This window comes from Pipistrellus kuhlii, unplaced genomic scaffold, assembly GCF_014108245.1.
Source record: "Pipistrellus kuhlii isolate mPipKuh1 unplaced genomic scaffold, mPipKuh1.p scaffold_m20_p_14, whole genome shotgun sequence".
Classification (NCBI taxonomy): Eukaryota; Metazoa; Chordata; class Mammalia; order Chiroptera; family Vespertilionidae; genus Pipistrellus; species Pipistrellus kuhlii.
In genome coordinates, this window is record NW_023425449.1 from 285,270 (window position 1) to 417,103 (window position 131,834).

A 131,834-nucleotide genomic window follows, 5' to 3' on the forward strand; every position below is an offset into this window, starting at 1 on the left:
GGCGGGTGGGGAAGCGGGGTCCGAGGTCCCGGCTCACACGCGGGAGGACAGTGTCCCAGCCCCGGAACTCCACCAGCTGCTGCTAAACATCCTGTTAAATGCCAGGTTGTCTGGGAGTGCGTGGGCGGGCGCAGTGGGTGAGCGCCCACCCAGGAACCGGGCCCAGACGGTGGGCTCGATCCCCCTGTGGGGCGTGCAGGAGGCAGGCGGCCCGGGATCCTCTCTCATCACCGGTGTTTCTCGCTCCCTCTCCCTGCCTCTCTGAAGTCAGCACAAACAAGAGTGACATTAAATATTTAAGAACAAGAGTGATGGCACCCAGCGGGAGGGGCACTTCCGTTCCCTAGGGACGGGGGACCAGGTGAGGGGGCTGCCTGCCTCAGAGAGGGACTGACACTCGGGGCAAGAGGCTCTGGTGCCAGGGCCTGGGTGGACAGACGGGCAGACGGCAGAGCACGTGTCTACAGACAACACTTATTTCCCTGGAGAGGGCTGGGGTCAGGGGCTGGGGTCAGGGGTGTCCTCTGGGGCCCCCCTTCATCATATCACCTTCAGCAAGAGGCACAGGTCTGCCCATCGGGTGGCCAGTCCGGAGCCTCCCACCACCCTGTGGACCCCAGGCTCTCAGAGGCCTGCCAGACTCACTCATGGTTCTGAGTCACTGGGCTCTCTCCCCGGGGCAGGCACGTCAGTAAGAAAGGGGAGAGGGGGAGAAGGCAGAAACACCATCGCAGCTAACTCCTGGAGGGTCCGACGAGTGTGAGTGGATGAGGAGCTGGGCAGGTGGGTGACTGGACAGACGGATGGGTGGATGAATGGATGACGGATGGGTGGATAATGCATGGATGGATGGATGGGTGGATGGTGGATGGATGAATGGATGGTGGATGGATGAATGGGTGGATGGTGGATGGTGGATGGATGAATGGATGGATGGTGGGTGGGTGGATGGGTGGGTGGGTGGATGGGTGGGTGGATGAATGGGTGGGTGGATGGGTGGGTGGGTGGATGGGTGGGTGGATGGGTGGGTGGATGGATGGATGATGGATGGGTGGATGGTGGATGGATGAATGGATGGTGGATGGATGAATGGGTGGATGGTGGGTGGGTGGGTGGATGGGTGGGTGGGTGGATGGGTGGGTGGATGGGTGGGTGGATGGATGGGTGGGTGGGTGGATGGATGGGTGGGTGGATGGATGGGTGGGTGGATGGGTGGGTGGGTGGATGGGTGGGTGGATGGATGGATGGATGATGGATGGGTGGATGGTGGATGGATGAATGGATGGTGGATGGATGAATGGATGGATGGATGGATGGTGGATGGTGGTGGATGGATGGGTGGGTGGATAGATGGGTGGGTGGATGGATGGGTGGGTGGATGGATGGATGATGGATGGGTGGATGGTGGATGGATGAATGGATGAGTGGGTGGGTGGATGGTCTCAGAGCAGGACCCCGGGGGGCTGGCATGGCAGGGACCCTGTGGGGCTCGGCCCAGAGCGTTGCCTGCCTCGCCTGAGAACCGGTTTGTGTCTCAGCCTTTGGAACCGGGTTTTCCCAGGGATGGGCCGCGCCTGAGAGAGGGAACGGCTGCCTGTGACCAGGGAACGGGCTGCGCCCCGGGGCAGGGAAGGGCTGTGGGGCCGCTTCCTTGTGGCAGGGCGGCCCTGAGTCCCAGCCGCAGGACACCAGTGCTCCCAGCAGCCCAGCATCGAAGGCCAAGGTCCCAGGGAGAACGAGGACGGGCCCTCCAGGCCCCAGGCCCCTGTGCAAAGGTGCCTCTGGCAGGAGGAGGGGCTGGCCCACCCCCACTCCTGGCGGTGGCCCCGGGCCAGGCGGCCTCGTGTGCATCCCGGGAGCAGGGCCCGGGACCGCCTGACTCACGGCGAGGCCGGCCTGCGGAGAGGGCGGGGGACAGGAAGGGGAGCCGCCCGGGCCTGTGCGGCCTCTGCATGATGCCAGCGTTCTGCGGGCACCGCCTGGCCTGGGAACAGGGTTGCCTCCAGGGCTGGGAGAGAGGGCACGGGTTCTGGAAAGCGGTGACAGGAGGGGGGGGGGGGGACTTTCCTGATGCTGCCTCATCCTGGGGACCTGGAGCCAGCAGGGCCCTCTCTGGTCCTCGTCCCTGACCGGTAACGAGGGCCAGTGTTCCGGGTCATGGCAGCTCCTCTGCCCCCGCCTCCTGCCTCCGACAGCAGAGCCAGGTCACCGCCTGCAGCGTCTCAGTGACTCCGGGCGTCTGCGAGCTCCTGCCCCCGTCAGCGGTGTCTGGGCTGTCGCTGCCCGGCTGTGACGAAGGCCCGGGCGGGCACCGGCACAGGGGCAGCTGTCAGGGACAAAGGCCTCTGCTCCGGCGCCTCATGCCCGGGACCTCGTTCCGCCCGATGTCCTGGACCCTGGGGTTCCTCCAGGTCCCCAACCAGTTATTCCAGCAGCTTCCCTGCCCCATGGCCCCAGTGAGTCACCCCTCCTCCCGCCTGCATTCCCCCCCCCCCCCCCCGGCCAGTCAGCACCCCGTCACCGAGCCCCGTGCCCTGCTTCCCAGGCCCGGGCACGCTCCCCGGCCGCACGGGGCTGCCAGAGAGTGCCGGGGGCCTCCGGACTCTGGGTGAGGACAGGGGGCCCCACGGGACCAGCCTTGTCCAGCGAGACCCCCGCTGCCCTGACCAAGCCCCTGGGAGCCAGGCCCGGCAGCCCCGCAGCCTCCCCATGGGTCCGGAGGCTGACGCAGGCCGGGGGCTCCGGCCGCACCCCTCCTGCTCCCCAGTCCGGAGGCAGGTCTGCCCGCCCGCGCCTCAGGCAGGCCCACCCAGGATGCGGCCCTGACTCCACCCGCGTGGCACAGCGGCTGGCGCGCCGGGCGGGGCGGAAGGACGGGGGTCTGAGCCCAGCTCTGAGCAGCCTGCACCAGGGGGCTCCCAGGAGCCTCGGTTTCCCCCCCTCCCCCGCTGCTGGTGTGTCCATTGGGTGATGGGCTGTGTTGGGGCAAACCTGGGGCTTAGCTGTCTGGGCCTGCCCCCCTCACCATCCACAGGGCCCACACACACCCCCTCCCGCAGGACTGCCTGGCGCAGAGGCCCTAGTCACCCAGCCACGCCCCCGATGCCCACCCCGCCTGCCCCCACCCGCCTGCCACCTCAGCTGGACACCAGCTTCCCCGGGGTCCTTCCCAGGCTCTGCCTGCACCGCCCAGGGGCCCCGAGCCCAGACCCCGAGAGGCAGGGCCATGGCACAGCTCTGGGCCCCGCACGGCACCGGTGCTGACCCGGTCCGTGACCCTGGGGTGGGACCGGGCGCTGTGGGCAGCAGCCGTGGCCGCGGGAGGGGAGGTCCCGCTGGAGGCACGGCCTGGCTGGCTGCCCACCTGCCCCGCCCTCAGCGGCGTCCGGGCTATAAGGCCTCCGGAGGCGAGGCCCCAGCTCCCCACGCACCACACCGCCATGAAGACAGCCCTGCTGCTCCTCGTCGTCCTGGCTGCGGCCCTGGGCCCAGGTGGGGGGCCCGGGTTCAGGCGGGCGGGGGGCCGGGGCGGGGGGGGGGGGCAGGCTGAGAGGGCGCCCCAGGCAGGGCTGGGGCCAGAGCGTGGAGTTGCGAACCCTGACAGTTTCAGAGGATCCTGAGATTGTGGGGGTGCTGGACTCAGAATTTATTTATTAATTTTTTAAATATTTTTATAGATTTCAGAGAGGGAGGGAGCGGGAGAGAGATAGAAACATCAGTGATGAGAAATAATCATGGATGGGCTGCCTCCTGCATGCCCCCCACTGGGGATGGAGTCCCCACCCGGACATAGGACTGGGGATCCAACTGTGGCCTCCTGGTTCCTGGGTCAACGCCTGAGCCGGGCTGGCCGGGCTGGCCGGGCTGGACCCAGGGTTAAAACCAGCCGTCTCCACGCTCAGACTGACAATCAGGGAATCAGGGAGTCCCAGACGGCCTCTCGGGACGGGAGACGGCTCCCCATCCAGCCCTTCCGGCCGGGGACAGCCAGCTCCTGCGTGGCTAGGCAGGCAGCCACGGGCTCACCTGAGGGGGCACCTGCCCTGGGACAGCCCGGGCTGGAGGAGGGAGTCCCCAAGAACGAGGCCGGGAAGCAGGCCTCCAGTGCACCCCCTACTGGCCGCTGCTCACAGTCCCCACGCTCTGCAGACCGGGCCGGCCCCCTCCCTCTGAGGCCCTGCAGGTCCCGGGGGCCCCCAGGCTGGCCTCAGGCACGGGGGCACATGGTGCTGTCCAGAGGGGCCTGTCCTCGGGGAGCCCGGGGCTGAGGGTCCAGGCTGAGACCCCGCCTCTGCCGCCCCCAGCCCGGGCCCTGCGCTGCCACGTGTGCAGCAGCTCCACCAACTGTAAGAAGCCGCAGAGCTGCCCCGCCAGCGCCCGCTTCTGCCGCACCATGACCAGCGGTGAGTGCGGGGCCGGGGCGGGGCGTCCTGGGGGCGGGGCGTTCCGGGGGGTTGTCCCCAGGGTGGGGGGACTGTCCGGGAAGCATGCATGCGTTGTCCCAGGGTGGGGGGGCCGTCCCGGGGTGGGGGGGGCCGTCCCGGGGTGGGGGGACCGTCCCGGGGTGGGGGAGCCGCCTCAGGGTTGGGGGGCCGTCCCGGGGTTGGGGGGACTGTCCCGGGGTGGGGGGCTGTCCCAGGGTGGGGGGGCTGTCCGGGGGTGGGGGGTCGTCCCGGGGTTGGGGGGACTGTCCCGGGGTGGGGGGGCCGTCCCGGGGTTGGGGGGGCCGTCCTGGGGTTGAGGGCCATCCCATTCCAGGGTGGGGGCCGTCCCGGGGGGAGAGACTGTCCCGGGGGGGGGCGTTGGGTTAGGCCGGGTGCTGTGGACGCACGCGGGGCGGGCGGGCGGGCGGGCGGGGTGGGGCTCGGAGGCGGCCTGACCAGCCCGCGCTCTCGCTCGCTCGCTCGCTCGCTCGGCAGTGGAGCACCTGACGGGGAACCTGGTGGAGAAGGACTGCGCCGACACCTGCCGGGCCACCTACACACAGCCGGGCCAGGTGAGCGGGGGCGCGGCCGCCACCCAGTGCTGCCAGCAGGACCTGTGCAACGAGAGGCTCGTCAGCGGCGCGCCCCGCCCGCCCGCCGCGCTGGGCCTGGGGCTGGCGCTGGGCCTCCTGGCCCTCACCGCGGGCCTCGGCCTGTGAGCCCCGCTGCCCCGCCCACGCCGCCCGACCCCGTCCTCTCCGCTCGGCTCCCGTGACTTTTATACTGAAACCCATCGAATAAACGCTTGGAAACCGTCTGTGCCTGTGTCCTGGGGGTGGGGAGGCCCGGCCACACAGGACCCCGGTGGCGAGCACGGCTGCACTGGACTGCCACGTCACCCCTTCCCCAGGCAGCTCCCGGACCCGGGCGAGGGCAGAGCACAGGCGGGGGGGTCAGGGAGGAGGCCCCTCACACCCCCTCCCCTGGCCGTTCTGGGCCCCTCGGGCTCCGCTGCCTGGCGCTGAGCAGACACTGACGGCCTAGGGGGGCCATGGTCAGTCCCCTTACCTGGGCTCAGTCCCTGCAGGGGAGCCCTGCACCCCCACCGGCCACCGGAACCCCGATGGAGAGAGGGAGTCGGGGGCTGTGTGCCAAGAAAGAGCACAGCCTCTGAGGGCCTGGTCCAGCAGTGCCACTGGCCGAGCCCGCTGCCCTCTGTGCCATCCTTGGCGCCTTACTGCTCAGGTCCCTCTTTTCTACGCTGAAAAGAAACGCAGAGCTGATGCCCTACATTTTTTAAAGTGGGGGCCAGATCACGGTCCCTCAGAGAGCTGGAGGGCCGGACTGTATGAACTATTAATTCCTACTGTAACACCTTGGCTGCGCTCACTGCCCAAAAAACCTGGCGGGCCGGATCAGACTCCTCTGCGGGCCGCATGTGGCCCGCGGGCCGTAGTTTGAAGACGCCTGGCCCTGGTCTGAGCCCCACAGCCCGGGTTCTGGGCCCGCTGCCCGGGTTCTGGGAAACATCGACCAGCTGCCTCCTGCACGCCCCCCACTGGGGATGTGCCCACAACCAAGGTACATGCCCTTGACCGGAATCGAACCTGGGACCTTTGAGTCCATAGAGGCTGATGCTCTGTCCACTGAGCCAAACCGGTTAGGGCTGAAATTGTATTTTAAAATTTTCCTACTAAGAGCATTCCAGTGAATCTACAAAACACTTTAAAGAAAGGATAGCCGAAACCCGTTTGGCTCAGTGGATAGGGCGTCGGCCTGCAGACTCAGGGGACCCGGGTTCGATTCCAGTCAAGGGCATGTACCTTGGTTGCGGGCACATCCCCGGCAGGGGGTGTACAGGAGGCAGCTGATCAATGTTTCTAACTCTCTATCCCTCTCCCTTCCTCTCTGTAAAAAAAAATCAATAAAATATATTAAAAAATAAAAATAAAGCCAAAACCGGTTTGGCTCAGTGGATAGAGCGTCGGCCTGCGGACTCAAAGGTCCCAGGTTCGATTCCGGTCAAGGGCATGGACCTTGTTTGCGGGCACATCCCCGGTGGGGGTTGTGCAAGAGGCAGCTGATCGCTGACTCTCTCTCATCGATGTTTCTAGCTCTCTATCCTTCTCCCTTCCTCTCTGTAAAAAAGTCAATAAAAAATATATAAAATAAAAATAAAAACTGCACGCTGTTCTCAGAGAATCAGCTTTTGGGTTGGTTGATCTTCTCTACTGTGTTTTGTTGTTTGTCAGTTGGTTGTTGTTTTTTTGTTAATTCTCACCCGAGGCTAATTTTTTCATTTATTTTTTAGAGAAAGTAGGAGTGAGGGATGGAGGGAGGAGGAGGAAAGGGAAGAGGAAGGAGGAGAGAGAGAGAGAGAGAGAATACCCTCCACCTGAGAGAGATTGGTTGCCCCTGCACGCGCCCGGACTAGGGCCCGGGGTCAGCCTGCAGCCCAGGTGCCTGCCCTTGACCCTCAGATCAGCGGGCGACGCTCTAACCGCTGAGAAACAGCCAGGCTTCTCTGTTGTCTTTGCTTTGCTGGTGTCTGTGCTCTCGTATCTCCTTTATTCTGCCCTTTGGGTCTGACTTGCCCGATCTGTTCTAGTTTCCGCAGTCGGAGCTTAGTAGGCCGTTGTGCTGGGACTGAAACTGAGGAAAAGGAGCCTTACCGAAATGCCGCCTGGGGCCAGCAGGGGGCGCGCTCACCCCGTCCACAGGGGTCAGTCCCAGGAGGCCTGTCCACTGGAAGGAATCCTCCACCACCGGTCCGCAGGAAAGATGCTGAGGCCGGGGTGGGGCCGGGGGGAGGGCTGGGGCCCGGGGGGGGGGCGGGCTGGGGGGCTCATGGGGGAAGGAGAGGACGTGTGTAATACTTTCAGCAAGAAAGATAAAAACCCACAAAAAAACCAAAGCAGGTTAATTTAGCTCCCCCTCATCCCTGGTTCTGTTCTCTCAAACCCACTTTGCTTGATGTGAGTGCAGTCACTCCTGCTATCTTTCCTTTTTTAAAAAGCATCGGTTGCTTTTATTTTTTAAAATGTAAATTTATTTCAGAGAGGAAAGGAGAGGGAGAGATAGAAACATCAAAGATAAGAATCATTGATCAGCTGCCTCCTGCAGGCCCCCCAGCAGGGATCAAGCCTGCAACCCAGGGACGTGCCCTTGGCCGGAATCGAACCCAGACCTTCCAGTCCGCAGGCTGACGCGCCACCCACTGAGCCACACCGGCCAGGGCCATGGATCGCTGTTGGGGGGGCACACATGGAGTTGTTCAGCGGTGGGTCCTCCAACCCGCCCCTTGGAATGAGGGAGGGGGCAGTGCTAACCAGCTGCCCGCCCGGCCAGGGCCTGTCCTTTCCTTCTCATTAAAAACAAAAACAAACAAAAAAACACGAAACTTTTGGGACCCCTGAAAATCTTATTTTTGCCTAAAATAAGCCAAAGCTGAATGTTGGTAAAGTTACAGCAAAAACAGTCTTTAGTGCGGACCGTGCGGTGGGGGATGGGCTGGGGCCCAGCGGGCGGGCGGGGCGGGTCCGGGCCGGACAGAGCTGGAGGGGGGCGGCGGGGGCGGGGCCTCCGGGAGCGGTGCCCCCCCAATCCCCCTGCGGCAGGGGGGGGCCTCCGGGAGCGGTGCCCCCCCAATCCCTCTGCGGCTGGGGGGGGGGCCTCCGGGAGCGGTGCCCCCCTTCTCCCCCTGCGGCTGGGGGGGCCTCCGGGAGCGGTGCCCCCCTTCTCCCCCTGCGGCTGGGGGGGCCTCCGGGAGCGGTGCCCCCCTTCTCCCCCTGCGGCTGGGGGGGCCTCCGGGAGCGGTGCCCCCCTTCTCCCCCTGCGGCTGGGGGGGGCCTCCGGGAGCGGTGCCCCCCCGTCCCCCTGCGGCTGGGGGGGCCTCCGGGAGTGGTGCCCCCCCGTCCCCCTGCGGCTGGGGGGGCCTCCGGGAGCGGTGCCCCCCAATCCCCCTGCGGCTGGGGGGGCCGGGCCTCCGGGAGCGGTGCCCCCCCCGTCCCCCTGCGGCTGGGGGGGCGGGGATGTCGGGGGCGGGAGCGTCTGCGGGGCCGGTGTGTGGGGGCGGCGGCTGTCCCGGCGCCGCAGCGTCCTGACGCCAGGCCGGTCCGAGCGCCCGAGAGCGGGGCCGGGCGGGCGGAGTCCGGGTCTCGGGGCGCTGGGGGCGGGTTGGGGTGCGCTGGGGGCGGGCGCATTGGGGCGGGTGTGGGCGGGGCGTACGGACGGGTTGTGCGGGCAGGGGAGGGGGAGACGGGTTGGAGGCGGGGACGGGGCGGGGCCTGCGGAGCCCACGCGGGTCCGCGGAGCGGCGTGGGGAGCCGGGCGCACGGACGCACGGACGCGCTCGGCCCGGCCGGAGGCAGCGGCGCGGTGAGTGTGAAGGTCACGGCGGAGGTCACCCCGCACTCCGCGGGGCCTGGTCTCCGGGCGGGACTGGGGGGGCGGGGGGCGGCCGGGGCTGCGGCATCCGAGGTGACGCCCCAAACAGCAGGAGCCGGTGGCTGGTCCGGGAGGGAGTCTGCCGGGCGCCGGAGTCCCTGCCCCTACACCCAGGCAGCCCAGAGGGGCGCTGCCCAGGAGGGGCGCTGCCCAGGGAGGGGGCGCTGCCCAGGAGGGGCGCTGCCCAGGGAGGGGGCGCTGCCCAGGGAGGGGGCGCTGCCCAGGGAGGTCCCGGAAGGAGGCCCGGCCGGAGGCTTCTCGCAGCGGCAGGGCTCAGGCCTGAAAGCCAGAGTGGCCTCTGGGGTCTTCCTGGGAGAGGGACCCCCTGGGTCTGGAGAGTGTCAGGAACTGGGGAACGCGCAGGGGCACCCCAGAAACAAACAAGAACGGGGAGGGAGCTCGGCCAGTCGCCCTGCGCCCCGGGCCTGGGTGGGGACAGGGCTGTGTGCCAGCCCCCAGAGGCCGCTGTGTGAACACCCTGGGTAGCGAGCGTGTGGGTTGGGGCTGGCATTCGGGGCCCCTCTGCCTCCCCGCCAGGCCCACCTCCTCCTGTCTGCTCCTCTGATGGTGACGCCCCCTCCGGAGGCCTGTCTGACACCCTCCTCGGCCTGCGGGCAGCCGCCCAGCACCCATCCTCGCCCCCTCTGTGCAGGGCTGCGGGCCAGGAGCTCCAGAGGGCGGGGCGGTCCAGCGCCCGCTGTGCCCCCCAGTCCTGCCTGAGTGGAACCGAGGGCCGGCCACTGTCCACTCCCCACGCCCGCTCTGCCCTCTGGCCCAGCCATGGCACCCCTGCTCGCCCTGTTCCTGGTGGCCCTGGCGGGCCTGCCTCTGGGTAAGACGGGGTGAGGATGGGGGAGGAGGGAGGATGGAGGGAGGAGAGAGGCAGGATGGAGGGAGGATGGGGAGGGCCGGATCCGGGGGAGGGAGGCAGGGCCCCGCTGACATCTCTCCTTCGCTCTGCTCTTCGGCCGGGGGAGGCGGTGGGCTGGGGGTCTGCTGGGCCTGAGGAGGCTCCTGTCTGTGCCCCCCAGCCCAGTCCCTGGACTGCCACGTGTGTGCCTACAACGGCGAGAACTGCTTCAACCCCATGCGCTGCCCCTCCATGGTCACCTACTGCATGACCACGCGCACCTGTGAGTCAGGGCGCCCGCCCGGCCTCCCGGGACCGAGGGGGCGGCTCCGGGGTGCGGAGAGCCTGAGGGGTGCCCCCCGGTCCTTTCTGGGGGCCTCGGGCTGAGGGGGACCCTGCTCCAATCGCCCTGCCTGCTGGGGGGGGGGGCCGGGGTCTCCGCCCCTCTCCGGCCAGCCCGCCTCCTGCCCCCGCAGACTACACCCCCACCAGGATGAAGGTGAGCAAGTCCTGCGTGCCCAGCTGCTTCGAGACCGTGTACGATGGCTACTCCAAGCACGCCTCCACCACCGTCTGCTGCCAGTATGACCTCTGCAACGGGGCCGGCCTGGCCTCCGCCGGGGCCCCCGCCCTCGTCCCCGTGCTCCTGGCCACCCTCTGGGGCCTGCTCTGAGCCCCGCTGCCCTCCGCGGAGCACCCTCCGCGGAGCTCCCTGCCGCTCCGACCCCCAGCCACGTCTGGGACGGCGGCCGAGGACCTGGGCCTCCAGCCCCAGCCCCGCCCTGAGCCCTCCCTCGGGCCGCCCCCCGCCACGGCCACGCTGTCCTTGTCAAACGGCGGGCGTGGGCCTGCCCTTCCGGAGGCTTCAGCCCTCCGTCCGCCCGGGATGGGTGCCCAGCGTGCTGTGCTATTTATGGGGGCCTCGGGGCGCCCCCCTTCCTGGCAGCCCTGGGGGAGGGCCTCAGTCCCGGCTGTCCAGGGAGGCTGTCAGCGTGGGGGCAGGGGGAGGGGGGAGGAGGAGGGGTTACCTAACGCTGCTCTCGCTGAAGGTACCGCCTGGCACAGGCCTGCACACGCCGCTGTAAGTGGGGGGCTTGTGGGAACCACACCTGCGGACAGGGAGCCCGCTCTGACCCCTGACCCCGTCACTCTGAGCCCTGAGCCTGAGGCCTGGCCAGTGTGGCCCAGGTGTGGGCCAGGAGACAGGGCCCCCTTGTAAGCCAATAAAACCCTACAACCAGGCCTCCTCCTCCAGCAGAGCGCCCGAGGGCAGCCTCCAGTTCCCTGACATGGGGGTGGGGGGAGGGGGTCTGCCTGAGGCTGGGGGACCTGTCCCTGCCCACTCAGCCCGCCGGAGCTGGCCCTGCACTGCGCCTGGGCTTGGGCGGCGGGGGGGGGGGGGGGGGGGGGGGGGGGCACGGCTATATTTGGCGGTGCGGCCCTGACTCCATCAGCGCTGACTCCAGGCTATTTTGGGCCTGAGAGCTGGGGATGAACCAGCAAAGGGCCCCGAGTGGTTTTCAGGCGGCGGAGCGCGGGCCTTAGGAGGGGACCCCCCAGAGGGATGCATGCAACCCAGGCCGACAGCCTGAGGGAGGGCTCGGACCCCAGGGGGCTGGGCAGGGGGCTGAGCTGACTGGAGGAGCAGAGGCCCGGAGTCACACTCCCGTTCCGGGACGCCATCTGCCATCTGTCCGCCTCGGTCCCTGCCTTCTCCCCCAGGCCCGCCAGCTCCCCCAGGGTCCGTGGGCCCGGCTCTGCCCCAAGGGGGCGCTCTGCCCATCACTGAGGGCGACAGGGCCCTCCCTGCTCCTGAGCGGGCAGCCTGCTGCAGGGGGGCCTGGGGTGGGGGCGGGGCGAGGGGAGGGCTGGAAGGCCGGCAGGGCGTGCAGAGCTGTGGGCCCCGCCCCGATGGTGCCCCTGGAAGAACGGGGCCTTTGGTGCCTGCGCTCCTGGAAACGGGGAGGTGGGGGTGGGGTGGGGATGAAGCCCTGTGGGCAAGCAGCCCCAGGCCCCGCCCCCGGGAAGTGCAGGGGCTAGAGGGTGGTCATGGCATCCCCTTCCTGCTGCTCGCCCGCCCGCCCGCCCGCCCGCCCGAAGGTGCTGGTCCCTGGGACACAGCCAGGCTGGGGTCCTTCCGGAAAGACTCGGAAGAAAGGGGTTCAGCAGCTGCCTTGGGGGAACCCGCTGGCCTATCCTACGGGGCACCTCCCACCTGCAGCCCAGACACCACAGGAGACGGCCACAGGGGGAGAACATGCGGGCAGAGGGAGCAACTCCACCCTGGTCACCCTGACCCTGACCCCGGTCACCCTGACCCTGACCCTGCTCGCACTGAGCCCTGGGCCTGCTCACACTGACCCTGGGCCTGGGGACTGAGGCGGCACACAAGCAGCCTCCACTGGGCAAGCCCAGGCCCTGTGGGCGGCCTCCTCCCTGAGCAGGAGCTGGACTTCGCAGGGAGGACAGCCGGGCCTCCCAGGGGCTCGGCAGAAACTGGAGAAGGGTGCTGCCCGCCTGGGGCCAGGTATGTGCGGGGCGGGTGTGTGCCGGGCCGGTGTGTGCCGGGCCGGTGTGTGCCGGGCCGGTGTGTGCTCGGAGGAAAGCAGGCGGAGCCCTGGGCTGAGGACAGCGAGGCCGGGGCTGGGCTGCCCCAGGAGGAGGAGGGAGGGAGGGGTGCGGCGGGGGGAGCCAATCCGTCAGCGCCTGCACCAGCCCCTGCAGCTCCGGGTGCGGCGAGCCCTCTGGAGACCGCCTTCACCGCCGCCCGGCTCAGGGCCACCTCCTGGCACAGGCCCAGGGCTGGCACCCAGAGCGGCGCCCACGAGGCACAGCCCTCCCAGGGGGGACATGGGACCGCCAGGGCAGCGGGGCTGAAGTGGGGCCCGGGGCGGGCACGCTGTGCGGAGGGAGAGGGGCAGGTTTGGAGTTGGGGGTGCAGTGAACCCCGAGGGGGCTGGGCACAGCTCAGGAAGACCCTGGCCTGACCCTCTGCCAGAGGCCCCAGGGCTGCGATGACAATCTCACTCCGGGTTGCCTTGGCAACTGTGGGTGAAGTGGGGTCACAGGTCACAGGCAGGTGCATGGAGGGGTAGACCGCTGAGGTGCAGGCACCCAGGGGTGTGTGTGCATGTGTGTGTGCCAGTGTGCAGGTGTGTGTGTGCCAGTGTGCAGGTGTGTGTGTGTGTGCCATGTGCATGTGTGTGTGTGCAAGTGTGCAGGTGTGTGTGTGCCAGTGTGCAGGGGTGTATGTGTATGCCATGTGCATGCGCGTGTGTGTGTGCCATGTGCATGTGTGTGTGTGTACGTGTGTGTGCCAGTATGCAGGTGTGTGCGTGCAGGTGTGTGTGTGTCAGTGTGCAGGTGTGTGTGTGTGTGTGTGTGTGTGGTGTGTGGTGGAAAGCAGTGGCTGCAGCCAGGCTAGACCATCAGACCCCAGTGCCCTCTGGTGCCTGAGCCCTGTAACTCCCACCATCTCCCACGGGGCAGCCATGGAGGCCCAGGTGGGTGTAAGGGTGAGTGTCCCCAGGTGACCTGCTCCCCGCCCCCCTGCACGCACACACACAGCCGGGACCTCTGTTGACCCAGCACATTATCTTTGTCTCAGAGCTGCACACGCTGAGGCCAGTTGCCTGGGCAGCAGCCCGCCCAGTCACTGCAAACTGCCTCCCGCCCCGTGACCCCGGAGGAGCTGGGAGGGGGCCCTGGCACGGGGGCGGGGAAAGGGGGGGATTAGGCCCAGAGTCACAGACCAGAATCTGCCCTGGAGCTGAAGTGGGGGTGCCCATGGGGTGGGAGTCGGGTGGGGAGCCCCGCTCCTCTCTCCTCGGCAGCACAGGGGGTCCGGGTGGGGGAGGGAGGACCCCAGGCGCTAAGGGGGTCACGGGGGGGGGGGGTGAGGAATGAGGAAGGAGTGGAGGCGGCCCTGGGGGCCTGGAGCCCAGGGGAGGAGGGCGGGGCCCACACGGGCGGCTCCCCACCCTAATCCGCCAGGCTGACCGGTCGGTCGGGGCTGTGCCGGGCCCTGTCCCGGCGGCAGGGCTGGGCCGCGCAGAGGCCCAGTGGACTGGACCCTGCGGGACAGGACCATGCGGGGGACGCGTCTGGCGCTGCTGGCGCTGGTGCTGGCTTGCTGCGGCCGGCTTGGTGAGAGCGGGACGGTGCTGGGGTGCGGGGTGCGGGGGGGGGGGGGACTGCCTGGCCTGAGTGGCTCAGTTGGTCGGTCGCCAGTTTGATTCCCGCCAGGGGGGTGGGGAAGGTGCAAATCTTTGTTTCTCTCTCATCTCTCCCCGATCCCTCTAAGTATGTCCTCCGGGGGGAGGGGGGGGCCCGAAGAGTGTGGGGGCAGCACGGAGGGGCTGGGGGGGAGGGTGTGCAGTGAGGGTGCTGGGGTCCCCGGCAGAGGCCCTGGGTGCCCGCCAGGCAGCTGCCCTTCCCGGGGCCCGACCAGGGAGGTCTGGGGCAGCAGAGGGTGGACAGAGGGGTGAGCACCTGAGAAAGCAGCTGAGGGGACAGCCCAGCCCCTCGGAGCCCTACACCCACCGCAGGCGGAGCTGGGTCCCAGCCAGATGGCGTGGCTCAGGTGTGTGTGTGTGTGTGTGTGTGTGTGTGTGTGTGTGCAGGTGTGTGTGTGTGCAGGTGTGTGTGTGCAGGTGTGTGTGTGTGCAGGTGTGTGTGTGTGCAGGTGTGCATGTTTGTGCGTGTGTGTGCGTGCAGGTGTGTGCGCAAGTGTGTGTGTGTGCAGGTGTGTGTGTGTGCAGGTGTGTGTGTGCAGGTGTGTGTGTGCAGGTGTGTGTGTGTGCAGGTGTGCATGTTTGTGCGTGTGTGTGTGTGCAGGTGTGTGCGCAAGTGTGTGTGTGTGTGCGGGTGTGTGTGTGTGCGGGTGTGTGTGTGTGTGTGTGTGCAGGTGTGTGTGTGTGTGCAGGTGTGTGTGTGTGTGCAGGTGTGTGTGTGTGTGTGTGTGTGTGTGTGTGTGGTGTGTGGTGGGAACCAGTGGCTGCAGCCAGGCTAGACCCTCAGACCCCAGTGCCCTCTGGTGCCTGAGCCCTGGCCTATAACTCCCACCACCTTCCACCACACACGTGTAAGCGGAGGGAAAACAGGTTAGCCAGCGGGACTCCGCGCCGCCCAGTGGCCTCACCCAGTGGGTCAGGGGGCTCCGTGCAGGGGGGCAGGCAAAGGGAGTGGCTGGGCCCCACCCCTGGGCTGTGCACCGGACCTGCCTGGGTCCCTTCCTGGCACCACCCCGGGAGCCCCCGCTGCCCCAGGACTTCGTTTTCACACGGGCACCTGGGCCCTGGGTGGCATCGTCCCCTCCGCCCGGTCTCCGGACAGGGCCTGGGAGGGCAGGGCCTGCTGACGCGCCCGTCCGGCCCCAGCAGCGGCCCTGCGATGCTTCAGCTGCCAGGAGCCCACGGAGGCGGCCGGCTGCATGACCATCGCCACATGCAAGGCCAACGAAACCATGTGCAAGACCACCCTCTACTCCCGGGAGCTGGGTCAGTGCGGGGGGGTGGGGGCAGCGCCGGGGCCAGTGCGGCCTCCCCAGGACCCGTGCGGTGGCCGTGTGCCTGGCCCCGTGGGCACTCACGGTGCTGGGGGAGGGTGGGGGCGGGCCGAGGGGGCGGGGGGTCCTGCCGGAGGCTCAAGCCAGCCTGACGCGGTGCTCGGCCCACAGTGTACCCCTTCGTGGGGGACGCCACGGTGACCAAGGCCTGCGCCAGCAGGTGCCAGCCCTCAGACGTGGACGGCCTCGGCCTGACACGGCCCGTGTCCTGCTGTAACGCCGACCTGTGCAACGTGGACGGGGCGCCTGGCCCCCGCGGCCCGGCCCCGGCCCTGGCCCTGGCGCTGGCCTCCCTCCTGAGCCTCGCCCTTTAGTGCCCCCTCCCTCCCCCCGGCCCAAATGCCCTGAAGAAGCTCGCCCGCCTGCACCTGGCCTCCGTCTCTTTCTGGGCGTCTCACCTGCGTGTCTGGGCCTCACCTGAAGCCTGCAGGGCCCCCCCCAAACACACCACACCTCCCGCTGTCTCCCCGCGGGACCCTGGCCAGCAGGACCCTGCCCTCTGACCCTCAGGGGCTCGGCTGCAGGGGGGCAGGAGGTGGGGCCCCGGGGAGCACCGCACCCCCAGAGCCAGGAGGGGCGGCAGTGGGCCGGGCCTCCCACGACACTTGGGTGGAGGGGGCGCCAGGCCAGCCTGTGAGGAGGTCCCCGTGGCCCTGTGTGCTGGGAGGGTGGGGGAGCCCCTGCGCGTCCACCCCTTCTCCAGGCCCCGCCTCCTGTGTCTGAGGAAGCCCGGCTCCGGTGCGGAGGGACCTTCACTTCACCTTGGACTTGGGCCGGCACCAACCCCCAGAGCTTGTCCCCAGAGGCTGCCCGTGTGTCTGGAGTAGGAGCCCGCGCGTGTGCGTGTGTGCGTGTGCGCGCGCGCGCGCCTCCCCTCCCCGCAGCGCCCTCCCGCCCCAGGTGCCAGCCAGGCGAGGCTGTTTGACCCGCCTCCTGTCTCCTGGCACCACTCCCCCAGCCCCACCCCCAGGCCAGGCCCCTCCTGTGTGCAGGCCAGGCTGCCCGGGAGGCGAGGAGCCGTGGCCCCGCACCCGGCTCTCCAGCCGCCCGTCTGTCCAGCTGAGCCAGGCCCTCCTGGGCAGGCAGACAGGGATGCAGACCTGCCCCATCACCCCCCCGCCCCAGGAGCCGGGCGCAGACCCGGGCTGTGGGCACCGCCTCCGAGTGAGCGAGCACCCTGAGGGCACAGGACTTGCCCCCGGGACAAGGCTGGACACCTGGGCCGGTGGGCGCCCTGAAACGGGCCAGCGAGGCCCAAGGCGAGAAAGCCGGGCGGGGCCGGGCTGGGGCGACTCCTGTCTGCCTGGGCCCCACACTCTGTGGGATGGGCCGTCCTGCCCTGCCAGCCGGGTCCCCGGTTCACAGGAGCCCTGCCAGCCGGGCTGCACCACCCAGAACACACCCGGGAGCGCCCGAGCTTCGGGGCTTCCCAATGAGGACCCTGCTCAGACACGAACATCGAAGACCCTTTAATCGCGGGCTTCCTCCGAACAGAACATGAACAGAACAAACATCCCAGCGTTCCCAGCAGCGTAAGGCGCGGTGGGCAGAGGCGTGAGGTGGCTGTGCTGCGGCTCCAGGGGCGGCGAGGCCGGCTCTGGGCTGCCTGCCCGGCCGGCCGTGGCTAGCGGGCAGCGTCACACCGAGGGCCTGAGTGCGTCCCCGGCCTCCGCCAGTACATCCTCTTTCCAGCTGCAGGAGGAGGCATCAGGCTGGAGTGTGTGTGTGTGTGTGTGTGGCCCCACTGGGGAGCCCCGAGGGCAGCTGCAGGCCAGGCCACTGGGGTGAAACTGAAAAGACCCCCGCCCAGCCCCCCAGGGAGCAGCCCTCCGGGGAAGAAGGGGAGATGGACAGCGGAACAGGGTGCGAGGCAGGGAGGGCTCAGAGGGAGAGGGCGGCCCCGCCCCAGCCCGCCCCGCCCGTGGCTCCACAGCACACCCGAGGGGACCGAGGAATGCAGACAGGTGAGGGCGGGTGCGGAGGGCACCCCCAGCTACGGGAAGCTCGCCACCCCCACAGCAGCCCCATGCCCTCCGCCGCCCCGGCCTCCACCCTCACCTGCAGCCCCGGCCCTGCCCCTCCCCCACTGTCTCCCACGGGTGCCAGCACAGCTGCCGGTGGTCCCTGAGCTCCGAGGCCTGGCACCCCACCCAGTCCCAATGCCGAGGACCCTGGGCCTCCCTCTCCACTCACCCCTCCGCCCGGTGGACAGACAGGCCAGGGCCCATGCTCAGCGGGAGGCTCACTGGGGCTCAATGTGGGGTGGGGGACGGCCGAGCGAGTGAAGGGGTGGGCTGGTGTGTGTCCGCAGGCGGGGGCGGTGGTCTCGGTAGTGGCCGGAGGGCGGGGGCGGAGGGCAAGGCCGGTCACTGGTCCTTGACCACGTCTTCGCCGAGCCCGCTCTCGGCCCGGAGCAGCCGGCTGCTGGCCTCGTTGTAGGCCACCCAGTGCTGCAGGTCCTCCGGCAGCTCGGGCGGCTCCACCTGCAGGGGGAGGGCAAGGAGGGGGAGAGGTGAGGCCCGCTGCCTGGGCCCTCCGCTGCCATGGCGACCAGCAGGGGTGCAGGGAGGGCCAGCCTGGCCAGGTGCTGCCGCCACCCCTCCAGGCTCTGCTGCTGGCCTGCAGGCCGGTACCTCCTCCCCTCCTGGCTAACCCTCTCCCGTGCTCGCTCAGGCTGCGGCCTCCTCCATCAGGCCTGAGCCCTCCGGTCCCTAGAATGAGGCTGCGGGTGGGGAGGTGACAGATGGGAACGCAGAGCAGCCAGAGGCCTTGGGAGGCAGACAGAGCAGCGGCCGGAGGGCCGAGGGCCTGGGCACACCCCCAAGGGCTTGTCTCGAGCCCCCCCTTCCTCGAGGACGCCTTGTCCTCCCCGGCCTCCCGTCTGGCCCTGTCTTTGCGATGAGGTGGCAGCCAGCCTGGGGTTGAGGCCGCACAGACTGGCTGTGGGAGCCGGGGTGAGCAGGCCCTGGGCACATGCCACCATCTTAGAATCTCAGAGCACCCAGGGCCCAGCTCCCTGCGGACGGGGGAGGGGTGGGGTGCGGGTCCAGGCCTGGCTCTCGGGAGCCGCTGTCCCCCAAGGCCCGGGGCCCCACGCCAGCCTTCAGCATGCAGGACCTGGGCAGTGGGCTCGGCCCGCCCACCCCCACAGCAGCCCACGCCCCCCGCCGCCCCAGGCCTCCCCCTAGGAGGCCGGGGGCTCAGGCCGGAAGGCGGGCAGCCCCTGGCCCCCCGAGGCCCTCCGGTCCCTGCCGTGCGGTGCCGTCAGGGGGGCCCCCATTAGCTCAGTGACCCTCAGCCAGGCCTGCAGCTTCCCGGGCAGGTAGTGCCGGACTCCCCGCCTCTGCCCTCCGCTCAGCTCTCAGCCACGGACTCAGCCTCATGGCCAGCCCTGCCGGCTTCCCGGACCGGAAGGGGCACACAGGAGGTCTGCCCCAGGCGGTGGGGAGACCGGGTCCTTCGGTTGCAGCTTCGGGCAGTTCCCACCCGCCTCTGGCCTGCTTCCCCATCTGACGCGGGCAGGTGAGGCCGCGTCCCTCCTGTTCCCGGAGGGCAGTGCCCTGCCTGGCGTGGGCACCCGCCTGCAGCCGGAGTCTGCCCTTGCCAGCCCAGAGCAGCAGCGCCCTGGCCGTCCCCAGGGCCCAGTTGCCAGGCGGCTCGGGGAGGATTGGGGGGGGGTGGGGGCTGCCCTGTGCCGGGAGGAGCTGGCCCAGGCCCCGGGGAGGGAGGCGGCGCTGCGGCCTCTTCTCTCCGCTCCGCAGGCTCCGTCCCCAGAGCTCAGCTCTGAGCTCCTGAGAGGGGTCTCAGAACTCCAGCACCTTCCTCTCCCGGCACCCCGCCCCACACTGCGGTCAGACCGAGGGCCAGAGAGGCCGGCTCCGCACTCAGGACACACAGCGCCGAGCTGGGAGAGGCCTGGGCCGCGGTCCTGGGAGAGGGGCACAGGGCCTGGGGCTGGAGGGGTCGGGCTAGGAAGCGGCGAGGGGCAAGCACAGTCCCGTGTGGAGGGGATTCGGGGACCCGGGGAGCCCCAGGAAGAACGGCACCGGGGAAGGAGGAGGCTCTGGGCCCCAAAGGGGCGGGCACCGAGGGACGGGTCCACCCGGGGCCGCGCACGGGGGGCTCACCCTGCGCTTGCACAGGTGCTGCACCACGCGCTCCGGCGAGGCGCCCAGCACGTGCTGGCGGGAGCGCAGCAGCGCGCACAGGAAGCCGTCGCGCAGGCTGACGAAGCGCGCCTCCAGGTAGAAGGCGCGGTCGTCCCAGCCCAGCAGGCGGGTGCGCACCTCGAAGGGCTCGAGCAGGCGCAGCGAGCGGCGGTAGCGCGCGCAGGAGGCGGCCATCACGGCGCGCGCCCCGAGCGTGCGCAGCGCCCCCAGCACCCCGCAGCGGGCCAGGTGCGCGGCGCGCGCCATGTCGGCCTCGCGCAGGTAGCGCGCGTTGTTCATGTGCAGCAGCAGGTCCAGGTCCGAGGGCAGCACGCGGCCCGAGTAGCGCTGCTCGGCCAGCAGGTCCCGCACGCGCGGCCGCAGCAGGCGCGCGCGCAGCACGGCGCACGGCACGCGCAGCAGGTACCAGCCGTCCAGCAGCGCGAAGTAGGCGAGCGCCAGGCCCATCAGCGGCACGAGCAGCGGCAGCATCGCGGCGCCGCCCGCGGGGCCAGGGCCAGGGCCAGCCGGTGCGCGCCTCCCGCTCCCCGCGCCCCAGCCCGGAACCGGCGAGCGCCGCGGCCGGAGCGAACCACCTCGCGGAGCCGGCTGAGGGGGGAGCGCGCCTGCGGCCGCGGGCGCTGCGGGCGGGAGCCCCGCCCCGCGCCGCCGGCTCCCCCGCGGCCTCAGTGGTCCCTTCCGCCGCCGGCGCCGTTAGTGCTGGGGGGGCGGGGGGGCGGGGGCCGAGGCGCGCGGAGCGCCACAGCGCCACCTGGCGGCCGCGCTGCGCCTGGCAGGCTGGGTCGCGGATAGCCGCCCGCAGGGTCCCTGCCAGGCCCGGAGCGAGCGCCCCACTGGTCCCCGAGATTTGGCCTCTGATTTGAGGGGCGTCCCGGGGTCCAGCGCTTACCCCCCGCCCCCGGCCCAGGCCGCGGGCTTCGCCAGAGAAACGAGCACAGGCAGCTGCGGGGGCGCCCGTGGGAGACGCTACGGGAAGCCGACCTTCCTAGGCTCCGGGGGCTCCCCACGTCCGCAGGGCGACACCCCCAAAGCATAAGCGGCGGGTTTGGGGCACATTACAGTCTGACCCAAATACACCTCCCTGTCCCAGCCTGAGGCCTCATTACTCCTCCCCACCTACACTCACCCGTACCCCCCAAAGATCCTGACACCCCCAACTTCATTCCCAGGCGCTCCCACCCTTTGCCCCTTTAGAAACGGGGGCCAATGTCGCCTGGGGGGCGGGAGGCTGGAACAGACATGACTCAGCAACGGGCGCAGAGGTGTCTGCGCTTGGGACGCAGCCCAGCGGCCGATGGCACCGCCCGGGAGCCTGTCCCGGGAGGGCCGGGGAGGGAGGGCCCGGGCTCCGCAGTGTGTTTGCGGGGACTGGAGGGCGCCCTCCGCTGTGCTGATCCTGCGGCTGGAGCTGCTGCTGGCTCAGCGCGGCGGCTCTGCAGAGCGTCCGGCCGCTGGGCTCCAGGCCAGCCCCACGGCTGCGGGCCCTCAGCCTCCCTCTCCACGGAGCAGCCTCTCAGGTGGCCCCGCGCTGCCCCCCAAGGGGCGGGCGGCTGTGCGCACCCCGACCTGGGAGCATCTGAGCCACGACGGCCAGGAAGCTGGGTCCGAGCCCCCAGTGCAAGCAGGCTCCCTGCCGCCATCCCAGTGAACAGCCACACACACACACACACACACACACACACATGATCCCATTTCCCAGGAGAAAAGCCAGGTGAACAGCCACACACACACACACACACACACACACACACACGGTCCCATTTCCCAGGAGAAAAGCCAGGCTCTGACCCGGTGTGTGACTGGGGGGGCCCCGGGCCAGGAGAGCCTGAGCCAGGCCTGGGTGCCCCCCTGGGGGCCTGCTGCCCAGAGCAGAGCCCGGGCTGGGCCTGGGGGGCAGGACCCCGTCCGAGGGACACCCCGGTCCCTCCGTTGCCGACCTTTCATTTGTCCTGCCTCCCTCTGGGGCGTGGTTCCTCGTTGCCTCACCGAAATATACTTTCCCCTTGTTTGTCAGAGAGAGAGGGAGGGAGGAGGAGGAGGAGAGAAAAACATCGATGTGGGAGAGACACATCCATGGGTAGCCTCCTGCATGCCCCCTGTCTGGGGCTGGGGATTGAACCTGCAGCCCAGGTAGGTATGTGCCCAACCCAGAATCGAACCCACAGCCCATCGGCCGGCTGATGCTCTAGCCACTGAGACACAAGCCAGGGCTCTGGCACAGCTTCACTGGCAGCTGTGTGCCCTGCGCCTCCTGCCCACCTGCAGGCATCTGTCTGTCTGTCTGCCTGCCCAGGAGCCAGCCTGCCCCAGGGTGGTGTCTGCACACGGAGAGCTTTGGGGGCCAACCAGTGGGGGAGCGGTTTCTGCATTGGCCCCAGGGGCAGGCAGCACCGCGGGGCAGGAGGGCCCCGACCCCGACCCCACAGCCGTGGGACCCGCCGTCCTGCCTTCTGGTGTGTCCCTGTGGGTGCCCGGTGCCCGCCTGTGCCCGGCCTCATCGGAAGCACACGGCTGGTCTGGTTTCACCGGGGGGGTGGGGGGGATGACAAAGGGACCGCAGACCAAACCCGACAAGCTGGGGGGCAGCCTGGCAGAGCCGAAGGGACCCCGTGAGTGGCCCGAACACGAAACTCCACAGGGAGAGCGGCCACCGTCAGGAGCCCCGTGTGCGGGGCCAGCTTCCTGCCGCCGGCCTCCGTGCTGGCCCGGGAGGACACAGCTTTGGGTGTCAGCTGACCTTCCTCTCCAGGCCCAGGGCGGGGACCAGGTCCCCCGCTGTCTGCTCTCTGAGCGCCAGAGCGCCCGGCCCTTCCCCTCCAACATCAAAGAGGAACACACCTCCCCGCTCCCTTGCTTTTTAGTGTTTTTACTTCACTTTTAAATGTTTTTTATTGATGTCAGAGAGGAAGGGAGAGGGCGTGAGAGAGTCAGGGACCGGCTGCCTCCTGCGGGGGATGGAGCGCACAACCCGGGCCTGTGCCCTTCACCGGGAACAAACCGGGACCTCCTGCCTCATAAGATGCTGCACCGCTGAGCCCGCCGGCTCCCCAGCACTTTTCACTGCCCTGCTGCCGCCTGTGCCCCCTGCGGTCCTGGGGTGTGACGAGGCTGCCCCTCTTGTTTCCGGGCAGCTGCTCAAATGAACTCGTAACAACCCTCTGCAGAGCGGCCCTGCTCCTCGTTCAGCAGGAGGGGAAGCCGCTGGGGGAGGCCTCTCAGCGGAGGGGGGAGGGGACAGGGCCTCCCTCCCCCAAACTGACTCGCCCCGCCCCCTTCCCCTCCCCTCTGCTCTGCAGTCACCTCCTGGGGCTCCAGCTTTCTGCTTCCTCATGTCCCTCCACCCAAGGCCACGCAGCGGGACTGGCTGGCCGCTCCCTGGCCTGGCTTCCTGCTCCCGCCTGTGGTGGCCGGGCCCCGGGGGGCGGAGTGGCTGCTGGGAGCACCCCCCATCCCAGGAGGCCCCGGCCAGCAGACCACCGTGACCTCCTGGGTGGACACCCATCCCACGCTTGCAGGAGGTCCCCATGCTGCCAGTGGGGTACAGGCTTCCCAAGCTCCCTCCGCCTGAGCCCCTTCGTTGCTGAGAGAAACTCATCACCCCAGGCCTCTCCCAGGGGCAGGCTGCCCAGGCGTCCCTCCCTCGGCCTCCAGAGCTGGAGAGGGGGTTAGGGGGGAGTGGGGAGGGGCTCGGAGGACCTCCAGCCCAAGGGCGAAGGGGAGGGACACTGCCCGCCCTGAGGACACCAGGGGGTGCTGTCCCTGTCCTCTCTTTCCACCCCTCCCTCTGGCAGAGCTGACTCAGTCCTGCAGGCGAGGCCAGAGGTCCCAGAGGGATGGGGGGACCCGGGGGGAGCCCCGTGCGCCTTGGGGATGGGTGCATGTGCTTCCATGTTTGGGAGGTGCCGGCAGACGGGCACAGGGACAGAGCCTGCCTTCCTGGGACAAGCCCGCTGACTCCGGAGACTCGCTGAGGGGGGCCCAGGGTCCAGCCCCTTCCCGCCGCCCGACAGGCCTCGCTGCCTCAGGCTCAGGTCCGGCACACGGAGCCCCGAGCAGCCCGGCCGCTGCGGTGCCAAGCCACTAAGTCGGGGCGCGCTGGCACGCTCCGGACAGAGGCAGGCATCAGGGAGACCCAGGGGCTTGGCCCGGGGACAGGAGAGAGCGGGGCAGGGTGGCACGGCTGCGGAGGGCAGAGCCCGCCCGCTCTGGCTCTGGGGTGTGGGTGACTGTCCTGTGCCTCAGTGAACGGGCAGCATGGAGGGATGGCCCAGGGCTGGTGCGGAGTCAGCAGGAGACCGGGAGGCTGCAGCCCGGGGTGGGCGGGTCCCGGAGCCCCGGGAGGAAATGAAGGCGCAGGAAGGCGCCACCCTGTCTGGGGTCAGTCCGGCTGGAACCACGGGCTGTGAGCGCGGGGCTTACACAGCAGACACTTGGGAACGAGTCTTCGGAGCGGAAATCCAGGCGTCAGCAGGGCCCGCTCCTCCGGAGGCTGCAGGGGAGCCTCTGTCCCTCCCTTTGCCAGGCTGGGGCGCCTCACTCCGCTCCCGGCCCTTGCCTCACCCACAAAGCACACGCAGTCTGTGTCTGGGTCACATCTCCCTCTCCCTGGTCACACTGCCTTCCCTGACCCCCACCCTCTCTGGGCCCTCCCGGTGACCAGGGTGCCGTCCCCATCTCCCAAGTCTGCTGAGTCCCGGGTGCCCTGTGAGGTGACTGTCCACAGGTGCCAGGGACAAGGACGTGGAAGCCGGGCTGGGGGCATTGGTTCCACATGCAAATTAGCCACCCCGTCCCAAGGTCTCCAGCGTCCCAACTCATGACAGCACCACTCACATCCACATCTCCTCCAAGTCTGGCCCGCTCGCTCACAAGCCTCAGATCGCACATAGAAATCACCGTTAGGTCTGCATGAGGCTCAAGCTGAGGAAGGGTCTGGGTAGGAAGGACACAGGGTGGGCACTGGATGTGGCTAAGGGCAGGGGGCTCAGAGACCGCCACGCCAAAGGCCGCCCTGGTCTGGGGGTGGAGAGTGGGGATTGGGGCACTGAGCGCTGTCCGCCTGGGGCAGCCCATCAGCAGAAGGCTCGTCAAGAAACCCAAGGCGCAGTCACCCCGCGCCCATGCTTCGGACGGCCAAGGCGAGGGGCACACCCTCAGGGCCAAGGCCACAGAGTCACCCAGGACGCCCCGCTTTCTTCCATCTGCACGCCCATTGCCTCCTGCGGAGCCACCGAGACGCGAGTCCTCCGGGGTGCCTAGAGCGTCCCGGAAGTGGGGCGGAGAGGCGCGGCCCGGCGGGGGGCGGGGCGCCGGCACATCCGGCGGCGGCGGCCCAGCGCCCGCAGGTGAGTGGGGCGGGCCTGGGGAGCGCCGGCGCCCTGTGGCCTCTGGTCCCCCTCCCGCCAGCAGCGCTCCCGGGAGCCGCACCCCGGCTCGGGCCGAGCCCCTCCGCCTCCCGCCCCACGGGGACCGGCCCGAGCTGCCCTCCCCGAGCCATTCCTGCAGCCCCGCCCGGAGCCTGGCGGCGCCCGCTCCCCACCCAGGGGCCCCGCCTGCAGAGGCCACCGGCCGCGGAGTCACCCTCCTTCCCCTGGAGGAAGCTGCCTGAGCCTGGACTTTCTGTTTCCCCTTTTGGGTTTGCGCTTGCCCCCCGCGTGACCCCGGGATAGAAACGCCTCCACACCGGCCCGAGTGGCCCGCGCGCCTCCCCGCCCCGGGGTCCCTCGCCCCGAGGTCCGCGCAGAGGGGGCTGTGTTTGCACCCACCGATCTCCCTGTAGGATGTGCACCCCATGTTACCGGCCCTTACCCGCCCCACCCCATCCTCCTTGCCCCCGAGACTTCCTCCATCTCTTTCTCGGTTTCCAGAACACTTCTTTTTCTCAAAATATATTTTTATCGATTTCAGTGAGGGAGGGAGAGAAGCATCAGTGATGAGACTCGTGGATCCGCTGCCCTGACCAGGAATCCACTGTGACCTCCCGGCTCATAGGTCAAAGCTCACTGAGCCAGCAGCTGGGCCGGAACCCTTCCTTACTGAGCCTGCCTCCCCGATTGCCCCTCTGCCCCCAGGCCAGCTCCTCCCCTAGCTCTCTGCAGGGACGGGGAGGGGTCTGCACGTGGATAAGGGGCTCCCTCCCACTCTCCTGCCCCTCTGGGCTGTTCCTTGGGCATGAGAGGGTAACAGGCCGTCCGTGTCCCCGTGGCCTGGGTGGCGGTGCCTCCCTGGAGGTGGAGGGGGCGCGGCTGGAAGCCCCGAGGTTTCTCCTGCCGTGCTCGGACCTTCTGGTGTGAGACGTTGTTTCTGGGTACCACCTGAAGGCCATCTCTGAAGCAGGCCCCTGCCTCAGGAGCCAGGTCCCCGTTTTCAGCTAACACCCTGCGCACCCCTGGTGTCAGGCGTGAGGCGCCGTCCATCCGGAATGGCTTCCTGGCAGTGAGCCTCCAGAACACCCTTTCCTGGCATCCCAGCCCTTCCTTCGGGGTCCCCTTTCCTCCCGGTCTCTAAGCTGGCTTCCTGCCAAGCATCTCCTTAAAAGTGGGTGACGGCCTCTCCTTCCTCTGCTCCCCACAGGGCCACACAGCGCGCACCTCTGGGAGCCGCAGCCAGCTCCCCCGGCCCCTCTGCTCGGCCTGGGGCCGAGAGGAGGAGCGGCCTCCGTCCCACAGAGGAGGCCACGGCCTTAGCAGCGCAGAGACCTGTGGGGCCGTGTGACGAGAGTCCCAGGAGCTGCCACGTCCGTGCCAGGAGCGGAAGACGGGGGAGCCCTGATGCCAGAGGCTGCTGGGCCTGCAGGGAGGCCGGAGGCGCCAGGAGGACCAGCAGACTGGCAGGCCGAGACGGGGGAGGGGAGGCCCCCAGCACCGGGGCCCGGCCCCTCCACCCGCCCGGGCCTGCCTCCGGGACGCGACCAGCCGCCCTCCACATGGCCGCCAGGCAGGCCGCCGGGAGGAGCCCCGGGGGGAAGCGCAAGCGGGTGGTGCTGACCCTGAGGGAGAAGATGGACGTGTGCGCGCGGCTGGAGAAGGGCGAGAGCCGGAAGGCGCTGATGCAGGAGTACAACGTGGGCATGTCCACGCTCTACGACATCCGGGCCCACAAGGCGCGGCTGCTGCGCTTCCTGGCCGGCTCGGCCTGCGGCCTCGCGCTGGAGCGGCGGCGCACGCTGCACACGCCCCGGCTGGAGCGCCTGGACCGGGCGCTGCACGCCTGGTTTGTGGGCCGGCGCGCCGCGGGCCTGCCCGTGTCCGGCCCCACGCTCATCGCCAAGGCCAAGGACCTGTACGCGCAGATGCGGCTCACCGAGCCCTGTGTGTTCTCCGGCGGCTGGCTGTGGCGCTTTAAGGCCCGGCACGGCATCCAGAGGCTGGACGCGGCCGGGGAGAGGCAGGCGGCCGAGCGCCACGCGGCCGAGCGGTTCTGCGGGTTCTTCCGGGGCCTGGCGGCCGAGCACGGCCTCACTCCGGAGCAGGTGTACAGCGCCGGCCGGAACCCGCGGCCGAGGGCGAGCCGGCGCCGGGCGGCAGGCAGGGCCGGGACAGGCTGACCGTCCTCGTGTGCGCCAACGCCGCGGGCTCCCACAGGATCAAGCCCCTGGTGGTCGGGAAGTGTGGCGGCGCCCGGGCCCCCGGGGGCACCCAGCACCTGCCGGCGGCCTGCCGGGCGTCGGGGACCGCGTGGGCGGGCCGGGCCGTGCTGGCCGGCTGGTTCCACCACACCTTCGCCCCCGCGGTGCGGGAGCGCTTCCGCGCCCTGGGGCTGCCCGCGGACAGCAAGGCCGTGCTGCTGCTGGACGGCTCCCAGGCCCACCCGCCGGCGTCGGAGCTGGTGGCCGGGAGCATCTTCACCGTCTTCCTGCCGGCCGGCGCCGCCGCCCTCCTCCAGCCCATGGACCAGGGCACCCGGCGCGGCTTCCTGGAGAGCTTCGCCAGCCCCCCGGGGGCGCCGCCCGGCTGCCCGGCGCGCGGCGTGGCCTGCGCCTGGGACGCCGTGCCCGCCGCCTCTTCAGCCGCGCCGGCCGAGGGCTCCTCTTGCGCGGAGGAGCCCGAGCGCCCGGGAGCCAGGCCTCACGACCAGACCTTCGCGCACGTCCCGGAGCTCGGGGCCGGGTCCGGGCGCGGCTGAGCGGCCGGCTGCAGGGCAGCGCGGCCCCGGGGCTGGCGGCCGGGGCTGGGCGTCCGGCCAAGCGCCCCCCGGAGCAGACGGAGGAGGACAGGGGCCCCGGGGCTGCCGGGCGGGGCGAGGAGGCGTCCCGGGAGCGGGCGGCCGCGGCCTTCGACACGGTGCTGCGCTTCGCCGCCGCCCGGCCCTGCTTCTCGGCGCGGAGCTGGGGCAGCTGCGGGCGCTGCGCTCCGAGCTCGCCGGGCGGTGGCGCCCGCCCCTCAGGGCCGTGGCCAAGCCCGAGGGCCCCCGGGAGCGCTCGGGGGGGGCCGCGCCCCCGCGGCCTGCGCGCCCTGCACCGCGGGCGAGAGCTGACCGGGCCCCTGGCCGCGTGGTGCCGCGGCGGGAGCTGTCCCCGGGAGCTGTCCCATTCTGTTACCTGCCTTCCGTCCCGTCAAGCGAACGGGAGGAGCCAGGGCCTGGGCGGGTCTGCCTGGTGCTGGGGGCTGAGCCTTGCTCTGACCTCGCGCAGAGGTCTGACCCGCAGAGTGTGGAGAGCATGGGCCCCTGGAGCGGGGAGCGGGCGCTCAGGCCACCATGGCCGGGCTGCTGTCCCGGCCGCAGGCTGGTCCAGGCCCCGCCGCTCGGGTGCCGCTGGCCTGGGCCTGGTGGCTGTGCGTGTCACACGGGCCGAGGCGGGTCGCCAGCAGGGCCTCCTGTGGCCGGTGGACAGCTGTTCGCGGTCCCACGGGAGCCTGGTGTCCTGCGGCACCCGCGTCTTTCCTGAGGGGACCTCCGGGCTCCCAGCACCCGTCCCGCCCAGACTCGGTCCCCGAGACGTGGGCCACATGCTGTGCCATTCCGAGCGCCTTCCGTGCTGGGTCCGCCCCCACCTGCCCACCCAAGGGGGGCCGGCCTCACTGCACTGCTCAGCCCTCTGCCCCCGGGGCCCCCCCTCCTCTCCTCCCTGCGCACAGATGGCCTGTCCCTTGGGGGCCACCGCCCCCACAGAGCCCGCCCACCGGGGTCTGGCCGCTGAGGGCGCTGGCCAGCGTGGAGAGCTGCGGCCAGCGCAGAGGACGGACGTTCGGAGAGCCCCAGGCGGGCACAGCGGCGGCGGCGGCTCCCATGGCCTGCGGGCCCGCGGCTGCCGCCTGCTCCTCAGAACCGGCCTCTGTCCTCCGTTACCTGAGGGCGGGCACAGGCCCTGCCCGGGGCTGGGGCGGCTGGCGGGCCGCGTGTGTTCACGTGGGGTGTGTTACCCCAATAGACGGACGGAGGGCGGTGATGGGACCTGCAGAGCCTCGAGGCCACCCGAGCTGGGGGCCGGGGGCTGTGCCCACGTCGTCCCCTCCCCTTCCCCTCCCCTTCGGCAGCCCGGACAGACCCCGCTGCCCACTGCCTGGGAATCCAGGGAGGGGGCGGGCGGGCAGGGAGGGGTGGGCAGGCTGAGCCCACTGAGTGCCAGGCATGGCCAGGTCCCCTTGCCCAGCCTGTGGGGTGGGATCAGGCCCTTCGGAGAGCCTCTGTCCAGTCTGTCCTGTCCCTCTCACCACATGGATCAGGGTCCCCCCCCTCAGAGGCCTCACTGGCCACTCGAGACCAGCCGCTCCCTGACCGGCGAGCCCAGCCGCCTGCTGGTGGCGGGCTCAGTCTGCTAGGGGCCCCTGGGGGCCCCAGGACCCCGAGGCCTGCAGGCATCAGCCTCTCTCGCTCTGGATGAGGGTCGGCCCTGGTCCCCGGGGACTCTGACGCTTACGGAGAGGGCGGTGCGGGCGGTGCGGGCGGTGCTCTCCCAGCAGCTGCCTCACCTGGCTGCAGGGGTGTGTGTGTGGGGGGGACACGGGAGGTGGGGGCCCTCCTCTCTCTGTGTCCCCGGAGCCCCCGCCGCCGCACGGGGCCGCCCTGGGCTGGGCGGGGCGTCAGGCCGCGGTGGGCCGGATGACGTGGGCCTGACGTGCCTGCTTCCCAGACAAAGGCCCCTCCGCCTGAGTCAGCGCCGGCGGGCGAGCTGCACAGCCGGGGGGGGGGGGGGGGGGGGGGGGGGGGGACGGGGGAGGAGAGGAGGAGCTGGGGCCAGGACCTGGAGAGGGAGGCCAGGGCCACCACGGCCGCCGGGGCGGGGCGGGGGGGGGGAGCTGGGGGGGGAGGACGGGGGGAGGACGGGGGAGGAGAGGAGGAGCTGGGGCCAGGACCTGGAGAGGGAGGCCAGGGCCACCACGGCCGCCGGGGCGGGGCGGGGGGGGGAGCTGGGGGCTGGATTGGTGGGTGTGGTGGGGGCACAGCCCGCCGGCCAGCAGAGCCTGCTCTGATGCGGAGGAGTGGAGCGGCCGCCTGCATGGTGGGCCTCACAGGTACACACACACACACACCCCGTCCTGGACAGTGACCGGCACCGTGGCCCAGGCCGGGCGACCCAGGCCCCCAGGAGGTGGCCAGAGCGGCCGGGCAGGGACCCGTGGAGGGGCCGGCGGTGGCCACCACGTCGCAGCCACGGGGGACACAGGACACTGACGGTCCTCGTGGCGGGGCCGGGCCTGCGGCACCTGGGGGGCCTGTGTCAGGGACGTGGGGCCCGGGTGGGCAGGAGGGGTGGGGTGGGGCGGCTCCGGTCGGCGTGTCCACAGCGCCCCCCGCCCAGCCTGCCGGTGCCGCACGCTGGCCACGGCTGTCCTGGGGGGCCGGGGGCCGGCGGCCGGCGGCCTCGCCCATGGTGGCCGCCAGTGGGCCGCCCAGGCTTCTCCAGCGTGGTGTCTGCCGGTTCCAGTGAGGTGGAACCTTCTAGAGACTCCAGGACGGGACAGTGCTGACCCTGGACCAGCCGGGCCCTCCCCAGAGTCACTCGCGCTGCGGGGCGGGGCCGGGGCACTTCCAGCCTCGGAACTGAGAATAAATGTTTCAGCCCGAAGCCCGTGTGTGTGTGTGTGTGTGTGTGTGTGTGGTGGGGCCCGCGGCTGGGGCAGCGGGAGGGGCAGGGTGATGGTGGTGGTGGGAGTGGAAGTGCAGGTGATGGTGATGATGTGATGGAGGTGTGATGGTGATGCTGCTGGTGGTGGTGGTGATGTCGGTGGTGATGGGGTGGTGGTGGTGGTGGAGGTGGTGATGGTGATGTCGGTGGTGATGGTGATGTTGGTGGTGATGGGGTGGTGGTGGTGATGTTGGTGGTGATGTCGGTGGTGATGGGGTGGTGGTGGTGGAGGTGATGGGGTGGTGGTGGTGATGGGGTGGTGGTGGAGGTGATGGGGTGGTGGTGATGGGGGGTTGGTGGTGATGTTGGTGGTGATGTCGGTGGTGATGGGGTGGTGGTGGTGGAGGTGATGGGGTGGTGGTGGTGATGGGGTGGTGGTGGAGGTGATGGGGTGGTGGTGATGGGGTGGTGATGGTGATGTCGGTGGTGATGGGGTGGTGGTGATGGGGTGGTGATGGTGATGTTGGTGGTGATGGGGTGGTGGTGATGGGGTGGTGGTGGTGATGTCGATGGTGATGGGGTGGTGGTGGTGGTGGTGGAGGTGAGGGGGTCGTGGCTGTGGCCATGGGGTGGGGAGGTGGTTGTGACCGGTGTTGACCGCTTGTATGAGGGGCACTTGTAACTCGGGGCAGAGCCTGGACCATGGGCAGCAGCGGGCTCATGTCAGCGCCTCCTGCTGGGGACGCACTGGGTTAGGGACCTGCCACTCCCCCCACGGGGCCTGGAAGCTGCGGGCCGTCCTGGAACCCTGCCCCACGCCTGCCAGCGGCCCCTCAGCCGACGCCAGTCCCCGGCTGCTGGTGGCCTTGTGCTTGGATGCAGAGGCCCGGGGCCACTGGGGCCACTGGGGCAGGGTGGTCTCACCGGGCGGCTGGGCTGTGACCCGAGGGCCTGTTGCCACTGGTCCAGCAGAGGCCGAGCGTTCCGGGGGGCTGGCGCCCCTCGCCACTCCTGCTGATGGAGGTGCCTGGTGAAGGGCCCCTCCTCGCTCCGCCCTCTGGCCGGGGACCCACCACCCTGTGTCCACTCTGCTCCCAGGCAGGGAGTCGGGGCCGGAGGCCTGGGCAGCCAGGGCGGGAGCCCAGGGCGCGGCTGGCTGGACTGGGTGGCCGGTGGCCTGTCCAAGCGGGTGGGCGGGCGGGAGGCAGCTAGAAGGTGGCCCAGCCAGGGGAGGGAGGGGGTGCCGGGCGGTCAGACAGGGAGGGGTGAGCCCCGCCAGCGCTGCACCCCTCACGCACCTGCCAGCCCTGGGCCGCTCCCTTCCCGGCCAGTCCACCTGCTGGCAGAGGCTGTGCCGGCCTGGCCCCGCAGTGCTGGGGGCCCCGCTGTCCTTAAGTCGGCGGCCCCTCCCGCGCCAGGCCCCTCCGCCAGGATTGGGGGCGGAGCACGCTCGGGCAGCTGAGGGGGCGGAGGGCAGGAGAGGGCGGAGGGCAGGTGGGGCGGAGGGCAGGTGGGGCGGAGGGCAGGTGGGGCGGAGGGCAGGTGGGGCGGAGGGCAGGTGGGGCGGAGGGCAGGTGGGGCGGAGGGCAGGAGGGGGCGGAGGGCAGGTGGGGCGGAGGGCAGGTGGGGCGGAGGGCAGGTGGGGCGGAGGGCAGGTGGGGCGGAGGGCAGGTGGGGCGGAGGGCAGGAGGGGGCGGAGGGCAGGTGGGGCGGAGGGCAGGTGGGGCGGAGGGCAGGCGGCGGGGGAGGGCAGGAGGGGGCGGAGGGCAGGAGAGGGCGGAGGGCAGGCGGCGGGGGAGGGCAGGAGGGGGCGGAGGGCAGGAGAGGGTGGAGGGCAGGTGGGGTGGAGGGCAGGTGGGGTGGAGGGCAGGAGGGGCGGAGGGCAGGAGGGGGCGGAGGGCAGGCGGCGGGGGAGGGCAGGAGGGGGCGGAGGGCAGGTGGGGCGGAGGGCAGGTGGGGCGGAGGGCAGGAGGGGCGGAGGGCAGGAGAGGGCGGAGGGCAGGTGGGGTGGAGGGCAGGCGGCGGGGGAGGGCAGCAGCGGTGGGGGCCCCGGCTTCGCCGCACCGGCCACCATTCCCGCTGCTTCCGGCGGGCGGCGGGCGGGCGCCTGCGTGGGGAGCCTTGTCTCCGTCACCGCTGTTCCCTGAGCTTCTCTCCTTTTATGGCTCCGGAAGCTGCGGGAGAGCCGGGGGGGGGAGCGGGGAGCGGGAGGCAGGCGCCCCTCCCTGCACTGCTCCGAGCCGCAGTCCCGGGCATCCGGGGCCAGCCGGCTGGACCCCCTCCCCCGCTGAGGGGCTGCCCGGGGGGACCTGGCAGCAGGTCTGGGGCCCTGGGCACCGGGCACGGCACCCAGCCAGGCCGGGCACCCAGGGTAGGGGAAGGGGCAGCTGCCCTCCCCCCCAGGAGGCCCCCGCTGCTCCTGGTGCGGCCTCGCCTCCCCCCTCACCTGCCCGCCGGCCCTGGCTCCCCTTCCCCAACCCTAGACCGTTCTCAGCTGGCCCTCCCCCCACCTGGCTCTCAGCTGGGGCCTCCCCATGGGCTGCACCTGCGGCCCCTGTGCCCCTCCCGGCCACAGACCCAGCGTCCCGCCCAGCAACCCCTCCCCTCCCCTCCCCTCCTGCCCTGGAGACAGGACCCAGCGCCCCCACCCCCCAGCCCGACCCTGCAGCAGCCTCCCCTGCTCGGCCTCCGGTGCCAGCCTCCCCGGGCCCCCACACCTCGGTGGGATCCCCACCTCAGCCCGGCAGGGGTCTCTCTCCTCCCGTCCGGCCCGAGGGGACCAGGGCAGCCCTCGAGGAGCTTGGGCTGTGGGCGAGGCCCGTGCCCTCCGGCCTGCACCTCCTGCGCCCGCCTCGCCCCGTCCTGGGGGCTGTTTGCTGATTGACTGACTGACCACCTCAGGGCGCAGCAGGCAGACGGCCCTGTGCACCCTCTCCCTCCCCCGGCTCTGGCCTCCCGCTGCGGGTCCGGCCCCCTCGGCTTCCCTGTCCTCCACTAGGGCTGGGGGGCAGGGCCCTGGGAGGACCAGCTCAGCCTCCTGGTCTGGGGGCGGGGGCCGCCTGAGGATGTAGGGAGCAGCTGGCAGCACCCCGTGCCAGGATCCCCGGAAAAATACAGAAGTTTCCTCGGAGGCTGCGCCGGAAGGCGCTGGGGCGGGAGGCAGGGGGGGGGGTGTCTGGAAGTGGGGCGCAGAAGGCCCGGCTGCCTGTTCCGGGACAGGATGCCAAGCTGAGAGGAAGCAGAGGGAATGTTCTCCCGGCTCCTGTGCCTCCGGGGCCCAGCCTCCCCGGGACCCAGCCTCCCCAGGGCCCAGTTTCCCCAGGGCCGGGCCTCCCCCGGCCCAGCCTCCCCGGGGCCCAGCCTCCCCGGGGCCCAGCCGGGGCTCAGCCTCCCCCGGCCCAGCCTCCCCGGGGCCCGGCCTCCCTCGGCCCAGCCTCCCCGGGGCCCAGCCTCCCCGGGGCCCAGCCTCCCCCGGCCCAGCCTCCCCGGGGCCCGGCCTCCCTCGGCCCAGCCTCCCCGGGGCCCAGCCTCCCTCGGCCCGGCCTCCCCCGGCCCAGCCTCCCCGGGGCCCAGCCTCCCCGGGGCCCGGCCTCCCCGGGGCCCGGCCTCCCCGGGGCCCGGCCTCCCCCGGCCCAGCCTCCCCGGGGCCCAGCCTCCGGTGCGGCCCCTCCTGTCTCGGGACCTGGCCCACAATCGGGACGCCCTGACCCCTGCAGGCCCTGCCCCGTGTGCCCCGGGAGGTGAAGGCGGCGGGGGGCGGGGGGGCGCGGGGCGAGCGGCAGGAAGGGGGCCACAGGGGGATCCTGTGGAAGGGTGACACTGGCAGGGACTCCTGCCCTCAGCCTCAGTGACATGTGGCTGTGGCACTGCCGCCCATTTCACAGGTGGGAAGTTGAGGCTCAGGGGAGCCAGCTTAAGGTCTGACCCTCCTGAAGGCCCGCTCTGTGCCGCTCGCTGTGAGGCCAGCCCCCGCAGGAGGCGGCAGGAGCAGGGGCACAGGTCCTGCCCTCCAGCAGTGCCGGCCGGCGCTGGGCCTGCGGTGGGCAGCGGGCAGCGGGCACCGGGCGGCCTGGTCCTTCCCGCCAGCCCCCGCAGGCGTGGGGCCAAGGAGTGAGGCCCCGGACCGGGATGGCGGGCCCCACGGGGTGGCCGAGACCGGTTGTGGAGGGTAACCCCGGACGCAGGCCCAGGCGGGGGGAGGGCTGACCGCTGAGGCGGACCTCAGCCAGGAGGGAGCAGCCCCCACAGGAGAGGAGGGTCCCCACAGGGTGTGCGCTGTGGGGGACGAGCCGCTCACAGAGCAGCCGGGAGGCACCAGCTCAGGGGGGTGGGGTGGGGCGGGCACCCTGAGAGGAGCCCCGGGCAGAAGGCCAGACCAGGGGGTCTTAGTGGGTCCCACTGGCCTCGGCATTGGGCAGCCCTGTGCTCACCCTGCCCGCCCGCCCGCCTCCCCGCAGAGCCCTCCCTAAGGCCAGGCCTCGGCGGTGGTGAGGCCCGGACCGCAGACGCGCTGGGCTCCGAGAGGGGCCCGGGCCTCCCCTCCCTGCATGGCCAGCTCTCCTGCCATCCGCCCTCCTGCCTGTGTGAGGCGGGGAGGGCTGCCCTCTGGAGGGGAGGGCTGCTCGGAGGGGCAGGGTGAGGCGGGCAGACCCCATCCCAGCGGGGGAGCGGCCTGGAGGGGGGGAACGGAGCCCCAGGGCCAGTGCCGGGTTTGCTGGCCTCTGGGGCGATAATTACGCCAGATTACACGTTCCCCAGCACAGAGCCGTTCTGTCTGTCCTGCGGCTCCGCCAGCAGCCTCCGCAGCCGCCTGCAGGCCCGCAGCCTCGCCCTCCCCGGCTGCTGGACCAGCCTGGGAGGGGCCACCCACCGAACCTGGAGGCTCCCTCCCCCCACCCCACCCCCAGGCCCGCTGCCCCACAGGTGATGGTTAACCTGCCCCCCACTGCCCACCTTGGCTCCCCCCTCAGTATCCTCCCCTCCTGGGCCCCCCAGGCCCTGGCTGGGTGCAGACACGGCTGCCGTGGTGGGGCAGGAGGAGGCAGAGACCACTGTGGGTCCTGGGACACGGAGCCACGCCCTGGCCCAGGCCACCCAGCTGGTCAGAGGCCCTGGACCTGAGGGGGCTAGGGGGTGACTCCTGGCCGCTCGGGTGCTGGCTCTGGCACGCCCACCGCACACGCGTGTGGTGTGCACAGGGAGGTGCGCGGTCCCTGCCCGCCGGCTCAGGGGGGCCTCCCCCCACCAGGCCCTCGGACATGGGCCGGGCTCCTGCAGACGGGGGCACGGCCGCCCTCCACGCGGCTCCCAGCACCCGGCCGGCCACTCACCCCAGCGGCCCACTGCCTCCTCCACTCCGGCTCCGGCTCCGGCTCCGGCTCCCGCTCGGGAACGCCGGCTGAGCTCGGGATCCCGGCTCTGGGAGGGCTGCCGCCGCCCCCTCCTCTCCCACCCACTCGCCTGAAATTAGAAATGCCAGGAGAGCCATTTTTGGGGAGGTTTTGCCAGAAAGACTTTCCCGGTCCAAAGCAGGGGCGGAAGCTCAGACTGGCTCGGGGTGGGAGGAGGGCTCCCGCTGGCGGAGGGGCTGGGGGGAGCGGGGACTCCAGAGCGTGGGCACCTGCCAGGGCCGTGTCCCCGCGAGTGACTAAGCCAGAGCGGGGGGGCGGGGGAGCGGTGAGTGTACCGGGGGGTGAGTGTACCGGGGGACGCGTGTCAGTGTGGGGGGATGCATGTCAGTGCGGGGGGATGCGTGTCTGTGGGGGGTTGTGTGGGGAGGGATGACGGGGGGATGAGTGTGCAGTGGGGGGTGGCAGAGGGACAGGGAGAGGCCGGCAGCAGGGGCTCGGCTCGGGGGCGGCACGGGGAGGGGGTGTCTGCATGGCCATGGGGGTGGTGTGCCAGGTGACGGGGCCCAGACCCTCCCGGCGGGTCACCCAGGAAGGACGTCCCCGCGCGCTGCCAGGGAGGCCGGGAATCTCGCTTCCGGAGCCCCACGCCTTCCTTATAAGGCGCGTTCTCGCTCTGCTCTGTGCTCTGCCGCCGCTTTCCCTCTCCTGCCCCCTCCCTCCTTCCTCCCGCTCCCTCTGCCAGCCTCTTGGCGCTTATGACAGGTTTCCCCCGCCTGGGTTCAGGGCCCAGCCCTGCAGTGCGCGCAGGCCCCCCCCCCCCCCGCCTCCCCTCCCACCCCACCACCGCACCCCGGCCAGCTTCCAGATTGGGGGCACTGGGGGAACCTCAGGCCCCACCGAGGCCAGGGAGGGGCTGTCAGGCGTCTCACACCCACACCGGTGCCAGGGGGCAGCGCCCAGGCCTGGGGACCCACAGGCGCGGAGGACCCAGGGCTGGGCGGGCAGGGGCTCCGGGCCTGACCCCGGGGTGTGCGCCCCGCCTGGGCACCCTCAGCTCCGGGGGGGTCTGAGCATGGGGGGTCGGTTCACTGTGGCTGAGCATCGCGGCCTCACCGGGCAGGGCGGGCGGCACCTCCCCTCCGGGCAGGGGGCGCTGAGCCCGGGGCCCCCTCCCGCCCCGGGCGCGGAGGGGAGGCGGCGGGCTAACGCGCTTCCGGCTCTCAGGGCGCACACCTGCCCCCCGCGCCGCCCGCCCCGCCCCGCCTGGGGGTGGTCGCGGTCCGCTCGGCCCGGCTGCAGCGGCGGAGCGGCGGGAGGGGGCGGAGGACGGGATGAGTCACCGGGGCCGCGGGCGCGGGTCCTCGCTCCGCCGGCGGATGGCGCGGGGGCGGGCCGGGCGGGGCGCGGGCCAATGGGAGGCCGCGCTCGGCGAGGGCCCGCCCACGGCCGCCGGCGGCATAAAGAGCGGCGCCGCGGCGGCTGCTGCAGAGCTCGGCGGCCGCCTCACCGGTCTCACCGCTCCTGCGAGCCTCCGAGCCTCTCCGCCCGCCGCCATCCATCCATCCATCCATCCATCCACCCATCCACCCATCCACCATCCACCCATCCACCCATCCACCCACCCACCCTCCATCCGTCCTCCTGCATCCGCCGCACCGGCGCCCGCTCCTCCAGCCGCCGCCGCCGCCGCCGCCCCAGAGGACGCTCCGCCCGCCCTCCGGTCCCCTGCGCCGATGGAGCTGGACCACAGGACGCCCGGGGGCCTCCACGCCTACCCCACGCCGCGCGGCGGGCCGGTGGCCAAGCCCAACGTGGTGCTGCAGATCGGCAAGTGCCGCGCCGAGATGCTGGAGCACGTGCGCCGCACCCACCGGCACCTGCTGGCCGAGGTGTCCAAGCAGGTGGAGCGCGAGCTCCGCGGGCTGCACCGCTCGGTGGGCAAGCTGGAGGGCAACCTGGACGGCTACGTGCCCCCCGGCGACTCGCTGCGCTGGCGCCGCTCCATCAAGGCCTGCCTGAGCCGCTGCCAGGACACCATCGCGCACCTGGAGCGCTGGGTCAAGCGCGAGATGCACGTGTGGCGCGAGGTCTTCTACCGCCTGGAGCGCTGGGCCGACCGCCTGGAGGCCGCGGGCGCCAAGCACCCGGCGGGCGGCGAGCCGGGCCGCGCCGTGTCCGTGGGCGTGGGCGGCCCCGAGGGCTGCTGCCAGGAGGCCGACGGCTACGACTACAGCGTCAGCCCCTACGCCATCCCGCCGCCGCCGGCCGCGGGCGAGCTGCCGCCGGGCCAGGCGCTGGAGGACGAGGAGGCGCAGCAGTACCCGCCCTGGGGGCCCGGCGAGGACGGGCAGCCGCTGCCCGGCGTGGACACACAGGTGTTCGAGGACCCGCACGAGTTCCTCAGCCACCTGGAGGAGTACCTGCAGCAGGTGGGCGGCTCGGAGGAGTACTGGCTGTCCCAGATCCGGAACCACATGAACGGGCCCGCCAAGAAGTGGTGGGAGTTCAAGCAGGGCTCCGTCAAGAACTGGGTGCAGTTCAAGAAGGAGTTCCTGCAGTACAGCGAGGGCACGCTGTCCCGCGAGGCGCTGCAGCGCGAGCTGGACCTGCCGCAGAAGCAGGGCGAGCCCCTCGACCAGTTCCTGTGGCGCAAGCGCGACCTGTACCAGACGCTGTACGTGGACGCCGAGGAGGAGGAGATCATCCAGTACGTGGTGGGCACCCTGCAGCCCAAGCTCAAGCGCTTCCTGCGCCACCCGCTGCCCAAGACCCTGGAGCAGCTCATCCAGCGCGGCCTGGAGGTGCAGGGCGGCCTGGAGCAGGCCGAGCCCGCCGCCCCGCGCCCCGCCCCCGAGGAGGCCGGGGCCCAGCCCGAGCCCGAGCCCGAGGGCGCCCTCACGCCTGCCCTCACCAACGAGTCCGCCGTCAGCGACTGCGCCAAGCCCGAGTAGAGGGCCTCGCCGCCGTGCCCGCCCGCAGCCTCTGCCCACCGGGACTTTCCAGCTGGGCCGACTCCCTCAGGGGGACGGCGCCTGGCCGCCCAGCCTGACCCATAGGACACAGGGACAGAGTCCCCTCTCCCTGCAGCACCCTGCCCGTCACCTCCGCCGTCTGTCTTCGGGGCCTGGGCCTGCCTGGTCCACCAGACCCCCCCCCCCCAAGCACACACTCAGGTCACGGCGAGCCAGCCCCGGCTCCCGCCTCCCGCACAGCGCCCTGTGGCCAGCTTCCCCCTCCGAGTGGCATGGGCAGCGGGCACCGAGCTCGGGACGCCCCAGAGCCGAAGCGGAGACAGCCCGTGCCTCGGGGACCTCAGCTTCAGGGCTGCAGCGCCCTCCGGCCATGGCTGCACAGGGTAGCCGGCCAGCCTCGGACAGGACCGCCCACTCCCGTCCTGGAGGAAGCAAGCTGACCCCCAACCCCAAAGCAGCAGCAGCAGCAGCAGCAGCAGCAGCAGCAGCAGCGCCGGCTCCTGGCCCCTCAGGTGAGCCCCTGCAGCTGGGCACTAACCACCAGGGGTCGCCATAGAGCAGGGAGCGCCCAGGCCAGGGCCATGGTTCCAGGGGAGCCCAGGAGGCTGGGAGGCGCCCCAGCCGGCGGGCCCCAGGGCTGCGTGGGGCGCAGAGACCCCGGGTGAGGGAGAGGGGCAGGTGGGAGGCAGGGCCGGGGGAGTTTGCTGAGCCAGCTCACACGGCTCCCATGTTCTCTCCCCAGCAGCATCCGTGATTCATGCTCCAGCTCAGCGGGCTGACTCACCGCGCGGGCAGAGGGTCCCACGGCCCCAGCCCCCAAACGAGCTGAGGTGGCAGCGTGCCCCGGAGCCAGGAGCACGCCCACAGGTAAGGAGCCCCCTCCCGCCCCGGTCCCTTCCCTCAGCTGTCCCCCCGGGGCCTGCGAGGCCCTTCCCACAGACCGCCGCCCACCCCCTCCTGCCCCCTGCTCCGCTCCCCCTCCCCCTCCGGCCCCCCTGACATCTGTGTCTTCCTTCCTCCAGGTCTCAGGCTCCCCGGAGCCCCGGCTGCTGCGCCTGGCACTGCCCCCTCCCCCCCCACGAGCTGCCGCCCAGGAGATGCCTGCGGCCAGCAGAGGGGGGTGCGGAGAGGAGACCCCGAGGAGAGGGACCCCGAGAGAGCGGTGCTGAAGACAGGCCGGCTGAGGGCAGGCCGCCAGGTGCCCGCCCCGCCGGCTGCCAGCCCGCGGGCCCCAGGCCTCGGTGGCTGGAGTCGGGGTTTGCTACTCAGGCCCCGACTCACTCCAGCCCGGAACCCGCCGCCGTGTGGCCACCGGCTCCTCCTGCCGAGCTCCCGCCAGCCCTGGGCGAAGGCTGGCCGCGCAGGCCCCTGCCCGGCGCCCCGGGACGCCCCACGCCTTTGCTCCTGGGCTGGAGCTGGTCTCTGCCAGGCCCGCTGCTGCCCGGCCCGACCCCCCCTCCCCAACACCTGGTGCTGCCTCGGCCTGTGTCTGCCGGGCAGGGCGTGTCTGGGGGTCCCCTTTCCGCCCGTCCACTGGGGTTCCCGGAGCGGGGACTGAGCTGCAGGCGACACTGTGCCCCCCCGCCCCCCCCACCCCCCTGGTTGCACAGGAGCAGAACCCAGGCCCGGCCAGGCCTCCCCGAAGACAGACCCTTTTGTACGGTTTTGCTAATAAAACACTGAAACTGGGCGGAGTGTGCGCTCTCTCTCTCTCTCTCTCTCTCTCTCTCTCTCGGCCGGAACGGAGCTGTGGAGGGTGCGAGGCGGCGGCCCCGGCCCTCAGGTTGGGGGTCTCTGGGAACCGGGGGGCACAGCCCATGGCCCCACAGGCAGCTTCTGGGTCCTGGGTCCAGGGTGGAAGGGCCTCAGGGGCTCCCCTGACAGAAGCCAGCCCCCTGCAGCCCCCCCCACCTCAGGCCGGCAGAGGCGGGAGGGCTGGGAGGAGGAGGAGGCTGCCCTTCCCCCTGCCGCCGGGGAGTGTGGGGGAGAGGGGGCTTGGGAACCCTTCACTCCCAGGGCTCAGCCCACACAGAAGCCCGAGGGGACTTCTCAGGCCCAGGCACCCCGGGAGCCAGGCAAGGCAGGTCCCCCTGCTGGGAGCGTCCCTGGGAGGCCTGGCTGCAGGTTCCTGAACTCTCTCTCAGCCTCGGGGGAGCCGTCACTAACCGTTCCCGGGGGCTCACACGCATGGAATGGGGGCCACCGGAGCCTGGGGAGCCGGGAGCACCAGGTCCCCGAGGGGAGGGCCAGCACGGGGGGGGGGGTGCGAGCTGGCCAGAGCTTCTAAGAAGCTGGACCGGTGGAGAGGACGGGAGGTCTGTCAGAGGAGCCGCTCACGTGAGGGGGGAGGTCCCTGAGGCCCGGGCCCCCTGGCTGAGTCCGCTCAGGCTCCGCTGGGAAGGCCTCCCTCACGTCCACCTGGAGCTGCGGTCACGACCCCGGCGACCCCCAGCTTAAGGGTTGGTGGGTGCCTGGGGGCAGCACCCAGCCAAGTGCCATCCCGACCGCCCACCCTCCGGGCGCAGGCCCTGCCCTCCCTCCCGGGCTGCTCTGCCCGGCGGGTGCTGGGCCAGGCGCACGAGGGCGGGCGGGCGGGCGGGCGGCTGCAGGGGTGCCAGCTCCACCTGGCTAGGGCTGGTGTGCCGAGAACTTAGACCCCAGGCGGGGTGGGGGTGCATGGAGGAGGAGGAGGAGGAGGAGGACGGAGCCTGCGGGGACGGGAGGGGCCGCCTGGGGAGGAGGAAACGAGCCAGAGTCAGGAACACTGGCATTGGGCCCCCAAATTGTCATCAGCCCCCCCACCCCCGCAGGAAAAGGTCACCTTCTCCCAACCCCCCTCTTCTTCCTTCCTAAGTGATGACCGTCCTGATGGCAGGGGAGGCAGGGGAGGGCAGGCAGGTGGCTCGGTGGCCAGACTCCTCCCCTAAGCGCCTCTGCTGCCCGGAGGTGGGTGGTGGGTACTTCTCTCCCTGAGAGGTGACCGCCTGAGGCAGGTGCCCTGCTGTCGAGGGTGGAGCCGGCGTCTCTGTTCTCCGCCTGTGTGTCTCTCTCCCCGTCGCTGTCTCTATTTCTCTCCCTCTCATGGTCTCTCTGCCTCTCCTCCTCTCCCCCTCCCTGGTTAGAGCAGAGCAGGGGTCGGAATGGGTGGGATCCTGCAGGCCCCGGTGAGGGAGTGAGGGGCAGAGAGGGACGACGGGGGGGGGGGTGCTCTGTAGGGAGAAGGGCAGAGGCCCAGGCAGGAGTGAGGAGGATGTGCCCGGAGGGGCTGGGGGCACGGCTACTTCAGGGCCGGCCCAGCCCTTCCCCAAGGAGCCACCTGGTCCCAGTGGAGGCTGAATTAGGGGCTCCCCACTATGCTCCCTGCCTTCTTCCTCTCCTGCCACCCACGCCCAGCACCCGCCTGGCTCCCAGCAGCTGGGTGCACCCATGGGCCGGGCAGCCCAGTGTGGGGCGCGGCCACAGCGTGTGGACAGGCTCAGGCTCGGACTGAGGAGGGCACAGTCCTCTCTGGCAAAGCCACATGCAGGGCCCAGCGTGGAGGGCAGGGCCTCCCAGCACTGCGACAGCCAGCGGCTGTGGTTGTGAGCTGACCCTGTGGTCGAACACGTGGCCCCTCGGGCTGAGTGACAGAGGCCGCAGGGAAACCACGCTGGATCCGGGGCATGCAGTTGAGTGGGATCGAAACCCAGGAGAATGTTATAAACATCTTGATCCGCCCTCACTCTGCCCCGGGGCATCGGCCATTAAAGACACGGCTGGTGGTCCGTGTGCTCTCTCTCCCCATGGGAGAGGCAGCGGCCCACCAGACCCAGCGTCCATTCTCTCCTCTGTCTTTTCCCAAACCTTCCCCGCCCCTCAGGCTCACCGGACCTGGCTGAGCCGGCGGCACCCGGCGCCCACCGCGGGGCTGACTGTGCCAGGGCCGTGCCGGCTCCCCACCGCCTGGTGCTCCCTGAAGACAGGGCTCCATGCCAGCCCTGGCCTCCCCCGGCCCCCGCGAAGGCCTCGCCCCTGGGGCCCCCGGCTCCTGCTGGGCTCAGGCTCAGCCGTCTGGGGCCCCCGTGTGGAGTCTGAGGGAGGGGGGCCATCCCGAGTCCCCTGTCTCCTGGGGCCCGGCGCCTGGTTCTGCAGGGAGACGCCCGTCTGTCTCCCTCCGCTTGGGGGACCCGGGGACGAGGGGGTCCCCAGAGCGTCCTCTGCCCGCCCCTGGGGGCCTGTCTGTCCTGTAACAGAGGCCAGGAGAGCCTTGCAGGGCGTCCGACAGCCCCAGGCAGAGTGCTGGGCACAGGAGGGCGGCTGGGGGTTCCAGAGGGCCCCCCCCCCGTGCCCCCAGAGCCCTCGACGCGGGGCCTGGCTTGAGGGGTGCCGGGAGCAGGGACGCTGCCTCGCTCTGTCCCTGGAAGAAGCTGGAGCTGTGGCCACGCAGACTCTGGATCCCGGGGCCCCTGGTCCGACTGGGGGAGGCCGAGGAGACTCGGCTGCAGTCCGGTCCCCCGGCCGCGCGGCCTCCCCTCCCGGCCGGGGTGAGTGGGAGGTGGCTGTGACCGCCTGACCCAGGCTTCCTCATAACGCCCCCTGACCTCCGACCCGTGATGGAACCCCAGGGCCCCCCATCCTGCCCCCCCCACAAGTGCCCCTGGATGCCGTGGGTAAGCCTGGTTGCCATAGTGACGCCTGGACGGTGGGGGAAAGAGTGAACACACAGGGGCAGCAGGCAGAGAACAAGGTGGCACTGCTAGCCTCCAGGGGGTGAGATGGGGGCCCAGCCCCGGGCCGCGGGCGGGTGGGCCACACTGGCCAGCGCGGTGGCAGACGGACCCCTTTGGGGCCACCGAGCCCGGGGTTGGGGTGCCAGGCCAGCATGTGGGAGGAGGGTCCCAGGGGCCAAGTGCCGCCGGGGGGCTGCCTCCTGCCCTGGGGGGGGAGACCTGCAGGGCCGGGAGCAGGGCTGCGAGGCGGCGAGGTCCAGGCTGGTCACTGCGAGGACTCACCTGGAGGAGGCAGCCCGCGGCCCGCTGCAGAGGGCGGAGGTTGGCCAGGGGCGATGAGCCAAGCCAAGCGTTTGGAGAGCGTTTGGAATCCCTCGTGGGCTGCACCGGGGAGGGGGTGGCGGGGGTGCTGGCTCAGGCAGAGGGCCCTGAGGCTGGGCTGAGGGGAGCCCAAGAGGCCCGCGAGCCAGGGAACGGGACCCTCACAGGCGGTGGGGGAGGTGCTGGGTCGGGGCCGGAGCTGGGGCCGGAGGGGCCTGGCGGGAGCCTCGGCCCAAGGAGACACGGGCTGAAGGGAAGGCGGAGTCTCCCTCGCCTGCGGCCGCCGAGCCATGAGGTGGAGGGAGACCGGGCGTTCCCAGCGGCTTCCTTCGGGGGGGGGGGGGGGGGGGGACAGGACCTGCAGGGGCGGGGGGGGCGGGGGGGGGGGACAGGACCTGCAGGGGCGGGGGGGCGGGGGGGGCAGGACCTGCAGGGGAGGCTGGGGGCAGGGGAGGGGGAACAAGACCTGCAGGGGAGGCCGGGGCGGGGCAGGGGGGGGACAGGACCTGCAGGGGAGGCCGGGGCGGGGCAGGGGGGGACAGGACCTGCAGGGGAGGGGGGGCAGGGGCGGTTAGCTGGCCGCCTTTGGGGGCTCTGGGTGCCCCAGCTGCCAACCCGGGTGCCCAGGGGTTCCGGGGGGCTGGTGGTCTGGGGAAGGCTCTGCCCAGCCTTTGAGATGCCAGCGGCCTGGTGGTGCTGGTGCAGAGCCGAGCCGTCATCGCCAGCGAGTGATTGAGGGCACCCGGCTCCTGGCAGCACACCCAGCGCCTGAGGCTGTGTCCCTGCTCCCCAGAGACACTGCCGGTCAGGCTGGGCCTCGGGGGACCCGGAGAGGCCGGGACTTCCTCTGGAAGGTGGGGGGGGACCCGGAGAGGCCGGGACTTCCTCTGGAAAGTGGGGGGGGGACCCGGAGAGGCAGGGACTTCCTCTGGAAGGTGGTGGGGGGACACAGAGAGGCCGGGACTTCCTCTGGAAGGGGGGGGGGGTGGCCAGGGAGCGGGGACCCGGGCGGGACGGGCCCTGGAGGGAGCGGCGCCCTCGGAGGCCAGGAGAGCCGCCCCCGGGGGCCAGAGAGCTTCTCTCAGACACGTCTCCCCCTCCGCCCGCCTGCCCGCCCGCCACCGAGGGACCGGGGGTCTGCCTGCTCACGCCGGCCGCCCCTCGGCCCCGAGCGGGCAGGAGGGGCCTCTCACCAGCCTCAGGCCTGCCCTCGGCCGCCCGCCCTCCCTCACTCTGCACACACGCACGGAGCACGGCGGCCGAGCCCCGGAGCCCGCACAGGAGCTGCGGCCACGCGGGCGAGCAGCAGGGGCGCCAAAGAGCGGGCACCGCCGTCACCTGCCTACAGGAGGGCTCCGGGGCAGGCGAGGCCCCTGCTGCCGCCACCCTCCCCCACCTCGGCCACGGCCCCCACCAGGCATCCTCCCCGCGGCCGACCGCTCCTTCTCCCAAAGACAGAACTCGAACCCGGAACCCTGCATTTCTTTTTAATTGTTTTTCCTTTTCGTTAATCCTCACCCGAGGGCATCTTTCCATTGATTTCCAGAGCGAGGGGGAGGGGGCATCGAGCCTGCAACCAAGGTAGGTGCCCTTGGCTGGAATCGAACCCAGACTCTTCCCTCCATGAGCTGATGCTCTAACCACTGAGAGACCGGCAAGGGCTCCAGCCCTGCACGTTAGAAGCACAGCAACCAGGCCCCTGCAGACCCCCCCAGGCGGCCTGGCTCCCTCACGCCCCATCTGCCCTCCGTCTGCCTCCGTCTGCCGCATCGCCCGCACCGCCAGCCCCTCCCCTGAGGGCTTCAAGCCCAGACGCGGTGCCCTCCCCGGGAGGCCTGCCTTGGTCCTCCCTGGCGGAGCAGGCACCAGCCTTCCGAGTGTCCGTCTGATGCCCGGTCCGTCCTGCCAGTGGCGCCCCCGGGCACAGCCGCCCTGAGCTGAGGCAGACCGCACTGAGTCAGGCGGCACAGCCTGCGGGGCGGGGGCCGCCACCGGCCAGAAGAGCCGTGTCCTCCCTGTGCTGCCCCCAGTCCACCAGCTGTGTGAGCCGGGAGCGGGCGCAGGGCCGGCCTGCGTGCCCCCGCCCCGCCTCGCTCCCTGACCACCCCACCCGGAGGAGAAAACCCTTTCAAAACAGACTGGGCAGGTGGGCAGGGCTCCTGAGGGGTCGCGGACAGAGGGACGGACGGACGGACGGAGTGGTCGGCCGAGGCCCCGCAGCAGTGGTTCCCGCTCAGCGCCCTGGTGGTGCTGGGTTTACTGCTGGGTTTTCGGGTGCCCCGGCCCCTGGGAGGGGCACCCCAGGCCCCACTGGAGGGTGCCGTTGGCTTGGCCACGCCCCCAGCTGCCCTCCATCAGCTAGAAGATAACTCCTCTGCAATGCCCTGTCCCCCGGACGGTGTCCTCTGCGTCCACCCCTTTCACACCCCTAGGGCCCACCTGGGCGGGGGCTGGCGCTGGGCAGGGGTCTGCGGCCCTGAGCCCACACCGGGCGGTATGGGGCAGAGCAGGGGCAGGGCGGGGGCAGAGGGGGGCAGAGGGGGGCAGAGCGGGGCAGAGGGGGCAGAGGGGGGCAGAGCGGGGCAGAGGGGGGCAGAGCGGGGCAGAGGGGGGCAGAGGGGGGCAGAGGGGGGCAGAGGGGGGGCAGAGCGGGGCAGGGCAGGGGCAGAGCGGGGCAGAGGGGGGCAGAGCGGGGCAGAGGGGGGGCAGAGGGGGGCAGAGCGGGGCAGAGGGGGGCAGAGGGGGGCAGAGGGGGCAGAGGGGGGCAGAGGGGGGCAGAGGGGGCAGAGGGGGGCAGAGGGGGGCAGAGGGGGGCAGAGGGGGGGCAGAGCGGGGGGCAGAGCGGGGCAGAGGGGGGCAGAGGGGGGCAGAGGGGGCAGAGGGGGGGCAGAGGGGGGGCAGAGCGGGGGCAGAGCGGGGCAGAGGGGGGGGCAGAGGAGGGGGCAGGAGGGGGGCAGAGCGGGGGCGAGGAGAGGAGCGGGGCAGAAGGGGGGGCAGAGCGGGGCAAGAGGGGGGCAGAGTGGGCAGAGAGGGGGGCAGAGGGGGGGGCAGAGCGGGGGGCAGAGCGGGGCAGAGGGGGGCAGAGGGGGGGCAGAGGGGGGCAGGCGGGGCAGAGGGCAGGAGGGAAGGGGGGCAGAGGGGGGCAGAGGGGGGCAGAGGGGGCAGAGGGGGGCAGAGGGTCAGAGGGGGAGCAGAGGGGGGCAGAGCGGGGGGCAGAGCGGGGCAGAGCGGGGGCAGAGGGGGGCAGAGGGGGGCAGAGCGGGGGGGCAGAGCGGGGCAGAGGGGGGGCAGAGGGGGGCAGAGGGGGGCAGAGGGGGGCAGAGCGGGGGGCAGAGGGGGGCAGAGGGGGGCAGGGCGGGGCAGAGGGGGGCAGAGGGGGCAGAGGGGGCAGAGGGGGGCAGAGCGTGGTGCAGAGGGGGCAGAGGGGGCAGAGGGGGCAAAGCGGGGCAGAGGGGGGGGGGAGAGCGGGGCAGAGGGGGGCAGAGGGGGAGCAGAGGGGGGCAGAGCGGGGGGCAGAGCGGGGCAGAGCGGGGGCAGAGAGAGGGGGGCAGAGGCGGGGCGAGGAGGGGGGCCAAGGGCGGGGCAGAGGGGGGCAGGAGCGGGGGCGAGCAGGGGGGAGGCAGAGGGGGGGCAGGTGGGGCAGGGGTGCAGAGGGGGGGCAGAGGGGTGCAGAGGGGGCAGGCGGAGGGGGGCAGAGGGGGTGCGGTGGTAGAGGGGGGCAGGGTGGCGCAAGAGGGGGGGCAGAGGGGGGCAGAGCGGGGCAGAGGGGGGCAGAGGGTCAGAGGGGGAGCAGAGGGGGGCAGAGCGGGGCAGAGGGGGGGCAGAGGGGGGCAGAGGGGGGAAGAGGGGGGGGCAGAGTGGGGGCAGGGCGGGGGGCAGAGGGGTGCCGAGGGGGCAGAGGGGGCAGAGGGGGCAGAGGGGCAGAGGGGCAGAGGGGGCAGAGGGGGGCAGAGGGGGGCAGAGCGGGGGCAGAGGGGGGGCAGAGGGGGGCAGAGGGGGGGCAGAGGGGTCGAGAGGGGGCAGAGGGGGCAGAGGGGGCAGAGGGGGGCAGAGGGGGGGCAGAGGGGGGCAGAGGGTGCAGAGGGGGGCAGAGGGGGGCAGAGGGGGGCAGGGCGGGGGGCAGAGGGGGGCAGAGGGGGCAGAGGGGGGGCAGAGGGGTGGCCCAGAGGGGGCAGAGGGGGGGCGAGGGGCGGGGTGTGCAGAGGGGGGGGCAGAGGTGGGGGCAGAGGGTGAGGCGGGGGCAGAGGGGGCAGGGGGGGGGGGGCAGAGGGTGCGGGGGGCAGGGGGGGCAGAGGGGGTGCAGATGGGGGTCAGAGGGGGGCAGAGCGGCGGCGGGAGAGCGGGGGCAGGGGCAGAGGGGGGCAGAGGGGGCAGAGGGGGGGCAGGGCGGGGCAGAGGGGGGCAGAGGGGGCAGAGGGGGGCAGAGGGGGGCAGAGCGGGGCAGAGGGGGGCAGCAGAGCGGGGCAGAGGGGGGCAGAGGGGGGCAGAGGGGGGCCAGAGCGGGGGCAGAGGGGGGGCATAGGGGGGGCAGAGGGGGGCAGAGGGCGGGGGGCAGAGGGGGGGGGAGAGGGGGGCCAGAGGGGGAGCAGCGCGGGGGGCCAGAGCGGGGCAGAGGGCGGGCAGACGGGGGCAGAGGGGGCAGAGGGGGGCAGAGCGGGTGGCAGAGCGCGGGCAGAGCGGGGGCAGAGGGGGCCGAGGGCGGCAGAGGGGTGCCCGGGCGGGGCAGCGGGGGGCAGGAGCGGGGCAGAGGGGGCCAGAGGGGGCAGAGCGAGGGGGCAGGGAGAAGGGGGCAGGGCGGGGCAGATGGGGGCAGAGAGGGGAAAGCAGAGGGGGCCAGAGGGGGGCGGGGCAGGAGGGGGGGCAGAGGGGTTGGCGGGGGCAGATGGGGGCCGCCAGAGCAGGGCATATGGGGCCAGAACAAGGGCAGAGGGGGCAGAGGGGGGCAGAGCGGGGCAGAGCAGGGGGCAGGAAGGGGGCAGAAGCAGGGCAGCGGGGGGCAGAGCAGGGCAGAGTGGGGGCATGAGTTGTGTCAGGGCCGGAACAGCCAGGTGGCACCCGGGTCAGGGCCTTGGCCAGCGGATGGCCGGCCTGAGAGTTCCCTCAACTGCCGCCGGAACTCCGAGGCGGTGACTGTTGGTCCGGGCAGCCAGCGCCATGTCTGGGCCTCCGGTCTCAGAGCCGGGCCAGGAGCCGGGCCAGGAGGTACCCACCCCACCCGGCCCTCAGCACCGTCCGGGGGCCGCCTCCATCTCCGCACTCAGGGTCTGCTCCTCACCCTGCGGCCGCCCCTCCCGGACTGGGGGCCGCACCAGGGAATGGCAGCCTCCTCCCTGTCTGGCCCCCCAGCTCCCTCCCCCCCCCCCCTCATAGCCCCCCACTCTTCCTCCCCCTGGTCCCCCTATCTCCCCCCAATACCCCCCAGGCTCCTCCCCTGGCCCCCCGCTCCCCCTCCCATACCCCCAGCTCCTCCCCCTGGTCCCCAGCTCCTCCTCCCCCATACCCCCCAGCTCCTCCCCCTGGCCCCCAGCTCCCTCCTCCCTTACCCCCAGCTCCCCCCCTGTTCCCCGCTCCCCCCCATACCCCCAGCTCCTCCCCCTTGTCCCCAGCTCCTCCCATACCCCCAGCTCTCCCCTGGTCCCCAGCTCCTCCCCCCCCCATACCCCCCAGCTCTCCCCCCATACCCCCAGCTCTCCCCCTGGTCCCCAGCTCCCCCCCATTACCCCCAGCTCTCCCTGGCCCCAGCTCCTCCCCTTACCCAGCTCCCCCCCCCCATACCCCAGCTCCTCCCCCTGGCCCCAGCTCCCCCCATACCCCCCAGCTTCCCCCCCCCATACCCGCGCTCCTCCTCCCCCATACCCCCACTCCTCCCCTGGCCCAGCTCCTCCTCCCCCATACCCAGCTCCTCCCCATACCCCACTCCTCCTCCCCACTACCCCCCCAGCCTCCTCCCCCCTACCCCCGCTCCTCCTCCCCCATACCCCGCAGCTCCTCCCCCTGGCCCCCAGCTCCCCTCCCATACCCCCAGCTCCTCCCTGGTCCCCAGTTCCTCCTCCCCCATACCCCCCAGCTCCTCCCCCCATATACCCCCAGCTCCTCCCCACTACTCCCCAGCTCCTCCTCCCCCATTACCCCCGCCTCCCCCCCATACCCCCAGCTCCTCCCCCTGGCCCCAGCTCCTCCTCCCCAATACCCCCAGCTCCCCCCCCATACCCCCAGCTCCTCCCCCCCCATACCCCCAGCTCCTCCCCCTGGCCCCCAGCTCCTCCTCCCCCATACCCCCAGCTCCCCCCCCATACCCCAGCTCCTCCCCTGGCCCCCATGCTTCCCCCCATACCCCCAGCTCCTCCTCCCCCCTCCCCCCCAGTCCTCCTCCCCCATACCCCCAGCTCCTCCCCCTGGCCCCCAGCTTCCCCCCCATACCCCCAGCTCCTCCTCCCCCATACCCCCAGCTCCTCCTCCCCCATACCCCCCAGCTCCTCCCCCTGGCCCCCAGCTCCTCCTCCCCCATACCCCCAGCTCCCCCCCATACCCCCAGCTCCTCCCCATGGCCCCAGCTTCCCCCCCATACCCCAGCTCCTCCCTCCTCCCTGTCCCAGCCAGCACTGCAGACTGACCCCGGGTGACCACAGAGGGCCCTGAGGAAACCCTGGCACATGGGCCGGTGGGAGCCGGGCTGTCCTGGGCCCCAGCCCTGGGGATGCCCCATGTCCTCCAAGGCCCTCAGCTGCGGCCACTCATGGCGGGGCTCAGAGAATCACACTCTGCTGTCCGGGGGCCAGGGGGGCCACAGGGCCAGGGGCCACCCACCCACAGGGCCACCCACCCACAGGGCCACCCACAGCACAGGGCCACCCACAGCACAGGGCCACCCACCCACAGGGCCACCCACCCACAGGGCCACCCACCCCACAGGTCCACCCACCCCACAGGTCCACCCACCCACAGGGCCACCCACCCACAGGGCCACCCACCCCACAGGTCCACCCACCCACAGGGCCACCCACAGCACAGGGCCACCAACCCACAGGGCCACCCACCCACAGGGCCACCCACCCACAGGGCCACCCACAGCACAGGGCCACCCACCCACAGGGCCACCCACCCACAGGGCCACCCACAGCACAGGGCCACCCACCCACAGGGCCACCCACCCAGGTCCACCCACCCACAGAGCCACCCACCCACAGGTCCACCCACCCCACAGGTCCACCCACCCACAGAGCCACCCACCCACAGGGCCACCCACCCACAGGGCCACCCACCCCACAGGTCCACCCACCCACAGGTCCACCCACCCACAGGGCCACCCACCCACAGGGCCACCCACCCACAGGGCCACCCACAGCACAGGGCCACCCACCCACAGGGCCACCCACCCACAGGGCCACCCACAGCACAGGGCCACCCACCCACAGGGCCACCCACCCACAGGGCCACCCACAGCACAGGGCCACCAACCCACAGGGCCACCCACCCACAGGTCCACCCACCCCACAGGTCCACCCACCCACAGAGCCACCCACAGCACAGGGCCACCCACCCACAGGGCCACCCACCCACAGGTCCACCCACCCACAGGGCCACCCACCCACAGGGCCCCCCACCCACAGGGCCACCCACCCACAGGGTCGCTGGGTGATGGCGCCAGCACTGACTCCCTGGCTCAGGTGTGGGAAGACACACTCAGCTTCGCCCACAGGCCTGGGGCTGGGGTCCTCCACCTGCCACCCCCCCTCCCGCCCTCGGTTCGAGCCCCTGCCGACCCCACGGCCACCGGCCCACCCCAGGGCCTGGGCAGCGCCTGCGGACACATCTCTTTCTCTCCTTTCTGTCAAGCCTCCCACCTCTGTCTACTGAATATTTATTTATAATGAATCTAACCTATATCACATGACCGCCAGGCGGTCACATGACACGCTCATCCCCGGGCCGAGCTCTCCCGCGCTCTGGCCTTCAGCGGGGTGCCCTCCCCTGGTTTCGGCCGCGGCCGGTGAAGGCCCGGAGCCGTGCGGGGCCTCTCACCTCAGCCGCGGCCGAGGCGGGCCCTGCTGGTGCAGCCGGGGCTCCGGCGCGGCCCTCGGGGGCTGCCATCCTTAGAACCTGGGCAGCGGCCCCCACAGGCCTTCCCCGCGCAGCCAGGGGCTCCGCTCTGACACGGGGCGCCTGGCCCTGGTTTTCGGGGGCTCTCGTCCCTGCTGGGGTTCACAGCCCGGGCACCCCCCGATGTGGGGCCTAGAGGCCATGGAGACGGGCGGGCGGAAGGGCCGTGTGGGTGAGGGTGCCAGGGCAGCGCGAAGGGATGTCCAGGCCACAGGCAGCTTGTCACGGGCGGTGGGGGTGTGGGTGGGGGCGAGGGGTGGGGAGGGTGGGGAGGGGGAGAAACTGGGGTGAGGGGTGGCGATGGACAAGGTGGCAGGGTGCTCGGGGCTGGGCCAGGGGGTGGTCCCCGCACGGGGGCGGGGGTGGTGGCAGGTGCGGGAGGTCAGGGCACTGAGCATGCTGCGGGCCCCGTGGGGGGATCAGAGCCCACACTGCCCTCCCACCTGCTTCCACAGCTGACCTCCGCCTTCTGAGGCACCATGGTCCTCTGTGGGGTTTGGGTGTCCCGGGCCAGCCCGTGGTCACCCCCTGGGGTTTTCTGTCCCCTTCGCTGACGTCGGTTCCCTGGGGGTTCGCCTCACCCCCTCCAGGCAGCCCCCAGGCTTGCTCTCGCCAGGCTCAGAAAGGATGACAATGGCGTCTGCCCTCCCGTGAAAAGGGTTTGTGGGACCGAGTTTCTGAAGGGGATCCACCCTCCAGAGAGACCTGTCTCCTCCGAACACATCACAGCCCCCCTGGGAGTTGTTAGGGTCTGGGTGAGGAGGGGAGGCCAAAGGGATGGCAGGCCCGGTACAGCTCATGGGCCACCCCACACTCCTCCCCCATGGGGTGGGGGTACTGTCCCAGGGCCGGAGCGGGGGCGCAGGGACCGGAGGGGCGGCCGCAGCGGGGCCGGGAGGCTGCTGGACACGCAGGTCTGGGCCGTCCCGGGACCGAGGCCCCGCCATCCCCCCGCGGAAGCTGGGCGGGACCGAGGGTCCCGTCCTGAGGGAGGCTGAGGGAGAGGAGAGTAAGCCTGGGGGCTTCCAGAGGGAGGTGAGCTGACCGCCCGGAGGGCCGGCCTCACAGGCGGGCTGCCCCTCGCAGAGGCCCTGCCTGGGCCGAGGGGCGAGTCTGCAGCACCTGGGCCTCGGAGGTCGGCTCCGGTCGGGAGCTCATCCTCCCTCCTTTGCTAGGTGAACGGGACCCCTCGGAGCTGCGGGCCCAGCGGGGGGCCTGGGGGACCCCTCGGAGCTGCGGGCACACCGGGGGGCCTGGGGGGACCCCTCGGAGCTGCGGGCCCAGCGGGGGGCCTGGGGGGACCCCTCGGAGCTGCGGGCCCAGCGGGGGGCCTGGGGACCCCTCGGAGCTGCGGGCCCAGCGGGGGCCTGGGGGACCCCTCGGAGCTGCGGGCCCAGCGGGGGGCCTGGGGGACCCCTCGGAGCTGCGGGCCCAGCGGGGGGCCTGGGGGGACCCCTCGGAGCTGCGGGCACACCGGGGGGCCTGGGGGGACCCCTCGGAGCTGCGGGCACAGCGGGGGGCCTGGGGGACCCTCGGAGCTGCGGGCCCAGCGGGGGGCCTGGGGGACCCCTCGGAAGCTGCGGGCACACCGGGGGGCCTGGGGGACCCCTCGGAGCTGCGGGCCCAGCGGGGGGCCTGGGGGGACCCCTCGGAGCTGCGGGCCCAGCGGGGGGCCTGGGGGGACCCCTCGGAGCTGCGGGCCCAGCGGGGGGCCTGGGGGGACCCCTCGGAGCTGCGGGCCCAGCGGGGGGCCTGGGGGACCCCTCGGAGCTGCGGGCCCAGCGGGGGCCTGGGGGACCCCTCGGAGCTGCGGGCCCAGCGGGGGGCCTGGGGGACCCCTCGGAGCTGCGGGCACACCGGGGGGCCTGGGGGACCCCTCGGAGCTGCGGGCCCAGCGGGGGGCCTGGGGGACCCCTCGGAGCTGCGGGCCCAGCGGGGGGCCTGGGGGACCCCTCGGAGCTGCGGGCCCAGCGGGGGGCCTGGTGGGACCCCTCGGAGCTGTGGGCACACCGGGGGGCCTGGGGGGACCCCTCGGAGCTGCGGCACACCGGGGGGCCTGGGGGACCCCTCGGAGCTGCGGGCCCAGCGGGGGGCCTGGGGGGACCCCTCGGAGCTGCGGGCCCAGCGGGGGGCCTGGGGGGACCCCTCGGAGCTGCGGGCACAGCGGGGGGCCTGGGGGACCCCTCGGAGCTGCGGGCCCAGCGGGGGGCCTGGGGGACCCCTCGGAGCTGCGGCACACCGGGGGCCTGAGGGGACCCCTCGGAGCTGCGGCACACCGGGGGGCCTGGGGAGGTTTGGGGATAGCCGGAGGTGGGGGTGGTGAGGTGGGGGTGGCCGGAGGTGGGGCCTCTGTGGTCGTGCTGTGCGGTGGGAATGATCTGTCCTGATCCCTGTCCAGGAGGCGCCGCCCTGCAGGGCCCCACCCGTGATGGCTTCCGGAGTCCCCTCGGAAGGGCCAGCTGTCGGCCACAGCCGGGAGGAGGGCCACCAGGAGGAGGAGCCGCCCGAGGAGGAGACAGAGACGGAGGAGGAGAGGGTCACCACAGAGTCGGAGGAGGACGCCGCGCTGGATGCTGGTGAGCAGGCGGGCGGCCTCCTCGCAGCCTGGGGGCTCAGGGTCCCTCCTGGGGCCTTGGTTTCCTGCTGTGCAGGAGGCGGGTCTTCCGTCTGCCGCTGGGAGGGAGGGAGAGGGAGAGGGAATCCTGGACCGGCTGCCTCCTGCACGCCCCGCACTGGGGATGGAGCCTGCAGGCCGGGCCTGGGCCTGAGCGGGGATCGAACAGCGGCCTCCTGGCTCCTGGGTCCATGCTGAGCCGGGCCGGCCGGGCCCGCACTGGGCTGGGAGCGAGCCGGGGCATGGGATGTGCCCGGCTCCCGGCAGGCGTCTGCCCTGTCTGTGAGACTCCTGGCTGCTCTCACACCCCTTCCCTGCAAATGCCCCATAGAGACAGCAGTTTGGGCCCTGGCCGGTGTGGCTCAGTGGGCAGAGTGCCGGCCTGCGGACCGAAGGGCCCGGGGTTCGATTCCACGGGTGGTTGGTCTGGGTCCTGGGCAGGGCGCTTGCAGGGTGCGTGCAGGAGGCAAACAATTGATGTGTCTCTCTCACATCAGTGTTCTCTCTGTCTCCCTCTCCCTTCCACTCTCTCTGGAAATCACGGGGGAATGTGCTTGGGTGAGGATTTAATCGAGAGAGAGAGAGAGAGAGAGAGAGAGAGAGAGAGAGAGCGAGCTCTCGCAGGGTGGGCTGGTATGAGTGAGGGGTGGGCCGGCCGCCCCGCCCCGCCCGGGAGCTGGGAGGGCGGCTGGGGGGTCCAGCCCGGCTGCAGGCACCCGCCCTCCGCCCGCCCGCCCGCCTGCTGCAGAGCTGCCCAGCCAGGAGATCCTGGAGGCCCACCACAGCCCGCCCTGGGAGGAGGGGCTGGTGTGCAGGATCCGCGCCATGTTGCCCGTGCAGAGGAGCCTCATGCTGGAGGCCACGCGCCAGCGCCTGCAGGAGCAGAACCAGGTGCCCGCCCCGCCCGCCGCCCAGGCCTCACCGGGCACCCGCCCGGGGCTCTGACCACGCGCATGTGTGTGTGTCTCTGTGTGTGAGTGTGTGTGTGAGTGTGAATGTGTGAGTGTGTGTGAGTGTGAATGTGTGTGTGTGAGTGTGTGTGAGTGTGTGTAGGGGTATGTGTGTGAGTGTGAATGTGTGAGTGTGTGTGAGTGTGAATGTGTGTGTGTGAGTGTGTGTGAGTGTGTGTGAGTGTGTGTGAGTGTGTGTAGGGGTGTGTGTGTGAATGTGTGTGTAGGGGTGTGTGTGAGTGTGAATGTGTGTGTGAGTGTGTGTATGTGTGTGAATGTGTGAGTGTGTGTGTAGGAGTGTGTGTGTGTGTAGGAGTGTGTGTGTGTGTGAGTGTGAATGTGTGTGTGTGTGAGTGTGTGTGTGTGTGTGTAGGGGTGTGTGTGAATGTGTGTGAGAGTGTGTGTATGTGTGAGTGTGTGTGAGTGTGTGTGTGAGTGTGTGTGTGTGTGTGTGTGTGTCAGATTCTCCAGGGTCGGGCTGACGGCAGGACAGGGGCAATCACGGCAGAGGGGTCGTGTGCACTCAGTCACCCAGGGAGGCGGGCTCTGCGGGCCTCGGGGCGGCACGGGGGGGCGGGGAGGGGGGGGGAGCTGAGCGGAGGTGGGGTCACAGACATGCAGATGGGGCGGGCGGGGGGGGGGGGGGTCCAGCCCTGTCTGTCCTGGTCCTGGGTCCGGGGAGAGCTGAGCGGGGGTGGGGTCACAGACAGGCAGATGGGGCGGGCCGGGGGGGAGGGGGGGTCCAGCCCTGTCTGTCCTGGTCCTGGGTCCGGGGAGAGCTGAGCGGAGGTGGGGTCACAGACATGCAGATGGGGCGGGCCGGGGAGGGGTCCAGTCCTGTCTGTCCTGGTCCTGGGTCCGGGCGGAGCAGGAGCGAGCGGCCGGGAGCCCCAGAGCCTGCGGGGCCTGCGGGGCCTGTCCGCCCGCCGGGCCGGCCGCTGAGCCCGCGCCCCGCCGCAGGGCAGCGGGAAGGCGGCGGCGGCGGCCGGCCCGGAGCTGCTGGCGTTCCTGAGCCTGGACCTGGAGCCGCCGCTGGGGAAGGTCAGTGCGCAGACGGCGGGGGCGGCGGAGGCTCTGCTGCTGCCACGGCCGCGGGACCGCAGCGCAGGGCCCAGGCCCCGGGGCGGGGCTCGGGGACCAGACTCCTGCCCGGCCGGCGCGCCCTCTGACCCGAGGTGTGACGGCAGCCGTGCAGCGGGGCATGGGCGGCGGGAAGAGAAAATAAGTGAATCCCAGGCGGTTCCGAGGCGGCCGGGCCGGGGAGCGGGGCTGGTGGAGTCCTGGCTCCGCCCGCGCCGCCTGAGGGGAGCGAAGGGCAGTCTGGTGCGGCCGGGACACAGACGGCAGCGGGCGGGGCCTGGGGAGCAGTGGGAGTGACAGGCAGAAGCGGGCGGGGCCTGGGGAGCAGTGGGAGGGGCGGGAAACAGTGGGCGGGGCCTGGGGAGCAGCGGGCGTGGCCTGGGGAGCAGTGGGCGTGGCCTGGGAGCAGCGGGCGGGCGGGCAGCAGTGGGCGTGGCCTGGGGAGCAGCGGGCGTGACAGGCAGCAGTGGGCGTGGCCTGGGAGCAGCGGGCGGGGCAGGGCAGCAGTGGGTGGGGCCTGGGGAGCAGTGGGTGGGCAGGGCAGCAGTGGGTGGGGCCCTGGGTTCAGGGGTGGTGGGTGGGGATAGGGTGGGGTGGGGTGGGAGTAGGGTGGGGTGGGGTGGGGGGTGGGATGGGGTGGTGTGAGGTGGGGATGGGTGGGGTGGGGTGGAGGGGTGGGGGTGGGGGGTAGGATGGTGGTGGGTGGGGTGGGGATGGGGGGGTGGGGTGGGGTGGGGGGGTGGATGGGGATGGGGGTGGGGTGGGGGGTGGGGGTGGGGGGTAGGATGGTGGTGGGTGGGTGGGAGATGGGGATGGGGTGGGGTTGGGGGTGGGGGTGGGGGGTGGGGGTGGGGTGGGGGTAGGGATCGGTGGTGGGGTGGGTTGGGTTGGGGTGGGGTGGGATGGGGATGGGGTGGGGTGGGGGGGTTGGGGTGGGGTGGGGATGGTGTGATGGGGTGGGGTGGGGATGGGGTGTGGGGGGTTGGGGGGTGGGGTGGGGGTGGGGTGGGGGTGGGTGGAGGTGTTGGGGTGGGGGTAGGATGGTTGGTGGGTGTGGGTTGGGTTGGGGATGGGGTGGGGTGGGGTGGGGTGGGGTGGGGTGGGATGGGGATGGGGTGGGGGTGGGGTGGGGGGGTGGGTTGGGGGGGTAGGATGGTGGTGGGGTGGGATGGTGATGGGTGGGCGTGGGGATGGGTGGGTGGGGGGTTGGAGGTTGGTGGTGGTGGGGTGGGGGGATGGGGTGGGGTGGGGGGTGGGGGGTAGGATGGGATGGGGATGGGGTGGGATGGGGATGGGTGGGGTGGGGTGGGGGGTGGGGTGGGGGTGGGGGGTAGGGTGGTGGTGGGGTGGGATGGGGGGTGGGGTGGGGTGGGGTGGGGGGTGGGGGGTGGGTGGGGGTGGGGGTGGGGTGGGGGGGGTGAGGGTGGGGGGTGGGGTGGGTGGGTGGGTGGTGGGGGGTTGGGGTGGTGTGGGGTGGGGTGGGGTGGGGTGGGGGGGTGGTGGGGGGGGGGTGTGGATGGGGATGGGGGTGGGGTGGTGGGGTGTGGGTGGGGGGTAGGATGGTGGTGGGGTGGGATGGGATGGTGTGGGGTGGGGTGGGGGGGTGGGGTGGGGGTTGGGGTGGGGGTTGGGGTAGGATGGTGGTGGGGTGGGATGGGGTGGGGTGGGGTTGGGGTGGGTGGGGGGGGGGGGTGGGGGTGGGGGGTAGGATGGTGGTGTGTGGTGGGGTGGGGTGGGGTGGGGTGGGGTGGGGGGTGGGGGTGTGGGGGTTAGGATGGTGGTGGGTGGGATGGTATGGGGGTGGGGTGGGGTGGGGTGGGGGGGGGTGGGGGTGGGGTGGGGGGGTGGGGTGGGGGTGGGGGGTGGGGTGGGGTGGGTTGGGTGGGGGGGTGGGGGTGGGGGGGTGGGGGGGGGTGGGGTGGTGGGGTGGGGGTGGGGGGTAGGATGGTGGTGGGGTGGGATGGGGATGGAGTGGGGTGGGGTGGGGGGGTGGGGGTGGGGGGTAGGATGGTGGTGGGGGTGGGGTGGTGGGTGGGGTGGGTGGGGTGGTGGGGGTGGGGTGGTGGGGTGGTGGTGGGGGTGGGGGGTGGGGGGTGGGGTGGGGTGGGGTGGGGGGGGTGGGGGTGGGGGGGGTGGGGTGGGGTGGGGTGGGGTGGGGGGGTGGGGTGGGGGGGTGGGATGGGATGGGGGTGGGTGGTTTGTGGGGGTGGGGGTAGGATGGTGGTGGGGTGGGATGGGGATGGGTGGATGGGGTTGGGGGGTGGGGGGGTTGGGAGGGTGGGGACAGGGGAGCAGGGTGGGCCAGCCCTCGGGGCCTGGGGGGGAGGCGGAGGCCGCAGCTGCTGCTCTCCCTCCAGAACTTCCTGTTCCACCTGTACGGGCTGCTGCTGCGGGAGCCCGGCCGCTGGGCGGTGGGGAAGCACCTGCTCAGCCTGCTCGAGATGTCCCCACCGGAGGGCCAGCCAGCGGGAGGTGCGGCCCAGCCCGCCCGGCCCGGCCCCGCCCCGGCCCCGGCCCCGCCCCCCCAGCCCCCGCACCCCCAGCCCCAGCGCTCCTGTCCCCCAGCCCCTGCCCCTACCCCCCCAGCCCCCGCCCCCCCCAGCCCCCAGCGCTCCTGTCCCCCCAGCCCCTGCCCCTACCCCCCCGCCCCCCCGCCCCCCCCAGCCCCCGCCCCCCGGCCCCCCCAGCCCCCGCCCCGCCCCGGTGGCCCGGCTGCTCCGGCCTGGGGCCCTCACTCCCTTCACACCTGGGCTGTGTCGGGGTCGCCCCTGGGTGCGGGCGCCTCAGGGTGGTGGGCGGGAGGTGGGTGCCGCCGCTCACAGCCTCCCCCCAGGGCATCGCGCTGGCCGTGGGCATCGCGGCCGCCACGCACATGGAGCTCGTGTGGGCCCTCCTGGAGCACGTGGGCCGCACCAAGTTCCTCCGGGCGGCCCCCCGGGGCTCCGCCCACCCCGGGGAAAACCGTGAGTGCAGCGCCTGCCGGCCCGGGCGGCCCCGAGGGCTGAGTGTGGGCTCCTGCCTCCTCTGCTCTCGCTGGCTGTGGGGACGGGGCCTCCATCCGGCCGGGTGCTGTCCCATCCGGCCAGTGTCCTGTCCCATCCGGCCGGGTGCTGTCCCATCCGGCCAGTGTCCTGTCCCATCCGGCCGGGTGCTGTCCCATCCGGCCAGTGTCCTGTCCCATCCGGCCAGTGTCCTGTCCCATCCGGCCAGTGTCCTGTCCCATCCGGCCGGGTGTGTCCGTGGGGCCGGCCCCGCCCTGGAGCCTGGGGGAGGCCTGCCCCCTGGGATGTGTGGGTGGCTCTCAGCGGGAGGGCAGGGGAGGGGCCCGGCCGGGACACCACGGGGGCCTGAGCACGGCGACGCCCCCCTCCCGCCCGCAGAGCCCGCACCCCGACCTGCACTGGAGGTGGGTGGGCAGCACCTGCCTGCTGTGCTACGGGCAGATGGCCCTGCGGGCCCGGAGGCAGATGCTGCCCTGGGTGGACAACATGGCCTCCCGCATGGTCTACTACTACTCCAGCAGCAGCTACGTGAGGCGGCGGGCGGCGGCGGCGGGCGGGTCGCGGCTGCGCCTCCGGCCCTGCGGCCGCAGCTGACCGCGGCCCCCTGCGCAGGACCACATCCTGAAGAGGAGCTTCTTGTCGGCGGCCGTTATGCTCATGAAGGCGCTCAAGAGGCCGAGCGCCAGCCAGGGCTACAAGTTCACGCAGACGGCGGAGCTGATCCAGTGCCTGCTGGTGCGCGGGCGGCCCTGGGGGCGGCGGGGCCGGGCCGGGCCGGCACCACTCGTGCCCTTTCTGTGTCCTCTCCGTGCCCTCTCCATGCCCCCTCTCCGTGCCCTCTCCATGCCCCCTCTCCGTGCCCCCTCTCCGTGCCCCCTCTCCGTGCCCCCTCTCCGTGCCCTCTCCATGCCCCCTCTCCGTGCCCCCTCTCCGTGCCCCCTCTCCGTGCCCTCTCCGTGCCCTCTCCGTGCCCTCTCCGTGCCCTCTCTGTGCCCTCTCCATGCCCCCTCTCCGTGCCCCCTCTCCGTGCCCTCTCCGTGCCCTCTCCGTGCCCCCTCTCCGTGCCCCCTCTCCGTGCCCTCTCCATGCCCTCTCCATGCCCTCTCCATGCCCTTTCCGTGCCCTCTCCATGCCCTCTCTTAATGCCCTCTCCGTGCCCTCTCCGTGCCCTCTCCGTGCCCTCTCTCCGTGCCCTCTCTTTATGCCCTCTCTCCGTGCCCTCATGCCCTCTCTGTGCCCTCTCCGTGCCCTCTCTCCCTGCCCTCCCAGTTCGCCCTGCAGAAGGAGCCCAACCGCCTGGTCACCCTCTTCCAGCAGAAGACCATACTGGTCATCGCCGGGCTCAGGTAAGGCCTGCTGTCCCAGGCGTGGGGAGGAGGTTAGCGTGGGGGGCGGTGGAGGATGTGGGTGAGGCCCGGGTGGGGTCTGCGCCAGGAGCTAAGCAGTGTGGGGGCTGAGGCCAAAGCATCTTCCCCAGGACCAGCTGCCCTTGCTGCTGTCCAAAACACATTGGCAACCGTGCACAGGCTGCCCTGCTCACACTGGGCCCTGACCCTGCTCACACTGACCCTGACCCTGGTCACACTGACCCTGACCCTGGTCCCACTGACCCTGACCCTGGTCACACTGACCCTGACCCTGGTCACACCTGGGCCCTGACCTGCTCACACCTGGGCCCTGACCCTGCTCACACCTGGGCCCTGACCCTGCTCGCACCTGGGCCCTGACCCTGGTCACACCTGGGCCCTGACCCTGGTCACACCTGGGCCCTGACCCTGCTCACACCTGGGCCCTGACCTGCTCACACTGGGCCCTGACCCTGGTCACACCTGGGCCCTGACCTGGTCACACCTGGGCCCTGACCTGCTCACACCTGGGCCCTGACCCTGCTCACACTGGGCCCTGACCCTGGTCACACCTGGGCCCTGACCCTGGTCACACCTGGGCCCTGACCTGCTCACACCTGGGCCCTGACCTGCTCACACCTGGGCCCTGACCCTGGTCACACCTGGGCCCTGACCCTGGTCACACCTGGGCCCTGACCTGCTCACACCTGGGCCCTGACCCTGCTCACACTGGGCCCTGACCCTGGTCACACCTGGGCCCTGACCCTGGTCACACCTGGGCCCTGACCTGCTCACACCTTTGCCCTGACCCTGGTCACACCTGGGCCCTGACCCTGGTCACACCTGGGCCCTGACCTGCTCACACCTGGGCCCTGACCTGCTCACACCTGGGCCCTGACCTGCTCACACTGGGCCCTGACCCTGGTCACACCTGGGCCCTGACCCTGGTCACACCTGGGCCCTGACCTGCTCACACCTGGGCCCTGACCTGCTCACACCTGGGCCCTGACCTGCTCACACCTGGGCCCTGCCTTTTTCCACATCCTGGACACTGGCTCAGTCACAGCACTAACACTGACCCCAGAACAATCCCTTTGTTTTCCCACAAAGAAATACCAACGAAGCCAAAACCGGTTTGGCTCAGTGGATAGAGCGTCAGTCTGCGGACTGAAAAGTCCCAGGTTCGATTCCGGTCAAGGGCTTGTACCTTGGTTACTGGCATATTCCTGGTGGTGGGTGTGCAGGAGGCAGCTGGTCGATGATTCTCTCTCATGGATGTTTCTGGCTTTCTATCCCTCTCCCTTTCTCTCTGTAAAAAAAATCAATAAAATATATTAAAAAAAAAAAAAAAAGAAAGAAAGAAAGAAATACCAACGAACCTGAGAGAAGTGAGTGAGCTTGACGGCCCGGCCCAGCACAGATGGGCCTCGGCACCCTCATCCCCACCCGCCCGCCCCAGGCCCCGCCCCACGCCCTGCCCCATCCCCAGGACAAGCCACCCCAGAGCCAGAGGCCTTGGTGCCCAGGCCCACACACACCGCACGCCCTGGAGCCCTCCCTGCCGGGACCTGCTGAGCCAGGCTCGCTCCGAGGACCCTCTGCTGTGTCTCTGCAGCAGCCTGCGGCCCAGCCTCACGCCCATGGTCAAGTCCACCATCCTGCAGACCTGCTTCCAGAGCCTGTACCAGCTGCCACCCATGGAGTCACTCAAGAGCCGCTCCCAGCTCCAGAAGCCTGACCCCAAGGTGACCGCCCGCCCGGGCCGGCCCAGCCCCCCGGGGTGGGCGCTGGGCGCTGGGCGCTGGGCGCTGGGCACTGGGTCAGGCCTGGCTGCGGATGCGCGCGAGGGGAGCAAGGCTGGGCTTTCTCCTGCGGCAGGAGGGGCGGGGCCTCCGGAGGGCTGTTCACCGGTCTGAGAAGCCCGTCCTCCGGGCCGGGGCCGCGGGGCTGGGTGGCTGAGGGTCGACCTGTGACCCGGAGGTCACGGTTCGAATCCCGATCGGGGCACAGGCCCGGGCTGTGGGCTCCATCCCCTGTGGGGGGGGGGGCGTGCAGGAGGCGGCCGGTCCGCGATCCTCTCTCCTCGCGGTGTTCCCCGCGCTCCCGCCCTCTCTGGCATGGATAAGAGCGTACTACAGGGAGGGGCCGGCCGCCCCGCCGGCTCGGCTGGGTGGGCGCCGGGCACCGGAGGGCGCGGCTTTGGCACGGGCCGTGTGCCGGCAGAGGCTGTACCAGATGACGGCCCAGGCGCTCAACCTGCTGCTGTACACCTTCATCTCGGAGAACAAGAGCATGGACGAGGTCTGCTTCCTCCTGCAGGTGTGCTCGGCCGCCCGGGGGACAGGCTGCCCTGGACCTGACCCCAGTGCCCGGGCCTCGCCCCCCCAAGGGCCCTGCGAGGAGCGGGGTGGCCCTCGGGGCAGGGAAGCCCCCCACAGCCTGGAGCGGCCCTCTCGGCCCCCCCACAGCTGGCACAGCCCAAGGCCCCCGAGGCAGACCCAGCGTCCCCCCGCCTCCCTCCTCCCTGCCCCGCGCTGCTTGTCTGCGGAGCCCACGCCCAGGGCGCTGTCCGTGTCTGGGGCGTCACCGGCCCCAGGCCCGGCCTCGCCTGCGGGTGGGGACGGCTGCCCGGTGGCCGGTGAGCCGCGGGCGGGGCCTGATGGCAGTGCGGCCCCTGCCCGCCCAGCACACGGAGCCCTGGCTGACCTCGGACCGGAGCCAGGAGCGTGAGCGGGCGGTGCAGACCATCTTCCTGCTCCTGAAGAGCGTGATGGACCGCGTGAAGCTCACGGTGAGGGGGGGGGGGGGGGGGGGGGGTGGGCGCGTGTCTGACGGCGTGTCTGACGGCGTGTCTGACGGCGTGTCTGACACCGTGTGTCCGAAGGGCGTGTGGGCGCCGCCGTCCGAGGGGCCCGTAGAGCCGCGCAGGCTGGGCCGGCGTCTACAGAGCTATGGGAACGGCCGCGCTCAGCACGCCGTCTCCGGGCCGCTGAGGGGAAGCCAGGCCGGGCGTCCCGCGGGCCGGCGAGGGCTCCTGGCCGCCCGTCCACCGGGGCCGGGAGGTCACAGCTCAGTTCCCGTCGGGGCGCAGGCCCGGGTGCGGGCTTGGTCCCCGGTTTGTGGGGCATGCGGGAGGCAGCCGTCCATGGTTCTCTCTCCTCATTGATGTTCCCCTCTCTCTCTCTCTCTCTCTCTCTCTCTCTCTCTCTCTCTCTCTCTCTCTCTCTCTCCTCGCCTTTCCTCTCTGACATCACTACAAAAATATATTTAAAAAGATCTAATGGCTGAAATTTCCAAATTGCCAAAAACCCGTAAGCCCGTTCCTCCCAGAGCACGGGCCAGCCCAGAGCGACCGGGCGGGAGCAGCCGGTGCCCGACTGCAGACACTGAGCACGGGGCGGGCGGGGAGAGTGGAACAGTTGGGAGGGCCCCGGCCGGTGTGGCTCAGTGGATAGAGCATCGGCCTGCGGACTCAAGGGTCCCAGGTTCGATCCTGGTCAAGGGCGTGTACCTTGGTTGGGGGCACATCCCCAGTGGGGGGTGTGCAGGAGGCAGCTGACAGATGTTTCTCTCTCATTGATGTTTCTAGCTCTCTGTTTCCCTCCCTTCCCCTCTGTGAAAAATCAATAATATATATATATAGAAAATACTTTATAAAAATAAATACCCTCGGGTGAGAATTAACAACAAAAAAAAGAGAGAGAGAGAGAGAGAGAGAGGAGAGAGAGAGAGAGAGAGAGAGGGAGAGAAGTTGGGAGGACGGTGGGAAGGACACTCAGCAGCCGGGCGGGCTCCACTCACCGCGCCCCGCCCCCCCAGGAGGAGGCCAGGCCCTCGGTGCTGGGCCACCAGATAGGCCTGCTGACGCTGCTGTGGAGGGACAGCTCGGCGTTCACCAAGAGCCACGCCCGCCTGAGCGTCTGCCTCATCCTGCAGCTGCTGGCCCAGCAGAAGGGTGAGCCGGGCCGGCTGGGGGGGTGTGGGCGGGGGTGGGGGGTGCAGAGGCCTGCCCCCTCGCTTCCCGGCGAGCCGGCTCGGGCTGGGGGAGTCCGTGGCCTCCTGCCCGTGCTTCCCGGGCTCTGACCCGGCTGTCCCATGCAGGGAGCGTGAGGGAGTTCACATATTTGAATAAAATGAAGAATTTCGAAGAGAAGGTCCACAAAGACACGGAAGCCACGTTCTGCCATTTGGTGCAGGTGCGGCGGCCGTGAGGGGAACCGGGAACTGCTCCGTCCTGGGTCCGCCCCGCCCCGCCCCGCCCACCTCACGGCCGGGCCCACCGAGGCCTGGCGCCGCCTGTGCCGGGCCGGCCGCGGAGCCGGACCGGGCGCTGGCCGGGAGGGTGCAGGTCCTCTCCGTGGCCGCGGCTCCTCGGAGGGCGCCGTCCTCCCCGCCGGGCGGTCCTCTGTCCCGGTCCACCGTCCCTCTCAGCGAGGCCCTGCCCGCACGGGGACGGGAGTGAGGGTTCGGGTTTGAGCCCGGGCTCTGTGCCTGACTGGCTGAGTGGCCTTGGATAGGTCGGTCAGCCTACCCGTGCCTCTGTTTCCCCACTTCCCGGGGACTGGCACCAGCCTGCGCTCCGGCAGGCTGTGATCGGAACGGGTGGGCGTCCACCGGGCCAGAGCCTGGGGCACAGCCCAGGGCAGCTGAGCGAGGACAGGATGTGTTTCCAGGGGGAGGGGAGGGGGGAAGAGCTGGGCAGATGCCCCCCTGCCCGCTCCCCCCCTCCCCCCAGTTGGTCCCGCCTCGAGGCTGGGCTTGGCTTTTGCTCCCTGTCTGTCACTGGCTGAGGCTGAGGCCGAGGCTGGGGCTGGGGCGGGCGGGGCTGGGCCTGGGCTAAGCTGCTCGCTCCCACCATCCCCGGGGGCGCCCAGAGCCTGTGGCCTGAGGAGGCCAGCTGGGCGGCACCCACAGGGTGGGGCGGGGGCCCTGCCGGGCGGCACCCATACCCCCTGCCTCTGGGCTAGAGCAGAGCGCCCGGCCCGGCCCCAGGCTGCGTGCGGGGGAGAGGGGGGGTGTGCAGCCGGGCAGGCCCCGCCCGCTGAGCCGCGTCTGCACAGGCTGTGGACGACCACCTGACGGTGGCCCAGCGCACGCAGCTCATCCTCACGCTGCTGCACGCGCTGGCCAAGCCCTCCGACAGCGACCTGGCCGCCTACCTGCTGCTCATGTTCTTTGAGGACCACAGCATCAAGCCCGAGCAGGTGGGCGGGCCAGGCCCCCGTGGGCGCCGGCCTCCCTGTGGGCACCCAGCCTGTGGGCACCGGGGAGCAGGCCGGCCTGGGGCTGCCCTTGTGGGCGCGGGTACCCCACCTCATCCTGAGGACCCAGACCTTCGCAGCAGGGCCGAGCCTCAGAGATGCCCAGGGCCCTGGTGCCCTCCCATCTGGCCGGACCCCAGGGTTCCCCCGCCCCTTGGTCTCAGTCTTGTTCAGCAAGAGAGAGAAATTGGCCCCACCTGGTTTTTTTTTTGTTTTTGTTTTTGTTCCTCTAAAAAATTTTTGTTCCTATATATCCAAAACCGGTTTGGCTCAGTGGATAGAGCGTCCGCCTGCGGACTGAAAGGTCCCGGGTTCGATTCCGGTCAGGGGCATGTACTTGGGTTGCAAGCACATCCCCATTAAGGGGTGTGCAAGAGGCAAATGATTGATGACTCTCATCGATGTTTCTAGCTCTCTATCCCTCTCCCTTCTTCTCTGTGAAAAACCAATAAAATATGTATTTGCTGCAGGGACACGGTGTTTGTGTGGGGGGCAGGCTGCACAGAGGCCCTTGGGAGGAGGCCGGCCTGGCCTGCAGGGCTCTGCTCTGAGCCCCCTCCCGCCCCCCCCCCCCCCCGGCAGGTGGCGGAGATCCTGCAGGGGCTGTTCCAGGCGCTGCCCGCCATCTCCTTCAAGAACGTCCAGGAGATGGTGCTGAAGGCGGTGACGGTGCTGGGCAACCAGCACACCCAGGAGACGGTCGAGGTGCTGCTGGCCCTGTGCCACCCCTCGGAGAGGTAGGCCTGGACAGACTCCGGTCCCAGACAGACGGAAGCGCACACAGCGCCAGCCCACCCGCCCCCTTCCCACTGCCCACCACCCAGTCCCTGAAGGCGGCCGCGGCCCAGGGCGCACCAGCCTGCAGAGGGGCCGGGGGCCGTGGGGTGACGTGAGGACCCCAGCGGACCCCCCACAGCCCAGCCGCTGCCCAGGCCCCCGGCGCACGGTCCCAGCCGCCCCCTCCCCGGGGACTGGGGACCAGTGACAGCATGGGCAGGAGCGCGTCAGGAATGCCGGCCGGCCCGCCCGAGCCCCAGCGCAGCCTGACCAGACTGAGCGGGTGTGCCCTTAGGTGTCTGTTTTTTTTTAAAGTACATTTTTATTGGTTTCAGAGAGGAAGGGAGAGGGAGGGAGGCAGAGAGAGAAACATCGATGATGAGAATCATGGATCGGCTGCCTCCTGCTCGCCCCACGCTGGGGGTGGATGGAGCCCACGGCCGGGCCTGGGCCCTTTTCGGGAATGGAACCCTGACCTCCTGGGTCACAGGCCGATGCTCAGGCCCCCGAGCCCTCCCTGGCCCGGCCACACTTAGTTTAAGGGGGGGGGGGACCATGGGGCTGCTGCCCTGGCCACAGCGTGTTCTCAGGTGGAGACCCTGCCGGAGGGCTGAGCCCCCTGGGGGACCAGCCCACTTCCTGGGGGAGCAGACGGTCTGTTTGGGGGCGCGGGGCCCGTGTCAGGGCCAGCTGGCCTGCATCAGCTTCAGGCAGGGGCCCACCGGCTGGTCGGCAGAATCCAGCGCCCGAGGGAGGGCCCCCCGCCCCAGCGGCCTGGCACCTCCCTGCCACATCCTGCTTCTCCGGGTGGTGCCCCTTGGCCCCTCTGCCCAGCCTGGCAGCAGCTGGGGCCCCGGGCTCCCGCCTCTGCAGGCAGATGGCCACCCTGTGGAGGGCCCTGGCCGCCGACAACCAGCTGGCCCGCAAGGTCATCACCCTGCTCTACACCAAGCTGAAGCTGCGGCCGCCCCAGCTGATGGGCAGGCTGTCAGAGCAGGCAGAGCTGATGTCCATGCTGGTGAGTGGCCCGCCCCGCCCCGCCCCGCCCCTGCCCCTGCCCCTGCCTCTGCACGGACAGACTCCCGTCCCGGACAGACTCCCGTCCCGGACAGACGGAAGCGCACACAGCGCCAGCTCACCCCGCCCCCTTCCCGCTGCCCACCACCCAGTCCCTGAAGGCGGCCGCGGCCCAGGCGCACCAGCCTGCAGAGGGGCCGGGGGCCGTGGGGTGACATGAGGACCCCAGTGGACCCCCCACGGCCCAGCCGCTGCCCAGGCCCCAGGAGGCGACGGGGACGTGGCAGGGCCTCACCACCGGTCCCAGGGCTCTCGATGCCGAGGTCCAAGGGGAGCCAGAGCCCCCTCCCAGCCCAGCCAGGTGTGGGGAGCGGGCCCGGAGGGCCGCAGGGGGGTGCCCTGCCAGGCCGCGCTCTGCCGCCCCTGCAGGCCCTGGGCACCATTTACGAGCTCCTCTACATCCGAGAGTACAAGGCCACCGTGCACTGGGCCTTTGCCGGAATCCTCCTGGGCCTGCTCACGCAGCTGCACTACCTGTACGAGCTGGGCGTGGCGGAGAGCGTGCCGGAGCCCCGGGACGACGTCCTGGACATGAAGCCGCTGGGCCCCTGCAGGTGAGGGCCGCCCCCCCCCCGAACGTCTCAGAGCACCTGTGAGCACCAGGCCCCAGCTAAGTGCTGGGGGCCCGGGACAACGTCCTGGACATGAAGCCGCTGGGCCCCTGCAGGTGAGGGCCGCCCCCTGCTGTCTCCCCCCCCCCCCCCCCCCCCCCGAACGTCTCAGAGCACCTGTGAGCACCAGGCCCCGGCTAAGTGCCGGAGCCCCGGGACGACGTCCTGGGCATGAAGCCGCTGGGCCCCTGCAGGTGAGGGGCCGCCCCACCCCCGAGCGTCTCAGAGCACCTGTGAGCACCAGGCCCCGGCTAAGTGCTGGGGGCCCCGGACGGAGGGAACTCCGGCCCCACCCGGGGGCTTGCAGTCCAGAGTGGGGAGCAGGGGCGAGAGCGTCCACAGCTGTCAGGGGTGACGGCGTGCCTGGCCGGCGAGGCTCAGCCTTTGAGCGTTGACCTATGACCCAGGAGGTCACAGTTCGATTCCCGGTCAGGGCACAGGCCCGGGTGGTGGGTTTGGTCCCCAGTGGGGGGCGTGCAGGAGGCGGCCGATCCATGATTCTCATCGTTGATGTTTCTACCTGTCTCTCCCTCTCCCTCCCTTCGCTGAAATCAGTAAAAATAAGTAAAAGGAAAGTGGCAGCCCGCCGGGGCGGGGGAGGGCAGGTGGGGGAGCTGAGCCGCTCCCCGCCTTCCTCCCCCGCCCAGCACGTGCCTGGAGGCCCTCAAGGGTCTCTTCTGGACCACCAACTACTGGGAGGTGTTTGCCTACCTCAAGCTGCTGAGGGGCTGGGAGCTCTTCGGGCACATGGAGACCTACACGGAGGGGGTGACCCTGCTGGCCAGGTGAGCAGCCCGCCTGGTGGGCCCCTCCTGGGCCGTCTCCCGGGCGAGCAGGGTCCGCGGGGAGAGGGGCCCTGGCCCGGGGCGAGGCCCTCGGGTCCCAGCGGCACCGCTTCCCGGCAGGGCCATGGCCCACTACGACTGCGAGGTCAAGGCCGTCCTGGGGCAGTCGGTCATCTGCCTGAAGAGCTCGGAGGAACGGGACAACATCGTGGCCATCCTCCTCATCACAGAGGTCAGCGGTCCCCGGCTGCCCCGCCTCGGCCCTCAGGAGGCCTCCCCCTCGCCTCCCCATCCCATGCTGGGCGCCCGTACGTCACCCGGGGGCTGACGGTGCCGACCGGCTCAGTTTCTCAACAGCCAGGAGCTCACCCAGTACATGTCCTGGAGAGCCATTAACAAGTTCCTGATGCGGGGCCTGCGCAACCCCAGCCCGCTGGTGCGGGCCATGAGCCTGACCGGGCTCAGCAGCGTCCTCATGCAGCCCAAGAAGGTGGGGGAGGCCCTTCCCAACGCAGGAGGGCTCTGGGCAGGAGAGGGCGTTTGGAAAGAAGCCTCCAGGACAGGGGGCAGCAGAGGGGCGGACAGGGAAGCCGGCCCGGCAGGAGAGGGCGGCAGTGTTCAGGGGACCCTGCATTGCACGGGGCTGGGGACCCTGGAGTTTCTGAGCTGGAGGGAGCGATTTGGGCTCCTTCTGGGCAGAAATCACCTGTCCTGGTCCCTGCCCCGCCCGCACCGGCAGGCCTGGGCCCTCGCTGGATGGGGCGGCCTTCTGCCTCCCAGGACATGTCGGTGCCCCATGATGCCAGCCGAGGGGTGGGGCTGAGGCCCCCGAGGGCCATGGAGGCGAGGCGGCGGGTGGGCAGCCTCGGCCAGAGGGGGAGGTGCCCCGGGGCGGGTGGAGCAGCGGAAAGGCGTTTCGGAGGAGGAGGGCGGGCCACCGGGCGGCTGTGTCTCCGCAGTTGCAGCTGCTCCGGTCCCAAATGCTGATGCTGGTGAACAGCTTCCAGAAGCCCGAGCCCAAAGACCTCCTGGGCCTCATGGACATCCTGGGCGACACGCTGCACCGCATGGGCCCGCAGGGCATCGGCGCCTGCAGCATCAAGCTCGCCCAGCGCCTGCGGCTGCTGTTCGATAACGTGAGCCCACGCACACGCACACGCACGCACAAGCACACACGCTTACGCACACCTACGCTTCCGTGCCTGCGTAGCAGCTCACCCAGCTGGCCAATCAGAGCAGCCAGAGCTGTTGCCCAGTCCACCAATCAGAACGCTCAGAGCTGCCACCCAGCCCCTACCTACCCACCCTCACCGGGGATTGTGGGTAAAGTCCCCGGTGAAAAAGGCTCCGGTGGGAACCTGGCCCCCCGGGGCGGAAGGTTCCTAAAGGCTTTGGGCCCGTCCACGCCATTCGCTCCCAAGCCCTGCCCGCTCCTCACCAGGAGGACGTGGCCCGGGGTCAGCTGTTTGCCTTCGGGAAGACCCCCGGGCAGCCATGTGGGAGGTGCGGAGGCAGCGGGTGGTGGCAACGCAGGGGCCGGGGACGTGGTGTCAGGGGTTCGGAGGGCGCCAGGGAGGTCAGGGTGCAGAGGCTAAAGCCAAGGCGGGCTTCGGGGCGGACCTTGGGGCCGGGGAGCCGGAGGGGCCGGCTGAGCCCCAGGTGGGTTGGCAGGTGGGAGGCTGATGCCACACTCAGTCTTCACCAACCCAGGGACCTGGGCAACTCCTGCTGCCCCCCTCCCACCCCCCGCTCCAATTTCAGAGAGGAAGAGAGAGAAACATCAAGGATGAGAGAGAATCATGGATCGGCTGCCTCCTGCACTCCCCCTACTGGGGAAGGAGCCCGCAACCCTGGGCATGTGCCCTTGACCGGAATCGAACTTGGGACCCTTCAGGTCCAAACCAGCTAGGGCTGCTGACCCCTTTATACAAAAGAGGAAACTGAGTCACACCCTGGGGTGGAGGGGAGAGGGAGGGTCACGGAGCTACAGTAGAAGGTGACACACGTGGCAAAGGGTCTGCTGTAACCCATGGTGGCCTCCCCGGGACCGCAGGGGGAGGGGGCAGGAGGAGGGGGGAGATGACCGGGGCCAGGTGAGGGCAAGTGCTGGTCCCTCAGATCAGGGCCGGAAAGGAGGGGAGAGATGGGGCGGCAGCGGGCAGGGGGGTGGCCAGTGCGGGCGGCTGTGGGGCTGCGGGAGGCCTCTCCGTCTCCATCTCGTCTTCTCTGGCAGGAGGAGGAGGAGGTGCGCGGAGGGGCCATCCTCCTCTACGGGGACGTCATGTACAGCGGCGGCCCCAAGTACCAGCAGGCGCTCAAGTGCCACGCCTTCCAGTCGCTGGTGCCGCTGCTCTTACACCTGGCGGACACCTGCCCCCAGGTGGTCATGGTGAGCGGCAGCAGCCTCCGGTGGACAGCCTCCTGCGGGCGGTCCGGGGTGCCGGGGGCGGGCTGGGAGGACAGCTCAGGAGGACTCAGCCTCTGAGTGCAGAGCAGGGAGTGGCTGCGGTGAGGTGGAGAGCTGGCAGGACTCATTCAGGTGGTGGTTCCCCCCTCCACCCCCTCCTCATGCAGAACCCGTGAACCCCCTGCACCTAGTCAGCCTCCTGAACCTCCCCCTGCACGTAGTCAGCCGCCTGAACCTCCCCTTGCACGTAGTCAGCCTCCTGAACCTCCCCCTGCACGTAGTCAGCCGCCTGAACCTCCCCTTGCACGTAGTCAGCCCCGTGAACCTCCCTCTGCATGTAGTCAGCCTCCTGAACCTCCCCCTGCACGTAGTCAGCCTCCTGAACCTCCCCCTGCACGTAGTCAGCCTCCTGAACCTCCCTCTGCACGTAGTCAGCCTCCTGAACCTCCCCCTGCACGTAGTCAGCCTCCTGAACCTCCCCCTGCACGTAGTCAGCCCCGTGAACCCCCTGCACGTAGTCAGCCTCGCTCCAGGGCCCGGCAGGGAGAGGCCGTGTTAACTCCGCAGAGGTCTGTGGGTGGCCCTGTGGCCACCAGCCCCGTCACAGCCCAGGCCCCCAGGCCGTGCCTCTGTGAGGCGCCTCTGACCGGGAGACCTGCCCAGGGCCCTCCGAGGGAAGCCTGGGGGGGGGTTGCCACGGGAGGTGACGGTCTGTGGCGCCCGCAGAAGACCAAGTTCACCTTCCTGCGCTGCGCCATCCTGCTCAACTGGGAGTTCCGGAAGCAGCTGTTCAGCAAGCTGGCCTGGGGCCAGGGCCTGAGCGCCGAGAACGACATCTTCATGTGCATGGTGAGGGCGCCGGAGCGGGGCCGGGGGTCCCCTGGCCTCTGCTCACCCCAGCGCCCGAGGGCTCCAGGTGCCTGCTTTCTGCTGGGGGCCCTCTCCCCCCGCCTCCCTGGGCCTGGGGCTGGCCGTCTTCCCGGCGGCCGGAGCGGCCAGCGCAGCAGGGGGGCTCAGGGGCCGGCCCGTCCTGCCCGGCCGCCCGCCCGGCCGCCCGCCCGGCCGCTGAGGACGCGGTGAGGGACGTGCCGAGGCGGCTCTTCCCTCGCGGTGTCTGTGCGGACAGGCGCCTGCTCTGCGCTGTGTTGGGTCCCGTTCATTCATCCTAGTTTACGGAACAGCCACCGCTCAGCCACACTGCTGACGGCACCCGCCCCACGGGGCAGCCCCGTTACCACGGGCTCCCCGGCCGTGTGCGCGCCCACGGGCGCCTCTGGCTGTGGCTGAGGGCGCTCCTGCGGCCGGGCTCGTGGCCGTCCTGGCGCGGACGCCCGGGGCCTGCCCGCTGCGCCCCCCAGTGGCTCCCCCGGCCCGGCCCCCGCCTGGCCCTGCTGCTGCGGCCGTGGGGCATGGGAGGGGGCAGAGGCACCTCCTGGAGGACGGTTGGGAGAGCGGGGGTGGGGAGGGTGACCACATGGAAGGTCCCGGATCCCTTGGCCCAGGCTCCCACCCCCGAGGGGCCAGAAAGAGGACGGGCTGCGGGCCTCCCGCTCCCCTGCTGGGCCCCGGCCTCCCCCTGCGGCCTCGGCCCGCCGACCGCGCCTCCCTCCCCAGGTGGAGAGCAACTTCGGCAGCTGCCACCTGTTCCTGCTGCAGGCCGCCCCGTACCTGCGCAGCCCCCACCGCAACCTCAAGGGCACGGCCATGAAGTTCATCGGTAGGTGCGCCCTGGGGGGGGGCGCGGCCGGGCCCGGCTCCACGCGCTCTCTCTCCGCAGGCGGCATCCTGCAGGACTACTTCACCAACCTGTGCTTCTACCTGCGCAAGGGCGACCTGAAGCTCTTCCGGACCCGTGAGCGCCGCCCCCGCCCCCCGCCCCCCGCCCCCCGCCCGGCACCCCGCCCCCCGCCCGGCACCCCCCCAGGCCCCCGCCCGGCACCCCCCCTGCCCCCACACACCCGACCGGCATGCCCCCCACCCCCCGCCTCCCGCCCGGCATCACCCCCCGCCCGGCACCCCCCCCCCCCCCCCACCCTCCCGCCCTGGGCAGCCCGGGCACCCCCCCGCCCGGCACCCCCCCGCCCCCCGCCCGGCACCCCCTGCCCTGGCCCCCCGCCCGGCACCCCCCCCGCCCCCCACCCGGCACCCCCCAGGCCCCCGCCCGGCACCCCCTGCCCCCCGCCCGGCACCCCCCGCCCGGCACCCCCCGGCCCCCGCCTCCCGCCCGGCACCCCCCGCCCCCGGCTCCCGCCCGGCACCCCCCCCGCCCCCACCTCCCGCCCGGCACCCCCTCCGCCCCCCGCCCGGCACCCCCCACAGGCCCCGCCCGGCAACCCCCCCACCTCCCGCCCGGCACCCCCCCCTCCGCCTTCCCCCCCCCCCCCCCCCCCCCCCCCCCCCCCCCCCCCCCGCCCCACGGCCGCCGGGAGGCCCGCACCCAGACGCGTCTCCCGCAGAGTTCGAGGTGCTGCAGCAGCAGGACTCGGCCAGCCGCAGGTTCTACCGCAGCTGCCGGCGCGAGGTGCTGGAGCTGTCCCGCTACGTGCGGCCCTGAGCGCCGCCGGCGGGCGGGGGGCCGCCATTAAAGTGGACCGAGTCCCGCCCCGGCTCTCCCTGACCCGCCGACCCGACCCGGACCGCGACCGACCCCGACCGACCCCGACCGACCCCGACCGACCCCGACCCGACCCCGACCAACCCCGACCCCGACCGACCCCGACCGACCCCGACCGACCCCGACCGACCCCGACCCCGACCCCGACCCCGACCCGACCCCGATCCCGACCCGACCCCAACCCGACCCCAATCCCGACCCGACCCCGACCCCAACCCGACCCCAATCCCGACCCCGACCCGACCCCAACCCGACCCCGATCCCGACCCGACCCCGACCCGACCCCGATCCCGACCCGACCCCGACCCGACCCCGACCTGACCCCAATCCCATTCCCAATCCCGACCCCGACCGACCCCGACCCGACCCCGACCGACCCCGACCCCAACCCGACCCCGACCCCAATCCCATTCCCAATCCCGGCCGACCCCGACCCGACCCCAATCCTGACCCGACCCCGCCCCGACCCTGACCCGACCCCGACCCCGACCCCGACCCGACCCCGACCCCGACCCGACCCCGACCCGACCCCGATCCCGACCCGACCCGACCCGACCCCGATCCCGACCCCGACCCGACCCCGACCGACCCCGACCGACCCCGACCGACCCGACCCGACCCCGACCCGATCCCGACCCGACCCCGACCCGACCCCGACCCGACCCCGACCGACCCCCGACCCGACCCCCGACCGACCCCGACCGACCCGACCGACCCCGACCCGATCCCGACCCGACCCCGACCGACCCCGACCCCGACCGACCCCGACCGACCCCGACCGACCCCGACCGACCCCGACCCCAACCCCGACCCCGACCAACCCCGACCCCGACCGACCCCGACCGACCCCGATCCGACCCCGACCCGACCCCGACCCGACCCCGACCCGACCCCGACCCGACCCCGACCCGACCCCGACCCGATCCCGACCCGACCCCGACCCGACCCGACCCCGACCCGACCCCGACCCCGACCCGACCCGACCCCGAACCAGACCCCAACCCGACCCCGATCCCGACCCGACCCCGACCCCGACCCGACCCCAATCCCATTCCCAATCCCGACCCCGACCCGACCCCGACCCGACCCCGACCCCGACCGACCCCGACCCGACCCCAATCCCATTCCCAATCCCGACCCCGACCCGACCCCGACCCGACCCCAATCCCATTCCCAATCCCGACCCCGACCCGACCCCGACCCGACCCCGACCCCGACCCGACCCCGATCCCGGCCGACCCCGACCCGACCCCGACCCGACCCGACCCCAATCCTGACCCGACCCCGACCCCGACCGGACCCGACCCACCGACCCGACCCCCCGACCCCGACCCAACCCCAATCATGACCCGACCCCGACCGACCCCGACCCCGACCGACCCCGACCCGACCCCGACCCCGACCCCAACCCGACCCGATCCGACCCCGACCCCGACCCCGATCCCGACCCGACCCCGACCCGACCCTGATCCGACCCCGACCCGACCCCGACCGCCCCCGACCGACCCCGACCCGACCCCGACCGACCCCGATCCCGACCCCGACCCCGACCGACCCCGACCCGATCCCGACCCGACCCCGACCGACCCCGATCCCGACCCCGACCGACCCCGACCGACCCCGACCCGATCCCGACCCGACCCCGACCCGACCCCGACCGACCCCGACCCGATCCCGACCCGACCCCGACCGACCCCGACCGACCCCGACCCGATCCCGACCCGACCCCGACCGACCCCGACCCCGACCCGACCCCGACCGACCCCGACCGACCCCGACCCGATCCCGACCCGACCCCGACCGACCCCGATCCCGACCCCGACCCGACCCCCGACCGACCCCGACCAACCCCGACCGACCCCGACCCGACCGACCCGACCCGACCCCGACCGACCCCGACCCGACCCCGACCCCGACCCGACCCCGACCCGACCCGACCCCGACCCGACCCCGATCCCGACCCGACCCGACCCGACCCCGACCCGACCCCAATCCCATTCCCAATCCCGACCCTGACCCGACCCCAATCCCGACCCGACCCCGACCCGACCCCGACCCGACCCCGACCGACCCCGACCGACCCCGACCCGACCCCGACCGACCCCGACCGACCCCGACCGACCCCGACCCCGACACGACCCCGACCCCGACCCCAACCCGACCCCAACCCCGACCCCGACCGACCCCGACCCCGACCCGACCCCGACCCCGACCCGACCCCGACCCGACCCCAACCCGACCCCAATCCTGACCCGACCCCGACCCGACCCCGACCCCGACCCGACCCCAATCCTGACCCGACCCCAATCCCATTCCCAGTCCCGGCCGACCCCGACCCGCCCCCAATCCCGACCGACCCGGACCCGACCCCGACCCCGACCCGAACCGACCCTGACCCCAACCCGACCCCGACCCGACCCCAATCCTGACCCCAACCCTGACCCGAACCGACCCTGACCCCAACCCGACCCCGACCCGACCCCGACCCGACCCCAATCCTGACCCGACCCCGACCCGACCCCAATCCTGACCCGACCCCGACCCGACCCCAATCCCGACTCCAACCCCGACCTGACCCGACCCTGACTGACCCACCGGCGTGGGTCTCCTCCCGTCAGCTCAGCTCAAAACTCGCCCCGTGGCTGGACCTGAGCCTGGTCCTTGGTGCCCTCCCCCCACCCCCGCCTTCCAGGGCCTGGACCCCCTGGGGCATCCGGAACCTCCGCCCAGCCTCCCTCCGGCACCCTGTCTCTGCTTTCCCCCCAGCCCGCCCCGTCCCTCTCCCATGCCAGCTGGGCAGGGCCCAGGGCCTCAGCGATGGGTGGCCTTGGCCCCCTGCGCCCTGCGCCGACACGGGAGGGCACTCCTGTGTGTGAGTCAAACGGAGGCTGAAGGCCAGGCCGGGAGGCCCCGGGCACGGTCCTCACCGGACCGGGACGCCCCTGGGGAGAAGGGCGGGTGCACCCACAGCTGCCCAGGCGCCTGTGCTGGGCTGCCCTCCAGCCGGGAGGGGGCCTGGTGGAGGGGCACCTGGAGAGGTCGGCAGGGGCCGAGCGGGCAGCCGGCTGGGTGGGCGGAGGGCCACCGGAGTGGAGGCAAGGGGCCTGATGCCCGGGTCCGAGAGGACGGATGGGGTTCAGCTGGAAGTCGGGGGGCTGCGGGTGGTGCAGAGCCAGCGGGGTGCCAGGTGGGGGAGGGGCCTCTCCCTGTGGCAGTGGGAGGGGAGGTGGGCACTGCGTGGGCGCTCCCGAGGGGGTGAGGAGTGGGAAGGAGGGTGTCCGGGTGGGGAGCGTGGGGGCGGCAGTGGGCAGAGGCGGCAGGGAGGCCTGCGCCCCGCGGAGAGCAGCAGGGGGCGCCTCCCGCTGAGACGGCCCCGGAGGAGGAAGCAGGGCCTCTGAGCGCACCGGTCCCACCACCACCACAGCCCTCTCCGCCCTCACCCTGACGGCGGACCCTGCGGCCTCAGTCAGCGCCCCCCACCCCCCAACACACACAGGGTCACCGAGCTGGACACGCCTGCGGTGGACGGTCTGAGGCCTCAGCTGCCGGAGCCATTTTTAAAAATTAACACCTGAAATAATGACGTAGGCTTTGTTACTGATTTAAAAAGTAAAACAACCAGACCTGGGAAAATGCAGTCAAGGTGCTTTTTAATGTATCGCTGATGCCAGAAGCAGTAGGAGGGTCTCCATAGGCTTAGAAACAACAAAAAAGAAAAAGGAAGGAACCCAAACAGCTGACAACAGACAGTGAGTGGAAAACAAGAAACCTGGGCCCTCCAAGAGCCAGTGATGGAGCTGAGGTAGGGTCAGGGTCAGGGTCAGGGTCAGGGTCAGGCTTAGGTAAGGGCTGGGGTTAGGGTTAGGGCTAGAGTTACGGTTAGGGCCAGGGCCAGGGTCAGGGTTAGGGTCAGGGTTAGGGTCAGGGTCAGTGTTAGGGTCAGGGTCAGGGTCAGTGTTAGGGTCAGGGTCAGGGTTAGGGTCAGGGTCAGGGTCAGGGTCAGGGTCAGGGTTAGGGTCAGGGTCAGGGTCAGGGTCAGGGCCAGGGTCAGGGTCAGGGTCAGGGTCAGGGTTAGGGTCAGGGTCAGTGTTAGGGTCAGGGTCAGGGTCAGTGTTAGGGTTAGGGTCAGGGTCAGTGTTAGGGTTAGGGTCAGGGTCAGGTAAGGGCTGGGGTTAGGGTCAGGGGTAGGGTTAAGGTTAGGGATAGCGTTAAGCTTAGGGTTAGTGTTGAGGCTGGCGTTGACCAGCTCTCTGGCTCCCCCTGTAGGAAGAGCGTGGAAGAGCCCAGCCCCAGCAGGGCGATGGTCGCACTGTTCCCGCTGTCAGGCTCACAGGTGGAGCCGTGCTGTGAGCCTGGGGGAGGGGGGAGTGCAGCCGTGTGTCCACTGAACCCCATGGCGCCTGGGAGACGGGCAGCGCTGCGCCGGCGGCCAGCAGGGCGTTACAGCACCACCAGCAGGCGGCACGCGTCTCGCTGTCCCCACGTGGGTGACCTGTCCCCGCACAACCTTGGTGGGCAGTGCTGTGTCCCTCCCAGCATGCCCTGGGGGCTGCTTCCCCGGCATCTCCCCGTCCCCCAATGGTCAGGAGAGCAGACGCCAGTGCGGGCCTGTCCTGTGGGGCCGAACCCCCCCCCCCCCCCCGCAGGACACCCCCGTGGGCTGTGGGCCCGGACCCCCCCCCACAGGACACCCCGTGGGCTGTGGGCCTGACCCCCCCCACAGGACACCCCTGTGGGCTATGGGCCCGGACCCCCCCCCACAGGACACCCCCGTGGGCTGTGGGCCTGACACCCCCCCCCCCCCACAGGACACCCCCGGGAGGCAGAGTGGGAGGGGCAGGGCTGGGGCAGGAGCTCAGCGAAGAGGGCAGGGCTGGTCCCCGCGTCCCTCCTGGGCTCACCGAGGACTTCGGGTGCCTGTGTCGCCTCGGGGGGTGGGGGGACCCGTGGCAGAGCCCCCTCCTCCCGCCCTCAGGGGCACCCCCTGGCCCCTGCTGGTCCTCTGTCCAGCTGGGCTGCGTGCTGCCAGCGGCCCCAGCCTGTGTGCGGGCAGCCCAGCTGGGGGCCCTCTCCCCGGCCCCAGCACCCCACCCCTCCTCCCTCCTGGCCTGGCGGCCCAGGCTGACTCCCCCGTGGGCTGTGGAGGGCGCCCGCCCGGGAGGCACCTCTGTGATTGCTGTCGGCTGGACCTTCCGCCCGCCCAGGCGCCGGGGGTGGGGGTGTGGGGCCGCCAAGCACCAGGAATGAATAGACCCGGCCCCCCCAGAACGGGCACCACCTCCTGTCTGACCTCCAGTGAAGCTCCTGGGATTTGTGTGTGAGATAAACGGGGGCGTGGGCTCCGGGTCCCCGTTCTGCCCTCAGGACGGCGGTCCCACCGGCCCCAGCTCCTCCCTTCCCTCCGTCTGTCTCCTCGGAGCTCTCAGCCCCCAGCGCCCCCACTCCGGCTCGCTCTCCGGAGCGGAGGGAGGTGCCCGGCCTGAGGTCACCCCGCTCCCAGGCCCCCCGCCCCCCAGAGCCCGGCGATGGAGGCCGTGGGAGCTCTGCTGCCTCGCCCGCCCCGGGGCCCAGACGGTGCTGCCAGGGCCGGGCTGAGCCCGACACCTCCTCCGCCCAGATGGCTGGGTCCGCCCTCGCCCTGCGGGGTCCCCCTCACTGGGAGCCAGACGGGGTGCCAGGGGAGGCCCTGGGCTTCGGGGCGGGGCCTGCATTTACCCCAGAAGCCTCTCCTCAGTCTGGGAACCTGGTGCTCCCTGTCCGTCCGTCCGCCCGTCCGCCCGGGCCTGCTGTCCGGGTGGGGAGGAGGGCGCAGCACCAGCCACGCCTGGAAGGAGGCTCCCCCCGCCCCCCCAGGGGAGCCCTCACTGCGCTCTGTCTCCCTGGAGCCGCTCTGCCTGGTGGGCAGGCCTCCCGGGTTATTCTGGGCCCAGAGAAAACCCCGCTGCTCCCGCCCCGAGGTGTGCTGCCCGCGTGGGGGCAGAGGCCGCCCCGGGGCCTCCCTGGGCGGCCCTGAGCAGACCCTCCCGGGCGCCGGGGTCCCACAGGCCCAGAAGCACCCCAACCCCACCCCGTGAAGCGGTCCGAGTCCTGCCGGGGCCACTGGCAGGGAGTGTAAGTGGGAATTTGGGGGAGTCCTGCTTGCACCCCTGTCTGGGGCACCTCCCTGGCGCCGGGGCAGGGCCTCCAGAATCCTGCCTCCAGCCGGGACCCGGGGCCAGGGGCTGGGGCCCCAGACTGGACGGCTGTCCCAGGCGGGGGGCGGCGGGCAGGGTGGGGAGGGGAGGCTGTTTCTGGCTTCTGGGGGGGCATCGGCTCTCGTCACTCAGGGAGGACGCTCCGGAGGCCGCGGGCCGGGCACACGCCTGGTTCCAGGAGGTCACTGAGCTGGCGGGTGAGCGGGTCTGGGGAGGGCACTCCCCGCCCTGGAAGGTTCTGGACCTCTGAGGACTGGCTCCTCCGGGGGACAGCCCTGTGGGAAGCAGGGCCGGGGACGCGGGCGTCCGGAGGGTCTGTCCATCCCGAGTGAGTCCAGGGGAGCAGCAGAGGCGGGTCCACCCGGGAGGACGGAGCAGCCCAGGCGGGAGGGGCCTCGGACCCGGGAGCGCAGACGGAGGGCGGGCACGGCAGGGGCCTCCCGGCGGCAGGAGGGGCCGTGGGGGACTCCTGGCAGCAGCGTTGGCGGCGGGGCCGGAGGGGCCGGAGGGGTGGAAGGCCCCCAGACTGAGCCCCGCTGCCTGGGGGTGTGGGGCCGCTCCGGGGCCGGGCTCCGGTGACAGGAAGGCTGAGCACGGGTCCGGCGAGGACAGGCCGCCCGCTCTGCCCGCTCCGCCCGCTCCGGTGACAGACCCGCCAGTCACCCTCCGGGGCTCCGCCCTCCGCCCGCGGCACCAGCCCCTCCGGACGCTCCGGTCCGGGAGGGAGGGGCAGGGTGGCGGGAGGCCTCGTTTTCAGCCCGGGAGGGCCCACCAGCAGCGCAGACCGCGCCGGCCGCTGCGGGCAGCACAGGCGCCGGGACCACGGCAGGGCCCGGAGGCCTTGGCAGAGCCCGGAGGGACCACGGCAGGGCCCGGAGGGACCGTGGCAGGGCCTGGAGACCACGGCAGGGCCCGGAGGCCACGGCAGGGCCGGGAAGGACCGTGGCAGGGCCGGGAGGGACCGTGGCAGGGCCCGGAGACCACGGCAGGGCCGGGAGGGACCACGGCAGGGCCCGGAGGCCTTGGCAGAGCCCGGAGGGACCATGGCAGGGCCGGGAGGGACCGTGGCAGGGCCGGGAGGGGCCACGGCAGGGCCTGGAGGCCACGGCAGGGCTGGGAGGGACCGTGGCAGGGCCCGGAGACCACGGCAGGGCCGGGAGGGGCCACGGCAGGGCCGGGAGGGACCGTGGCAGGGCCCGGAGGACCACAGCAGGGCCAGGAGACCACGGCAGGGCCGGGAGGGACCGTGGCAGGGCCCGGAGACCACGGCAGGGCCGGGAGGGGCCACGGCAGGGCCGGGAGGGGCCACGGCAGGGCCGGAGGGACCACGGCAGGGCCGGGAGGGGCCACGGCAGGGCCGGAGGGACCGCGGCAGGGCCGGGAGGGACCACGGCAGGGCCGGGAGGGACCACGGCAGGGCCCGGAGGGACCACGGCAGGGCCGGGAGGGACCGTGGCAGGGCCGGGAGGGACTGTGGCAGGGTTGGGAGGCCACGCCCGCAGCTCTCCGAGGCCCGGGAGGAGCCGGGGCGGGAAGGCAGGCGGAGGGGCCGCAGCTGCCGGGGGCTGCCCTCCGAGGAGCGAGAACCGGACCCCGGGCCGCCGGCAGCACTGCGGCCTGAGCTCGGTGTCCGGCTGCGGCCGCCACGGGCCCGCTGTCCCGCTGTCCGAGCAGCTCCGCCGGCTCAGCCCGGCCCGGCCGCAGCGCCCGGACAGGCTCGGGGGCGGGGACCCGGCTGCAGCTGGGGCGGCGCGTGTGGGACGGACACCCGGACGGACACCGGAGCGCGCCCGGCTCGTCCCGCAGAGCCTGCGCCGCGCGCGCCCCCTGCTGGGCCGGCCGCGCTCCGCACCGGCTCCAAGGACGCCGGCGCCGCCTCCCTGCCTCCCTCTCCGCGGCCTCGCCAGGGCCGCCTCCCCGCGGTCCCCGTGTGCCCGGGCGAGCGGCCACCCCGCTCGCTGCCGGCACACGCCGGAGGGGGCACCCCCACCCAGGCCCGGGCCCCGCTGGGGCGAGGTTCCCGAGCTGAATGGGGACCTGGGGCGGGGCCGCGGGAACCCCGTGCCTGGCAGCCCCTTTCAGCGCCGCTTCCTGCGTTTCCTTCTCAATGACCTGGTGGCCGCCCCAGGTCTTTGGGCGGGGCCTCAGCCATTGCCTCTGGGACCACAGGTGTGGATTGGCTGTCTGAGGCCTGGGGGCGGGCCTCAGGTCATTGCCTCTGGGACCACAGGTGTGGATTGGCTGCCTGAGGCCTGGGGGCGGGGCTTCAGGCATTACCTCTGGGACCACAGGTTTGGATTGGCCGCCTGGGGCCTGGGGGCGGGGCCTGGCCAATCCTCTGTCCCTCCTCGGCTCCCAGCCGAGCTCACTTGAAGGCTCAGGCCGCCCCCTGCTGGAAGCGCGGAGAAGAGGCAGGACCCATGTGCATTTCCTGCTCAGAAACGGGGAGACCTGGCTGGGAGCTGTTGGGGAGGTGGGGGTGGGGGGAAAGGAAGGGGGCCTGGTGTGTGCCCCGCCCCGGGGCTAGGAGGGCAGCTTCGGGTGTGCTCACATGTGTGCCTCACACCTCCCTCTTTTGGGGGCCCACCAAGGCCGGGAGGTGTCCAGGAGCCTGGGACTGCGGCCCCATTCCCGCCCTGGCCTTGCCCCAGGGCAGAGAGGGAGGTGGGTGGGACAGGGTGCGGAGGGCAGGGGTTCTGGCCCGGATGGGGGCCCCCCAAGGCCAGCCAGTGGCGGGGTCCCAGGGCCCGAGGCTCCCTCCCGCTCCCCATGGCCTCGATTCTGCATGTCTCAGGGCGTGCCTCCTGGGATGCGTCGGGGCGGGGAGTCAGGCCTGCTCTGTGCACCTCCAAGTCAGAGGCTGCCCGGGGCCACTTGATCACGGGGGTCATGGCCCATGCAGGGGTGTGTGTGTGTGTGCTGGGCAGGTGAAACCGAGATGCCAACCAGGCCGCCCAGTCCCTCTGCCGGATGGAGGGTCCAGCCCCAGCCCCCGGGACCCAGGCAGGCCGCACAGAGGGGGCGTGGGTTTTTAATTCTTTTTATTGAAGAAAAGAAAAGGAGAGAAAAAATAGATTCCCAGCCCTGCTTCGTCGGAGGCCCTGGTCCCGCCCGCCCGGGGGCAGGGGGCCGGGCAGGGCCGGTGGCTGGCTGCTTCCCGGGGGATGGGGCGTCTAAAAAACGGTGCCAGGCCGCGCCAGCAGGCCGGTCCTCTGTTGCAGCAGCTCAGGTGAGCATCGGTGCCGGCCGCACCCAGCCTGGCATTGTCCCCAGCCGCCTGTCCGGCGCCAGGCTGGGTCCGAACAGGGCGGGGGCACCTTCCGGCCTCCGGCGCCCTGTGCCGCCGGCCGCGCCTCCTGTCCCGCGGGCTCCGGCCCCAGCGGCCGCCGTCCGAGCGCCCTGAGCCGGCGCGGGCCGGCCCGCCGCCTCGGCGCCTGTGCCCGTCCTGCGCAGCGGCGGCCGGCAGCATCCCTCCTCCGTCCGGTGAGGCCGCCGCTCAGACCTCGGTCTGCAGGTCGATGATGTCCTGGCCCACCAGCGGGATGGTGGCGCCCGCCTTCTCCCACTCCACGCCCCGCAGCTCCCGCGGCGACGGCGGCAGCGGCTCCAGCTCCTTCGCCCAGGCCGGCAGCCCGTGGGCCTTCCGGAGGCTCTCCCAGGGCCGCTTGTTGGGCGTCTGCTGCTTCTCCGGCTGCTGGCCGCGGGCATGGGGGCCGCGGGCATGGGGGCCGCGGGCATGGGGGCCGCGGGCATGGGGGCCGCGGGCATGGTGGCAGGGGGGGCAGTGGACGGGAGGGCAGGGAGGGAGGGACAGCGGGAGAGGGAGAGAGGGTGCACAGAGTCAGAACAGCAAGGACCAACCAGAGAGATATAGACGGGGTGGGGGCCCATCCTTGCCCAGAATGCACAGGGGCTGCACCCCCCCTCCCCCCCGCCCAGGGTCGGGGTCTGGGAGTCCTGCAGGGAAGGGCATGGGAGGCCCTGCCTGCTCAGCACCCGCATGGCTGTCCCCGCCTCTGAGAGGCAGCTGCCCCGCCCAGATGCATCCCGTCCTCCCAGGGCAGCACGGCTGGCCTTCGCGGGGGAAGGCCGGACGAATGAACACTGGGTGAGGTGGTCAGAGGAAGCGAGAGGGCAGGCGTGCCCACGGCTCTCTCTAGGCGCCCCCGCCCCGCCCCGCCCAGCGCCCTGCCCCGCAGACCTTGCTCTCGGGGGCCAGCACCTCCTTGTCCTTGTCGGCGTGCTGCAGCCTGCGGCTCAGGTCCTGGAACATGTCCTGGTGCCGCTTCCGCGTGTGCATGATTTTCTGTGGGGGCAGTGGGGGGGCAGACCCTAATCCCCGAGGGCGGCCCTGGCCCTCTTCCCCGCCCGCCCTGCCCGGGGACCAGCCCAAGCTGCCCGGCCGGGGCTCCGAACCCCGGGCCCAGGGGTCTGGGGAGGGGACAGGGGACCCACCTCAAAGTCCAGCTCCGCGTACCGGGATTTCCGCCTCTGTGGGAGGGTGTGTGCCTTTGTGACCGGCCCAGACCTCCCGTCCCGCGCCCGGGCCTCCTCCCCAGGGCGGCCCAGGCCCTCACCATGCAGCCTCCAGCCCTCTCCCACAGCCCCACCGGGTTCGTGGTCTCAGGGGACCCCGTGACCTCCGACCTCAGAGAGGGCGTCACGCGAGCAGGTCCCTGGCCGTGGGCGAGGCCGCCCTCCGGGACCCCGAGAGGCTGCTTGGCCCAGCCCAGGGGCAGGGTGGGTGTGGGAGGGCGGGGCCCAGGGGCAGGATGGGTGCGAGAGGGCGGGGCCCAGGGGCAGGGTGGGTGCGGGAGGGCGGCCTGGCCCAAGGGCAGGGTGGGTGCGGGAGGGCGGCCCGGCCCAGGGGCAGGGTGGGTGCGGGAGGGCGGGGCCCAGGGGCAGGGTGGGTGCGGGAGGGCGGGCGGGGCCCAGGGGCAGGGTGGGGGTGGGGGGGCGGGGCCCAGGGGCAGGATGGGTGCGGGAGGGCGGGCGGGGCCCAGGGGCAGGGTGGGTGCGGGAGGGCGGGGCCCAGGGGCAGGATGGGTGCGAGAGGGCGGGGCCCAGGGGCAGGATGGGTGCGGGAGGGCGGCCCGGCCCAGGGGCAGGGTGGGTGCGGGTGGGCGGCCCGGCCCAGGGGCAGGGTGGGTGCGGGTGGGCGGCCCGGCCCAGGGGCAGGGTGGGTGCGGGAGGGCGGCCCGGCCCTGGGGCAGGGTGGGTGCGGGAGGGCGGCCGGGGCCCAGGGGCAGGGTGGGTGCGGGAGGCCGGGGCCCAGGGGCAGGGTGGGTGCGGGAGGGCGGCCGGGGCCCAGGGGCAGGGTGGGTGCGGGAGGGCGGCCGGGCCGGCTGAGGGGACAGCTCCAGCGGACTCTGGCTGTGTGGCCAACCCCGAGGCCCAGGACGCCAGGGGCCCTCCCCCCCCCGCCCCCCCCGCGGGCCGCACCTCCAGGGAGCTCACGGACAAGGTGGCGACCTTCTCGCTCGCGGTGCCAGCGCCTGAGCTGGGCCCGGGGTGGGGGGCGGGCTCGCCCAGGCTGGGGGGCGCGGGCTCCGGGGCGGGCGGCGGGGGCAGGGGCTGCGGGGGCGGGGGCGGCGGGGGCGGCGGGGGCTGGGCGGGGGGCGCCTCGGGGGGCGGGCGGGCGGGCGGGCTGCGGGCCGGGAGCCCGGCCTCGGGCGTCATGCTGAGGTGGATGAGGCGTGTCTGCGGCATCTGGTCCAGGTGGATGCTGTACTTGGGCTCCTCGGGCGGCTTGGGCCGCAGGGTGGCGGAGGCCGTGGGCAGGATCACGTAGCTCGTGTCCAGGGCCTTCTCCTGGGCCCGGCTCAGCTCCGAGTCCAGCTTCCGGAAGATGTCGCCGTCGGCCCCGAGGGCGGCCTTGGGCGTGCGGCCCTTCTTGAGGGTCAGCGAGTGGTTGGGGAAGTCGGGCAGCGGGCCCGGGCGGCGGGGCGAGCCGTGCGTGTGCAGCTTGGACACGTTGGCGGGCAGGCTGTTGAAGTTGGGGGGCGTGGCCTTGGCGTGGGCCAGCTTCAGCGTGTCCTCCTCGGGCAGCGCCGGCCGCTGCAGCGTGCCGGTGATGGTGGCCGTGCGGCAGGCCGCGATGTCCTTGTTCAGCACTGCGGGGCGGGGCGGGGTCAGGGCCTGGCCGGGCCCCCGGGCCCCCCCAGCTCGGTGCCGCAGCAGCCGGGGTCCCCTCGGTGACCCCCCCGCCCCCCCACCCCGCGCGCGGGGAGGACGAGCCGTGCTGCCCAGGGTGCAGGCACAGCTCCTGGTGCGGGAGGGGGGGCACCAGGCTGCCATGACCTCTGACCTGGGCTCCAGCATGCCCGCCACCCACCTCCATCCTACAGCCAGTCAGCCTTGGCCGGCCCCCAGAGGCCCCGATGCGGCCCCTCAGGCTCTGACCACAGCCTCTCCTGGGCCCGGCGCTGCCCCCCACACTGCCCAGCACAGGGATCGGCCGCTGCCTCCCACCCGCTGGCCAGCCACAGCCTCCAGCTGCCCGGCGCCCGGCTGGCGCGGCTCAGTGCTTCCCAGGCTTCCCCCCGCCCCTCCGCCCCGCCCCCGCCCCGCCCCCCGCCCCGCCCCCGCCCCGCCCCCCGCCCCGCCCCTCCGCCCCGCTCCACACTCCGGATGTGACCTCGCTCCCTGTGGCCCCAAAGGGGACCCACATCTCTGGACAAACCTGTGCCCGGGGCCAGGACGGCCCCACCTGCTGCCCCTCCCAGCAGCCCCAGCCTGGGGCCAGGCACAACCCGAACTCCTCCGGGCCTGGGCCCCTGATGGGGTGCCTACTGCAACGCCCGTCCCTGCTTCCCGCACACTCATCCCCACCCTCCTGGCCACCAGCCACTCTTTCAGGAGGCCAAGGGCCGGGCTGAGCCATATCCCCAATTAGGAAGAGAGTGGAGGCCCTCAAACAGGGCTGGGCCAGGCCCCAGAGCCCCCCAAGACTTGGGACCTCCTCCTGGGGACGTTGGCTAGATAGCATGAGCCTAAGAGGGGGCGGCTCCCGCTGCTCCTCAGCCCAATGCAGAGACCACCTCCTCCAGGAAGCCCGCTTAGGTCTCCACCCCCGGGCTGTCCCAGCTCTCCAGGGCTCTGGAGAAGGTGCTCCTCAAACACCTGGCAGACAGAGGGAGGGTGGCCCCCACCCTGAAGACTGCCTCTCAGGACCCCAGCCCTTGGTTCACAGAACAATGACTCTTGGTCCCAGGCCCTTTTTGCCTTTGCTTCCAGGAAGCTCAGTGCAGCCTGGGGCTCAGCGATGGGTCCTCCTGCTTTCCTCCTGCGCCCCCACCCCTCCCTCCTCCACGGCCGGACTCACAACGAACAAATGAAGGACACACAGACCGAGCCGAGGGGGGCAGGCAGGGAGTGAGGGGGAGGTTGGCGGGGCCAGAGCTGTGGGTGCTGAGCGCGGGGCTGATGGGAGGTGTCTCTCCAGTGCCAAGACCTGCCTCCCCAGACCCTGCTGCTGCCTTGGCAGGGGCGGGCCGGGAGGGGAGGGCGCTGGGCCCAGACCCCGAAGGCAGTGTCCCCTCGGCCAGGGCCCCGGCAGCAGATCCTCAGTCGGAAAGAGGGGGTGGTGGGGGAGGGCCTGGGGGGGCAGGGAGGAGTGTGTGGGAGGCGGGCCGGATGAGGACAGACAATGAAGGGACAGACGTACAAAGAAAAGAAAAAGAAGCAGTGGCCCCGGCGAGGGCCACCTGTCGCTCTCACCTGTCAGGCGCTCACCTGATCTACAGGCCAGATCCACGTCCTTCTCGAAGTCGGTCTGCAGAGAGACGGGCTGGTGAGGGCGGGGCACCGCGAGGCCGGCCGGCTGGGGGCGTGTGCCCACGCGTGGCTGTGTGCGTGGGAACAGTCCCGAGAGCTAAGGGGTTCCACACACTCGGGGTGCACCTAGGGCAGTGCTGGGGCTACCTGAGGGGCAGTCAGGGAGGGCTCCCCGGAGGGGGTGGCAGGGTGAGCGGCAGGAGAGGGGGTGCAGGGGGCACTGGGGTCCGAAGGGATCTGGCTGGGACGGGGCCACGGCGGGTGGTGTGCGTGGACAGGCCAGGCCGGACCCCGGGGGAAGCTGCGGAGGCCGAAGCTGAGGCGAGCCGGGGCACCAGCCCCACCCGGATCTCACCACCTGCCCGCGGACCCCCAGCCCGCCGGCATCAGCCGGACCGGTGTCCCCTCTGCACCCGGGGCACCAGCTCTCCGGGGGCTCTACCATGAGCTGGGCGTGGCCGTTCTGGAAGGAGCCCCCCGAGTCCCCGTTGCCCTCCTCCTGGCGGTCCACCACGCGGCACTTCACAGCGTCCTGGACCTGGGGGCGGAGCGGCAGGTCAGAGGTCAGCGCAGCTCGGCTGCTGGCCACGGGGCCCCGGGGGCGCCCGAGGGGGCTGACCTGCAAAGCCCAGAGCGGGAGTCTGGCTGCCTCGGGGCTGCCCACATCTCGGGGGGCTCCTGCCCTGGACAAAGCCCCCCAACACACACACATGCACACACACTCACACACATGCACACACACACATGCACACACTCACACACATGCACACACAGTCACACATGCACACACACTCATACACATTCACACACATACACATGCATGCACACAAGTGCGTGCACACCCACACATGCACACACACACAAACACACAGGCACACACAGAGACACACATGCGCACGCACATACACATACACACACGTGTGTGCCCACCCCCACACACACCCACGCCCTCCATACACAGGCACACACACACACAGAGAGAGACACGCATGCACACACATGCACACACAGAGAGACACAAACACAGGCACACGCACAGAGACACACACATGCACACGCACACGGCCCCGGGCGCCCCCCACCTCTCTGCGCAGGATGCAGTGCACCATGACGATGACGAAGCCCTCCAGCGAGTCGAAGACGGCGAAGAGGATCTGGAAGAGGGCGGAGCGGCGGTCGGTGACGGCGAGCACGGCGGACATCCAGGTCAGCGCCAGCAGCGGCAGCACCACGCAGGAGCTCCACAGCGAGGCCCTGCGGACGGGCGTGTCAGGGGCCCGCTCCCTGCCCGTCCGCTCCGTCCCGCCCCCTCCGCGCAGACCCCGCCCCGGCAGCCCCGTTCTGCCAGCCACTGAGGGGGACCGGGGCCGGGCCGGGAGGGGAGGAGGCCCGTGGGGGTGAGGCCGGCACAGGACGGCCACAGGGAGGGCGGCGGTCAGGCCTCTGGCTCGGACAGAGACGGGGAGGGACAGGACAGACAGGCGGGCAGGTTGGGGACGGCAGACAGACAGGAAGGCACAGGCTGACAGGCGCTTCCCCTCCAGGTGAGCCCTGCTTGCCCATCGTCCCGGGGAGGGGCTGCCGCGGCTCCTCAGCCCTCGCCTCCTCCTCCAGGGAGTCCTCCGGGAGCACCTCGCTCTGGCGCTGCCCTTGGCAGCCCGGGACCCTCCCCGCTCAGCACAGGCTACTGGGAGGAGAGACGCTGGGAGGCCAGGATGAGGGAGGGCGACCGGACAGACACACAGGCCGAGCAAGACTGGCACACGGGGGTGAAGGAGGGCGGGGGCGGGAGGGGCCCGGCAGACACGAGCCAGGCGGACGCACAGGCAGAGTCCGGGAAGGGGAGGGGGCTCGGGCTGGGGGGACGATGCGCGCCCTCCGGCCAGGCCCTGCGCTCTGGGCCCGTTCCCAGACACATGGGTGGACAGCCAGCCCGAGGGGGTGGGCCTGGCGGGGTGAGGTCCCTGAGGGCAACCAGCTTCACTGCTTCCGAGGTCCTTAGCGGCCCCCACCCCCCAGCTGGATGGGGACTCGGGGCTGAGCAGGCAGGCCGCTGTGGCCCGCAGGCTGTGCCTCGGTTTCCCCGCGGCGGCTCGGTCCTACCCTGCCCGCTCCTTCAGCTTCTTGTCGGTGATGCCATCCTTGGACACGAGCTTGTTGAACACCAGGATGCCCATCGCCATGTTCACCTGCGGGCGGAGGCGGGGTGGGTACCTGGCCGGGTCCTCAGGCGGCTGCACTGACCAGCCCCGAGGCCCCTCTGCCATGCCCTGTGGTCAGCCATGGTCCCAAGGTCAGAGGTCAGGTCTGGGCGAGCCTGGCCCTCAGATGCGCTCAGGTGGCAGGGACCAGCTGGTTCTCCAGGATCGGGCACACCGCCCCCCGAAACAAGGCCCTCCCAGCTCGAGGCCTGCCCCCCCCCCCCGCCAGCCCCGGGGACCGTGGACACTGCCCCCCTGCCCCATAGGGCTGAGCCCGGGGCCGCGGGGCATCCCTACCAGCACCACAGCCGCCGCGGGTCCCACGAAGGCGTACAGCAGCCCCCCCTCCAGGGAGAGCCAGCAGCTGCAGGGAGACGCTGGTTACGGGAGGAGTGGGCTCCGGGGGGTGGGGGGTGGGGGGCAGGTGAGGGGCAGAAGGACCAGCACCGGCGAAAGGCCCTGCGTCAGGGACTCCCACCTCATTCCCCAGCCTCAGAGCCGCGGGGAGGGCCCGAGCGCCCCAGTTTACAAATGGAGGCGAGGCCCGGAGCAGGGCGCCAGGTGCCCTGACCGCCCCTCCCCGCCTCCTCCCGGACCCGCCGGCTCACACGCAGACCCCCTCCTGACCCCCGGCCTGGCCCTCCGCTCCTGCTCCTGCTCCTGCCCTTCCTCAGCCCTCACTCTGGGGCCTGGGCCCACACTGTCCCAGCCGTGCTCCTCGTCTGTGAGATGGAGGGCCTTCTGGGGCCGTGGGAGGGGGGGCTGCGGCGAGGGCCCCCACACCCCCCGCCCCCCGCCCCAACTCACTAGTTCATGGTGCTGTACCCTTTGGCCTTGGTGAACCCCACGGAGATGGCCACGACCAGCGCGGGCAGCCCTGGGGAGGACCAGGAGAGGGCGTCGGTCCCCGCCCAGCTGTGCCGGTGCAGGGCGGTGGGGGGGGGGCCGGGGGCAGCTGTGCCGGTGCAGGGCGGTGGGGGGGTGGGGGGCAGCTGTGCCGGTGCAGGGCGGTGGGGGGGGGGCCGGGGGCAGCTGTGCCGGTGCAGGGCAGGGCGGGGCGGGGGGCCGGAAGCAGCTGTGCCGGTGCAGGGCGGGGCGGGGGGGTGGGGGGCAGCTGTGCCGGTGCAGGGCGGGGCGGGGGGGGCCGGGGGCAGCTGTGCCGGTGCAGGGCGGTGGGGGGGGGCTGGGGGCAGCTGTGCCGGTGCAGGGCGGGGCAGGGGCCAGGGGCAGGGAACGTGACTGAAGCCCGGGAGCAGGGGTGACCCTGCGAGGGAGAGGGGGTGGGTGGACGGGGGGGGCGCAGACTGGGGCAGGGCTGCCGATGAGCAGGGCAGGCCCGGACGCCCGTCCCCTCTGGCCTTCAGACCCAGGAGGAGACGGGCTGCGGAAGAGCATGGGGAACAGTGCCCGGACGCACTCACACTCACACTGCTGACTGCCGAGAGCAAGGGGAGCTGTCTTAGCCCCCACCTGGCAGCTCACGCGGCAGGATGTTAGGGGGAGGGACAGAGGCCCCCGGAGGACGGACCGGGAGCACGGACCGGGGAGCACGGATCCGGGGAGGATGGACCGGGGAGCACGGACTGGGGAGCACGGACCAGGAGCACGTAGCTGGGAGCACGGAGCCGGGAGCACACACGGGGAGCACGGACCGGGAGCACGGATCCGGGAGGACAGATCGGGGAGCACGACAGGGAGCACGGACCGGGGAGCACGAACCTGGGAGCACGGAGCCGGGAGCACACATGGGGAGTACGGGCCGGGGAGCATGGAGCCGGGAGCACACACGGGGAGCACGGACCGGGAGGACGCGGGCACTCACCCCAGCCCAGGCACAGGAAGCGCTTGCGGATGAGGCGGGTGCGCAGGCGGCCGGTCACGGCCATGTAGGACTGCCAGGCCTCTGTGAGCACCCAGCAGAAGGACGACAGGAAGAAGAAGTGCAAGAAGGCGGCCACCAGCGTGCACACCACCTGGCGGGCGGGAGGGGGAGCTGGGCAGGCTCTCGCCCTGGGCCCCACGCCCGCCTCGGGGACCAGCTCGAACCCCAGGCAGGAAGCCACTGCCCATCCCATCGCCCACCCCACCACCTACCCCATCACCCATCCCACCACCCACCCCATCACCCATCTCATCACCCACCCAACCACCTACCCCATCACCCACCCCATCGCCTACCCCACCACCCACCCCACCACCCACCCAAACGCCTACCCCATCACCCACCAACACCACCACCACCAATACCTACCCCACCACCTACCCCATTACCCATCCCACCACCCACCCCATCACCCATCCCACCACCCACCCCACCACCCACCCCAACACCTACCCCACCACCCACCAACACCACCACCACCACCACCACCACCCACCCCACCACCTACACCATCCCCCACCAACAGCACCACTACCACCCTACTGCCCACCCCATGGGGGGACCCTGGGGTGGGTGTGGCAGTGCCACACACCTACCCTGCTGCGGGTCTGGGTCTGCCCGATGAGGATGAGGGCGTTGGAGGAGATGATGGACAGGCAGAAGTTGATGAGAATGACGGATCGCTCTGAGCGGATGTACCTGGGGAGGGGAGGGGTGTGGTCAGCGCCCCACAGGGCCTCACCTCACAGGACCTGGGGTCCCATGGCTGCACCAGGACCGTGTGTCTCTTCCTCCCAGCAAACACCTCCTCCACCACTACCACCACCATCACCTCCATCACCACGTCCACGTCACCGCACACCAGGTCCAGCATAGCAGGTGCCGGGAGAGCTGAGCACACTGCCCTCTGGGCTGCAGTAGCTCACCCTCATCCCCAAGGGCCCCTCCTGCTTCCTCCCCCCAGACAGCTCACTCCCGAGGTCTCACTGCGCCTGCCCCGGCGGGTCCTGGCTGAGGGTAAGAAGGCGGGGCTCTGAGTGGGACTGTGTGACCGGGCCGGTGACCAGCAGCCTGCCTCGGGCTCTGTCTGTGAGGGTGGGTAACAGCACTGCCTCTCGGGACTGTGGCCTCACCAGTCAGCACCACCACGCCCGGCCCGTTTCCCGGGCGACGCCCCCAGGGAGGGTGGCGAGCTGAGGGCACAGCAGAGCTCAGGGCCGTGACCTACCTGTGTGACATGTGACCTCGGGGTCATGGCCTCTCTTGGGGTTTCCTGACAGGGACAGCAGGGTGGTGCCCAGAGGAGCTCAGGGGAGGCCCTCGGAGAACCGCAGCCCGGCTGCCCCTCCCCCCGCCCCCGGTCTGGGGCGTCCACGGCCTCAGGGGAGGACAGGGCTCAGGGCCCAGCATGTCCACAGGGGACCGGGGCCGGGCCGGGGGCGGGGCCTGGATGCTGACCCTCCTGCTGGCTCCGCCTCCCACCGGCCACATCGACTGCTCCCTGCAGTGCCATGAAGCTGGGCAGTGGGGCTGCGGGCAGGCAGTGACCTTGACCTTGTGCTCCATCCCGAGCTCTGCTCAGTGGGGCTCACGGCCCTGGCCCTGCTGGCACTCACACACGCTCGCGCACACCTGTGGCGCCTAGGCCTGGCTCAGACCCGCACTGCACACGTGGCCCGCACCCCAGGCTGGTGACACTCAGACGGCAGCCCGCCCACAGCGCCTGCACCAGGGCCAAGCCTGCCGATGGCCCAGGGCCTGGGGGGCCTGACGGAGGTCCCACCCTGCAGCCCTCTGCGCTCTGGGAAGGCCGTGGTCCTGCATGGCCAGGTTTCAGGATGGACAGGGAGGCCGGGGGACCGAGGGGTGGGGGGACCGAGGGGCCGGGGGGCTGAGGGGCCGGGGGACCGAGGGGCCGGGGGACTGAGGGGCCGGGGGGCGGAGGGGCCGGGGGGCTGAGGGGCGGGGGGACCGAGGGGCCGGGGGACCGAGGGGCTGGGGGACCGAGGGGCTGGGGGGCTGAGGGGCCGGGGGACTGAGGGGCCGGGGGACGGGGAGGGCAGGGGTCAGGGAAGCCGGGGACTGAGGGGCCGGATGTTAATGGCACCCCCGGGGAGCATTCCGAGGGCGGGAGGAAGCGCAGGGCCAGCGTGAGGCAGGAGCAGGGCACTGGGGTTGGAGGAATGAGGAGGGACCCCGCTGTCCCTCCCCTCCCACCCCGCCACCGCCCGGCAGGACGCACCTCCACACGGAGACGTAGATGATGATCAGCATGAGCAGGGTCAGGGAGGACACGCCGCAGCCCACGATGAGGGTCACGGAGGGCACCGCCACCTTCTCCATGTTCTGGGTTCGGAGAGAAGGGGGTGGGGGGGCGGGTGAGCAGGGCCCCTTGGGGCCTCTGCCCCCGCCCCCGGCCGCCCGTCGGGCTCTCCTGGAGCAGCCGCGGAGCAGGCATGAAGCCACCAGAGGCCCCACCCAGCGCTGCCTCCGGCTCTGGGGCACTGGTGGGCACCGCAGGCCGGAAGTGGGGGCTTCTAAGGGCCCCGGCCTGGAGCCGACGCCGGTCTGCCCCTGGAGACACGGCCCCGGGAAGGGCTCAGCACCACGGCCAGCACCCGGCCAGGCTGCTCAGGCCCTGAACTTTCTCTGAGGCCCCGCCCCCCCTCGGAGGTCTGCCTGTCTGAGCTGCCACCTTGGATGCGCAGGGTGGGCAGGGCTCCGGTCAGCTGCCCCCTCCCAGCACACCTGTTGCCCCCGCCCCCGGCCCACGACACCCCCGGCCTCTGACTCCCTGGGGCTTGGCTCCCTGGGGCCTCCGGCTGCTCTGAGCCCGGCGTGACCTCAGGCCGGCCGCCCCGACGGGGCACAGCTGTGACGACCGAGCTCCCGCCAGTGTGGAGGGATGGGGCTGCTCCCCTCCTTTCCCAGGTGAAGGGGAGGTGAGGTCGCCATGGGGGGCTGCAGACCCACACGCCCGCACACACTCCATGACGTGCCAGCCCATCCGCTCCGCTGTCCACTGGGGACTCCGTGGGCAGCTGCCCGCCCACCAGCCGGGCAGCCTCCTCCCAGCAGCCTGAGTACCCCAGGGAGACGGCCTCGCCACCTCACCACCCCCACTGCACGCTCTGTGCAGACCCCACCCGGGGCCCCGTGACCCCATGATTGACCACGGACCCCCGAGGCCCACTGCTGGGCGTGCGGGGCACCGCTACCCTCTCTGCGCGAGCCGGGCCCTCTGCCCCTCACTCCTCCTGGACCGACACACCGGCTTCTGGCCGCTGAGCCACCGCCTTACACACGGAGCCGGCCCCCGTGCCTTGGTGGACTGCAGCACAGTGTGAGGCACCGCAGAGCTCCCGGCACCAGCTGTGCTCGCAGGCTGCTCCTCCCTCGCTCACCCCCTCGGCTGGAGGAGGTGCAGGGCCCCCTCACTGTGACTCAGCGCAGCTGGCAGCGCCCCAGCCGGGACCTGCGGCCCCGGCTGCCCGTCCTGTCTCCCTCCCTCCAGGCGCCACCAGTGCCCCCAGCCCTCGCTGGTGCCTGCGCCCACCCTGGGACTGCGGTCTCCACCCACTTCCTGTCCGGGGGGGCCTGCAGCCTCCGCGCTCAGACCCGAGTCCCCGCCCCACCCCACGCAGAGCACGCAGCACCCCCCTCCCCGCAGCCGGCCCAGCTCCCCTCTGCCGCCACCCTCCTGCTGCTGGGCTGCTCCGTCCTCTCTCCTCTCCCAGCCACCCGGCTCCCCCTGCCTGGGGTGCAGGGCCAGCTCTGGACCCAGCCAGCCACCTGCACCTTTGCCCTCCGACCCCACCCGTCTCCCACCTGCTGTTCGCCTTTCTCTCCCCCCTGGGCGACCACCCTCTCCCAACTCGGCGTGGCTGGTGACCCCCTGCTTCCCCTCAGGGTCCCCCTCCAACCTCCGCACCATCCCCCACACTGCCCCAAGGGGATGGCTGATCTGACCCCCCCCAGGGCTGCCCAGGCCAGTGTCAGTCTCCTCCTCAGAGCTCACACCCCTGCCAGCAGGACTGGGGTCTGGCCCAGCCCAGGCGCTCAGCGGGGACTCCCCCAGCTCTGAGCTCCTCCCTGCGGGCACCCCTGGGGTCCCCTCACTGAGCCGGGGACCACTAGAGGGAGGCGGTGAGACGGGTCCCGACCTGGCTCCTTCCGGCTCTGGCTCTGGGCTCCCGGCTCACCCGTGCCCTCGAGGGGTCACAGGCCCAGGCAGGGCGGACTCTGACCCCGTCTCAGATTCGAACCCCGAGCCCAGTGCCACGGCCAGCGGGCGCTCCGGCTGCGGGCTCCTGCACCCTGGGCCTCGGCTGGCTCTTCTGGAACTTGGGGTGGGGGTTCTGACCCCTGGCTACGCCTCTCCCCCCAAATGCAGGCTGACACCACAACCCCCGAGGGGACGCCCCCACAGGCCCTGCCCGCCGGCCCTCTCCTGCGCGGGGGCCTGTGGGGGCCCGGCAGGCTTTTCCCAGAATTCCCCCTCATTGTGGTGTGCCAGGGGCACAGCCACCCACACACCGAGCGCCCCCTCCCCGGAGCCCGTGGCCAGGCCAGGCCGCCAGCTCAGTGCCCACATGGGGCCCCACCAGCTGCCACCTGAGTGGCCGGGACCCCTCCCTCACAGGGGAAACAGCGCTGTGTGCAGGGAACAGCCTGGCGGTGACCTCTGGGCGGGGCTGGGCTGGGGAGGGGAGACGGGGCGGCATCGGCTGCGGAGCCCCCTGCCCGGGCCTTCCTGGCCCCCGGGACGGGCTGGCCCTGCCCCGCTGGCTCTGCCCCTGAAGGGACGCAGGAGGCCCGGCCCCTGGCTGGCCCCGTGCAGAAGCCTGTGGCTGGCGGTGACGACGTTTTCCAGAAAGCCACCTCTTCCAGGAAGCTCCGGGATGGCTCTGCTGCTGCCTCCAGGGCCCTGCCCCCAGGCCCAGCACCGCCAGCGGGGACAGCGCTCAGGGGCGGCCTGACAGGCGGGCGCCCTGGATCAGGGCCAGGACCACAGCCCTGTCCACAGACTGGGAGCCCCTGGGCGAGGGGCCCTGTCCCAGACCCCGGGGTCCCGGCTGCCCAGGGGTCAGAGGCAGTGACCGCTACGGCCCGTCCAGCTCTGACGCCGAGGAGGACCGCGCCTTCCCCCCATGTCCCAGAGGGGGAGCTGGGTGAGGCCTCACCCGCCCCGCCCCAGTCCGTTCTCCGGATCTGCTGCCCGGCCGGCCGGCCGGGGCTGGGTGAGCGGTGCCCCCAGCAGGCTGGGCCCGGGACCAGGAGCCCAGCAGCCCCGGCGGGCTGGACGCCGCACCCAGGGCTCCAGCCGGCACGCTGGCCCCAGATGCCGTTGCCATAGAAACCGGCAGCCCCCACAGGAATCTCAGAACAAAAAAGAGGCCCCGGATGCTGGGGCCTTCCCAGGGCGGCTGTGGGCACCCAGCCACCGGGACCCCCCACAGCCTCCTCCACAGGCCGGGGCCCAGCGGGGTGCCGCCCCCCCCCCAACTCCCGGCGCGGTGGGACCCCGCCATCTACTGGCGGGACCCCCAGGGGAGGGGACCTCAAGGAAAAGGGACCCCCAAGGGGAGGGGTCTGCACAGCCCCGCCTGGCCCCCAATCCTCCCAGGCAGGACAGCCTGGGGCCAGCCTGGCTCCGTGGGGACTGACCCCCCCAGGTGCCAGGCGCCACGGAGAGCGGGGACTCACCCTCAGTCACTCCGGGACCCCAGCCCCGCTGCGCCCCAACTCCACACGGAGCCCCTCCGCTCCCGCACACCCCGGAGGCGCGGCCTGGCCCCGCAGCCAGGCGGGGGGGAGGGGCTGGGGGGCTGCGGGCGCCCCGACCCTCCCCGCCCCCGGCCCTCCCCGGCCCTCCCCGCCCCTCCCGGCCAGGCGGCAGCCCCGCCCCGCGCCGCCGGCCTGTCCAGCCCGCCCGCCCCGCCGCCGGGGTCCCGCGCCCCGCCGCCCCCGCCGCTCACCGCGTCGGCGCGCAGCTGCGCTAAGATGGCGAAGGTGGAGAGCCGGTCACACAGGCAGCGCGTCCGGAGCGCGTCCAGGGGCACCGTGCGGCAGCCGCGCCACGACCAGGCCCCGAGCGGCGGGGGCGCGGGCGAGGCGGACCTGGGGGGACAGGAGCGTGAGCGGCGGCGCAGGGCCCGGCCCCGGCCCCGTCCCCGCCCGCGCCCCGCGCACCTGCCCCCGCGCCCCCGGCCCCGCGCCCGCCCCGCCGGCCCCGGCCCCGCGCCCCATGGAGCCCGGAGAGCGGCGCCCGGAGCGCGGCGAGCCCACGGCGCCCGCCGCCGCCGCCGCCGCCGCCGCCGCCGCCGCGGAGCCCGGCGGAGCCGAGGAGCCGAGGGGGCGGCCGGCCGGGCGGGGCGGCGGGCGGCGGGCGGCGCGGGGTGGGCGCGGGCCCGGGGTGGGGAGCCCTGCCCTCCGCCCGCCGGGGCGCCCGCTCCCGTGACCTTGGACCGCCCCCTCCCCGCTCCCTTCCCCCAGGCTGGGCGCCCGGTGCTGGGAGGGGCCGCTTCCCGCTTCCCGCTTCCCCGGGGCCAGGGCCCAGCTGCCCTCCCGGAGGGGGTGGTGGGGGACAGCCAGCGCCCCCTTTCCCTCCCTACCCCCCTCCGCTGCAGGGGGCCTGGATTGGTCTCCACCCGCACCCCCAGCTCTGGGGCCTCAGCGCGCCCCGAGCTGCGAGCAAACCCCTCCTATGGATCCCAGGCCCCCAAACCAGGCGTTCCGCACGCAGGGGCTGGAGTGTCCAGGCCTGGACCGGGCCTGGCCTGCAAGAGGTGCCCCCCCAGGGCTCTGTGCCTGGCGGTGTGGGGGCTCCAGGCTGCCCAGAGAGACGGACTGAAACGCGGCCACCAAGACCCACAGCGCGGGGAGGGGCGGGGGCTCAGCCCTGGCTCGCTCGGCCCTGTCCTGGCTGCACAGACACCTGCCATCCCGGTGGCAAGCCTCCAGCCTCTGGCTGTCACCTCAGGAGCTTGCCCCAGCTCGTCTCCTCATCGCCAAAGCGGGGAGCAGGCAGCCCCCCAGCTCCCGGCACCAGCAGGGCTTCTGTGTGGGTGCGTCTGCACAGATGCTGGGAGTGAGGGCCGGGGCTGAGGGACATGCAGGGTCAGCAGCCACCCTCCCCTCCGCTCTCTCCATCCTCCCCAGGGGGAGGCCCTGCCCCATTTCAGAGAAAGAAAACCGAGGCCTGAGTGGGCGAGACGCCGGAGGGGACAGCAAAGCAGAGCTGCCAGCTCTGTGACCCCCCTCCACCCCGTCCGCTCGTCTCTGAGGTGCAGCGGAGCAGGGGGCCCTCATGGGCGCTGCATTTGGGTCCCAGGGACCCGGGTTCGGGGACTGGAAGCTCGGTTCTTGGGGTCTGGGTTACAGAATCCAGAAGCTGCCCCGCCAGGGAGCCCGGGGCTTCTTCCTCCGGCCCCGCCCCCTGCACCCCCGCCGGCCTCCGAGGAGCCCAGTGGTGGCCACAGCCCCGAGCCCACGGATGGAGGCCCGGGCTGTGCCCAGCTGAGAGGAAGGCCCAGCGACCCCTGTCCCCTCCCTCCCTCCTTCCCCGCCCCCCTTCCTTCCTTCCCTCCCTCCCTTCCTTCAGGAACAGGGAAACCCCACTAACCACAGAGATGGAAACGAAGGACGGAAAAGGCGTGCGGGGTCCGAGGGGCAGACACCCCAGGCCCAGCTGGTCCCCCGCGCTTGGCCGAAGTTGGCCAGAGCCTCACCAGCAGCTGCCTCTCCACCCCCAGCCCACGAAGGGCAGAAGGCTGAGCCCTGGCTGACCCCTGACCCCACGCCGCCCTCTCCCTCCTCTACCTGCCCGACGCCGGTGGGTGTCACCTGCAGCCGGCAGGAGCCAGCAGAGCACGGCGTGTCCCAGAGGCCCCGCCCCTGCTCCCGTCCGTCCGCAGACCTCACCGCCCTCTCCGCGCCCAGCCCAGCCCCGTGGCACTGGCCGGGGCTGCTCTGGCAGTGCCCTCTGTGGCCAGCCCGTCCAGGTTCAAATCCTGCTCTGCTCCCAGCGCCACCGCCCCGGCCCGGCCCCCGCCCTCCTCCTGGTGGGGGACACACACCCAGGCCTCCTGCCTGAGGGCCGCGGGGGGGGGGGGGCGGGCGGGGACAGCACCCCGAGGCCTGGGTGAGGGCAGCAGGCTGGCGGGGACCAGCAGCCTGGCAGGTTCCCAGCCGGTGTTGGCGGGTCTGCAGGGCGCCAGGCAGACAGCTGCCCGCCACCTCCTGGGGGAACGCCAGTCCAGGCGGAGGCTGACCCTGCCCCTCTGCCCCGGGCACCGGTGAGCTCAGCTCCGGGCAAGGGGGAGGGGCGGCACCCACTCTGCAGAGGGTCCGGCCGCCCCGGCCGGAGGGGGCGCGGGCCTGCAGGGCTGCTGGCTCGGCCCCCGACAGGACCTCTCCACGCCCTCCCACCTCGGCCGTCAGGCCATTAGTCTCTGAACAGAGACACGGAGGCCCAGGGAGGGTGCTCCGGCCAGGTCACACTGCAGGGCCGCGGAGGGCCAGCGCCCGCTGTCCTCTGCCCGCCCCGGCCCGCGGGTCTGACCCACTGCGCGAGGACCGGGTGAGAGGGAACCCCCAGGGAAGCTGACACCAGACAGACCGGGACGCGCCCTCAGTCTGCTGCCGTTTGTGGGGTCACTGGCCTGAGGTCCCTCACTGCCTCTGAGGCACACCCTGCCCAGGGAACCCAGCCCCCCAACAAGACCTCCTCCCTTAGCACAGGAAGTCCTCCCCCACGTCCGACCACACCCCTTCCTCTGCAGGGACACCTGCTGCGCCTCGCTGGGCCAGGCTGGGAGAAGGGGCTGGGGCAGCGGTGCCTCCAGGACCAGAAGGGCAGGGGCCCGGGGGAGAGATGGGAGCCTCTCCAGCCTGGGCTGAGGGGCCTTGGAGGGGCCCTGGGTCCCCCAGACCAGATTCTAAGGGCAGGGCCCTGCCTCCCAATCAGACCAGCTCCTGGCTCCTGCAGCGAGGCCTGTCCTGACCCCCGCTGCCTCCTCCCCAGAGCCCCATCCCGGCCTGGCTCTCCTGGCCCTGCCTGGTCCCCATGCCCCCGGCATGGCCCTCCTGGCCCTGCCTGGCCCCATGCCCCCGGCCTGGCTCTCCTGGCCCTGCCTGGTCCCCATGCCCCCGGCCTGGCCCTCCTGGCCCTGCCTGGCCCCATGCCCCCGGCCTGGCTCTCCTGGCCCTGCCTGGTCCCCATGCGCCCTGCCTGGCCCCCATGTCCCCTGGCCCTGCCTGGCCCCATGCCCCCGGCCTGGCTCTCCTGGCCCTGCCTGGTCCCCATGCGCCCTGCCTGGCCCCCATGTCCCCTGGCCCTGCCTGGCCCCATGCCCCCGGCCTGGCCCTCCTGGCCCTGCCTGGTCCCCATGCCCCCGGCCTGGCCCTCCTGGCCCTGCCTGGCCCCCATGTCCCCTGGCCTGTCCCTCCAGTCCTGGCCTGGCGCCCCCACAGTGAGGCTCTGCTCGGTTCCCAGGTCCTCCCTGGGCAGGTAGGACGGGCAGGACGGGCCCTGGCACCCTCGGGGCATCGGACAGTAACCCAGAGGCCCACCCAGAGCCCCTGCCCCACCTGAGCCAGCCTTCCCTGCACTCGGATGCCCCGCCAGCCCAGGAAGCAGCTGCTGTGGCGGGATGAGCGTCAGGGTCCCCTGGGTGTGATGGGCTAACTCACACTGGAGTGTGAGTGACTCAGAGGTGCCTCCCACGCGCACAGGAAGCAGGAGTGGGCGCAGCCACGGGGAGAACAGGAGTGGGCAGCTGTCTCCACCGGGGCAGGCGGGGCTGCTGGGAGCTGTCGCCTCAGCCGGCCCAGCCTGCACCATCCTCAGGGGTCGCCTCCATTGAGCTCCCCAACCCCTCCGCTGTGCTCCCCAATCCCTCCACTGAGCCCCAAACCCCTCCGCTGTGCTCCCAACCCCTCCACTGAGCCCCCAACCCCTCCACTGTGCTCCCCGATCCCTCCACTGAGCCCCCAACCCCTCCGCTGTGCTCCCCAATCCCTCCACTGAGCCCCCAACCCCTCCGCTGTGCTCCCCAATCCCTCCACTGAGTCCCCAACCCCTCCACTGTGCTCCCCAAGCCAACGCCCAGGCCTGCACCCCTAACCCCTCCACTGTGCTCCCCAAGCCAACGCCCAGGCCTGCACCCCCAACTCCTCCACTGTGCTCCCCAAGCCAATGCCCAGGCCTGTGCCCCAACCCCCCCACTCCTCGGTGAGAGCCTGCCCCAGGCCCAGCCCCCCCGCAGTCGGCGTGTCTGGGCTGGCTCAGGGTCCCTGCATCCGTGAGCAGGGCCACCAGGGCTTCTCATGTTCCACAGCCCGAGACGCCATCCCTCGCTCCTGGCCCTGGCGCCGCCACTCGGAGTGGGCGCCCAGCCTCAGGCTGCCCCCGCTGGAAACCGGGCCCTCCCCAGGGCCCAGCTCCTCCTGCCTCAGTCATCGGCTGGGCAAGGCCAGAGGCCCTGGGAGCCGGCCAGGCAGACGGGCTGCTGGAGAGGTAGGGCCCTGTGCTGCCCAGCCCCACTGGAAGGAATGGACCTGGGAGGACAGGAGTCCTGCCGACACCCCTCCACCTTCCGACTCCCCAGCTCAGAGGCCCAGGCCAGGAACCCTGCCTGTGCCCTTTGTTCTCGTGAGCAGTGCCCTCACCACCATCACCATCACTATCACCTTCATCACCATCATCACCATCATCACCATCATCACCATCATTACCATCATCACCACCACCACCTCCACCACCACCATAATTACCATTACCACCACCATCACTATCACCATCACCATCACCACCATCACCATCACCACCATCACCATCACCACCATGGGACATCGGGTTCTCCGAGGAGGGACCTGAAATTCCTGAGAGCAGAGCCCACCACCAGCATCAGTTTAACTGTCACTACACCCCACCCTCTCCACTGCCACCGAAACGACCACCAATATCAAATCTACACCAGCACCACCTCAGTCACCGTCATCGCCACCACCACCTCCATCACCACCATCACTGCCACGAACACCATGCCAATGCCACCATCATCGCCAACCACATCACCAAGAGCAACCCTGCCATCGCACCACCACCACCATCACTGCCAACACCGTCGCTCTCGCCACCCCCACCATCAGCACCATCACCCCCTCTGCTGCCTCCGCTCCTCCTGGTCCTCGTGCTCCCGGCCCCACCTCCCGTCGGCCGTGTCCCCATTGCCGCCATCATCTCAGGACCACTCCGCCGCTGTGCCAGGACGGCACCGGCTGGTCAGCCCTATCACCAGCACCCAACGGGCACTGACCCTGCACCTGCCATGCCCAGCGCCCACAGAGCTGCCATGCAGGCAACCGCGATGGATGGAGCTCAGGCCGCCACCCTCTGGCCACCAGCCCACCCTGCAGGCCTGGCCGCTCCCTCGACGCCCAATGCCCAGCCACCTCAGGTCACTGTCCCCCCGTCCATCTGTGCCTCTGCCCTCCCAGTCCGCCTCCCCCCAGGCTGTCCCCCTCCTCCCGGCACCACCGGGCAGGGGCAGCGAGTGTTGGCGCGAGGCGGGGGCCTGCAGGCCCTCTGGACGTCCGGTGAGGCCCCTGCAGCCGCCTCCCTCCAGGCTGCCTCCAGGCCCTGGGCGGACGGCATCTCTGAAGGAGCCGGGTGGGGGGGGGGTCAGTGGCCGATGGCTGCCTCCTGCTCTGGGAGCCGGACGTCCTCATGGACACGAAGGCTGAGGAGAGTGAGGCTGGTTCCACCTCAGTGCGGGCGCCGCCCGGCCCTGCACCCTCACCCCTCACACGGCCTTCCTGGGGCTCCCTCCTGCTGGGGGGCGGGCAGCAGGCACAGGGTCTGAGCGGAGAGGTGCAGGGGGTGGGGGCAGGAGGGTGGGCAGGCAGCTCCCAGCAGGGGAGGCTGGGTCCGAGAAGATGAGGGCGGAGGCCAGGCGGGCGGAGGGCCCAGAGGGACCTGCCTGTCCCCCAGCTCCTCCTCTGTCTGTCCCCCAGCTCCACCTTCAGAAGGCAGGCCCCCAGCGGGCATCTGCCAGCCGCCCCCCCCCTGCCCGGGACAAAATGGGGCACAGACGGGCAGAGGCTCCAGTGGGAGGGTGACCTGGACCAGAGCAGCACCCGCCCCTCCCCCACCGGCCTCCTCAGGAGGGGAGCAGGGCGCACCCCCAGCTCACTGGGGCCTCTGGGAGGGCGGCCAGGCCGGCCCCGCCCGTCAGGACCGGCTGGCGTGGGAGCGGGCACTGACAGCGACCGGGCTGCCAAGTCTCCTTCCGCCCGCTCAGCTGCTTGGGCCCCTCACCGGCCTCTCCACGGAAACCGAGGACAGCCGGCTCTTAAAGGGGCCAGGACGGCCCTGGGGACGGGCTTTGTGGGAGGCAGTGCGGGGGGCCTGCAGCTGGGAGAGCCCACAGACATCAACCCTCCACACCTCCCTCCACCTCCATCTCCACCTCCACCCTCTACCTCCACCCTCTACCTCCACCCTCCACCCTCCACCCCTAACCCCCAGCCTCCACTCCCCCCTCCACCCCTCCCCCCTCCACCCCACCTCCACCCCTACCCCCACCCCCTTCCACCCCTACCCCCTACCCTCCCCCCTCCCTCCCCCCTCCCCCTCGCCCCCACCCAGCCTGCAGGACTCCCCTTCCCCCGCCAACACGCCTGCTCCCAGACCTCACTGCGGCCGCCCCGTGGTGTGGGGAGCTGGGAGGGGCGCCGGTCTGTGCACTCAGAGGGGCTGATTATAGGGCAGGGCTCCTGGCGGGAGGGTCTCGGGGGCCTGTCGGGGCCGGTATTTACAAAGTGCAATGACACCGCGTGTGGATGCTGAGCCCGTGCACGTGTGCACACTGGTGTGTATGCACGTGTACATGTGTGTGTATACCTGTGAACGTGTGTGTGCACGTGTAACGAGGATGAGACGCACAGGGTCCGCCCTGCGGCTGGAACGCTGACTCACACTGGCCCAGGGGTCGGAGGAGGAGACCGCCCACTGGCTTATGGCGCAGGCGTGACCGTGTGAGAGCGCGCCCAGTCACGGCCACTGAGACCGGGCTCAGGGTGACCAGGCCCAGGGCTCAGTGTGAGCGGGGTCAGGGTCAGTGTGACCAGGCCCAGGGCTCAGTGTGAGCAGGGTCAGGGTCAGGGTGAGCAGGGTCAGGGTCAGTGTGAACGGGGTCAGGGCTCAGGGTGAGCAGGGTCAGGGCTCAGGGTGAGCAGGGTCAGGGTCAGTGTGAGCGGGGTCAGGGCTCAGTGTGAGCAGGGTCAGGGTCAGTGTGACCAGGGTCAGGGTCAGTGTGACCAGGCCCAGGGCTCAGGGTGAGCAGGGTCAGGGTCAGTGTGAGCAGGGTCAGGGTCAGGGTGAGCAGGGTCAGGGTCAGTGTGACCAGGGTCAGGGTCAGGGTGAGCAGGGTCAGGGTCAGTGTGACCAGGGTCAGGGCTCAGTGTGACTGGGGTCAGGGTCAGTGTGACCAGGGTCAGGGCTCAGTGTGACCAGGGTCAGGGTCAGGGTGACCAGGGTCAGGGCTCAGTGTGAGCAGGGTCAGGGTCAGTGTGACCAGGGTCAGGGTCAGTGTGAGCAGGGTCAGGGTCAAGGAGACTGAGGTCAGCTCCCTCTGTGCTCAGGGCTCAGGGTCCATGGTCGCGTCACGGACTGCGAGGTCGGTTTCCCTGGATGGTCACTGACTCTCACGCCCCCTCCCTCGCACACTGCCCCTGCAGACGTGGGAGGGGGCCCTCTCTCCAGCACAAGCAGCTGCAGGTCTCCTCCAGCGGGAGCTGCTGGAAGTGACCTGGGCCTGCCGGGCCACGGCGGGTCACAGGAGGCCCAAACCACGAGGAGCCGTCCAGCTCAGGCGGGGGAGCCCCTGCCCCTCCCTGCCCCCACCAGCCCCGCCCCCCGTGGACCAGACGCCTCAGCGGGACCACAGGCTCCGAGAGCCTCAGGGGGCCCGGGGGGCCCGGCGCTGTGCCATCTCTGCTCAGCACCAGCTCCTGTGGCCGCCGGGGTGCCCAGCCCTCGGCACCAGCCACCCGGCCCCTCCCGCATGTGGTGGCCTGAGCTTCCACACAGGCCCGCGCGCCTGCTGCCTCCGCACGGCGGAGGGGTGACTCGGAGCCTGGGCGGGGTGTGTGTGTGTGTGTGTGTGTGTGTGTGTGCGCGCGCCCTGGGAGGGTGGGAGGCGGCGGGGTGGGTGCCAGGCTGCCTCAGGGCCAGACCCGGTGGGCGGGGTCGTGGCCACAGGAGGAGCTGCACCCCTGGCCGCGGGTCAGCCCCCCCGGAGGCCCCCCAGCACTTACACGTCGGTCTCGTCCCACAGGATGCAGGTCTGGTTGGTGGTGCCCTGGAGGGAGGGGAGGGTCAGGGCCACTGCGGGCCCTCCCGAGCCCCCGGCCCCCACCCGGTGCGGCCAGGATGGCGCCGGACCCGCCACAGGAGGCGCTCTGCCTGGCGTCCCTCCAGGGACAGGTGCGTGAGGAGGAGGGGCTGAGGCCAGAGCAGGGAGAGCCGGCCGCCCCCACCCCGGGGCCGTGGGGGCTCCTGGCCGGGGGCCACCTCGGGGTGCTCCCCTGGCCGGTCCCTGGGGCCACGGGAGCCCGGGGGGCGGGGACGGAGTGCCGCGCAGACGCACAGGGGGCGGGGCTCACGTTGTGCATGTGGGCGAACTCGATCTCCAAGGGCGTGAGCAGGGAGCGCGGGGGCGGCTTCACCGTCACCGAGATGACCTTGGAGTTCAGGACGGTCGTGTTCCTGGGGAGTCACGGCTGCGTCAGGGGGTCGGGAGCCCCTTTCCGGAGTGCCCGCCGGTGCCCGTGCCCCTGCCCCCCCTCCAGGCTGCCCCCCATGCCCCTGCCCCCCCCTCCAGGCTGCCCCCCCGCCCCGGTGCTGTGCCCCTGCATCCCCCCCCTCCAGGCTGCCCCCCCGTGCCCCTGACCCCCCTCCAGGCTGCCCCCCCATGCCCCTGCCCCCCCCTCCAGGCTGCCCCCCCGTGCCCCTGCCCCCCCCCAGGCTGCCCCCCATGCCCCTGCCCCCCCCTCCAGGCTGCCCCCCATGCCCCTGCCCCCCACTCCAGGCTGCCTCCCCCGTGCCCCTGCCCCCCCCTCCAGGCTTCCCCCCCCCCTGGTGCTGTGCTCCTGCGTCCCCCCTCCAGTCTTTCCCTCCCCCCGTGCCCCTGCCCCCCCTCCAGGCTGCCTCCCCCATGCCCCCGCCCCCCCCTGTCTGCCCCCCCCGTGCCCCCGCCCCCCCCTGACTGTCCCCCCGTGCCCCTGCCCCCCCAGGTGCCCCCGCCCCGGGCCGGCCCACCTCTGAAGGGCCAGGAGGCTGCCCAGGTTCCGGTAGAGCACGGTGCCCACCACGAACACGGAGGAGTCGTCGGCCTCTGGAGGAGAGGGCGCCGTCACCCTCCGCCGGCCCAGCCTGGACCCCACCGGGCGCCGGCCAGGTCCCCGGGGCCGGAGCTGGGCCGGGCAGGCAGCGTCCTCCGGGGCACCGGCCTCCTGCCACCGGCGCCGGGGAAGCCCTGTCCCTGCCTGCGGCCGAGGCGTTCGCCCGTCCCACAGGGGGGGGGGGGGAGGCGGGGAGGGAGGCCGGGGGGGGGAGGCCTGGGAGGCCGGGGGGGGGGAGGCCTGGGAGGCCGGGGGGGGCGGGAGGCCTGGGAGGCCGGCGGGGGGGGAGGCCTGGGAGGCCGGGGCGGGGAGGAAGGCCTGGGAGGCCGGGGGGGTGGGGGGGAGGAGGCCTGTGCAGGCCACGGGCGCCCCGAGGATGGACGTGGGCTGAGCCCGGCCCCAGAGCCCCTCCCTGGGCCGCCCCCCGGACACTGGGCCGGGGACACTGGGCCGCCCCCGGACACTGGGCCGCCTTCCGGACACTGGGCCGCCTTCCGGACACTGGGCCGCCCCTGGACACTGGGCCGCCTTCCGGACACTGGGCCGCCCCCGGACACTGGGCCGCCCCCGGACACTGGGCCGCCCCCGGAGGACCCCCCGGACACTGGGCCGCCTTCCGGACACTGGGCCGCCCACGGACACTGGGCCGCCCACGGACACTGGGCCGGGGACACTGGGCCGCCCCGGGGAAACTGGGCCGCCCCGGACACTGGGCCGCCTCGGACACTGGACCGCCCCTGGACACTGGGCCGCCCCCCAGGGACACTGGGCCGCCCCCGGAGGACCCCCCCGAACACTGGTCGCCCCCCGGACACTGGGCCGCCCCCCGGGGACACTGGGCCACCCCCTGGAGGTCCCGCCGGGCCTCACCGGCCAGCCCCGTGGAGAAGACGCTCTTGGACACGGTGACCCTGTCCTCGGGCACCTTGGCCCAGTCGCCGGGTGCCCGCCAGCCCTTCATGGGGAAGCTGATGTCGGTGGCCCCGCTGGCCGGCAGCTTGTGGATGCTGAGCACTGCGGGCAGACAGACAGACGGGGAGCGGTCAGTGACGAGGAGCCTTGGCGCTGAGGCCTGGGAAGCGGGCCTGGGGGTTCAGGGCCATCAGCTGGGGTGCTCACGGCTCAGAGGGGGCCTGGGGCCCGGGACCACCCAGCCGGCTCCCGCCTGGCGCCATCTCCCCGGGGGCCTGGGGCCGGCCCTGCCTGGCCTCCCACTGAGGCCCTGGCCCCGGTCCCCCCATGGGCATGTCCCCCCACGCTCCCCGGCCGCTGGGGCCCACTTCGCTGCCCGGATGCTGGAGCCCAGCTCCCTGCCACGAAGGCTCGAGAAAGGGACAGGGAGGAACCGCCCCCCCCTCCCCCCAGGACAGTACGGAGACCATGGGGCCTGGTGGGGGGACGCAGAAGGGCAGTGCGGGGTGGGGGGGGGTGCAGGAGGGGTGTGCGGAGAGAGTGGGGGCGGCTGTGACAAATGTCGCCCCCATATGCGTGTGGGATGAGGTGGGTGTAGGCCTCACGCCCAGGGCCCAGCCCCCGGCTCCGCATCCCCCATCCCTCATCGCTGGGCGGAGGACCAACCCCAGCAGCTGCTCAGTCCTGCCTCCATCCCCAAGGCCGCCCCGCAGACGGCCGGGCCTGGCGACCAGCAGGATCGGGCAGGCCCTGGGGCCGCGGGGGCCGTGGGGCCGTGGGGCCGTGGGCGGGACCGTGGGGCCGTGGGGCTGTGGGGCCGTGGGGGCCGTGGGGCCGTGGGGACCCTGGGGACCCTGGGGGCCGTGGGCGGGGCCGTGGGGCCGTGGGGCCGTGGGCGGGACTGTGGGGCCGTGGGGCCGTGGGGCTGTGGGGGCCGTGGGGCCGTGGGGGCCGTGGGGCCGTGGGGCCGTGGGCGGGACCGTGGGGGCCGTGGGGCCGTGGGGCCATGGGTGGGACTGTGGGACCGTGGGGCCGTGGGCGGGGCCGTGGGGCCGTGGGGCCGTGGGTGGGACTGTGGGACCGTGGGGCCGTGGGCGGGGCCGTGGGGGCCGTGGGGGCCATGGGGCCGTGGGCGGGGCCGTGTCCCAGGGCGAGGTCTCCAGGACATTGCGGGGTCTGAGATGCCCACCAGCCCCCTCCCCATGGCGTCAGGTCTGCACAGACCTGACCCGGGACGCTGCCTGGCGGGTCTGGCCCCCCGTGCACGGGGAGGGAACTGAGGCAGGAAGGCGGGGCCCAGGCTCGGAGCGGGCGTGGGCGCAGCCGGGCGGCTTACCCAGGTTGTCTGTCACCTGGTACGCGTCCCGCAGGTCCTTCATGCGGAAGCCGACGACGTCCACAAAGTCCTCCACCAGCCGGAACAGCTCCCGGGCGTTGGGGCCCATCTGGAGGGCAGGGGCGGCAGCCTCAGAGACGGGGAGCAGCCACGAGAGCCAACCTCCAGAGCTGCAGGGGTGTCGTCCAGGCCCCACACTCCGGCCAGCCGGGGACCCACCTGTTCCTCCGCCTCCTCCGCCTCCTCCTTCACCTCCTCCTCCTCCTCCTCCCTCTCCTCCTCCTCCGCCGCCTCCTCCATCTCCTCCGCCATCTCCTCCTCCATCTCCTCCTCCATCTCCTCTCTCCTCCTCCATCTCCTCCTCCTCCTCCTCCTCCTCCTCCTCCATCTCCTCCTCCTCCTCCTCCTCCTCTCCTCCTCCTCCTCCATCTCCTCCTCCTCCTCCTCCTCCATCTCCTCCTCCTCCTCCTCCTCCATCTCCTCCTCCTCCTCCTCCTCCTCCTCCTCCTCCTCCTCCTCCTCCTCCTCCTCCATCTCCTCCTCCTCCTCCTCCTCCTCCTCCTCCTCCTCCATCTCCTCCTCCTCCTCCTCCTCCTCCTCCTCCTCCTCCTCCTCCTCCTCCTCCTCCATCTCCTCCTCTCCCTCCTCCTCCTCCTCCTCCTCCGCCTCCTCCTCCTCCTCCACCTCCTCCGCCTCCTCCTCCTCCGCCTCCTCCTCCTCCACCTCCTCCTCTTCCTCCACCTCCTCCACCTTCTCCTCTTCCTCCTCTTCCTCCACCTCCTCCTCCTCCTTCACCTCCTCCACCTCCTCCTCCTCCACCTCCTCCTCTTCCTCCACCTCCTCCACCTTCTCCTCTTCCTCCTCTTCCTCCACCTCCTCCTCCTCCTTCACCTCCTCCACCTCTACGTCTACCTCCTCCACCTCCTCCATCTCCTCCTCCTCCTCCTCCTCTACCTCCTCCACCTCCTCCCGCTGGCCCCTCCGCTCCAGTCTGGGGGCCATCCCCTCGCCCACAGGCTCGGGACCTGGCTTGGGAAGTGGGTCGGGGCCTTTGAGTGCCCGTCGAGCTTCACAGACGAGGACACTGGGCCGGGGGCTGCTGTGCCCGGGCCCGAGCCAGGGCCAGGCTGGGAGGCAGCGGGTCCTGTGCCCCTCGGGTGCTGCGGGGGCAGGTCAGCCTGGGAGGGAGCGGTGCCCACTCTTTCCAGATGAGAAAGAGCCGCCCCGTCCTGGTCACCCCAGCGAGCACATGTGGCCAGCACCCCTCCCCCAGCAGCCCCGGGGTGAGCTCCTTCCTGACGGGGGAACGAGGCTCAGCTCAGAAGGTTGGGAAACTCCCTCCAAGCCACACGCCGGGGGCGGCCGGCGGGTGAGACCGGAGCCGCCGCTGCCTGGCCGGCTGTGTCTGCCCGGCGCCCTCACCAGCTGCGCCTCCTCCCACTTGTCCCGGTTCTCCTCCGCCAGCAGGTTGCTGATGATCTGCACGAAGTTCTGGACGAGGAAGAGCAGAGGACAGGAGCGGGGTCAGCAGTGCCTGTGACCGGGTCAGGGTCAGTGTGACCAGGCCCAGGGCTCAGGGTGAGCAGGGTCAGGGTCAGTGTGACCAGGGTCAGGGTCAGTGTGACCAGGGTCAGGGTCAGTGTGACCAGGGTCAGGCTCAGTGTGACCAGGGTCAGGGCTCAGAGTGACCAGGCCCAGGGCTCAGTGTGACCAGGGTCAGGGCTCAGAGTGACCAGGCCCAGGGCTCAGAGTGACCAGGCCCAGGGCTCAGGGTGAGCAGGGTCAGGGTCAGAGTGACCAGGCCCAGGGCTCAGAGTGACCAGGCCCAGGGCTCAGAGTGACCAGGCCCAGGGCTCAGGGTGAGCAGGGTCAGGGTCAGAGTGACCAGGCCCAGGGCTCAGTGTGACCAGGCCCAGGGCTCAGGGTGAGCAGGGTCAGGGTCAGTGTGACCAGGGTCAGGGTCAGTGTGACCAGGCCCAGGGCTCAGTGTGACCAGGGTCAGGGTCAGGGTGACCAGGGTCAGGGCTCAGAGTGACCAGGCCCAGGGCTCAGAGTGACCAGGCCCAGGGCTCAGTGTGACCAGGGTCAGGGCTCAGAGTGACCAGGGTCAGGGGTCAGGGTCAGTGTGACCGGGGTCGGGGTCAGTGTGACCAGGGTCAGGGCTCAGAGTGACCAGGGTCAGGGGTCAGGGTGTGAGCAGGGTCAGGGGTCAGGGCTCAGAGTGACCAGCGTCAGGGTCAGTGTGACCAGGGTCAGGGGTCAGGGTGTGAGCAGGGTCAGGGGTCAGGGTGTGAGCAGGGTCAGGGTCAGGGTGACCAGGGTCAGGGTCAGTGTAACCAGGGTCAGGGGTCAGGGTGTGAGCAGGGTCAGGGTCAGGGCTCAGAGTGACCAGGGTCAGGGTCAGGGTGACCAGGGTCAGGGGTCAGGGTGTGAGCAGGGTCAGGGGTCAGGGTGTGAGCAGGGTCAGGGGTCAGGGTGTGAGCAGGGTCAGGGGTCAGGGCTCACAGTGACCAGGGTCAGGGCTCACAGTGAGCAGGGTCAGGGGTCAGGGTGTGAGCAGGGTCAGGGGTCAGGGTGTGAGCAGGGTCAGGGTCAGGGTGACCAGGGTCAGGGTCAGTGTAACCAGGGTCAGGGGTCAGGGTGTGAGCAGGGTCAGGGTCAGGGCTCAGAGTGACCAGGGTCAGGGTCAGTGTGACCAGGGTCAGGGCTCAGAGTGACCAGGCTCAGGGGTCAGGGTGTGAGCAGGGTCAGGGGTCAGGGCTCAGAGTGACCAGGGTCAGGGGTCAGGGTGTGAGCAGGGTCAGGGGTCAGGGCTCAGAGTGACCAGCGTCAGGGTCAGTGTGACCAGGGTCAGGGGTCAGGGTGTGAGCAGGGTCAGGGGTCAGGGTGTGAGCAGGGTCAGGGTCAGGGTGACCAGGGTCAGGGTCAGTGTAACCAGGGTCAGGGGTCAGGGTGTGAGCAGGGTCAGGGTCAGGGTCAGTTGACCGGGGTCAGTGGTCAGTGTGAGCAGGGTCAGGGTCAGTGTGACCAGGGTGAGGGTCAGTGTGACCAGGGTCAGGGTGTGAGCAGGGTCAGGGGTCAGGGCTCACAGTGACCAGGGTCAGGGGTCAGTTGACCGGGGTCGGGGTCAGCGGACCACCCCCCGGGCCCTCCCCGCGGGCACCTGCACGTCGCCGGGCGTGGGGCTGTAGTAGGCCCTCCGGAAGATCTCGGTCAGGTTCCGCAGGACGTCGATGGCGGAGAGCAGGTCCCCGCTGTAGCTGGCGCCGTCCTGGGAGATCTCCACCAGCGTCTGGATGACCTCGGACACGCCCTCGCCCGGCAGCCCGCGCTGCGCCTTGGCCAGGTGCTCCCGGGTCTGGGGAGGGCAGAGGGCTGGGCGCGCGGGTCCGCAGCCCTCCCGGCCGTGCCCGGGGCTGCCCGGGGCGGGGCGGGCACCTACCATCATCTGGATGTTGCGGTAGTCGATGGACACGCAGCGGGTGTAGGTGGGGGGCTCCCAGAAGGCGATGCCCTCCTCGTCCAGCTCGCAGCGCCGCAGGATGAGGCCTGGGGAGGGGTCAGCGCTGCCTCTCGGCCGGGTGCCCGGCTCCGGGCAGGCTCCCGCCCACGGCTCCCTGGCCCGGCCCCTCTGGGGGACCCTCAGCCCCGAAGCAGGGACTCCAAGAGCAGAGCGCCCCCCGTGGGGTGGCCACCCCGCTTTCTCTCACCCCGACATCCTTGAGTGGCTGCCGCCAGGGCTAGTGGGAGACACCCCTCAGGCCCACCTGCCCGGGCAGAGTCCGCAGCCCTGGGGGTCTCAGGTTCACCCCAGGGCCTCTCCTGGTTCCCCAACCCAGAGCTGGGAGAGCCGCAGCTCAGCCCACGGCCCAGCTCCCCTCGACGGGCACTGGGAGCGCGGTGTCTGGCATCAGGCGCACCTGGACCCAGCGCCAGCTGCCAGGCATCGGCCGGGGGCGGGCACAGCCGCCTGGCACAGCCGCCCGTGCACGGGCGCCTCGGCAATAGGGACATGGAGCTACCAGCAGCCCCCGACCGTCCAGTCGCCCTCACCCGTGGCGTTCCGGGGGCATCGCATGGCGGCCGCCTCTCCCGCCGGCGTCTCCTTCCAGATCATGGCGGCAAAGCTGTCCTCATCGCAGATCTCGTGGGGCTCTGCCAAGGGCGGGGACCGGCAGGGAGCTGAGTGCTGGTGGCAGGGCAGGGGTCAGACCCTCCAGCCAGCCACCCTTACGGGGGGGTGCCCCGACCACGGGCTCCGGAGTTGAGTCGACCTATGACCCAGAAGGTCACAGTTCGATTCCCGGTCAGTCAGGGCACAGGCCCGGGGTGCGGGAGGCAGCCGGTCCGTGATTCTCTCTCCTCACTGATGTCTCTCTCTCCCGCCCTCTCTGAAACCAATAAAAATATATTTAAGAAAAAAGCAACCAAGCGAGGACGAGGGGGTCCCGGCCCGCCCCGCCCCCGCCAGCGCCGGTGCGCGGGGCCGCGGTGGCGAGGGCACGCACCGGGGCACCGCTGGGCGCCGCACTGCCGGCGCTCGTCCTGCGCGCCCGCGCAGGCGGCGCCGCCGAAGAAGGGCCCCGAGCAGGCGCGCTCCCGCCGCTGGGTGCCGCCCCCGCAGGTCACGCTGCAGCCGCCCCACGCGGCCCAGGCCTGCCACCTGCCGTCCACTGCGGGCAGCGGGCGGAGGCCAGGGGTCACGGCGGTCAGACGCAGGGCCGGAGAGGCAGGGCCGCAGGGAGGCCGGACACAGCCGTGGGGACCCAGGCGGGTGGAGCAGGAAGCATGAGGAGAAAGAACATGGAGACCCGGGAGGAGAAACCAGAGCTCAGCTCAACACAGAGACAGGTGCCCCTCCCGCACTGCCCCCCCCGCCCCCAGGTGCCCCTCCCGCACTGCTCCCCCCACCCCCAGGTGCCCCTCCCGCACTGCCCCCCCCCCGCCCCCAGGTGCCCCCCGCCCCCAGGTGCCCCTCCCGCACTGCTCCCCCGCCCCCAGGTGCCCCTCCCGCACTGCCCCCCCCCGCCCCCAGGTGCCCCCCCGCCCCCGGGTGCCCCCCCCGCACTGCTCCCCCCCACCCCCAGGTGCCCCTCCCGCACTGCCCCCCCGCCCCCGGGTGCCCCTCCCTCACTGCCCCCCCGCCCCCAGGTGCCCCTCCGCACTGCCCCCCCGCCCCCAGGTGCCCTCCCGCACTGGCCCCCCGCCCACTGCCCCCCCCCGCCCCCGCCCCCAGGTGCCCCCCCGCCCCCAGGTGCCCCTCCCGCACTGCCCCCCCGCCCCCAGGTGCCCCTCCCGCACTGCCCCCCCCCGCCCCCAGGTGCCCCTCCCGCACTGCCCCCCCCCCGCCCCCAGGTGCCCCTCCCGCACTGCCCCCCTGGCCCCCAGGTGCCCCTCCCGCACTGCCCCCCCGCCCCCAGGTGCCCTCCCGCACTGGCCCCTCCGCCCCAATGGCAGGCCGCGGGCGCCAGGCCTCACCCCTCCCTGGCCCGGCCGCTGACCTGGGCACTGCTGCAGGAAGCAGTCTCTGCTCTCCACCCAGTGGCCCTGGCACTCGGCGCCCCCGTACGACGGCCCGTTGCACTCGCGCGTGCGCTGCTGCCGGCCCTGCGCGCAGCTGGCCGAGCAGGCGCTCCAGCTGGACCACTCGTTCCAGTTTCCGTCCACTGCCCGGCCCGGGGAGGGAGGGCGGGGCGGGTGAACACCGGGCCGCGCCCAGCCGGACCCTCCCCTCCACCTCGCAGCCCGGGACAGGGGCGCCAGCACCCCAGGCCACCCTGGTGCCGAGGGTACGTGGGTGAGAGTGCCCGGGTCCCCGCCTCCAGCTGGCCTGGGGTGCCCCCGCCCCCCGCGGCCTCCCTCTCACCTACCAGGGCACAGCGCGATGTTGCAGAACTTGGTTTGCTTCTCGGGGCCCTCACAGGGGTTGCCCCCGAACTGGGGGGGCCTGCAGGTGCGCGTGCGGTCCCGGAAGCCGCGGCCGCAGGTGCTGGAGCACAGGCTCCAGGGCGACCACTCGTCCCAGGCGCCGTGCACTGCGGACAACGGGGGCGGCGGGCGCTGAGCCCTGCGGCCACGCACTGCTGCCCACCGCCGCCCAACCCTGACCCTGACCCTGACCCTGACCCTGACGACCACCTCCCCTCCTATTCCAGATCCTGGCCCCCCCACCAGCAGATGCCCCGCCCCTGGTCCTGATGCCCCGCCCTCGAATCACCCTCTGGCCCTAGATGCCCCGCCCCTAACATTGGCCCCGCCCCTTCCCCAACAGCCCCAGATGCCCGCCCAGGCCCCGCCCACCACCCAGACGCCCCGCCCCTGGCCTCGATGCCCCGCCCTCTCTGGCCCCGCCCCGCCCCGCGCACCTGGGCACACGGCCGAGTTGTTGCAGAGGCGCTGCTCGCGCAGGGGCCCGCTGCACTGCGTGCTGTAGGAGGAGGACACGCAGAAGCGCGTGCGGGTCTGCCAGCCCTCGCCGCACGTGCTGGAGCACACGCTCCACGGCGACCACTCCTCCGCCGCGGGGTCACCTGCGGCAGACGCACCGCTCACCGGCTGCGCCTCCGCCGACCAAGGCCGGACCCTCAGGGGGACCCTGCCCCCTCCACTGCGGCCGGACCCTCAGGGGGACCCCGCCCCCCTCCCCCAGCAGCAGCCGAGGGCGGCCAGGCCTCTAGCCCAGGTGTTCGCTGCGGGGCTGACCTCAGGCCCGCGTCCCCCACCCGTGGGCGGGCCTGTGCCGTCTCCCGGCCCGGGGCTGGCCGGACCCGTTATCTTTACTCGTGGCCCGGTCCACAGCCAGGGTCTGTGCAAAGGCCTGTCCCCCCGGACGGCGCTCGCCGGGAAGGGTGGCCACGAGAATAAGGGCCTACCAGGCTCAGGGGCCCTGCCCCGCGCCCCGCGCAGCTCACCCGCGTGCGGGGCCGAGAACCCGAACTGCTGCAGCTCGTCCCCCAGCTCGTCGCGCCGCCGGGCGTCCGTGGAGCGCAGCGCCTGGCTCCGGGAGCTGGTGCGCGCGGCCGCTGCGGGGGGCTCCGGTGAGGGGGCGCGGGACCCTGGACAGCGCCCGGGAGGTGCCGCCCGCCCCTCTCCCCCCTCTCCCCGGGGCGGGTCCGTTCCTGCGGGTCCCAGCGCCCTGCTCCGCGCCCCCTCTCCTCCTCCAGTGCCCGCTCAGCACCCTCCGGCCTCCGCTGCCTGCGGCCGTGGCCCGCCCCACACTCAGGCATCTCTCCGGGCCCCGGAGAGGAGACCTTCCTCCAGGCAGAGCCAGCGCAGCGGGGCCGGCCCATTCGACCCTGATTTAATCTGATGGGAGCAGCTAAACATGGATGAGGCCATTGGAACCTGTTAGAGCCGTGCGTGGTGCTCTGGGTGCGATGGAGCTGGCAGCTGGGGCAGCTGGGGCAGGGGGGCGGGGGAGCAGGGGGGCGCCGTGGCGGAGGGGGCAGTACCCCAAACCCCCACCCACAGGAGAGAAAGCTCGCCCCGTCCCTCTCCCTACCCAGCCTCACTGCTCTGGGCCAGGCCCCGCCCTCGCACCAGGCCCCGCCCCTCACCGGCCTGGCCCCACCCGAAGCCCCGGCCGCCGCCCGGCCCGCATCGCGCTCACCTCCGCAGGCCTTGCGGTTGCACAGCCGGCCCTCCTCCAGGACGCCCTCGCAGCCGCTGCCCCCCGGGCCGGGCGCGGGCAGGCAGGTGCGCGTCCGCGTCTGCAGGCCGCCCCCGCAGTCCCGCGTGCACTCGCCCCACAGCGACCACAGCTTCCAGCCGCCTGGAGGGGACGGGCGCGGGGGTCACGAGTTCAGAGAGCGACGCCCGGGGTCTCCCAGGCAGGGAGGGCCCGCCCGTGGGAGGCCTGGGTGTGGAGGGTCACCAGGGTGTGCGGGATGTGGGGGGGAGGGGAGCAGGGGTGTCCGGGAAGGGTGGCCCCGAGAATAAGGGCCTGAAGACCAGGCTCATGCCAACTGGCCTGGCTCAGGGGCGGAGCCTCGACCTAGGGACCAGGAGGTCACGGTTTGACTCCCGGCCAGGACACAGGCCCAGGTTTCAGGCTCCATCCTCAGGAGGGGGCGTGCAGGAGGCAGCTGGTCCATGACTCTCATCACTGATGTTTCTATCTCCCTCTCCCTCTCTTTCCTCTCTGAAATCATCAATAAAACATATTTATATAAAAAAGCACAGGTCCACGTGGTGCCTTCCTGCCCTGCTCAGGCCCCATCTGAGGGTAGCGGGGCGCTGCTCCCCGGACTGCGGCAGGAGGGCAGGGAAGGGCTGCGAAGGCCGGCGTGGGCGTTGTCACTGGGGTCAGAGAGGGCCCCCGAGAAGCCATTTGATTTGCAGCAAATTTCGTGCCCCCGTGACTGGCTAGCTCAGATAGTGTCAGGGGAGGGCCACTCGGGGGCCCAGCCCCGCCTTTTCGCTCCTGAGCCTGTTCCCCGAGCTGCCCAGCAGGGGGAGCCAGGCGCAAGGGAACAAGGCCTGGCTGGGAGGGACCTCCCCAATGTGGGCAGAGGGGCCTGCCTCTCCTCCATGCTGGGTGCACAGCAGACAAGGGGAGCCTTCTCCCCACAAGCCTATGATGGAACCTCTCCCTCTTCTTACAGTTCCACCCTCCCACCCCCGGCCCCACCTTCCCTCAGGCCCAGAGAGGCAGGGCACCCTGCGAGGGCCACAGCACCCAGTCCTATCCTCTGCGCCCGCCAGGAGAGGCCTGGCAGTCACAGAGGCTCCAGTGTGGTGAGGCCCAGGAGGGCTTCCAGGGCCACGGGGGGAGGGGTGGCCTGGCTCTGAGCCCCCTCCCGGGCCTGGGGGTGACGCCTCCTCCCCATTCCTGCAGGAAGGGCTCTCTCTCCAGCTGCAGCCCCTGGGGGCGGGGGCCTGTGCCCGCAGCACCAGGCTGTGGGCCGCCTCGCACCCTCCCAGGGCCAGCTCTCCCCGGGCATCCTGGCAGGGCCCCTCTGCCTCCAGGCCCTGCTCTGTGCAGGCACCTTGGCACCCAGGAATCTAAGTCCCATGCACCCTAGGAGGCAGCTGTCACCCCATCCTCAGCAGCGGGAGCTAGGGCTCTAAGGGGGTGGTCCTCGGAGCGGGCACCGAGGGCAGCCAGCAGCACCGGCCTGGAGTCCTCCTCAGAGATGCCGCATGGCCTGACCCCGCAGTCATGGCGGGAGCGCCCGGGGGCAGCAGGCCAGGCCCCCCGCCTCCGCACGACCCTGGGCCCACCCAGGTTCTCCTGTCCCCACTCGGGGGGAGGTACGCCCTGAACCACAGCCCTGTGTCAGGCACCCAATGAGCTGGTGGGAGGGAGCAGGCCTGGAACCCACCGCCAGACTCCTCATGCTCCGTGGCATCCCCCAGACTAAGGTCGCCCGCTGCGACCAGCCACCGGCCCCAGACGGTGCTCCAGGCCCTGGCAGTGGCCCCTGCCCTGGCCACCCTGCCCGGTGACCCCGAGACGGAGGGCAGAGCGGGCCGGGGCCTGGGGACAGGCCTGGCGGTGGTTCAGGCTGGCACCTCCCGCTGGTCACCGCCCCTGCCTCCCCGGCCCAGCCCCCACACGGAAGCCTGCGTGACGTGGAACCAGCCGTGGGTGGGAGAGAGTGTCCAAGCCGGCTAATCAGAGGATGCCACTCGGTTCCCATGGCAACTGCTGCAGAGCACGTCTTTCAGGATAGACTCAGGTTAGGCCTCAGCTGCCAAAACACCCACCACTTCGGCTGGTTACCGTGGTGACCCAGGTGGCAGGATGTGGGGGGGGGGGAGAGGAAGGGGGTGGCCATGGGCTCCGAGGACAGGCCAGCCCAGGCCTACCCCTGACCCGGCCCCATGCTGACCCGGACGCTGGTTACAGGCTGAGTCCCCTTTACCCACCATGAGCCTGGACCCTCATCCCACACTGTCTCCGACCCCGGCATGGGCTTCCCCATCTCCTCCAGGCTGGGCCCGGGTCCCCTCCAGAGTGAGTCCTGGCCCCTCCAGGCTGAGCCCGGCCCCTCCAGGCTGAGCCCGGCCCCTCCAGGCTGAGCCCGGTCCCTCCAGGCTGAGCCCGGCCCCTCCACGCTGAGCCCCGGTCCCCTACACGCTGAGCCCCGGTCCCTCCAGGCTGAGCCCGGCCCCTCCAGGCTGAGCCCGGTCCCTCCAGGCTGAGTCCCGGTCCCTCCAGGCTGAGCCCGGTCCCCTCCAGGCTGAGCCTGTCCCTCCAGGCTGAGTCCCGGCCCCTCCAGGCTGAGCCCGGTCCCTCCAGGCTGAGCCCGGTCCCTCCAGGCTGAGCCTGTCCCTCCAGGCTGAGCCCGGCCCCTCCACGCTGAGCCCCGGTACCCTACACGCTGAGCCCCGGTCCCTCCAGGCTGAGCCCGGCCCCTCCAGGCTGAGCCCGGCCCCTCCAGGCTGAGCCCGGTCCCTCCACGCTGAGCCCGGTCCCTCCAGGCTGAGCCCGGTCCCCTCCAGGCTGAGCCTGTCCCTCCAGGCTGAGCCCGGCCCCTCCAGGCTGAGCCCGGTCCCTCCAGGCTGAGCCCCGGCCCCTCCAGGCTGAGCCCGGCCCCTCCAGGCTGAGCCCCGGTCCCTCCAGGCTGAGCCCGGCCCCTCCAGGCTGAGCCCGGTCCCTCCAGGCTGGGCCCGGCCCCTCCAGAGTGAGTCCTGGCCCCTCCAGGCTGAGCCTGTCACTCCAGGCTGAGCCTGTCCCTCCAGGCTGAGCCCGGCCCCTCCAGGCTGAGCCTGTCCCTCCAGGCTGAGCCTGTCCCTACAGGCTGAGCCCCGGTCCCTCCAGGCTGAGCCCGGCCCCTCCAGGCTGAGCCCGGCCCCTCCAGGCTGAGCTCGGTCCCTCCAGGCTGAGCCCGGTCCCCTACACGCTGGGCCCCGGCCCCTCCAGGCTGAGCTCGGTCCCTCCAGGCTGAGCCCGGTCCCAGCACAGGCTGAGCCTGTCCCTGGCCACACTCGTGCGGCTAACGGACACTCAGGAAATGAAGCTGCTATTTCTGTGCGTTTTCACTTTTAATGTGTGCCCGCCCAGAGCCGACACTGATAAATGTGCGTCCAGGACGGGTGAGCATTGGGAGGCAGGGCGGCCGAGGTGCCGCTGGCCGGGGGGGGGGGGGGGGGGGGGGCGAGGCTGGCGGCCCCTCCAGCCGGAGAGAGGCAGCCTTCTTCCCCAGTTCAATGCCCCTCTGTCTGCAGGCTCATTTCCATCTCATTACGGATGAATGGAGCCAATTAATGGCCCCGAGCAGCCTGGCCACCCAGGAGGGAAGGCGCACGGGAGGGTTCCGGGCCTCTTCCCACCCGCACCCCAGCCAGAGCCTGTGACCTCCTCGTCCCCGCACCCCAAGGTGGCTGGAGTGGGGGCGCTGGGGAGGCCCTCTCGCTGCTGGGCCTTCCTGGTCGTGGGGGGGTCCCCCTTTGGAGAGGAGGACGGTGCACTTCCCATCGCCTCCAGCAGAGGGCGCCCTAGGCCAGCAGGTGGCGCAGCATCTGCCCACTCACCCCGCCCACCCGGCCCGGTTCCCCTGAGGACCCTGCCCAGCCCCCGCATTGTAGGGCCTGTCCCAGGACACCCAGGCCCCTCCTCTGAGCCCTCTGCATGCCCATGGGAACCTCAGGGGGTAGAACCGCTCCCTGAAATTCCTCCTCAACCCGCCCTCCAGTCCACAGCCCCGCCCCCACAGACATGGCCTTGCATTGTCCGGGGGTGCCCCCCCCCCGCCCGCCCAGGGACACCTGGACCCCCCCCCCGCCCCGCCTCCCCCACACTCTATGCCAAGTCTCCAGGCCCTGTGAGCGCCGGCCCAGCTGCAGCAGGTGCCGGGGCCTCAGGATGAGGCCGAGAGCCAGCCCCCCCTCCAGGTGAGGGGCCCCGGAGAGCCCCTCCCAGCTCCTGGAGCAGGCCCGCCCGGCCCATCTCACAGACAGACACGGAGGCCCTGGCCGGTGTGGCTCAGTGGACAGAGCGTCCGCCTGTGGTCTGAAGGGTCCCGGGTTCGATTCTGCTCAAGGGCACCTGCCTCGGTTGCAGGTTCAAACCGTAGCCCTGGTTGGGGCGCTCCGGAGGCAGCTGGGAGCGTGTCTCTCACATCTACGTCTCCCTCTGTCTCTCCTCCTCCCCTGCGCTCCTTCTGAAAACCAGTGGGAAAATATCCTCGGGCGAGGATTAACAGCAACAGCAAGAAAGAATATTTCTCAGAAGAAAAGGAGATACTAATACATCCAGAGAGGGGGGGAGGGGACTGAGGCTGCGGGCCCTCCCCCAGCCCCTGCCCTAGGCGCCTCCCGCTGGAGCCTGAGGCCAGTCCCGCCCGCTCCGCCCTGGGCCTGGGGACCCGCCAGTCCCTCCCTGCGGCAGCTGCACAGCCTCCTCCCGTCGTCCTGGGACACGGCATCTCACGGGAGCTGTCCGTGGGGGGTGGAACACGCGTGTGCCTGTGGCCACGGCCCGCCCTCCCTCCCCATGTCTGGAGTGGCCTCGTCTCCAGCGAGACGGCCGCCTGTTCCCGGTCCTCCCAGCGCCCTGGCCACCGTGTCAGGCTGAGCCCCGCGGGAGCCCTCAGGCCCCCCCTCGGCTTCCTGTGCTTCCGGAGGGAGGCCTGGGCTCTGGGCTGGGGTCATGGGTCAGGGGTCATGGCCGAGGCCACCCACCACGCGGTGACAGGCTGGGAGTCCTGGGCGGGCCTTGGTCTCAGCCCGGCATCTCCGTCCCAGCCCCCCACGCCCGACCCGGCGTCTCACACTGGGCCCAGCTCAGCCCTCCGCACCGGGCCGGCACACGGGACGCACACGGGACGCACACGGATGCACACGGGGACAGGGACACGCAGACCCGCACTCCCAGCCCCCAGACGCTAGGTTTTCATTATCCTCCATGCCGCTTCTGCAATAAAATTCCTTAATTAAAACATGAATATTTAAAACGGCCCTTGAGAGATGGCCCGTCACACCCAGGCAGGACGCGGAGACAGACGGAGGGACGGGAGGGCGGGACGGGGCGCACGGACAGGCGGCGGGCAGAGGGACAGGTGCTGTGCCGGGAGCAGGCCGAGCAGGCGGAGAGCCGGGCCATGTGGCGTGGACAGGCCCGGCGGGGGAGGGGAAAGTGGGCCGCGGCGGCTGCGCACAGCTTCTGGGGGAGGAGATGGAGGACGTGCCTCCCCCCGCCCCCCCCAGCCTCCTCTGGCCACTGGGGGCGAACTCCCCGCAGGTCTGGCCTGGCGCCTGCCCGGCTCTGCTGTGTGTCTCCTGAGTGACCGCTGGACCTCTCTGGTCCACATGCCACCCCCCAACCCTACTGCCCTCCCCATACTCCCCCCTTCTCCTGCCCCGCCACTGCCTCCGCCACGGCCACGGCCACCGCCACCGCCACCGCCACCGCCACCGCCTCCACCACCGCCACCGCCACCGCCACCGCCTCCGCCTCCGCCACCGCCACCGCCACCGCCACCGCCACCGCCACCGCCTCCGCCTCCGCCTCCGCCTCCGCCACCGCCTCCGCCTCCGCCACCGCCTCCGCCACCGCCTCCGCCTCCGCCTCCGCCTCCGCCACCGCCTCCGCCACCGCCTCCGCCACCGCCACCGCCTCCGCCTCCGCCACCGCCACCGCCTCCGCCTCCGCCACCTCCACCGCCTCCGCCTCCGCCTCCGCCACCGCCACCGCCACCGCCTCCGCCACCGCCTCCGCCTCCGCCACCGCCTCCGCCACCACCACCGCCTCCGCCACCGCCTCCGCCACCGCCTCCGCCTCCGCCACCGCCTCCGCCACCGCCTCCGCCTCCGCCACCGCCTCCGCCTCCGCCACCACCACCGCCTCCGCCTCCGCCTCCGCCACCGCCTCCGCCACCGCCTCCGCCTCCGCCACCTCCTCCGCCTCCGCCTCCGCCACCACCACCGCCTCCGCCACCGCCTCCGCCTCCGCCTCCGCCACCGCCACCGCCTCCGCCTCCGCCACCGCCACCGCCTCCGCCACCGCCTCCGCCACCGCCACCGCCACCGCCACCGCCTCCGCCACCGCCTCCGCCTCCGCCACCGCCACCGCCACCGCCTCCGCCTCCGCCACCGCCTCCGCCACCAGCGGCTCCGAGCGCGCCAAGCACCTCCCCACACGCCGCGGCCACCGCCCGCGGCCCAGCCCTGCCTGTCGGTGCCCGGTGGGCAGCACCCCGCAGAGCAGTCACCGCTTTGCAGGTGGAGAAACTGAGGCCCGGGCAGGTGGCCGCAGGGAGTGGCCAAGCACGCTGACATCCCATCCCCTGCCCCCCGCCCCGAACGAGCTGTCCACGCCGAGGCCACAGTGACAGCCCTCCCAGCCTTCACCCGCCACCACCGGGAGCTGCATGACTGTGATGTGTCCCCCATTTAACGGGGCATTTCCTGCTGGGTCCCCGCCCCCCCCCCCCCCCCCCCCCGGGGCTCTGCCTGCCTCTCGCCTGCGCCCCACTCTTCCCCAGCCACCTCCACAGCTCAGGGGGGCGTCTCATCGGGACCCGGGCTCTGGGGGCACAGAGCGGGGGGGGGGGCACATAACGGGGCCTTGGCACTGCATGGCGGTTTTTATTATTGACCAGCGGCCGGTGCACGACATTCCTGCGCCGGGGCGGGTCCCTCAGCCTGGCGCCCTTTTGCAGGATGTCCTTGAGGGGACACATTAGTGCTGCCGCGGAGGCAGCCGCTGTGCTCACCAGCCATGAGCCCAGCCAGTGCCTGAGTGTGGCTGCCCTGCGGGAGCGCACTGACCACCAGGGGGCAGCTCCTGCGTCGAGTGTCTGCCCCCTGGTGGTTAGTGTGTGTCATAGCAACTGGTCATTCTGCCCTTCAGTTAATTTGCATATTAGCCTTTTATTATATAGAAATTTCAGAGAGGAAGGGAGAGAGAGGGAGAGATAGAGACATCCATGACGAGAGAGAATCATGGATCGGCTGCCTCCTGCACGCCCCACACTGGGGGTGGAGCCTGAAAACCGGGCCTGTGCCCTGACCGGGAATCAAACCCTGACCCCCGGGCCCGCGGCTGCCCCCACGGCAGCCCCCGCCTGCTCAACCCTGAGCCCCGCTGGCCGGGCCCCACTGGCATTTTATGCCGTTAAGGACGTTATTCTGAGGAGCAGGGCATCCACCTCAGTGCTCGAGGGGGGGCTAGAGAGCTGGCAATGCCCCCACCAGCGTGGCCCCCACCCGTGGCCTGGCCCCCAGCCGCACCGTGGACAGCTGCCTGCCTGGCCTCTCGGACCCGACATCCGAGACAGGCTTGCCTGCCCTCCTGCCCCAGCGCTGCCCCCGCCTCGGAGATACTCCCAGGAAACCGGGGTCCTGAGGGGGGCCCGCCTCCTGCCTGCCAGCCCACTGACCAGCGCAGACCCGCCTCCTGCCCGCCGCCTGCCAGCTCACCCGCTTCCATCACCCCGGCACCTTCCACAGGCTCTCACCGCCTGCCCCCCCACGCCCTGCGCCCCCGGCGCCCTCTGCCGGTCTGACCAGCCAGGCCCGCCTCTGCCTGCTCTGGGCTGCGGGGCCGCCCCGGTGCTCCAGCGGCCCCCCCAGAACCTGAGCCTGGGCCCTGGCCCACAAGACCCCTTTCCCGCCCGCCCGGCGCTCAGGAACAAAGCGTCAGACAGCAAGCTCCTCCCAGCCTCACCTCCCGCCACATCCACAGCCACGTCCCAGCCGCCCCCAGACCCGCCCTGCCCCCGCCTGCAGCCCGCAGGCCCCGGACGTCCTGCCTGCGAACGGGAAGGGCCCTCCTGGGCCTCCTCGCCCGCCGCCTCCTCCCCGAGCTGGGCCCCCTCCGGAGCCGGCCCCACTCACCTGGGGCGCCCTCGGGGCCGCGGTCCTGGGTCAGGCTGGTCAGGCAGTTCTCGGGGCCGCCGGCCGCGCCGTCCCGCAGGCAGACGTCGCCGCGGGGCCCCGGGGGCTCGCCGGCGCCCCCGTCCGGGCAGGCGCAGGGGGTCTGCATGATGCCGCAGGGGTGCGAGCTGCGGCTGCCGGCCAGGCAGGCGTCCAGCCAGCGGCACAGCATCTGGCAGGCGGCGGGGCTGGGGCTGCGGTTGCCCACCACCAGGAACTCCACGGAGAAGGCGTCGGGGGGCCCGGCGCCGTCGCGCTGCAGCTGCAGGAACTGCTTGCCAGCCTGCAGGAAGGCCAGGGGCGCGGCCGGCTCGCACAGCTGCAGCACCTCGTCGAAGCTCTCCACGCCCAGGAAGGTGCGCGTGGACTCCAGGAAGGAGTCGAACTGGAAGGTGCGCACGCGGCCGGGGCCCCGGCAGGGCGCGGCCGCCTTGGCCACCTTCACGTACAGCGTGTAGCGCCGCGGGTCGGGGTTGCGCAGCGTCCAGGAGCAGCGCGAGGCGTTGGCGGGGAAGGCCGCGGCCGCCGAGAAGTAGCCGAAGAACTTGCCCTGCACCAGCGTGGCGCACGGCTCGGCCCCCGGGCCCGCGGCCGCCCCCACGGCGGCCCCCGCCTGGCACGCTGGCAGCGGCAGCAGCAGCAGCAGCAGCAGCGGGCAGAGCACCCAGCGCGGGCTCGGGGCGGCCTGGCCCCTCATCCTAGCTCGCGGGGCCGCCGGGGACCGGGCTGGGCAGGCAGGCGCGGGCCAGGCCCGGACATGCCAGGGTCCGGCGGCGAGCAGACCGGGCCGGGGGCCGGGGCCGGGGGCAGGAGGAGGGGCCTGCGGGTGACCCGGGGGCCACGGTGGCACCTCACGTCCAGGGCCTGTGCCCGCGGTGGCCGCTGGCAGCACCTGGAAGAGAAGGAGCAGGAGGGGGTTGGTGGGGGGAGGGGGAGGGATGAGGGCACGGTGGGGTCAGGGCCCACACAGCTTTGGGCAGCTGGCAGAGGCCTGGCGCTGTAGCCCGGCACCGGCCCTGTCCACCTGTCCACCTGCCGCCACCAGTGTGTCCACCTGCAGGGCCAGGGCCCAGCTCGGACAGGGCACAAGGGCAGCGCCAGGCCCGGGCCGAGTGCCACAGGGGCCCTGCCCGGCCCGTCTGGCCTGCAGCCTGGTGTGGCTCCCGAGGGCTCGGCCGCCGCCTGCCCCCTCCTCACAGCAGGAGTCACCAGTCCTCCCATATCATGTGTCCCCAACCTGCTGTCCGTGCAGCCACTCAGGTCCCCTCTCCCTCCCCTCCCCTCCCCTCCCCCGCCGTCTGAGCTGGGCACCATGGCCGCTCGGCACCCGTGCTCAGGGGGGAGGGCTGGGAGCACAGAGTGTCCACAGCCTGAGCGACCCCTGCCTCCCCTCCTTTCCTAGAAAAGACGTTTTAATTGATGTCAGAGAGGAAGGGAGAGAGAAACAGCCACAATGAGAGAGAACCCCTGACCGCTGCCTCCTGACGCCCCCCACTGGGGAAAGCCCACAGCCCGGCCGGTGTCCTGCCCGGGAATCGAACCCTGGCCTCCTGGTTCCTAGGTCGGCGCTCAGCCCCTGAGCCAGTGGCCGGCCTCACCCCCTCTGTGCGGCTGGTGCTGTCGGCCCCGTTTCACCACAGCACGCTGAGGCTCAGAGGGAGTGATCCCCAAGGTCGCGGCGAGGGGCCGGGGTGCGGACTGACCCCAGCTCATGCCGCGGGCACCGCCGGCTCTGCTCCTGCCCGGAGACAGGACCGCTGCGCCGGGCGCGCGAGAGCAGGAGCCCACCTTCACGGGGACCCTGGCCGCTGCTCTGCCTCCGAGCCTCAGTTTCCCCACCGTCCCCCACGCAGCAGGAGAGCTGGCGAGACGGGGAGGGAGGCGGCCGCCCGGTGCCTCGCCAGCTGAGCGCACAGGCCGGCAGCCTGCCGCGGCTGGCCCTTCTTCCTGCCGGCCCAGCTGGCCGGGACACAAGGTCAGCCCGCTCTGCGTCCCCACCTGGCGTCCTTCCTGCGTGGGCTCGGGGACAGAGCGGGAGCTGGCACAGGCCGGGCACCGCTGCCCCCGGCAAGTCCCACGCCTCCAGCCTCAGTTTCCCCATCTGTCAAATGGGGGTGAAGCCTCCCTCTCACCGGGCCTGGGGGTTACCTGGCGACAGGGGGACTGTGGCAGGAGGAGGCGGGGCCGGGCCAGGGCACCATGTGGCGGCTGGCCCTCTGGCAGTCCTCAGGGGCAGAGATCAGGGCCTGGGAAGGAGCCTGCATGCTGCTCACCTGCCTGTCCGGGAAGCCTGTCCCTCACTAGGCCGCTCGGGAACGGCTCTGCGGCTGCCCGCTCCCTCCGGGGGGGACGGCGAGGCCTTGGCCAGGGTCCCTCGGCCCAGCCCGGAGGCGGGGGGGCGCCCAGCCTCTCCGAACCTCACCGGGGCCAGCCCAGCTGCAGTGCCTCCCCGCCCCCCTCCCCCCAGTCCAGGCTGGGGCCCCACACCCAGGACAGACCCTCCCACCTTCCCAGAGGGGCCCAGGGCCCTCAGCCCAGTGGCCCCAGCACAGCCCTCAGCGCCCGGCCGGCCCTGCTGGTCCCAGCTCCCCCCTCGCCGGAGGCCGCCTGTGCCCCCACACCAGCACCAGGTGGCGGTGGCGGTCGGAAGCAGGGCAGCCCCGTAGACAGGCGGCTGGGCAGCGGGGGCTGTGGGGCTGGGGATGGGAGGGGGCAGGGGCTCAGGGACAGACACGGGGAGGGAGGCGTCAGTGGGGGTGGGCAGGTGGGGGCAGGTCAGAGCCCTTTCGGGCCGCGCAGCCCGGCCAAGGCTCCGGAGTGGACCTTCCAGACCCCGGGCGAAGGCAGCCAGGTGCCGCTCAGGGTTCTCACACGGGGTCCCCGGAGGAAGCCAGGGCGGAGGCGAGTGCAGGCTGGGCCACTTCCCGCGCCCCGGCTCCCCGGGGGGTCTCTGACTTGAGTGGTGTTGCACCCTGACTGCCGGCCAGCGAGCACCGGGCACCGGGCACCGGGCCTGGCGCGGCCTCTGTGGGCACAGGGCAGAGCTGGGCAGGAGCCCGCGGCCAGAGTGCGGCTCCTGCCCCTGCCGGGCTCGCTGCCCTCCGTTCACTGCCACCTCCTGCCCCCGCGCCCGGTCCTCCGCGGACGAGGTGCCTTCGCCCACAGCCACCCCTGCCCGACCTGCAGCGAGGCCTGGGCAGCGGCCGGTCAGCCCAGGTGGCGAGGAGACAGGTCTGCGCCCACATCCTTCCCGGCCTTCGGGGTCACCGCCAGCCACGGTGGCCGTGGCCACCTCCCACCCAACCCCGGCGTGTCCCCGTGTGCCAAGCGCTGCCACCCGCCTCACGGTCAGAGCCCGGTGCCTCGGCTTCCCTGCCCCTCGGCTCCAGTCTCACCCCGTCCACCCCGCCCGACCCTCCTCCCGGCCCGGCCTCCGCGCCCTCCCCAGCCACCCGCTGCCAATGGCACCCAGACGCCAGCCACAAAAGGCGCTCTGTTGTCCTGCCCGCCCTCCAAACAGTGCCCGCTGTGTGTCCTGGGAGAGGCTGCGGGGGGAGGGGCGGGCGCCCGGGCTGAGGACAGCTCAGGTGGGCGGGGCCGGGAGAGCACAGGGGGAGGCCGCCCAGGGGTGCCCAGCGTCCCCCTCCCTCCATGGGCCTCACGGATGCCCCGGGGTCGGGGCAGGCTCCGCAGCCTGGTTGCCTGGAGGCGGAGGCGGGCCCAGGACGTTCGGTCTGAGTGGCTTGGGCTTGGGCCAGGAGAGCCTGGGGGCCTCCCCTTGTGAGCACGCCCCCTCCCCTCCCATGGCCACTGTCTGGACCCCCCCCCCCCAGCCCAAGCCAACCGGGTCCCAGTGAACTGGGAGGGGCCCCCAGAGCTGGGAGGGGCGCCCGGGCAGGCTCCTGACAACCACATTGCCTACACCTGCCAGCCCAGCCCTGGGGGCTCCTCCCCTGCTGGGCCGGCGCCCCCAGACCTGCCCCGCTCCTACCCGGGAGGGCCAGGGCTCCCTCCACTCTATAAGGAGGCAGACAGCCAGGTAACTGGGGCACGCTGTCTCCCTCGTCCTGCCCACTGCCCAGCTCCTGGCCCTGGCGCGGCGGCCAGCTCCTGTGGCCTCGTCGCACCTGCTCCCCAGACCTGCCCCAACCAGCCACAGGCCATGAGGACACCAGACAGAGCCTGAGCCGTGACACACCTCGCCCCTCCTGGCTGCCCTGCCCGGGTCCCCCTTCGGCCCTGGGCAAGGTGGCTGCTGAGGAAGCTCCCTGAGCCTGCAGACCGCCCTCTTGCCACTCACCCCAAGCATGCACACACACGCCCACTCGCACACACCTGCACCTGCACCCATGCCCATACTTGCACACACATGCACACACATGCACATGCACATGCACGTGCACACAGAATGCTCCCCTGGGGGGAGTCCCAAGTGAGGAGAGTGCCAGTGTCTGTCCTGCGGGCCCCTGTCCTCCCCTCACGTGCCCTGCTTGGCCCCCAGAGGGAGGCGCTGTGGCGGTGCCCACCCAGCTGCCGGCCGGGAGCCACGCCCCCATCCACACCCCCGCGGTGCTGGCGTCTGAGGCCCCAGCAGGAGGGGCTCAGCCAAGGTCACCTGCCCAAGGTCACAGCTTCAAGATGGGCAGAGCAGTCAGCTGGGCTGGCTGCATAGTGGGCCCCGAGGGGGAGCGCTGGGAGGGGGAGGGGGGAGAGGCGGGGACGGATGGATGAGGGATGCGGTTCCTGGGCAGCCTGGTGGTGGAGGGCAGTCCTCATGCCAGCACGTGCAGGACGAGGACAGACAGGCACTGCCACGGCCCAGTCCCCGTCCCCAGGGCCCCTCGGCGGCAGCAGGAACTGGGCAGGCACACGGTGCCCCGGGAGCCAGGCCCTGCGCTGGGTCTCCCTCTGCACCCAGGGTGCCGCTGGCTCTGCCTGGGACTGGGGGGGGGGCACGGAGGAGAGGGGTCAGCAGAGCGCAGCCCTCAGCTCGCGGTGGTGTAGCCAGGAGGATCCACCTCACCCCAGAGCAGGACCACGGCTGGGGGGGGGGGGCAGGGGAAGCCGGAGGGACCCGCTCCAGCTTGGTCCTGCGTCTCTGGGGAGACGGGAGGGGTCTGCCCGTTGCAATGTGCTCAGGCCCGGCTGTCCGAGTTCCCACTGCCCTCTGGGCCCCCTTTCCGGAGCTGTCATGGGGGGCAGCTCTCCTGCCGCAGCCTCGATGTCCCTGAGGCGGGGACACCGCAGGCCCAGGGTCCAGGCAGCCCCGGGCGCTGTGGCCTTCTCTGTGGGCGCGGGCCGTGTCTGCCCACGTGCCCCCGCTCCGGGCGCCAGGCCCTGGCCACCCCGTTGGGATGAATGAAGAAGTGGGCGCACCATGCATTCCGCCTGCCATGACCCTGCTGCCCCTCCCCTGTGCCATCTCCTCGGCATGTCCACCACCAAATCACCCGCCTGCTGGCGACGCCCCTGTGGCCTCGGCCCCCAGTTCACAGCCCCAGGGGCCGCCCTGCTTCCTCTGCCCCCTCGCCCTCCGGCCAGTCACCATCCTCTCTGCCCCTCACGCCTGCACGCTCCCCGGGCACCCACATATGAAGCGTGTGTGTGTCTGTGGTCTGTGCGTGCACACAGGCCCGGTCCCCGTGTCTACCCCAGGCATGGCAGGGGCAGGGCGGCTGGGGGGGTGTCCGAGGGCGTGTGACCAGGTCTCAGAACCCTCCGGCTGGGTGCAGAGCCCCCGCCCCTTGCTTCCAGACACAGGCCTGCCCACAGGGAACACGGGACCCTGCACACTGGCACCCAGGGACACACAGACCTGCCCGCACCTCGCGCACGTGTGGCCGCTTCATGCTGCACACAAGCC

At 71.8% G+C, this 131,834-nt stretch overlaps 9 protein-coding genes across 16 annotated transcripts; 6 read left to right on the forward strand and 3 right to left on the reverse strand.

Moving 5' to 3' along the window:
- The first annotated feature begins 2,347 nt into the window (after positions 1-2,347).
- Positions 2,348-5,158, forward strand: LOC118718619 (lymphocyte antigen 6D). Its single transcript, XM_036437474.2, has 4 exons — positions 2,348-2,439; positions 3,373-3,492; positions 4,305-4,403; positions 4,920-5,158. Exons 1-4 carry the CDS (start codon positions 2,361-2,363, stop codon positions 5,141-5,143), a joined length of 522 nt encoding a protein of 173 aa, XP_036293367.1. The 5' UTR covers positions 2,348-2,360; the 3' UTR covers positions 5,144-5,158.
- Positions 5,159-8,707: 3,549 nt separating this feature from the next.
- LOC118718624 (ly-6/neurotoxin-like protein 1) lies at positions 8,708-10,675 on the forward strand. The gene is made up of 4 exons (XM_036437479.2): positions 8,708-8,801; positions 9,523-9,702; positions 9,902-10,003; positions 10,197-10,675. The coding sequence occupies exons 2-4, from the start codon at positions 9,651-9,653 to the stop codon at positions 10,391-10,393; spliced, it is 351 nt and encodes a 116-aa protein (XP_036293372.1). The 5' UTR covers positions 8,708-8,801; positions 9,523-9,650; the 3' UTR covers positions 10,394-10,675.
- Positions 10,676-13,741: 3,066 nt separating this feature from the next.
- LOC118718623 (ly6/PLAUR domain-containing protein 2) lies at positions 13,742-15,653 on the forward strand. The gene is made up of 3 exons (XM_036437478.2): positions 13,742-13,866; positions 15,099-15,218; positions 15,398-15,653. Exons 1-3 carry the CDS (start codon positions 13,809-13,811, stop codon positions 15,598-15,600), a joined length of 381 nt encoding a protein of 126 aa, XP_036293371.1. The 5' UTR covers positions 13,742-13,808; the 3' UTR covers positions 15,601-15,653.
- A 1,700-nt stretch (positions 15,654-17,353) lies between these two features.
- THEM6 (thioesterase superfamily member 6) lies at positions 17,354-20,142 on the reverse strand. Its single transcript, XM_036437473.2, has 2 exons — positions 19,414-20,142; positions 17,354-17,769 (listed from the first exon to the last, which is right to left on the reverse strand). Exons 1-2 carry the CDS (start codon positions 19,924-19,926, stop codon positions 17,653-17,655), a joined length of 630 nt encoding a protein of 209 aa, XP_036293366.1. The 5' UTR covers positions 19,927-20,142; the 3' UTR covers positions 17,354-17,652.
- A 5,236-nt stretch (positions 20,143-25,378) lies between these two features.
- On the forward strand, positions 25,379-29,572 carry JRK (Jrk helix-turn-helix protein). The gene is given in 3 exon segments (XM_045581240.1): positions 25,379-25,890; positions 26,029-26,936; positions 26,939-29,572. Coding segments are annotated over 3 exon segments (1,563 nt in total). The 5' UTR covers positions 25,379-25,876; the 3' UTR covers positions 27,580-29,572.
- A 7,730-nt stretch (positions 29,573-37,302) lies between these two features.
- On the forward strand, positions 37,303-40,473 carry ARC (activity regulated cytoskeleton associated protein). Its single transcript, XM_036437482.2, is given in 5 exon segments — positions 37,303-38,738; positions 39,041-39,146; positions 39,149-39,298; positions 39,529-39,653; positions 39,809-40,473. Coding segments are annotated over 5 exon segments (1,719 nt in total). The 5' UTR covers positions 37,303-37,547; the 3' UTR covers positions 39,956-40,473.
- A 17,446-nt stretch (positions 40,474-57,919) lies between these two features.
- On the reverse strand, positions 57,920-59,416 carry LOC123652329 (basic proline-rich protein-like; the record flags this gene model as incomplete). The annotated part of the gene is given in 4 exon segments (XM_045581586.1): positions 57,920-58,322; positions 58,357-58,646; positions 58,649-58,875; positions 59,296-59,416. Coding segments are annotated over 4 exon segments (1,041 nt in total), but the record flags the coding sequence as incomplete, so codon positions are not given.
- On the forward strand, positions 59,023-74,473 carry LOC118718548 (maestro heat-like repeat family member 5). Its single transcript, XM_036437402.2, has 23 exons — positions 59,023-59,032; positions 59,394-59,527; positions 59,943-60,090; positions 60,175-60,297; positions 60,832-60,908; positions 62,524-62,653; positions 63,132-63,227; positions 63,595-63,699; positions 64,728-64,863; positions 65,010-65,104; positions 65,969-66,112; positions 66,752-66,906; positions 67,820-67,964; positions 68,393-68,577; positions 69,282-69,419; positions 69,540-69,651; positions 69,766-69,909; positions 70,379-70,555; positions 71,653-71,808; positions 72,553-72,675; positions 73,441-73,543; positions 73,604-73,678; positions 74,283-74,473. The coding sequence occupies exons 2-23, from the start codon at positions 59,433-59,435 to the stop codon at positions 74,378-74,380; spliced, it is 2,760 nt and encodes a 919-aa protein (XP_036293295.1). The 5' UTR covers positions 59,023-59,032; positions 59,394-59,432; the 3' UTR covers positions 74,381-74,473.
- A 9,185-nt stretch (positions 74,474-83,658) lies between these two features.
- ADGRB1 (adhesion G protein-coupled receptor B1) lies at positions 83,659-126,860 on the reverse strand. 8 transcript variants are annotated; one of them, XM_036437431.2, is made up of 30 exons: positions 125,933-126,860; positions 117,759-117,920; positions 117,061-117,171; positions 116,515-116,679; positions 116,020-116,184; positions 115,651-115,815; positions 114,658-114,822; positions 114,203-114,304; positions 113,592-113,698; positions 113,313-113,507; positions 111,572-111,640; positions 110,150-110,258; positions 108,772-108,915; positions 107,819-107,894; positions 107,164-107,266; positions 106,816-106,859; positions 98,472-98,613; positions 94,736-94,839; positions 93,090-93,192; positions 92,434-92,584; positions 91,419-91,488; positions 90,909-90,975; positions 90,514-90,599; positions 89,493-89,664; positions 88,853-88,948; positions 88,369-88,408; positions 86,077-86,747; positions 85,090-85,125; positions 84,836-84,940; positions 83,659-84,325 (listed from the first exon to the last, which is right to left on the reverse strand). In XM_036437431.2, the coding sequence occupies exons 1-30, from the start codon at positions 126,666-126,668 to the stop codon at positions 84,131-84,133; spliced, it is 4,656 nt and encodes a 1,551-aa protein (XP_036293324.1). In that variant the 5' UTR covers positions 126,669-126,860; the 3' UTR covers positions 83,659-84,130. The 8 variants fall into 8 exon arrangements, with proteins under 8 accessions (XP_036293324.1, XP_045437203.1, XP_045437200.1 ...); XM_045581247.1 differs by having other exon boundaries at positions 83,659-84,328; XM_045581244.1 differs by having other exon boundaries at positions 83,659-84,328; positions 88,354-88,408.
- Between the last annotated feature and the right edge of the window lie 4,974 nt (positions 126,861-131,834).

Excerpts from the sequence above, each read along its gene's own strand:
- LOC118718624 (XM_036437479.2), top strand. The coding sequence starts at position 9,651 with ATGGCACCCCTGCTCGCCCTGTTCCTGGTGGCCCTGGCGGGCCTGCCT. Across the intron at positions 9,703-9,901 it reads CCTGGCGGGCCTGCCTCTGG|CCCAGTCCCTGGACTGCCAC; the intron begins GTAAGACGGGGT and ends TGTGCCCCCCAG. Across the intron at positions 10,004-10,196 it reads CTGCATGACCACGCGCACCT|ACTACACCCCCACCAGGATG; the intron begins GTGAGTCAGGGC and ends CTGCCCCCGCAG.
- LOC118718548 (XM_036437402.2), top strand. The coding sequence starts at position 59,433 with ATGGAGCTCGTGTGGGCCCTCCTGGAGCACGTGGGCCGCACCAAGTTC. Across the intron at positions 70,556-71,652 it reads TGCGGCTGCTGTTCGATAAC|GAGGAGGAGGAGGTGCGCGG; the intron begins GTGAGCCCACGC and ends CTTCTCTGGCAG. Across the intron at positions 71,809-72,552 it reads CCTGCCCCCAGGTGGTCATG|AAGACCAAGTTCACCTTCCT; the intron begins GTGAGCGGCAGC and ends TGGCGCCCGCAG.
- LOC118718623 (XM_036437478.2), top strand. The coding sequence starts at position 13,809 with ATGCGGGGGACGCGTCTGGCGCTGCTGGCGCTGGTGCTGGCTTGCTGC. Across the intron at positions 13,867-15,098 it reads GGCTTGCTGCGGCCGGCTTG|CAGCGGCCCTGCGATGCTTC; the intron begins GTGAGAGCGGGA and ends GTCCGGCCCCAG. Across the intron at positions 15,219-15,397 it reads CCTCTACTCCCGGGAGCTGG|TGTACCCCTTCGTGGGGGAC; the intron begins GTCAGTGCGGGG and ends CTCGGCCCACAG.
- ADGRB1 (XM_045581242.1), bottom strand. The coding sequence starts at position 126,668 with ATGAGGGGCCAGGCCGCCCCGAGCCCGCGCTGGGTGCTCTGCCCGCTG. Across the intron at positions 114,305-114,657 it reads CGGCGCCCAGCGGTGCCCCG|AGCCCCACGAGATCTGCGAT; the intron begins GTGCGTGCCCTC and ends CGCCCTTGGCAG. Across the intron at positions 92,585-93,089 it reads AGACCCAGACCCGCAGCAGG|GTGGTGTGCACGCTGGTGGC; the intron begins GTAGGTGTGTGG and ends CCCGCCCGCCAG.
- LOC118718619 (XM_036437474.2), top strand. The coding sequence starts at position 2,361 with ATGCCCGGGACCTCGTTCCGCCCGATGTCCTGGACCCTGGGGTTCCTC. Across the intron at positions 3,493-4,304 it reads GGCTGCGGCCCTGGGCCCAG|CCCGGGCCCTGCGCTGCCAC; the intron begins GTGGGGGGCCCG and ends TGCCGCCCCCAG. Across the intron at positions 4,404-4,919 it reads CTGCCGCACCATGACCAGCG|TGGAGCACCTGACGGGGAAC; the intron begins GTGAGTGCGGGG and ends CTCGCTCGGCAG.
- THEM6 (XM_036437473.2), bottom strand. The coding sequence starts at position 19,926 with ATGCTGCCGCTGCTCGTGCCGCTGATGGGCCTGGCGCTCGCCTACTTC. Across the intron at positions 17,770-19,413 it reads AGCACCTGTGCAAGCGCAGG|GTGGAGCCGCCCGAGCTGCC; the intron begins GTGAGCCCCCCG and ends CTCCCCCTGCAG.